Below are 144179 nucleotides of genomic sequence, written 5' to 3' on the forward strand. Positions count from 1 at the left end.
GTTTCATCAGAGCCTAACCAACCTGGGGGAAGAGAAATACCCAAATCCAGCCTATTCTAGCCTTCTTGTTCCATCTAAGGGAGGGAGCTGGGAAGCACTTGTGAAGTTCACAGTCCAGAGGCATAGGCTCACTGAAAGGCTGAGGTCTAATCATAGGACCATGGAACACTTTCTCTCCTCCAACACCTTACCACCACATCACTAAAGGCCTATTTTCAGCGGTTCCTTTTACCTAGTATATCAAGTCCATCTATCAAGAAAAGATTACGAGGCATACTAAAAGGCAAAAAACAGTTTGGAGAGACAGAGCAAGCATCAGAACCAGACTTAGACATGGCAGGGAGGTTGGAATGATCAGACTAGGAATTGAAAACAACTATGATTAATATACTAAAGGCTCTAATGGATGAAATAGGCAACATGCAAGAGCAGATGGGCAATGTAGGCAAAGAGATAGAAATTCTAAGAAAGAATAGAAATACTGGAGATAAAAAACACTGTAACAGAAAGGAAGATTGCCTTTAACAGGCTTACAGGTAGACTGGACATAGCTCAGGAAAAAATCTCTGAGCTTGAGATCTCAATAGAGAATGCTAAAACTGGAAAGCAATGAGAAATTAGACTGAAAAACAACAGAATAGCTAAGATCTGTGGGACAACTACAAAAGGTGTAGTTCAAAGAGATGAACAGAATTAGTAACCTGAGGGAGAGCTTTACCTCCATGCCAAGAAGGTCCACAGTCACTCCAGCACCTTAACCATTCATACCAATGACTTACAGGCATTAAGGTAACTCCCAGTTAATGGATCTCTATTATATGTCAACCTCACATAGTTTTCTTAAATAATGAACACATTTCTATGTTAGACACTAACAATTCTGTCTTCCTTAGTCCCTATAATAATGCTATGAGATAGGTACTTTTATTACAATTTCACCAATTAGGAAACTGAGGTTCAGAAGGTTAAGAAAATAGTTCTACATCCCATAATTTCTGAAGAATAATGTTCCATAGCTGCATAGTAGAAACATTGTCAGATGTCCTTCTACCCTTTCATGAGGTAGGGAACACTGGACAAAAGATATATGCTCTGGGGAGAAGTTCTGACTACAAGATTTCCAAGATTTTGTGATATAATGTATATGCAATTTACCATAAAAGACGAAAAGAGTGTGATGATTCCCTTTACCTGAAGATACACTGTAGGATTTCTTGAAATCAAGCTGTCCTAGTGCCCTGAGGTTGTGACCTGAATATGTCAAATACATACAAGTTTGTAGGAATGCTCCTATTCTATCAGATGAGGTGTTCTGTGAACTCTCTCCCTTCCTGTTATTGTTGATGGGTAAAGACTGTACTAAGAACGATTGCAAGATGGAAAGCAGTCAGGAAACCTGGATCCTGGCCTTTCCTCTGCTGGTCTTATGTAAAATGATCTCTCCTAAATCTCTTCCTAATGGTCTCCAAACATCTCTTTTTAATGGTTCAAGGTGTGTACATTAAATTCATTGCACAGAGATAATTCAGTAGGAGAATGTTTGATCAGAATGAACTAGCAAAAAATGTGCTGTATCATTTTTATTTAGTAAGCAGATGTTGATTAATAAATGATTACATTAAATGACTTTGAAAAATCTGCGAAAGTTCAATGTTCAAGACAAGCAAAGAGTCATATACTTTTAGTTAATGATTACAGATGAACTCAAGAAAGGTTTTCTTTCTTGTGCAATACCTTAAAATAGATATCGGGATTTAACTGAGAACAGCAAAAAGACGGCTTTTTCCTTCATATTTTAAAATGTGGCCTAGGAATTCATGTTCCTATAGCAAAACCTAAAAACTATAATTATAAAGTAACAAGATAATTACTCCCGAATTCTCCCACCAAACATAATCTGTATATTTTTGTACTGCTAAAACAAAAAATCTTTTTAGAATAACCAGAGAACAAATAGGATGTACAGATGATTAAATTAGCACTAATTTTTAGAATATCGTCATTTATTATAAACCTATATCCTTTTAATTATTAAAACCTGAAATATAGTGAAACTCTTCTGGAAGAATAAACAAATTGCAATACATTTAAATAATGAATGAACTCATTGAATTAGACTTAAAGCCTCCCCAATAAAGAGTCAACTACTAAAACTTTTCATATAGTTTTAAAAAAGAGTATATATTTTAAAAAATAGTAAAAGTTATTGATGGTACAGAATAATGTCCCAGTAAATTCAAAGGAAATCCTGTAACTTTTGACAAACGACAGAGAAATAGGATGAATTGTTTAATGTTTTTCGGACAGCAGCCTATTAGTATAGGAAGAAAGTGATTAATTAAGGTCTTTATTTCACATCATCTTATGATGTATATTCTTTTTTTGTCTTTTTTCTTTTTTTTAATTTAAATTCAATTAGCCCACATATAGTACATCATTAGTTTTTCGTGTAGTGTTCAATGATTCATTTGTTGTCATAACATATATTCTTGATAGGTCATAAGACAACAGAAGAAAACGGACTAGCATAAAAAGATACACAGTGGATAGAAAAATACTCTTCTGAGTCTGGGGGACAAAAAGTGATACCTGAACATAAAGATAGAGAATTTTTTATATCACTTTTTTTTAATTTTTAAGAGAATTTTATAAAACAAGTATTAATATGAAAGCAACCAAACAGGAAATGTATCTGAAAAAAATAACATGGGGCAATATAAAAAGTAATTATCACACAGAAAAGCACATAGCTTTACCAGCAATTAAATACAAGTAAATTATAAAAATTTCTGGAAGTATATACAAGAAATTGTTAATAGTGGTTGCTTTCAGGGGGAACTTGAGGACTGAAGGAAACAAGGGAAAATACATATAAGATGTTGAATTCTGTAGAATACTGCCTCCCCGAAAATAGCACCAAAACAATCTGTTATCAAAAGAAACTGTTGATAAGACAAATCTGAATTTATTCTTATCAAGGTAAGAGAAAGTACTGCCTTGACATATGTAGGCCTTCTTCCTATGAAGTTGTTTAAATTCATAATACCAGATACATTCTTATAATTTATGGTTGGACTATTATCGTTATTGCCAGTTTTGTGAATTCAGAGCATGAAGATGGCCAAATTAGTGGACCTAAGACAATTTGCTGGATAAATACCTTTAAGCCTACTGTAAGACGGTGAAATACATTTCCTCTGTGTTTACACACATCCACACATACATGTAGCAATTTTGGGAGAGTGCTTTTATTTGCACTTGGCTTTTTTACTTATTGTTTGGGGACATATTTGAGAGGGGCTACAGAATGGTTTTTGCAAAAAGAGTTCGAAGAGGCTCATATTTTATTTAAAGGAAAAATGTATAATTTCAATCATATAAAGTCAACTTTAAATTCTTTCACTGTGGAAGCTGCATCTATAGGGAAGGAGTTACAGTGCTGGGCATATGGACAGAGGCTAAACAAATAAAATGTGCTATTCTCATAATAATGACTTTTGACATGAGAGGCAACTGTTTCCCCTCGATCTATAAAAATGGAAGGGCTATTTCTTTGGCATCATGTGAGTGGACCCTTGTGAGTGGGTTGAAAGATCTCCAAATAGGATGACTTTTTAAATGCCCTATCTCCACAGAAACAATAATGGACTTCTTCAAGGTATGTAAGCACAGAGAGAAATGATATACATCAAATATAACAAGATAAAATATGAGTGAAGAAAAAAAAGGATAGAAAAAGATGAAACAAAGGATGAGCCCGTTGCACAAATTCATTCAATATTATCTTGTCCACTTGCTACAGGTGGGATGCAAATTTAACTCTGAGAATCCTACATGTCAAGTAAAGGAGAAAAATGTACTCAGAAACTGTATTAACTCTAACTCTTTTGTTTACAAGTGATAGATCCAAATCAAACTGGTATTTCTTTAAAAAGGAAATGTATTTCCTCATTTAATAGAAAAGACCACGAATGGAACTATCTTTAGGCACAGATGGTCCAGAGAGTCAAACAATGTCCTCAGTACATTTACCTCTGTGTTAGTTTCATTTTCAAGTAGGCTTTTTTTACTTGCTGGCAAAGATGACTACAAAAGCTCTAGGCTTACAGGGTTGTTACGGCCAGTAATTCTAAAGTCAGGAGAGCATCTCTTTTCCGAGAGCTCCAGAAAAAATCCTTGGTAGGATTCTGAATGGTCCAATTTCGTTGTGTTCTCCTCTCTGTATCAATCATGTGGACAAAAGAATGAGGCATTCTAACTGGCTCACCTGGGTCGCGTGCCTTCTCCCACAGGCAGGGGAAGTGAAACTATATGACTGACAATCCCACCAGGAAAGCATCATCTTTCCAGGGCAGCTTCAGAAAGGAAGAGTTAGGCAGACAAGAAAATAATGTCTTGATAGTGACATGATTCCATATACATAAAATATAAACAAATTATTTGTTTAGAAGCCCAGCTACTCTTCAGACTAACACTTAAGGAGGAAAAAAGTCTCCCCTAGGGCCTCAATAACACACCTATGTAAATATTTTATACAACTGTTTTCTATTACATCTTCAATATAGACCAGTGTCATAATGCCAACATGCTTTGATTTAAAAAAAAAATTCTATGAGGGATCAGAGCAATGCAATCCAAATATACAATTTTTATACTTTTATCCAAGGATGAAACTTAGCATCTATACAGGAAGATGTATTAGGTCTATACAGGAATGTGTATTCCTCAGGTGTCCTAACCACAACTTTTGGTGGCAGGGTACAGGAATCCATTCAAACTTCTATAGCCAGTTTATCAAGTGCAAACAAAACAGAAAACAAACAAGACACAATATTTTGCTTCCACCGTTGTCCTCAACCATACTGTATAAAACCTTCTTCCCTGCCCTTGACCACATCTCAGGCAGATTCTATAGCTTTTTGGTCTTCTTCAGGCATTAAAAGGTTTAAGCTAATCTAATTTAAAACTCACATTTTTAAAATACAGATTTATTGAGTTATAAATTATATACAATTCACCCACTTAAAGTGTACAATTCAATGGTTTTTGGCATATTCAGAGTTGTGCAACCTCACTGTAATCAGTTTTGGAACATTATTATCACCCACAAAACAATCTCACATTCATTTTAAAGCCACTCTCTTTTCTTGGCTCAGTGACCTCAGCAACTGCCAGGGAGAGAAGTATTATTCCTTTTATCATTTTTCCTTGTTATTCAATTCCTTGTCATCTAATTTCCAGGATTGGGACAGGAATGTGAGGATTGAAGGTAAGAGGCAAAGGTAATTTTACTGAGCTGATAGAGTGACTGAACTTTCCCAGTTTGTCTGGCACTGAGGAGTTTCCCAGGCTATGCGACGTTTCAATGCTAAAATTGGAAAATTCCAAGCCACCCTATGAGCTATTTGTTGTTCACTCTTGCTTAATCAATGGCTAACCATCACACTTTATTACAGCTGCTTTCCAGGTAGTCCAACTCTTCCTTGAGGCACATTGGAGACCTCCAAACTGCAATTCCTAACACAGGTTGTGCACTCTGGATGACCTCTTCCCCTCTCAAATTCTGTCTTTCAGTAGTATACTCTCCCACTGCTAGTAATATTGTTTGTCCACTGGATTAAGTTGATAACAACCAGATAGCTCCATTATAACGCTGAGCTCCTACTTTTATGAGTAGCAAATAATCTATAGTATATTCAGCTCCTACTCAGCCTTTTACCTGATGGTTTTAGTATTGGTGGTCTTTAAGTGATTTGTCATTAAGGACTGCAAAATGGTTATGGTCTAATTCTAGAAGATATAAAATGGTGCTAATGAACATTTGGATACAACTTTTTGTGTGAACATGTTTTCAATTCTCTTGGGTATATACCTACGCATAGAATTGCTGTGACATATGGAAACTCTATGTTTAACATTTCGAGAAACCCCCAGACTATTTTACAAAGCAGCTGCACCATTTTGTATTCCCATCAGAGGTATATGAAAGTTCTAGTTGCTTCACATACTTGCCAACACTTGGTATGGTCAGTCTTTTCCATTATAGTCATTCTAGTGGGTGTAAAGTGGTCTCTCATTGGGGTTTTGATCTGCACATCCCTAATGACTAATGATGTTGAGCATCTCGTCCTGTACTTGTTTGTTGGTCAACTAGTGAAATGTCTACACAAATGCTTTGCCCATCTTAAAATTGGGTTGTCTTACTGTTGAACTGTAAGTATTTTTTTTTAATATTCTGGATGTAAGCCCTCTATCAGATATGATTTGCAAACATTTCCGCTCATTCTGTAGGTTGTCTTTTCACTTTCTTGACATTTTCCTTTGAGCATAAGTTTCCAATTTTGATGAAGCCCAATTTACCCATTTTTTTCCTTATGTCATTTGTGCTTTTGAGGTCATACCTAAAGCTTTGCTTAACCCAAGGCACAAAGATTTACTCCTGTTTCTTTCTTAGAGTTTTATGTTTTAGTTCTTGTATTTGGGCCTATGATCCATTTGAGTTAATTTTGGTACTTGATGTGAAGTAAGGACCAACTTCATTCTTTTGCATGTGGATATCCAGTTGTCCCAGCACCACTTATTAAAAAGACCTTTCTTTCCCTGGTGAATTGTTTTGGCACCCTTGTCAAGAATCAACTGACTATAAGAGTTTATTTCTGGACTCTCAATTCTATTGCATTGAGTTATATATTTGTCTTACGACTGTACCACATTATCTTAATTACCGCAGCTTTGCAGTACGTTTTAAAATTAAGTGTTCCAACTTTGCTCTTCTTGTTACAAGATTGATTATTCTGAGTCTCTTGTATTTCCAGATAAATTTTAGGATCAGCTTGTTAGTTTCTTCAAAAAAACACAGTTGGGATTTTGAGAGATTGCACTGAATTTGTAGGCCAACTGGAGAGAATTGCTTGCTATCTTAACAATAGTCTTCCAATTTATAAATATGGGATGTCTTTTTTTTTTTTTTTTTTTTTTAAGATAAGGAGAAGGGGAGGGAAGGGGAGAGGGAGAGAGAGAATCTTAAGCAGGCTCCACAACCAGCGCAAAGACCATCTTGGAGCTTGATCCCACAATCCTGAGATCCTAACCTGAGCTGAAATCAAGAGTTGGACACTTAATTGACTGAGCCACCCAGGCACCCTGGGATGTCTTTTATTTATGCTAGGTCTGTTTAAATTTCTTTCAACAATGTTTTGTAGTTTTTATACAGTTTAGCACTTCTTTAAATTTATCCCTAAGCATTTTCTTTTTTGATAATACTATTATAAATGAAATTGTTTTCTTAATTACATTTTAAGATTGTTAATGGCTGGTGTATAGCAATACAACTGTATATTGACTTTATATCCTGCAAACTTGCTGAACTCATTTACCTTTTCGTGTTTGTACTCCTTAGAATTGTCTATATACAAGATCATATCACTAAAAATAGAAAGCGTTTTGCTTCCTCCTGTCCAATCTGGATGCTTTTTAATTCTTTTTCTTGCCTAATAGCCCTCACTAGAACTTTCAGTACAATGTTTGACTAGGAATGGTGAAAGTAGACATCCTGTCTTATTTCTTATTTTAAGTAAAATATTAAGTATGATGTTAGTTGTGTGCTTTTGTTTTGTTGCAGGTACTCTATCAGGGTGAGGAAGCTCCCTCTATTCCAAGTTTGATGAGTGTTATTATTATGAAAGGATGTAGGATTTTGTCAAATGCTTTTTGTGTGTTGAGTAGATTGTGTGATTTTTATGGCTTATTCTATCAATATGGTGTTTCACTTTCGGATGTTAAACCAGGATTGCATTCTTAGTATAAACCCGATTTGGTCATAGTGTATAATGACTTTTATGTTGCTGGATTCAGTTTACAGAACAAAGTGAAGAGTGGATCTGGACAGGCAAACCAAAAATACCCAGCATAGTTACCAAAGATAGTGATATAGTCAGGACTGCCACTCCAGCACTCTTTTTCCACTAGCAAGGTAATCAATACTATGAGTATACAATTTGATTAGCATATATGAGAAATATACAAAAACATAAAGACATGTCCCCTTAGCCTCAAAATACTTATAATATTGTTGAGAAGAAACTTATACATATGAAATAATCAGTAAATATTTAAAAACAGGACTAAAGTGTAGAAAAATAAAATCAAGGTAGGAATTATCTTATGCTTCTTTTATACTCACATAGTAGAAGGTAAAGTGTTAGCTTCAATACTCAATGCCTAGCTTCCTGGGAAGGGCTTTTAAACTATCAAAGACTGATAATAGAAAGCTAAATTAGAAGAAAAGAACTAACGCTTAATGGGTATTCACTATGTATTTGGTATTTGAATATATCGTTTAACCAGGAACCACGGTTTATTATTCCTGACTTACAAGTAAGGGAATTAAAGTTCAAAAAATTAAGTCAACTTTCTCATGCTTAAACTGGAACTAGGATATCCCAGGTGTGTCTGATTTGCCCAGGAGTACTGCTCTCTGTACCACATCCATATGCCAGAAACATCTTAAAGCAGAAGCATTCAAGTCTCATAAACAACATTAATTTTGTTACAGTTTGAGTAATTCACACTACCTCTCACATCCCTAGTTAATCTGTGTTTTAAAAAATGAGGTGATAACATGGCTTGCTGTTGTCTTTGGAAGATCATACAGTGAAGTCAAAGCATGGGGGAGGGTTGGGCCAAAACACTAAATATGATTATATGTGTGTGTATGTAATACTTACATATCTGTATCTATATTTAAAGTTGATAATGAAAACGATTTTTTAGAAATATTTATTATCATTACTAATAGTCTGAACAAGCAAGAAAAGAAACAACTGAGGTTATTGTTGGTTTTTAAATAGTTTGCCTCTCATTTTTCATAAATTACTCAGCAAATATTCTACACTGAAATTATACCAGAAAAAGTTGGGAAAGAATCTAAGTTTTAAAAGTGAGGTAAGGGACTCATTTAAATAAAGGCAAAGCTCTTGCTATACACATTCATTAGTACCCAAATCTGTGCACACTATTCATAGAGGCTACACTAACTAGCTTTCTGACTAAGGGCAAGCTCTTTCTATTATGCCTCAGTTATTCTCTTAAAATAGAAACAACAGTTCTATTATCAGTGTGTTATTAATATGAGATTATAAATATGAAAGTGATAGATAAAGCTAGTGATGAACTTCACAATTTGGGACCCTGCTCATAGAAAAGCATCTTTCATCACTAGAATCCATTCTCCCTATCTGTGGCCTCAGCTGAAAGAAACAGATATTTTGCTAACATCTATAACCTCCCCAATTTTTACTATAGGTCTTTGTAAATTGTTAGATGAACCTTATGGCTAAGTCACTTCTCTACCTGGGACCAGAGGCAGAAGTAATCTGGTAAACACTAGAGATCACTTCTGCCTTTATAAGTCTGAAAACTTAAATCCTCCTTCCCACATCTGGAAATTTTTATGCTGTACCATTTTACTCTGTATCCTTAGTGTCTTGCCCATCTAATGAGTACATAATAAAAAGAAAAAATGAAAGAAAAAAATCTTCCCTTTTATATTTGGCTACAGACCATTTTTAGCAATGTCCACAACAGCCAAAATATGCAAAGAGCCCAGATGTCCATCGACAGATGAAGGGATAAAGAAGATGTGGTATAAATATCAAAAAGAATGAAATCTTGCCATTTTTAATGATGTGGATGGAACTAGAGAGTATTATTATGCTAAGCGAAATAAATTTGTCAGAGAAAGACAAATATTTGATTTCACTCACATGTGGAATTTTCTTTTTCTTTTTTCCTTTTTTTAAAAAATTTTTTATTATGTTATGTTAGTCACCATACAGTACATCCTTAGTTTTTGATGTAGTGTTCCATGATTCATTGTTTGCATATAACACCCAGTGCACCATGCAATACGTGCCCTCCTTAATACCCATCACCGGCCTATCCCAATCCCCCACCCCCCTCCCCTCTGAAGCCCTCATTTTGTTTCCCAGAGTCCATAGTCTCTGAGACTCTCAAGAGACTATGGACTCACATGTGGAATTTAAGAAACAAAACAAAACAGATGAACATAAGTGAAGGGAAAGAAAAATAAAATAAGACAAGAACAAAGAGGGAGACAAACCATAAGAAACTCTTAACTATAGGAAACAAACTGAGGGTTGCTGGAGGGGAGGTGGGTGGGAGGATGGGGTAACTGGGTGAGGGGCATTAAGGAGGGCATTTGATGGAATGAGCACTGGGTGTTATATGCAACTGATGAATCACTAAATTCTACCTCTGATACTAATAATACACTATATGTTAATTAAGTTGAATTTAAATGAAAAAAAGAGACTACCATAACAGAATGGAAATTTTTATTTTACAAATGAAAAAGCAAAATTCTGCTATTAAATTGACCCTGAAGTCACACTCTAAATTCATACCTTACAGTTCAGTTTTCCCAGTTCATCAATTAATTCCACAAAACAGACTAAACCTCTGTCTGTGGAAGAAGCATAGACCACATTTAACCATGATAACAGAGATGGCTGGCAAGATTAAGAAAAGGAAGTGATTGTAGCTCTGTTCGAATTCTTTGTCTTCTTGGAAACACTCTCCATGGCCATGTGAGACTTAAACTGTGACTGTCCTGGCCAGACAGAGAATAAGGTTAAAGCTGTGTCATAATTATAGACTACTCTTCTACCTTCACCTTGTGATATCCTTGTCTCTCAAAGAGGTCTGTCTAAACCAGAATATTCTTTGCAATAGCATTCAAAGTCCTTACTCGTGCCACATCTGTTACCTTTAGAGAATATTCAGAGCTAGAAAGAGAGGCTCCCATGGCAACAGAGAAATTTCTGCAACAGAAATAATAAAAAGACAGATAATTACATAAGTTGTTAAATGAGCCCTCCTACTGGCGCTTCATTTTATAGGCTATTTAATGGTTCAAGACCTATTTAATAGGTCAAGGACCCTGGATTCCCATATTTCATAATTTTTATTAATTACTTGAAACATCTAGTAGCCAAATGCACTTGACAATATACTTGATTTTATACCTAGAAATGTAATTCTAAGGCTCTTGCCTCTTTTACATCTCATTTTCCCCAATTCTAAATAGAAATAATGAACTACTAACTATTAAATTATGGGAGTCTTCTAGAGTATAATAAAAAACACTCAATAGTTTCAATTTCTCAATGGTGGTATAATTTCAAAATAACTAAAAATAGCAAAGGTTAGAGACGACTAAAGTATTAAAGGTAGGAGGGATAAAAATGACTATGACTCTTCCATCCTTATACCATAGTTATTAACTCTGCTAAAGGAAATCACAGTTGAATGGGCATGCATACATATCTAACTCATCTGAAGCTTAGCTGCTGAATTAGGGTTTATTATTAAGTGGTCTAAGTTCAGCAATGACTTAAAAATATAAAGTTCACCTACGTTCAGAAGAGCCTGCTTATGTGAGGCAGGATACAACCATTTTGTAGTTGAAAAACTGCAAAAATGACTGCAATACTTACATTTTAATTGCAATCATGCCATCAACTAAGGTTTTCCTCTAACAGGATATAAAGATTAATCTGTCCCTTGTTGTATGAATCAAAGAATACATTTTTACCGAAATTTCATTCCTGAATCTCTAGAAGACCGAGCAGAACAGTGAAATTCTGTAGCACCCGAACCCTCAAGGATCCTTTGTAGATTTCTGTCTGTTATGCCACCCCCTGTTGGAAGAGTAAGTAATACATTAAGTAGAATAGAATTCTGTATAAAATTCAATGAATAATAGCGACTGCTTGCTCTACCTGAAATTCCCATACCAAAATTTCTCACTGACTCAAGAGTTACTCTCTCTCTACTAAGCCAGAATGAGATTAGAAAGAAATGATAAAAGACATAGATAGGCTACAGGCTCTGGAGAACAACTAATAAGGTCATATAACCCCTATGATGGAATCTTATACATCCATTGGTTTATGTAACAATATCATGTGATACTGACTTTAAAAAGATTATTCTAGGGTAAGGAAAAATCACTGAGTGCTCTATCCCTGCTCCCCCTCCATTTAAGCAAAATCGAATTAAAACAAAAAGTAAGGGTAAGTTTGAGGATGAAGCTACAAAAGCACAGCCTGAGACATGTGTCTGAAAGACACAAGTTCTCTCTCTAACCCAGGATTCAAAGAGCACACTGACTTCATTGGAAATGGGAGTAATGCAAGGTGTTACACAGTTTATTCATTACAATACCAACTTTGTTTTTCACAGAAGAACCTGATTCTACTTCAGTAAAACTGCACAATCAAGTACCTTGTAACAACTCTTTTGTTTTGTTGGACAATCTCTTAATTAAATATTTGTATATAAACAATCATATTCTGAACTGATACCAGATTAATATAAAATTACTCATCTTTATATCCTTCTTTCCTAATATAAAGGATGTATTCAATAAAGATTTTTTAATGAAGTAACGTGACTTTACATACTCTTTTGGAATCATTAACTCGTTTGTTTTCTTTTTTCTTAGTGGTACAGTAATATCACTGAGCCCTAAGAACCTGAAAGAACACAGACTTTTTTTAGACATGTGTGAAGACAAAATGTCATGATGCTTTTCACTTTAAAATACTAAGGGTAAAAAAAGATAAGAGATGTGGGAAAATGTTAAATCTAGGGAATGAATATAGGAGTATTCATTATGCTATCTCCTACTTTCTTATATGTTTGAGAAAATTAATATGAAAAAATTAAGATTGTCTTTATATTTGTCTCACTCTGATTCTAGATCCCCTTATTAATTCTTTAAAAATTGCTCATCTCTAATGAGCCAGTATGTACCGAGTTGATCTTATGGTTATCATCAGAAGCATATGCTCCCATTGTTCTGGCTATAAGGAAGAATTTGGTGATCAGAGATTTTCAAGAACCAAGAGAGTATTATATTTGTCCATAGATAATGCCTAAACATTTGCTTACACCTTGTTAACAACTAGGACATTTGGCCCTAACTCAGTATAGCCATGTCAACCTTGGTGTGCTTCACCAGAGATGAACATCCATGCTCACAAAACTCTATACTATGGGACAGCAAACATCCCAATCAATCCACTTCCCTATTTGCTACTATCTGAGCTAATTCCTGCTAGAACGCTCTCCTTATCTGAAGTTTTAAATTCCAGCACAGATCTCCCAATCTTAAATTTTTAGTCAAATTACATATTCTTCTCTCTGAATACCATGTATTAATATTTTCTCCCATATTGTCCTGCCTCCTTTGTTCTTCCTCCACTGCACCTCAGTGTTATACTAACAAATGGATAGATAATTAAATACCTGGCATTACCACAATCCTCCCTTTTGCCTGAAAAAAGAAAAAAAAACAAATTTTAATATCTTTCTCTAAAATGGGGTAATAAGGCAGTGAGAACAGAAGCATGAGTGAAAGTATATTAAATTTTAAAAACTAGTACTAGTGTCTAACTTTCAATAGTCATTTCTATTTCTTTGGGATTTTGGGTAAGATGTTTAGCATAGTAACTCTTTCTATTCAGAAAGGTTATTTTATTGTATTGCTTTGAAGACTTGTACTGTGATGAACACAAAGAATAGGGGACTACAGTATAAATACTGAACAATCACATCACCTTAAGAAAAGCCATTGAAAAATAATACTAATTCTGAGTTCTTGGTATGCAGTGGAATGGAAGTAGTTGAATTTAAACAAGATTTCAGCAGGAAAAAAAGAGCACAGTATAACAGTAAATTACTGGGAAAAAAACAATCTACTTAAATCTTATATCCTTAACTAAATTCCCCAGCTTATTATATCAGTTAAACAAAGCCGTAAGTCCATTTAACTGGATTTTAGGTATAAAATTAGACTATACGGATTAATTTCTGATAATTCTGGATGATAGGTATTGAAATTTCCTTACTTGTATTCGAATGTTCATTACATTTCCTAAATAAGTTTTGGGGATATGCTCAGTATCACTGAAAGTCAAAAGGATATCACCCAAATGCAAATTTAGTGGAACTACTAGTAGCAGGTAGGTAGTGATGACAGAATAAAAATTACACATTATGCACCAGCATTTTTCACAGAGCTAGAACAACCAATCCTAAAATTTGTATGGAGCCACAAAAGACCATAAATAGCCAAAGAAATTCCAGAAAAGGAAAAAACTAGAGGCATCACGATTCCAGATTTCAAGCTACATTACAAAGCTGCAGTCACTGACATGATATAGTACTGGCACAAAGCCCAACAGATCAATGGAATAGAACAGAAAACCCAGAAATGGACCTGCAACTATACGGTCAACTAATCCTCAACAAAGAAGGAAAGATTATCCAATGGAAAAAAGATAGTCTCTTCAACAAATGGTGTTGGAAAAACTGGACAGTAACATGCAGAAGAATGAAACTGGACCACTTTCTTACACCATACACAAAAATAAATTCAAAATGGATGAAAGACCTAAATGTGAGATGGGAAACCATCAAAATCCTACAAGAGAACACAGGCACAAACCTCTTCAACCTTGGCCACAGCAACTTCTTACTAGACACATCACTGGAGGCAAGGGAAACAAAAGCAAAAATGAACAACTGGTACTTTATCAAGATAAAAAGCTTCTGCACAGCAAAGGAAATAGTCAACAAAACTAAAAGGCAGCCTGTGGAATAGGAGAAAATATTCGAAACAACATATCTCATGAAGGATTAGTATCCAAAATCTCTAAAGAACATATCAGACTCAACACCCCAAAAACAAATAACCCATTTAAGAAATGGGCAGAGAAGACATGAATAGACACTTTGCCAAAGACATCCAGATGGCTACCAGGCACATGAAAAGATGCTCAACATCACTCATCATCAGGGAAATATAAATCAAAACCACAAGGAGATACTGCCTCATACATGTCAGAATGGCTAAAATTAACAACACAAGAAACAACAGGTGTTGGCAAGGATGTGGAGAAGGGGGAAACCTCTTGGTGGGAATGCAAACTGGTACAGGCACTCTGGAGAACAGTTTGGAGGTTCCTCAAAAAGTTAAAAATAGAATTATCCTGGGGCGCCTGGGTGGCACACCGGTTAAGAGTCTGCCTTCGGCTCAGGGCGTGATCCCGGCGTTACGGGATCGAGTCCCACATCAGGCTCTTCCGCTATGAGCCCGCTTCTTCCTCTCCCACTCCCCCTGCTTGTGTTCCCTCTCTCGCTGGCTGTCTCTCTCTGTCGAATAAATAAATAAAATCTTAAAAAAAAAAAACTATGATCCAGCAATTGCACTACTAGGTATTTACCCAAAGGATACAAAAATACAGATATAAAGGTGTACATGCACCCCGATGTTTATAGCAGCATTATCAACAATAGCCAAACTATGGAGAGAGCCCAAAGGTCCATCAAGTGATGAATGGATAAAGAAGATGTGGTTTATATACACGATGGAATATTACTCAGCTGTCAAAAAAGAAATCATGCCATTTGCAATGACATGATGGAGTTAGTGTATTATGCTAAGTGAAATAAGTCAATTAGAGAAAGACAAATACCATATGATCTCACTCACATGTGGAATTTAAGAAAGAAAACAGATGAACATATGGGAAGGGGGAAAAGAAAAAAAGGAGAGAAGGAAATAAGCCATAAGGGACCCTTAACAATAGAGAACAAACTGAGGGCTGATGGATAGAGGTAGGTGGGGGATGGGCTAGATGGGTGATGGGTATTAAAAAGGGCACTTGTGATGAGCACTGGGTATTGTATGTAAGTGATGAATCACTGAATTCTACTCCAGAAACCAATATTGCACTGTATGTTCACTAATTAAAATTTAAATTTAAAAAAATTACATATTATGTCAGGCTCGCTAATTTTTGGAATGAAACTATTTAAACTATATAGAAATTGAATTTTTTCATGTGTGATTCTTGAGATGAGTCTTTAATACCGGATCAGCCAATTCTACCCCTCAAAACAATTCCAAGACATTTGTCTCAACTATGTAGTTTATGCTCTCAGGGTTGGGTACATAATCTTTCTTCTATTGGGTGCTACTGAACTATAAAAAAATTCAATAAAGAATCGCACATAGTTACTTTCTTTTTCCACACAAAAAATGAAACATTTGACTAATATATTCAAAAAATACAATTAATGTTGAGAATATTTAGTTCTATATCATGTCCAGTTAGGACAAATAAGAAAACAAAAAGATTGGCTTAGTGTGGGGAGAGGAAAATGGGGAGAAGAGAAAAGGAGGTAGCATGTCCAATGTGAAAAGAAGGGCAGAAAAGGAAAGGAAAAAGAGGATATGAGAGGACAGAAGAGAAGAGAAACCAAAAGAATGGAGTAAAGTAAAAATTAGTTAACACCAGGAATAACAAATGCAAAGAAGGGAGGAGAAGCAGAAACTCTCAAAAGCAATGACGGCATTAAGACAGTAAAAAGGAAAGGTAATAAAAGTAGGGAAGATGATAGAGATGACCACGAGTAGAGGGAAAAACAGCCTTTCCCATACTTTTCAGACAAGTTACAGATACTTTAATGAGCTCTAAGTAACTAGCAGTGTAAAGTTAAGCATTCATTATGATTTTTGAGGATCTTTACACAATAGCAACATACTCTAGAACAGCTCCAGAGAGTTGGATATATTATAAAAGTTATCTTGTGAAAAGCATTCCAAATTTTCTAGTTAAAAAATTATATGCTGGTACAAAAAAGGAAATAGAGACTGATAAATTAGTTGCACATTACAATACCTTAAGGTGTCAAAAAAATCTCTTTTGTAGATCTGAGGCAACAACTCATACTCTATAATGTGGAAATTAGAACCCCCAGACTAGTATTTAAGTAACAGGGACTCATTAAAATAATCAAAAGTGACCTCAATGTCCAACTTCTGGCACATTTGTCACTGAAAAATCACAATTTTTCATGACAGCTGAATTATATGTCATTTTGGAAAGGTAGCTCCAAAGTTACCAAAAAAGATTAGTTTCTTTTTCCATAGAAAAAAATCAGTAGACTGCCATTTTGTAGATTTTTCAGAGAACTTCCTTCTGATCATTTTCTTAAACCCTGTCAAACCGATCTATCATCATGAAAGTGTTTATCGGTGTCACTTTACTCACTCATCCATCCATCCAACAAATATTTATTAAGTGCCTACCACGTTATCAAGCACTGTTCTGGGTACAGAGAATATTGTGGTTGAAGGGCTGGATATAGAGAACATTGTGGCTGAAAGGACCCAGAATATGCCACTGTGTCATAAAAATTATTTTGAGCTGAAAGCATTTGAGTTCCTGAAATTCCTTATCTGCCCTAAAAGTAGAGCCTCCCAAAAGAACTCAAAAAGAACTCAGTTGTCTGGGGTGCCTGGATGGCTCAGTCATTAAGCATCTGCCTTCGGCTCAGGGCATGATCCCAGAGTTCCGGGATCGAGCCCCACATCAGGCTCCTCTGCTGGGAGCCTGCTTCTTCCTCTCCCACTCCCCCTGCTTGTGTTCCCTCTCTCGCTGGCTGTCTCTCTGTCAAATAAAAAAATAAAATCTTAAAAAAAAAAAAAAAAAAAAAGGAATTCAGTTGTCAAAAATCCCCTCTGGGAGCAACTCATTAGCACCACATCCAAACAGACATTGTCTCAAAACTATCATATCTTCAATTTATTCTCAGTAGGGTCCATCTATTTATCTTTCCAAAGAGTCTTTCCCTCCCACCTCATAAATGCTCTGTCTTCTTCCTCTTCTAAATTCCTAAGTGCCCTTCTCCCCCACCTTCTTCACCTATTAAGATGGTATATAAGACCCAAATTCTAAGCACCTCTGAGTTACATATCTTTATGAACTCCAATACATATACATACGTAATTAAAATCTGTTTTTCCTCTCACTAATCTGTGTTTTGTCAGTTTACTTCACAGGCCCTCAAACATAAAACCTAAGAAGGCAGAGAAATAGTCTTTCCTCCCTGACATGGTAAATAAGAGAACATTCCTACTGTCATGAAGCTTACATGTTCATGGAAAGTAGACAACAGATAGGCATATTTATATAATAAAATTTCAGGTAGCAATATGTACAATGAAAAAACAATAAAGCAAGGTAATGAAATAGAGAGTAAAAGGGGGAAGGGGCTATCTCATAGAATTTAATAATTGTTCAGAGAAGTAAGTAGAACAAGACCATTTAGTATTCTCAAATGTGCTATAAAGCAAAGCATCCATAATACAAAATATTACTATCCAGAATGCTGAAATGATTTTAGGAGGGAAAAAAAAGTCACATTTAACTCTTTCTTCCAAGTGAAAGCTTTCCAAAACATGGACAAATTAAACTAATTCTCCCACTTTGGGGAAGGGGCTGTTTCCATAAAAAATTATTGAGAACTACATGCTCACCTAAAGCTATCAAAGTGATTTAACAATATAAAGCACTTCCGAAGTATCAGACTTTGTGCTGTTATCTGAAGCAGTCCACAACTATTCTAGGAGGTAGGTGCTGTTAATATGTTAACTTTGTAGATGAAGAAACTGAAGTTTAGGATGGTTAGGTAATTTGCCCAGAGTTACTGTTAATAAGTGGCAAAGCCAGGATTTAAACACAGATCTTTCTAATCCCAAAACTTATGCTTTAACCTCTAGGTTAGGTAATGGCTTCAAAAAGTAAAGTTGGCATGATCTCACTTATATGTGGAATCTAAAAAAGTCAAATACATAGAAACATAGAGTAGAACACTGCTATCAGGGGTGAGGAGGTGGGGAAGATGGGTAGGTATTGGTCAAAGGATACAAAGTTGTAATTATGCAGGATGAATAAATCTACAGATCTAATATACAACATAACTATAGTTAATAATATTGCAGTGAATACTGAAAATTTGCTAAGAGAGTAATATTTTGGGTGCTCTCACCATACATAAATATACAATGAACGATAACTATATGAGGAGATGGATATGTTAATTAGCCTGACTGTAAGCATTTCACTATATATACCAATATCAAAATATCCCATACACCCTAAATACATGCAATTTTTATTTTATAAAAAAGAAGTAAAGTTAGTGTATGAGAATATTTAATCCAGTGCTTCCTGCCAACCAATGATTAAACTACAAATCACATACACAGCACAGTGATTATGAAATGCAAGACAAGACTATGGCATTATATCTACCTTATTGTCTCCTCCATAGCGATTAACAATTTTAAAATGAAAACCTGATTCATCAAGTCTTCTATTTTAAAACCCTCCAGATTTCCCTACAGACCCAAGGATAAAATCCAAACTCTTCAACAGTTTTCAAGGCTCTGGACAGCTTTCTTCTCTTCATATCCAATATTCTGGTTTCTTCAGTTTCTTAGTAAGTTATGCTTACTTTTGTTTCCTGGCCTTTGTATATACTATTTCTTCTGCATGAAGCATTCACCACCCTCCCTACCCGCTTTTACATAGGGAACTCTTTTTTTTTTTTTTTTTTAAAGATTTTATTTATTTATTTGACAGAGGTAGAGACAGCCAGCGAGAGAGGGAACACAAGCAGGGGGAGTGGGAGAGGAAGAAGCAGGCTCCCAGCGGAGGAGCCTGATGTGGGACTCGATCCCATAACGCCGGGATCACGCCTGAGCTGAAGGCAGACGCTCAACCGCTGTGCCACCCAGGCACCCCTACATAGGGAACTCTTAATCATCACTCAAATGAGTAAGACATTGCAGTGTGTGTAATGTCTCTTCCTCTGGACAGCTGACTACTGCTAACCCCATGCCCAAATCTGGGGTTAATTCCTCTCTCATGACTCCGAGATCAAGAGTCTCCTGCTTGGGGCGCCTGGGTGGCACAGCGGTTAAGCGTCTGCCTTCGGCTCAGGGCGTGATCCTGGTGTTATGGGATCAAGCCCCACATCAGGCTCCTCCACTATGAGCTTGCTTCTTCCTCTCCCACTCCCCTGCTTGTGTTCCCTCTCTTGCTGGCTGTCTCTCTCTCTCTGTCGAATAAATAAATAAAATCTTTAAAAAAAAAAAAAAAAAAGAGTCTCATGCTTTACAGACTGAGCCAAGCCAGGCACCACTTAGTACTTTTTTTCATAGCATGCTATTAGAATTGCCTATTCTATTAAAAGTGACTGTTGTACACCAAACTGTAAGGGCAGTGACTAAACACACACACACACACACACACACACACACACACACACACACACACACTGTGGTCATTACCATAGTACAAATGCCCTGCAGCTAATACATACTTAATAAATATTTACAAAATCATTAAGTTCCAGACTAGCAAAGTCACATCAGATCCTTAGATGAAATTTCTGAAAATTATTTTCATGGCTATAGGAAAGTAAACATATCAGATTTCTACACAGGAGCACTAAAAAATATTAGTAACAGCAGTAATAGTAATGTAGTAAGATCTATTATACGTCAAGCACTGTGCTGAAGCTCTTACTATCTTATCTCTGCCAATCATCAGAACCTCATAAAGGGAGGAATAAACTTATCTCAATTGCACACACAAGGAAACAGAGGCTTAATAATCTACTCAACATGACACAGCAAATAAGTGTCTGAGTCTTAAATCCAGAATTCTCTTGTCTCACTAAATCCATACTCACGAACTTAGAGTGGTTCTGGACTGGTGTCAGAAAAACAGATGTAACACAAGTACAAAGTCAGCTTTATACTATTCTACAAATGATGCTAACTCATCTTGGAAATTCATACAAGAGAAAAATGTATTTCCTCCTATCTTGACAGATAGGGAGAGATTAAAGAAGAATATAATTTTGTCTTAGAATTCACTTCCAAATGATAATTATTTCAAATTTTATATGGGATCCCCTGAGTATACATAGGCTGACAGTGAGATGATGTGGCTTAAAACTATGAAATGTATTAGCCATCAGGGAAATTCAAATCAAAACCACACTAAGATACCACCTTACGCCAGTTAGAATGGCAAAAATTGACAAGGCAAGAAACAACAATTGCTGGAGAGGACGTGGAGAAAGGGGATCCCTCCTACATTGTTGGTGGGAATGCAAGTTGGTACAACCACTCTGGAAAACAGTGTGGAGATCCCTTAAAAAGTTAAAAAATTGAGCTACCCTATGATCCAGCCATTGCACTACTGGGTATTTACCCCAAAGATACAGACGTAGTGAAGAGAAGTGCCATATGCACCCCAATGTTCATAGCAGCTTTGTCCACAATAGCTAAATCGTGGAAGGAGCCGAGATGCCCTTCAACAGATGACTGGATTAAGAAGTTGTGGTCCATATATACAATGGAATATTACTCAGCAATCAGAAAGAACGAGTTCTCAACATTTGCTGCAACATGGACGGCACTGGAGGAGATAATGCTAAGTGAAATAAGTCAAGCAGAGAAAGACAATTATTATATGGTTTCTCTCATCTATGGAACATAAGAACTAGGAAGATCGGCAGGGGAAGAAAGGGATAAAGAAAGGGGGGGTAATCAGAAGGGGGAATGAAGCATGAGAGACTATGGACTCTGAGAAACAAACTGAGGGCTTCAGAGGGGAGGGGGATGGGGGAATGGGATAGGCTGGTGATGGGTGGTAAGGAGGGCACGTATTGCATGGTGCACTGGGTGTTATACACAACTAATGAATCATCGAACTTTACATCAAAAACCAGGGATGTACTGTATGGTGACTAACATAATATAATAAAAAAAAAACTATGAAATGCTGACAGCAGAGAAAAGGTAAAGTTTGCTGTGGTTATCCAAGTTAGATTAAATTCTTAAGCATAGTCTATAATTTGATCTCAAGAGCCTTAACCACTAAAAACACTCATGTGAAAGAGGGTGCTTTGGTGGCACAGTAGGTTAAGCTCCGACTCTTGGTTTCGGTTCAGGTTGTGATCTCATGGTCTTGAGATCAAACCCTGTGTTTGGCACCATGCTGAGTGCAGAGTCTGCTAAGACTTTCTCTCCCTCTCCCTCTGTCCCCCCCCCCACTCTCTCTCTCTAAATAAATAAATCTTTAAAAAAATAATTAACACTTATGTGAAAGAAATAATAATTATATAAATATATTACTATCTGCTTGTTTTTCTGTATAGGGGAACTATTAAGTCAGTAATATTTAGTTTCCTAACCTAGCTGAACAACAGAATATCAGGAACAACCACAGCAGAGTTAGGAAGAAAGGAAAAAAATTATATATACCTGATCTATGAGCCGCTTTATTAAGGGTAGCCCTTCTAGTGCTGAACTGTCACAGCCACTGGTCAATACTCGTTCAAATCCCAAGGTTAAGAGGGTCTCTAGAGCTGCCATTGGATCATGAACCATGTCAAAGGCTGAAATAAATAAAATTGATTTGAATTTTGTACCGATATCCTCTAATACAGTGCTTTCCAAAATGTAGTATACACACAGTGGTGCGCTGGACTTAGCTCGTACTGGCAAAGACAAAGCCAATTATTAAATATTCAGGAGTTTTGCTTTTGCAAGCATTATTTTTAATCCACTGACAGCTTGAAATCAGTCAAGGTGGGAGAATTTAAACCACAGAAATCAACAAATACTATGTATCAGAGCTCTTTTTGTCCAAGAACTAGTTTACCGGCATACCACAGTCTGTATACCATGGTGGTATGTAGAAGCATTTTAGATGGTACCCATTTGAATAGATGTATTTACTTAAACACAGATTTGAAGTGAAACATTTCCATTTTTCGCGAGTTATAAAAGTTTCTCTTTAAAATAAATTCATTTAAGACTTTATTTAAAGAAAATTATTAAATAAATTTTCACAGGTAGCACTCAGATATGGTAAAACTGTAAATGTGATAGGCAAGTGACTCAAATTTGGAAAACTCTGTTCTAAGGCTTCAGACAAACTGGACCTCAGACAAACATTATACTCACCAGTTCTAAAAAAGGCCTTGGTTCACATTCACATCATTAACTAATATTCTATGCTATTCCATTTACCCCAAATACTTAAAGCTCATAGTATAAGGACAGTTGTTTACAACAGACTATCTAGACTTACAATTCCATTCTATTTTCTAAGAGGCTTTTCTCCTCCTCAGAGAGGAAAGTGGCACTAGGAACCTCAAAAAGAAAAACTGCTTCTGCTTTGGTTCTCAGCACTGCTACCTAATTTGGAAGTTCTAATCCATGGTGGATTAGGTGCCTGACCCCTTTACTTTACACTTTAGTGTATGCAGACAGCGAAATGTACCACAGAGGCTTTTCCTTTCTTATAGTAGTGCCTCGCCGGTGATGAAACTATCATACTATCTCATTAAATACACGAGTGAAAAAAAATGTAGAACCCGGGACAATGCAAAACTTTGAAAACATGAAAATATGTTAAATGTATTAAAGGAAAAGAAATTTGAAACAATTTTCTTAGTTTAAGAACAGAGAAAAATACACCCTACATGACATCTTTACTTTTTAAACTATTTAGCATGCCAAAATTTAAACTATATTTTTCAGATAAATGTTTACTAATTTAAATTACTTTTCATACTTTTTGGTCACTCTCAAGGTGCTGAATTTTAAACACTCTAACATCTTTTAGTTATTGCTAGTTTATGAGAAGCATTGCTAAACAGCAAGTCAAGAAAACAGTCTTCTGGTGGTATTATTCATTTCAGAAAGAAACAAGAATAACAAATGTTTTATCTCTAATTTCTATAAATAGATGCAAATGACAGTGCCCACTCTTATCCTAATCTTTGAATGCTTATTCAAAAGGCCAGAAACACATTCAACAATTTCTCAAGCATATATCAAGTTAAAAAAAAATGACAAGACATTTCTCTTTTCATGTATAACAGAGCGCCCTCTTCAGGCAAAACTGACACTTGTTCCTACATTTTACCAGCCAAGGTTTGACAAAAGTGTACAGAAATTAGAACTACCTGATTTATAGGTAAGAGGCATTTTTTACATGAAATTATCAGATACTTTTTAGAAATCATTCTGATGTAGACAAACCATCAGTAATATAGTTTTGTGCGCAACAGTGAATATCTCTTCATTGACTATCTCCATCTATTCCTTCTTTACTCCTTCCTGATAGTATCCAATTCTTATGTAGATATCCACCCCTCTCTCTGCCCATGAATCTAATATTCATTTGAGAAAGCTGGCTGCACCACTAGCTCCTGGAATGGTCTTGTCTGGTTTAAGCCAGGTAGTACATTTCATTTCACTGGCCACAGTGGTTTTTGGTGGTTGCATATGGTCTAAGGCAATCTAATAAAAATGAATCTCAGGGGGTACCTGGCTGGTTCCGTCAGAAGAGCTTGTGACTCTTGATCCTGAGGTTGAGAGTTCAAGCCCCACACTGGGTGTAGAGATTAGTTAAAAATAAAAAATCTTTAAAAAAATTAATCTCAAAATTCTTGCTTGAATACACTTGTAGGCAATTCCTAACCTCTCCCTCTATTATATCCCACCACTACCACTACCACCACCACTTACTTTTAACAACTTTTCATAACAAAGCTTCAAATTGTGCATCTCTAAATTTACAACAGTTAGTCCCAAGGTCAGTATAAAGAAAACAACTGGTAACACTATAACACTCTGGTATTGTGTTTGTTCCATAAAAAGGTTATGGCATTTGGTGAAATTAGAAAACTGACACCATTTAATAGAACTTTAAAATGGAAATGACTCACCACGGTGGAAAGTGACTGGTAGAGGACGGCATATAGCTATAAAAAGAAAGCCAAACAACAATATAAACGAAGAGATCATCACTGATTACTATACACAGAATTTTCCATGTTATATGGGACTTTTTTACATTTTCCTCTCCTAAGAAGTAAAGACAGTGAATTTTTAATTATTTTATAATAAAATCGCAGCTTTCCAAATTCAGAATTCCTATGTTTCCATTATCTCTGATTTTTTTAAAGACTTTATTTATTTATTTGACAGAGATAGAGACAGCCAGAGAGAGAGGGAACACAAGCAGGGGGAGTGGGAGAGGAAGAAGCAGGCTTCCAGCGGAGGAGCCTGATGTGGGGCTCGAACCCAGAATGCCGGGATCACGCCCTGAGCCGAAGGCAGACGCTTAACGACTGAGCCACTCAGGCACCCCCTCATTATCTCTGATTTTTATACCAAAAAAAATGGCCATCCACTCCTTAGCTAGACCAAATAAAAATTATGCAATCTGGTTACTATAAAGGCAGCATTATAGCTACTACTTTTACCCCTGAGTATATTTAAGAAATACTTTGGCCTAGTAATATTAGTAGTATGCTTCTGTCCTCTCCACATCTCCCCATCCTCACCAACTGCAATAGCTTTTGAAGTTTTTCATACAGTGATTAGAGGAATTAAGGTAAACTTCCCTTAAACCTTCCAGGAACAGTAACAGAACTTGATCTATAACAACTTCAACTTAGGAGTCAATAGGAGTAGAACACACATACACTATGCCCCCAAACATCTAGATAACTACTGCTTAAAGTAGGTTAGCTTAAGTGCCTGCAGGTGTGACTGAAAAGCCAGTTTTCAGAAAAACTTGCATTTTTCTTTCTTTTATTTAAAATTGAGGTGACACACAATGTTATGTTAGTTTCAATATCAGGAGTATTAAATGTAATCATCATTAGAGGCTTTTTGGTCTCAGATATAAATTCTTACCCACAAGGGACATGCACAACTCTTTGTCAATGTTTCCATCTTCAGTCAATGCTCCAAATACCAAACCATCAGCACCATAAAGCTTGGCAAGACGAATGTCAGCCTTCATCACCTCAACTTCACGATCTGAATATAAAAAGTCACCGCCACGTGGCCGAATCATCACAAAAACTGGGATCTGGACACATTGCTTCACTACTTGAAGGACACCTAAAAGAATAGAGAGCAGACTAATTAAAATTCAACTGTGAGGGGCGCCTGGGTGGCTCAGTCCGTTAAGCATCTGCCTTCAGCTCAGATCATGATCTCAGGGTCCTGGGATCCAGCCCTGCATCGGGCTCCCTGCTCAGCAGGGAGCATGCTTCTCCTCTCTGTCTGCAGCTCCCCCTGCTTGCGTGCTCTCTCTCACATACTCCCCCTCTCAAATAAATAAATAAAATCTTTAAAAAAATAAAATTCAAATGTGAACTAACAGCTCAAGGAAGTCAATAAAATTTATTAGCCTTTTACATTTGCTCCTGTGTATCACTTCTACAAGAAAAGGAAGCAATGACTGAGGAAACCAGAGAAAGGAGGATCTAAAGGGAATGACAACATTAATAAAAAAATGTTCATATAATAGAAGTAATAAGAGAATCAAGGGTAAAAAAGAGCAATTTAGTAAACAGAAGGAATTTACTGCATTTTCAAAGCACTTGTAAGTTGACTAAAGAAAATCCTTTTGCTGGTATATGACGTTTGAAGGTGTAATAACTAACAAGCTCAATATTCTGCCAGTGTATTCCATAAGATCTGATTTTTTCCTTTCTGATTGATTATAGCTCTATTTAGAACCTACTACAGACATGGTTACATAGTTCTAAAGTTTATGACCCTTTAATGAACAAAGAAATTTATCAAAACCTTTTTTGAAAGAGTTATATAATAAAGAGCAAAGTTCTACTTGTTTGTGATTTTATGTAGAGATCTATGAATAAAAATACCTAAATGACACAATTTATCACTAGTCCAGAAACCCTCAATAGTTGCATATGACACCCATTATACGCAACTAATGAATCATCAAACTTTACATCAAAAACCAGGGATGTACTGTATGGTGACTAACATAACATAATAAAAAAATATGATTAAAAAAAAAAAAGAAACCCTCAATAGTAAAGATCTTCCGTGACTTACACTGTAATTACATCTCAATAAACCCATCTTAAACTGAAAAAATCCTAAGTCAAAATGCCTTTAATACATCTAACCTACTGAACATTACAGCCTAGCCTAGCCTACCATAAACATGCTCAGAACACTTACATTAGCCTACAGTTGGGCAAAATCATCCAATGGAAAGTCTACTTTATAATATGGTGTTGAGTATCTCATGTAATTTATTGAATACACGGTTGAAAGTGAAAAACAGAATGGTTACATTGGTACAGAATGGATGCAAGTGTATCAGTTGTTTACTCTTGTGATTGCATGGCTAACTGGGAGCTGTGGCCGCCCAGCATCATGAGAGTATCATACTACAAATGGCTAGCCCAGGAAAGGATCAGAATTCAAAATTCAAAGTACAACTTCTACTGAATGCATATTACTTTTGTACCACCATAAACTCAAAAAATCATAAGCCAAACCATCATATATCGGGAACCATCTGTATAAGTTCTGTGACAAGCATGATTGATTTACTTCTTTCTCCTTGCTAACAGAACCCCAATTTTGCATGGGATAGCAATATGCCCCATACCAAGCAATGAATCATGATCGCTATTGCAAAAAACAGACTGCAGTCAAATTTAGGTATGTTCTAGAGATTTCACAGAATGGCCAGGGAATGCCCTCCTTTAGTGAGAGGATTCCAAAGAGCTATTGCTTATATAAACTCTTTATACTTAAGAATGCTATCATCAACCTTAGAATAACATCGAAGAGTCAAAAATTCATACAGGGACTTCTGCTTTTGACCAAGACAGAGTAACAGGGACTGGATTTACCCTCCCACCTATAATAAGCAAAAAACACATATGAATATGAAAAATATATGAAACAATGGTTTGCAAGAGATTGTGTGTCACACAACAAAAAACAATGATGCCTGAAAGATGGGAAACAAATGAAGTGACCTCTATAATTGACCCAAATTACTACTTTGAGGGTTTTCTAGGCTGCAGCATAGAAAGGGGGAACCCAGGTGGAGGCCAGAGAATTCTGAGTTGAAGAGAAATCTGAGGGTCCAGGGAGACCAAGTGACTAGAGTTCCCAGGAAAGAGCATCAGGGAAGAGAGAAGGAGAATTTTGGAGATTTACAGAGAATCTCCCTCCAATATTCAGCTCAGTACTAATGAGTGCATATATGCAAGGAAACCATACAAGGCCAGAGAAAAATCCATTGAAAAGAATTAGAAAGAAATAGTACCTTTCGGGGCACCTGGGTGGCACAGCGGTTAGGCGTCTGCCTTCGGCTCAGAGCGTGATCCCGGAGTTATGGGATCGAGCCCCACATCAGGCTCCTCCGCTATGAGCCTGCTGCTTCCTCTCCCACTCCCCCTGCTTGTGTTCCCTCTCTCGCTGTCTGTCTCTATCTCTATCGAATAAATAAATAAATCTTTAAAAAAAAAAAAAAGAAATAGTACCTTTCATTCACACCTGTCAGGCCAAAAATAATACCGATTTCCAAAAGGCAGATAGAAAAAGTTGAAGATTCATGGGGCAGTGGATAGAGTACACAGAAGGGTTTTGCTTCAGTAGTAGGAATAATTAACTCTAGACACCACTGTTCCAGACCTGTTTTACACATTTTAAAGACAATACCCAAAGGAATAACCTGTTTCCAAATAACCCAACTGCTTGAGAATTTTTATAGGAATACAAACATATCCAGGACCCAATAACCCAAAATTCATGTCTGGCAACCAATAAGAAATTATCAGGCAGGAAAATAACATGCATCACAAGGTGATAAATCAGTCAAATGAAACCAACCTAGAACTGATATAGATGTTAGAATTAGCAGCCAAGTCATTAAAACAACTATTATAACTTTATTCCAAACCTTCAAAAGAGTTCAGAAACACTATATGAGATATAACAGACTCAAATTAAACTCCTAAAGATGAAAATTACAATATGTGAGATGAAAAATATACTAGGTGGGTTTAACAGCAGATTAGACATTGCAGAGAAAAGATTAGTAAACTTGAAAACAAATCAATGGAATCTATGCAAAATGAAACAAAGAGAAAAAGGAGATTAATATAAAAAGAGCCTGGGTGGCTCGGCTGTTTAAGTGTCTGACTCTTGATCGCAGCTCAGGTCTCGATCTCATAATCATGAGTTTAAGCTTCAAGTTGGGCTCCACGCTGGACATGGAGGCTACTTAAAAAAAAAAAAAAAGAGTAGTTCATCAGTGAGCTATGGGACAACTTCAATCAGCCTAAAACAAATATAACTGAAGTCTCTGAAGAAGGGGGTGGAGTACATTGAATGATGAAAATTTTCCAAATGTGATAAAAACTATAAATGCACAAGTCCAAGAAACATGAAGAAAACTATAATCAGGTATATCGTTATCACATTGCTCAAAGCCAGGAATAAAGAAAAAATTTTAAGGCAACCACAAAAAAGAGACATTACATAGAAAAAAACAAAAAAACATAGGTATGGATGATATTTCATATGAAAAATAACACCAGCAAGAAGACAGTGGAGAAACATTTTAAAATACTGAAAGAAGAAAAAAAACTATCAACTTAGAATTCCACACGAAGCAAAAATATCTTTCACAAAATGGGGAAAGATGTTTTGAGACATACAAAAGCTGAAAGAATTCATCCCCAGCATACTTGTACTACAAGAAAAATGTTAAAAGAATTACTTCAGACAGAAGGAAAATGAAATCAGATGGCAATAAAGACCTACACAAAGGAATGAAGAACACCAGAAATAGTAATTACACATAGGTAAATACATGATTGTTTTCTTATTATTTTAATCTCTTTAAGAGATAACTGACTCTTCTTTTTTGGAAGATTTATTTATTTGAGAGAGAGAGAGTGTGTGAGAGAGCACTACTGGGGGCGAGGGGCAGAGGGAGAGGGAGAGAAGCTCAAGCCGACTCCCCACTGACTACAGAGCCCAACGTGGGCCTCAATCTCACGAGCCTGAGATCATGACCCAAGCCGAAATCAAGAGTGGGATGCTCAACCAACTGAGCCACCTAGGCACCCCAATTGACTCTTTAAAGAAAAATACTGGGTGTTATACACAAATAATGAATCACAGAACACTACATCAAAAATTAATGAAGTACTGTATGGTGACTAACATAAAATAATAAAAAAAATAATGTGGTGTGGAGTGTATGTATTTTTAACATATACAGAAGTAAAATGTATGACAATAGCACAAAGACCAGGATGGGAGAAATGAAGACAAAAGTCAATATGCTGAAGATGCCAGGATGGAAAGATTAAAAAAAACCCAAAAAGAACCCAGGCCGTTGATATTACTGCAGAGCAACTGAACCAACGTTAACTTTGGTTAACTGGTTTGGTTAAAGTTGAGTATCTCTCAACTTTTTGAAGTATAAGGATCTCACCTTTGATAGACAGGTGTATTTACAATCATAAGCACCTCTAACTAATTCAATATCCACAGCATTGTTAACATATCAGTAACATTACTAAAGGACCTCAATGAAACATATTTTCCATTGTCTCCAAGCTCTATAAACTCCTGCGAGAAAATAGGGAAAACACTTACCCATGCTGGGTGTGGTTCCTCCTTCCAGTAAGCCAGAACATAATTCAATCCGGCCAGCACCTAGGATTACAAAAAAAAAAAAAGCACCCATCAATACAATAAACTTTTAAAAATTAAGAAAAATTTTAAAAGGGAGCCTGGCGGCTCAGTAGGTTAAGCACCTGCCTTCAGCCCGGGTCGTGATCCCAGGGTCCTGGATTGGGTTCCCTGCTCAACAGGGAGTCTGCTTCTCCTTTTACCCCCCACCCCGGCCTTGTGCATGTACGCGCGCGCGCTCTCTCTCTCTCTCTCTCAAATAAATAAACCTTTTTTAAAAAGAGAAATTTTAAGAAGCATTTCTCAAAAATTATCATCCAAAATAAACATTTTTGAAATAGTACATTTAACATTTTTTCCAAATATAGAGCAAAGAGTCTTAGAAACTGAGAGAAATCAAATTATAAAACTAGAGTAAAACTCTATTTTTAATCCCAACTATATTCTGCAACCCACATTGTGTTACTGATGGCCAAATTAAAGATTTAATTCAAGTTAAGCTAGGTCTTTTGAAATTTTGTATTACAGGGTTGCCTCTCCATGTACAAGGATGTGACTCAGAATAAATATGGTGTGGATCAACCACAGTGGAACACTGACACCTCACTGACAATAACAATTTTTTCCAAGAGTCTTTATTATTCTAAGATTTATAAAAGTACAAGGTAATTTTAAATTGCTTAAATCAAGATAATTTCAAGAATAAGAGAATGCTGAAAGCAGATTAACTATCAGACTACAGCGTCATGTCAAAAGAGTCTCAGGATCAAGGCTGAAGAGGCTTGTACCAGCCAAACATGGGACACTTTGAGAATCAATAAGAATAACTATAGAGGAGTAAAACACATCAAATATGTCTAAATCTAGATTCATAATGATAAAACAATTCACCGGGGGATAGAGAATAAACTCATTATCCAAAAATCAGTAAACAGGGGAAAAGAGCAAGCATTTTTCTTGCCTTTCTTATAGTAACTGAACCTCAATATAAACAAACAGTTGATGAGGGAAAGTTCTTTATAGAAGCAGCATACTGCTAGTAAGTGAAAAGTAAACGTTCGACGTAATATAGTACGATTTTTCAAACCCTACTAAAAGATACACTGCTAAAATTATTAGGTAACAAGGTGAAAGAAAACCTTATAAAGGATGGATCAGGCTGACAACATCTTAATCCACTGCAGGCCAAAGGCCACAGCTTTTTTTGTTATGACCTATAAGTTAAAAATGTTTGTGTGTGTTTTTAAAAAAATAAAAATCTTTATTGATATATAATTCACATACCATACAATTCACACATTTAAAGTATACAATTCAATATTTTTTAGTATGCTTACAGAGTTTTGCAGCCATCACCCAATCAATTTTAGAACATTTTCCTCACCCCAAAAGGAAACCTCATACCCTATAGCAGTCACCTCCCATTCTCCCATGCCACTAATCTACCTTGTCTCTAAAATTTGCCTAATGTGTACATTTTGTATAGGTGGAATCATACCGCATGTGGTATTTTGTGACTGTTTTTTCCCACTTAGAATAAATTTTAAGATTCATCTATGTTTTAGCACGGATCAGCATTTCACTCTTTTTTATTGCCAAATTAAGAATGGTTTTTACATTTTCAGAGGATTATTTTAAAAATACAAAGAATATTCCATGAAGACCAAATGCTGCCAGTAAAACTGAAAATATATACTATGTGGCTCTTCTTTTTTAAAGATTTATTTATTTGAGAGAGCATGTGCACACACACATGAGAGCAGGGGGAGGAACACAGAGAGAGAAGGAGAAAATCTTAAGCAGATTCCTTGAACCCTGACCCTGAGATCATGACCTGAGCTGAAATCAAGAGCCGGATGTTTAACCAACTGAGCCACACAAACACCCCTATACTATGTTGCTCTTTATAAAAAGTGTCCTGATTCCCTGATATAGTTGAAATATTGGCCATGTGCTGAAACTAATAGATACTGAGTGATGGGTACATGGGGATTCACTATACTATTCCACTTTTGTATATGTTTGAAATTTTCCATAATAAAAAGTTTTTAAAAATTTCTGATCCTGAGATGATGGGAATTTTTATGCTTCCCCATTAAAGCAGATTCAGAATGCAAAACAAACCTTGAAGTAAAAACAGATAATGCTACAAAAAAAAAAAAAAAAAAAGATAATGGGGGCACCTGGTTGGCTCAGTGGGTTAAACATGTGCCTTCAGCTCAGGTCATGATCTCAGGGTCCTGGGATCAAGCCCCGTGTCTGGCTCCCTGCAAGGAGCCTGCTTCGCCCTCTACCTCTGCCCCTCCTCCCGCTTGCGCTCTCTCTTTTGCTCTCTCAAATAAATAAAATCTTTTTTAAAAGAAAGATAATGGTAAGTCTTGATGATGAAAATGGCAGCAAAACTCTTAAATCATCTTTAGCCAACTGTTTGAAAAAAATGAAGTCTTTGCTAAGCTCAATTTAAAAAAATGAAGTTGGTGAGTAGGCACTATTGTCCAAAATGTGATCAATTGGAGGAGTAAAATTAGAAGACGATAAAGATGATAATTTTCCAGTATGTTTTCCAGTTGGTTGGCTGTTTTCAAAAAGATTACTAGGATCCTTAGAGATCACAAGGGCTCCCAAGATCAGTTCATGGGATTCCTTTTCAGACTTTTTTTTTTTTAAAGGGAGAGAGAGGGCGGAGGGAGGGGCAGAGAAAGAGGGAGAGAGAATCCCAAGCAGGCTCCACACCCAGTGCTGAGTCTGACTTGGGGCTCAATCTTACAACCCTGAGATTATGACCTGAGCTGAAATCAAGAGTTGGATGCTTAACAAACTGAGCCACTCAGGCACCCCCATTTTCAAACTTTTAGAAGGACTTCCAACTGTCATTCATTCTCTTTCGTCTTACCTCCTCGTTCTGCATTTACAGCTGACTCTACTGAATCAACACACACTTCCATGAGAAATCCATTTGTCATTCCTAAAATACATGGAAAACAATGCAATTTCATGATAGTATTATCCATCCAGACCAATCTACCACCATTATTTTATATTTTCTGCCCAAATCCAATGTCCAATAATAGGCAAGTAGGTAAATACACTAGAGATCACGAATGCAATAAAATACCATACTGATTATATTAAACTGATGTCTCTGTGAAATAAGTACAGACATATGTGTAAGAAATTATACTGAAGAAAATATACACTGAATGCCAAATTAATTTTAAAACACAGCCTTCAGTCAGATTTTTTCAATGTTTCTCAATGTTTTCAGAATATGTTTAAATGTCTTTATGAAGATTATATGTTTTAAGAACAAGGATGGACTTCAAATCTTGGCCCCACTGTGATCCTAGACAAGTTACTTAGCCTACGTTTTCTATAAAACAGAGTAGGCTTTAGTACCTACCTCAGAGTAGTGAGGACTAAATAATTCATGTAAAGTGGAGAGTATCCATTGTGTGTACAAAAAGTTATCATTAATAAACTACATATTATTCCTCCATATACCTCCAGTCCCCCTCAATTCTCATCTCTGCTCTTGATTATGCCATCTCCTCAACCCACAAAGTCCTGCCAGCTCCATCTTTGAATGGTAAAATCTTCCAATGCTTATATTAAATCACATTTCCATATCTCTTCTCTCCCAAAGTAGGATCTCCCTCTTTTGAATTCATGTAACTCTTCATAAATTATATGTTTCTCTTTAAAACACTAATTGTATCTTTTTAAAATACGAATTACTTTCTACCTCTTATCTCTTACTACGTATGTAGATAGGTATCTGTTCACTTTTACTTGACCTAAAGTTCCTAAGTAAGGTCTTTATGTGAGAAATCTTTATTATCACCCACCGCAAGCACAGTGTCTACCTTGGTACATAATAGTCATGCAAAGACTTACTAAGGCTGAATAATTATAAATTCATAAATTTCATTCATTTATATATACTAAAAGTGTGATGAAAATAAGTTTTGAGTTTTTCTGTAAGTTAAGCACACAAGTTTGTTTTGTTTTGTTTTGTTTTTTATAATTAAGAGTACTAAATGCATACTTCATGCAATAATACCTGAAATAATCACCACGTGCTGATAATGGTGACTACTAGGTGGTTAAGATTTGGAATTACTTTTACACTCCTCTTTTTATCCTTTTTTTTTTTTTTTTTTTTTTTAAAGTAGGCTCTACTTAAAAAAGCCAGCGTGGAGCTCAGTGTGGAGCCCATCCACTAGGCTGAGATTAAGACCTGATCTGAGATCAAGAGTCCCATGCTTATCGGACTGAGCCACGTGATGGCTCCTCCCCTTTTTACTTTTCTATGTTGCTTTTTTCTACCCAATATTGCTTTTATCATTTTTTAAAAGGCTATTTTTAATTTGAAAAACAAATATCTATCATCTGCTTACATCAAACTGCAACTGTCTCACTTATTTAAAAGAAGACTGTCAGTCTCGAACTGTTTAAGAGTTAAGTGCCACTTTATGTTCTTAACCAACGGCACTGCATTCAAGAGTTTCCGGAGAGCGACCCACACCAGCTGTCACATCAATCTAACTGGGTAGTGCTGCAGAGGTACCATTTGCCTCACAGGAGAAAGGACCTTGGCCAGGAGAGGGTGGAGGTGCACACGGAAGGCAGTGACAGAAGGCAGAGTAAGACACTTGTCCAGGAAGCAAAGTTATTTGTAGGAATCAAAGACATTTGTTGGGAGCAGTAGTTCTCAAAGTGCGGTAGTCCAATTAACTCCGGGGGCCTTTAAGACCTTCTCAGAGTCTGTGCAGTGAAAAGTATTTTCATAATAATAAGACTTTCTTTGCCTTGTTCACTCTCATTCTCTCACAAGTGGAGCGGAATTTTCAAGCGGCTCCCTGACAGGTCAGACTGAATGCAGAAGCAGGTATAACAATTCCATTAATCCAGATCTTAAAGAGATTTGCAAAAAATATAAAACGCTGGCATTCTATTTATTTGTTTAGGAAGACAGTTACCTGTCACACACAAAATGTTATTTGTGCTAACATGTAATGGGTTTCTAATTAATATTTTAAAATTTGTTTTAACTTCAAATACGGTCAACACCAACAGACTTAGCCTATGTAAGTAAAAGGTCTCTGAGGTTCTCAGTAACTTTCAGGAGGGGAAAGGGGTCCTGAGATCAAAAAGCTTGAGAACCGCTGGTCCGGAGGAACCAAGAGTTCACGGTGGGGGGAGTAGGGGGATGGCGGTCCTACCAAATTCCCTAGCACCTGCCACGCCGTCCTGCCTGGCACAGCAGCAAGCACTCGGGACTGGGGGCAGCCACAAGCTCTGGCACCCGGCAGCTGTGCAGCTTTGGGGACAGTCCTCACCCCCGCCGCAGCAGCTCCAGGTTACCAAGCGGTCACCAGGGGTAGGCGCTGTGCTCAGCGTTCGGCATCTAACTGTCCCAGCGATGCCACGGGGTGGGAGACTGGTAGCCTCGCGTGGCGTCGGGGAACGTGAGGCTCAAAGGAGTTAACCCACTTGAACACGGTCGCACACTAGACGTGGTGGCGCCGGGATTCGAACCCACATATCTGGTTCCAGAGCCCAGTCACTCTCGCTACAAGCCCCTTCTCAGGCCCTCAGTTTCCACACGTTTAAAGCCAGAATGACAGAACGTGCCGCGCGGGGAGCAGTGAGGAGGTGGGCAAAGTACTGAGAGAAAGCGCGACACCCCTGGCCAGAACTCCCGCAGGCCCGCCCCGGACAGTCCGGTCGGACGACCGCCCCCTCCCCGCCCCCTTCCGCACCGGCTTTCCCGGACGGTATGCGCGCCCGTTTCCGCTCCAAGGAGGCCCCCTGCCTCTTCATGCTCGACGCGTTCCTTCCTCGTGCGTCTTCAGTTTTTACTGAGTTCGGGTTCCGGCGCGCGCGACCAAGGAAGCGCGCCTCACGGCTGCGCGCACCCCTGCGCGTCCCCGACACCCGGACCCAGCAGCCCCCGCGAAAGCCGAGTCGCTGGCGCAGTCGCAGTCGCAGTCACTACTAGCCCCTGCCTTCTGAGAAGGAGGGGCTCGCTCTGCATGACCCGGAAGTGTTTCTCTGTTCGGTGGTGGAGAAAGGAGACCACAGAGAGTTGGGGTGTGGAGGTGGTTTCTTTGCACTGTCTTCAGTATGCAGCGATTACTCTTTCCGCCCCTGAAGGCCTTGATGGGGAGCCCGTGTCTTCGGCCCCTAGTTCCTAGGGCGGCGCCTAGAACGCAGGTATTGCACCGCAGAGGACTCAGTCGCGGAATCGTACAGGGGTCGAAAGAGTAAGGAGAAAGATAATCGATAACCCCACATCACATTGCCGTAGTTCCTTAGGACGCACAACGCGTTACTTTGTGCCCAGAGCCCTTGAGGTAGGATCCGGACCTGCCACTTACTGGCTGTATGATATTAGCCAAGTTAAGTAATCTTTTTGTGCCTTAATTTATTAATCTGTAAAATGGGAATAGCAATACCTACTTCATAAAGTTGTGATCAAGGTTAAATAATTTCATATACAGCAACCGTTTAGCACATACTAAAGCTCAGTTAGTTTTACCTATATATTTGATTTTTGCTAAAAGCCCTTAGGTAGTCAGGTAAGGAACTATAACCCCATTCTACGGAGAAGGAAATCGAGGCTTAATTTAAATTGTTTAAAGTTAGGAAACAGTACACGAATCTTTAGACTCAGGGACAGAGTCAGAAGACGTGCATTCGCTCAACAAATAATTATTGAGTGATTATTATGTGTTGGGAACGGGGAAGCAAAAGGTAAATACCAAAAGGCTCCTGCCCTGGAGGAAGGCACAGTTAATTCATTTGTAATTCGTTTGTCTTGTTGTCTTGTTGTGTAAGGGAACTGTTAGAAAAAGTGGCAAGAGAGAAAGAGCCAGACTTACGGACACTGCTGTCCAGCAACTCATAGCTTAGTGGGAGATGGAGACAAATGAACCTGAAGTACATTATACTGTGTTAAGGGCTGAGATAGGGAAAGTACAGTGTGCTGTGAGAATGACCTGTTGCAGACCCAGGAGAATCTAGGGACATTTCATAGAGGAGGTGACATCTGAACTGAGATCTATAGTAGATATTCTCAATCAGGGGACAAGGAGCAACCCAGTCAGCGAGAAGGAAAATAATCCATATCTAGGTGTAGAGTTAAGTCTGGGGGAATTATGCAGAGACCCGAAGGTTCATGTAGTGTGGGGATGGATTGGAGTGAGGCAAAACTAGACGCAGGAAAACCAGCTGTGGCTGGATGCAGTAATCCGGATACATGATGATTTACTAGGGCAGAAGCAGTGGAGATGTGGCCATACAGGGTATTCCACTCTAGACAGAATGGGATTGTGTGTGAGAGCAGTGGACTGAGGCCTTTCCCTTTGTCTCCAGTTCTAATTTGTCTGTCTCGATCCTTAGTGTGGTTGCAGCTGTGGGATCAGACGCCCCTTGAGGCCAGGGCAATACAGCACCATCTCTGAAGTAGCTTTGCAGTCCGGAAGGGGTACAGTGTCCCTTCCCTCAAAAGCTGCTGAGCGGGTGGTGGGCCGATGGCTCCTGGTCTGCAGTGGAACAGTGGCTGGAGCAGTTATTCTTGGTGGAGTGACTAGGTGAGTAATTTGCTCGTAGTGAGTCAGTTCTTTGGGTCATTAGTAGAAGCACAGGGTGACCAAGGGGGATGGGACCTTAGGAATCATCTAGTCTCGTTCCCTTATTTTATATATGTAGAAACTGAGGCCTAAAGAGGGACTTGTCTGAGGGCTTGCCTGCCGTAGAACAGTTTAGAGTTTTATTATTGGGAGCCCTTCATAAAGCCTGGTTTAGGTCTTACCTGTTTGCTGTGCATTATTTTTACATATTTTCCTTCTACAAACAGTTTTCAAATTTGTCTCAAAAATTTTTGTGCAGTTTGTTTAAATTAAATCCACATAAATAGATCACAATTGGTTTGCATGCCTCTTAGGTCCCTTTAAATCTATAAAGAGACTTTATAGATTTAGATTCTTCTCCCTCCCTCCCCCATTTCTTGTAGTTTTTTTGCTATTAAAGAAACATAACTGACTGGTCCTATGGAGTTTCCCAGTCTGGATTTGTTAACTGCATTCTTGTCGTGGTGTTTAACATGTCCTATTATCCCCAGTATTTCCTGTAAACCGGTTTTTGCTTGATCAGACTCAGATTGGGAGCATGGGGCAAAATACTTCACGGGTGATTACAACATTCATAAATATCTGATGTCCACTAGAGATGCCAACAGCCATTGATGGTCATTGCCTAGATCCATGATTTCATTAGAGTTACAAAACTGTAATATTTTATTAGCTCAACTCTAAAGAGAAACTTGCCCTCATCAACAATTTGGTTATCGTAAGGTACAGTTTGTATAAGAAAGGCAGGATAAATACTTGAATCTTTCTCTTTATTTACCAATTTTGAAAATAATAAAGTGGTTCCCAAGCATCCTCCAAAGGTGATCAATAAAGAGTTTGGGTTTTTAAGTATTATAAGGTCATATTTTTAAACGTATTTGATGTTTCAATTCATTGCACTGATGATTAGCTCAAATCGTTCCATCTTTAGTCAGTGGGAGCCTCTTCAAATTGTCTCCTGGGTCTTTTTGACAGAATCCTAGTAACCTAGTAATTAAATTCTTAGCTTTCTGGATAAGATGTTCCAGGTTCATCTTATACATTTCCTGCCTCTGATCTAAAATCAGCCTTTCACTTTAGGAACCCTCACTCCTTTTGGTGAAAATACCTTCTGGTGTTTATATAGTATGTGTTCCTCAAATTCCCTCCACATTGCCTGTGCTCTTATTTCAAAATACCTTATGTTATATAGGCTGTTATGGGAAACTGCAACAAATTTAAGTTGTATTAGCTTTAAATTCACTCAAGAATCGAAACTGCTTTACAAATCTCTTTTCCCTCTGTAAATAATGTCACTTATTCATTTAGGGCACGTTTCTTTGCTCTAAGGATTGACTTTACTAGTTAAGGAATGCTAGTGAAAGAAAGAAGTAAAGAGAGCTGAATGAAAGGATTGAGAGAACAAGGAGTAAAGAAATTTGTACTTAATGGCAGCTGTTTCTGGTGAAATGTTAAGCAGTAAGAAGAAAGCAAGGTGTCAAAAAAGGATACAGTGAAATGATGTGTTCACCTTTAGAGGGGTTAAGTTCAGATCCATTTGTTTCTATAAACCATTAATGAGAAATCCAGCATTGTGTGTATGTGTGCGTGCGCACACACACTTCTTTCTTATCTTAAGGTTGACAGAGTCTGGTCTCTCAATGGTAGACTGGCATTTGATAAAGGAGATGAAGCCACCTACCAGTCAAGAGGAATGGGAAACAGAATTCCAAAAATATCAGCAATTTCCGGAATTTAAAATGTAAGTATAGGGGCATCTGGGTGGCTCAGTTGGTTAAGCGTCTGCCTTAAGCTCAAGTCATGATCCTGGGGTCCTGGGATTGAGCCTGCATCAGGCCCTTTGTTCAGCAGGGAGTCTCTTTCTTCCTCTGGCCCTCCCCCCACTTGTGCGCTCGCGCTTTCTCTCTCTCTCTCTAATAAATAAATAAAATATTTTTTTTTAAGTAAGTATAATAGAAAATCAGGTAAACATCCCAGTAAGCCCTTTCAATCTTTTGCTTATTTAAACATTTCAGAACGGTTAGATTCCATTATTTCTTGATATTTGCTTCACTTATGTTTAGTGAGCTCCCTACTCAAAACCTCCCATTCCAAAGTGATCCTGAGGTCACTGATGAGGAAGAAGGCAGGCCTTTCATTTCAAGCTTCAAAACGGAGAATGCTCCTGCATTCTCTCTGGAAATAAATATGGATGTTTCCTCTTTCTTTTTTGACTTCCCTTTCACCCAGCTTGAATCATGATATGACATTGCCTGAATTCAAGTTCATCTGGTACATGGAGTACTCACACCGAATGTGGGGTCGCCTTGTGGGCCTCGCGTACATCCTGCCTGCTGCCTACTTTTGGAGAAAGGGCTGGCTCAGCCGTGGCATGAAAGGACGTGTTCTTGCCCTGTGTGGGTTAGTCTGCTTCCAGGTAAGATTCATTCAAGTTTGGGAAACCAGAGATGTTTCCAGGAGCTTCCTAGTTGGGATTGTTTTTAAGGAAGGCATCTGAGTTTGTACAACAGAGTGGGAAAGAAGATGAATTTTAGTGTTACCTGCCCAGCCCTGCCACTTAGTAGGGCAGGTTGTCTACCTTCTGTAGGCTATGCTTTCCTTACCTGTAAATAGGGTTAATAATAGTGCCTACTATTAAATGAGAGAGGTCATGCATATCATGCATATAAAGTACTTCGTTTAGTGCCTGGCATTAGTAAGCGCTCAGTCAATATATTTTTGTGTCACAAGAGGTTCTTTCCTCTCATGGCTCTCCTCCTGGGTTCTTGTCTCCTCCCCTTTTCTGACTTGTCTGCTAGATGGGGAAAGGGATTCCTGTGCTAGAATGGCTAAAGAAGCGAATTTGAAGAACCCCACAGTTACAGGTTCACTGAGACTGAGAGCCAAGGAAAGCAATATGAGAGAAGGTACATACAAATATTTGGGTCACGATTATAGGCCCTCAGAGTCTTAGAGCATCAAAGAAACATCAAAATTTGGGAAGAAGCTAATTGGTTAATTAAACTCAGAAGTAGTAAGAATAAGAACCAGTTAGAAGGAATTAAAGAAGGAGATGGAAGAGACAAAATAGAGGCAATAGAAACAGATAAAGAGACATTAATAAAAGTCTAATAATAATTAGGGGAGGGTTGGTGGAACAAAGTGGAAGTTTATTTTGGGATTAAAAAATAAACCACCCCAGAGACAGACTCCCAGGAACACAGCAATTTGAAGATGGCCGATAGCATTATGGGAAGAAGAAGGGAGGCTGGCAAATCACACTGTATACTCCTTTGTCTTCCAGTGTCTATGCAGATGAAAACAAGGTGATTAGAACATCCAGGGTAATCACTAAGAGGGCAAGACATACCCCAAAAGATTTCCTGAAGAGATCTATGTAGAAGAGGTGGGAGAATCCCACCTCTCTGACACGCTTCTGTTCACTTGGGAGGGTGGGGTTGAAAGGGCTGTATCTTATCTGATAGAAGTGAAACCGACAGTTGTTTGGTTAATTGAAAAAACTAAAGCAGGGTATCAGAGTAATACATACCTTGAACTTTTAAGCTTAAACTTGTACTTTTATTACTTTTTTTTTTTTTTTAATGAAGAGCTAAGACCTGTTCTTTGAGTTCTCTGATTGGAGTTTAAAGATTTTTTTTATTTATTTGACATAGAGAGAGGCAGTGAGAGAGAGAACACCAGCAGGGGGAGTGGGAGAGGGAGAAGCAGGCTTCCCGCTGAGCAGGGAGCCTGACGCGGGGCTCCATGCGGGGCTTGATCCCAACATTTCGGGATCGTGACCTGAGCCAAAGGCAGATGCTTAACGACTGAGCCACCCAGGCACCCCTCTGATTGGAGTTTAACTTCAGATCTCTTGCATCCCCGTAAACTATCATTTCATTTCATTTTCCTTAAAGAGGAGTGGGAACTGATATTTGCAAAGCCATCAGCCAGCAAAGCCTTACAGATTTTTATGATTCCCCTCCACCCAAGACTTTTATAATTGTCTATTCCTACTAACTTGACAGTAATTGTTTTTATTTATTTTTTTTTTTTAAAGAATTTATTTATTTATTTGACAGAGAGACAGCCGGTGAGGGAGGGAACACAAGCAGGGGGAGTGGGAGAGGAAGAAGCAGGCTCCCAGAAGAGCATGGAGCCCAATGTGGGGCTCGATCCCAGAACCCTGGGATCACGCTCTGAGCCGAAGGCAGACGCTTAACGACTGAGCCACCCGGGCGCCCCGACAGTAATTGTTTTTAAGCAGTTATCTTTATCAAAGCTTTTCCAAAATGCCTAATCTAGTTTTTATAGAAAAAAACTTTCCTTTTATTCTTACATTTACTTAAATTTCACTTTACATAATGTTAAATTATATCAGATATTTTTAAGGTTTTGCCTATAAATAAGCTTCTGTGTACTTTTCTACATTTGACTTATACTTCAGTAAAATGTTAATCTAAAGAGTGGTCAAGCATTTATGGTGCTATATGTGAAAATGTGGGTAGGGTATGACTCCTGGGATACTGGGGATATGGGAAGGTATGGAAAGGAGAGGTCAGGTCGGGAGTACTCCTGATAACTGACAACTTACTTTCTTAAATAGTACAGTTGAATGGACAGATCCAGCCTTGTTTTATTTGCCTCTTCTGTTTTTGGTTCCAGGGTCTGTTGGGATGGTATATGGTGAAAAGTGGATTAGAAGAAAAACCAGACTCCCACGACATCCCTCGGGTCAGTCAGTACCGCCTCGCTGCCCACCTGGGATCGGCCCTTGTTCTGTACTGTGCCAGCTTGTGGACTTCACTCTCACTGCTAGTCCCTCAGCACAAGGTAAAGGTCAGTCTGTATTGTTAGTATATCTGCACAGATCCTGACAAGGTCAGAGCAACAGAAATTCTGCTTCTAATGGGAAATTATAAATCAAACTGCACACATTCCCTTAGTAACATCTACCAATTTACCAGAAATTGGGTATAACCAAAGATGATAGAAACACTGAACTTTGAGATGCTGGAAAGCTTTGGAACTGCAAAATAAAATGTGCCATGATTCTTTTGAGCTGGAACAACTCATTCAGAGGAAAATTAGAACAGGAGCCAAATATTCTGTCCCCATTGCCTTTTGGGAAAAGTGAAAACATGAATTTTAGGAATGGTGGGAAGGGGTTGCAACAGCAGCTCTCCCAACCACGTCTGACTCCCAGATGAATGGTGGATAGCCAGGTGAGGAAGGCCATGATGAAAGTTGTTTCTGGACCTCTGATGGTATATAAAAGCCATGAGAGTTGTTTGTTCTTTAGATGGGGACCTACCATTCATCAAGTCCGACAAGTCTGATCTTGTGATCTTAGTGATCTTGCCTGTAAGTATTTTCCTATACGCTGATTAAAGGAAAATATTAGTTTTTCTAAAAATGAGTATTATCTTAGGAATTGGAGCCATGGTTGACCTGGATAACCTGTTGATGGAATGAAGTTTGAGATGCCGGTAGGACTTTTAAGTAGAATTATCCAATAGGTATTGGAATGAGTAGCCTCGATTCCAATAAAGAAAGGAGTTGTGGATTTGGTGGTCATTCCAATGGGAAGCCAGATGGGGTCAAAACATTGGCATAATAGACAGTCTACATTGGAATAATTCTTGCTCTCTTTCAAAGCCAAACTTCCCAAATGAATTGCTTACATCTGTAACTGTACTTGCTGACAACCCACTCTTTACTTCTTGTCATCTGGCACTCCCACCCACCCACCGCTGTACATACACACCCATGCATTCACCCACATGCCTGCACATATACCCACATATTCCTAAACACTCTCTACTGGAAATGGTACTCTGAAAGGTTGCCAATGACTTTTTAATTATCAACTGTTTTTCTCTATTTATTTATAGTCCACTAATTGCAGAAAGGATTTGAGACGATAGTCAAACATGTCATGCTGTGCAACACAGTATCTACTAGTCACATGTGGCTATTTAAATTTTAATTCAAATTAAATAAAATGAAGTTTAGTTTTAAAAAGCAGTTATTTACTTGAAGTTTAAATAAAATTAACTTTTTAAAAAATTTTCAGGTGCTATGGCTTCATTTCAGGTCCTCATTAGCCACATATTGGCCAGTGCAGATAATAGAACATTTCTGTCATCACAGAAAGTTCTGCTAGATAGCAGTGATATACGGTCCTATGATATCTTCGTAATGATACCTCACTCTTCATATACTAGATTATAGACCATTTAAGGGCAGCACTCTGACTTAACTCCTTTGTATCTTTATGGTAATCTGTTTATAAAATTCTTTATAAATATTTGTTGATTCATTCATTAGTATCAGAAGTTGGCTACTGTAAAAATAAAATGAAATTTTGATCTTACCAAAACACTAAATGCAAGAATCCCTACTTTGGGGACTTTTTTTTTTTTTTTAAGATTTATAGATTTATTTAAGAGAGAGAGTGTGTGTGTGCACAGCGGGGAGGGGCAGAGGGAGACAGAGGGCCTCAAGCAGGCTGTGGGATGAGCGTGGAGCCTGACGCAGGGCTTGATCTCACGACCTGAGATCACCACCTGAGCCGAAACCAAGAGTTGGACCCTTAACCAACTGTGCCACCCAGGCTTCCCTCTACTTTAGGGATTTTTATACAGTTTTGATTCTGACTATATTTGCTAAACATGAAATACCGCAAACAACATGAAAATCTAGTCCTATATCTTCAGCCGCATCATTTCAACCATGGTGAAGCACTTTTCCCTTGAACAATGCAAATCATTATTGGACATATATGTGTTCAGTACTTACGTACCAAGCACTGGGTTAGGATTAAGCAAGACAGATGGCAGTTCCTGCCTTCGCAAGACTTACAGGATAATAAGGAAGACAGATAATAAATGTATCAATGTAGTAAGATATGATGCACATTAGACCTGAATATCTGCGGGGAGTGCTTACTCTATTTAGGAGGTCAGAAAAGATCTGACATTAGGTTGTCACTTGTGTTTGGCCTTGGAGATCTTTGCTGCCTCCCTTAGTTCCTGCAGCACAGTGTCTCTGAATGGTTTTCTTTTCTTCTTTAGTTACCTGAAACTCGTCAGCTCCTGTGGTTGAGACGATGTGCTCACGGAACAGCAGGCCTGGTGTTCCTTACTGCTCTCTCAGGTAGGACCCTTCTCATCCAGCGTGGTCTAGTTTTGTTCCACGCTCGGGTCTCTTGCTGAACGCTTTGTCCTTTCCTCCTGCACCTCCATATTTCCCTTTCACGCCGCCTGCCTCTCTCATACTCACCATCTTCATTCTCTGTTTTCTTTTCTTTTTTTTTTTTTTTCCATTTTCTGTTTTCTGTTCCTTCCTTCCAAAAACCCTGCTTTCCAGGCATTTGAACACAAATATTGAGCATTTATCTGGATCCAGACTGCGTAGGTTTGAATCCTGGCTTTAGCACCTATGAACTATCTGACCTTGGGCAAGCTGTATAACCTCCTGGGCCTCAGTGACCTCATTGTAAAATGGGGATGGTGGTAATAGTATGAGTGATACATGTGAGGTGCTCAGAACAGTACCTGGCATGTAGCAAAGGCTAGGTGCAAATCAGAGAAAAGTCCTTTCCTCAAAGATGGTCTAAGATGAGGAGCTCATTGGGGTGAAGAGACTGACACAGGTCTTTTTCGTTCTTTAGATCACACCTCTACCCTACCTCTCTCACTCGAGAAGTGTACTGTCCAATACATTAATCACTAGCCTCATGTGACTGTTTAAGCTTAATTAAAATTAAATAAAATTTAAAATTTAGCTCCTCAGTCACACTAGCCACATTTCAAGTGCTCAGTACCCACATGTGGCTAGCAGCTATTGTGTTGGCTGGCAGATAGAGAACATTTCCATCATCACAGAAAGTTCTTTGGAGTAGCACTGCTCTAAAGAAAACCATCAAACCAGTGATTCATCTCCCCCCCTTTTTGGTGGAAGAACATGAATTTTGACTTTATAAATGCTATTTATAAAACCAAGGAATGTGATCTAAACATCCTTGAGTCGTCTTTGATCATAAATAATGGATCAGTCATCCATTTACTCATGGATACTTGATGTGTTTATCCAGGATTTAGTTTATAAATTTTTTCACTTCTCTGTTCACTCAGCAAACTTTTTTTTTGAGCACTTGGGGAAGACAGATAATAAACAATGAAAACATATGGCAGATGGTGTTCAGTGCTGTGAAAAAAATAAAGCAGGATAAGGGGATAGAGGTGGGTTTGGGGAAGTGCTGTCTTACACAGGATCATTGGGGAGAGCTCTTTGATAAGGTGACATTGAGTGGAGACCTGAGGAAATGAAGGAGTAATTATGCAGATATTTGGGGGAAGAGCATTTCCAGAATCGATCAAGTTCATAGTGGGATAAGGAGGGCATCAAAATCTCTAAGGGAATGTTTCCATCCAATATGCCTCTAGTTCACTCCTTTATGGGACACATGCAGAATCTTGGGGTGGGAGAAGGTGAGGATGCACTTGTGTTCTGGTTTTTTTTTTAAGTTTCATGGTGATGATGATGTATATTCTGTTTGAGAACCCCTTCCGTAGATCTTTTTATTCTCTGACTATTCCTTTTGTCTAACTTTGGGATAATAGACTTTTTCTATGTCAGATCTAGTATTTGAGCTCTTTGTATCTCATTTTAATAAATACCATTTCCCTTGGACTATAGGGGCTTTTGTGGCAGGGCTGGATGCTGGGCTTGTTTACAACTCTTTCCCAAAGATGGGAGAGTCTTGGATCCCAGAGGATCTCTTTACCTTCTCCCCCATCCTGAGGAATGTTTTTGAGAATCCCACCATGGTGCAGTTTGATCACCGGATTCTGGTAAGTCTGGCTGGTGGTTACTGGCTGCTGAGCACAGGGAGCCTCACAGGCTTTGGGGGCGTCCGAGGCACTGATGGCAGCAGTGAGAGAGGATAGAGCAGAATGAGCACTAGATTTCCTTTGCTTTTTAGAAGAAATTTAGCACCAGTTCTCTGCTGTGATGTTTTTGTCCTAATTACCCACACCTGTTCCAGCCAAATTCTGGCTTTCGGGATACTGTCATCTTCTTGAAGTTCAAATATGCCTTTTACCATCTGGCAAAAGATAACTTCCCTCAATCCGACACACACATAGGAGAGTGATTTTAGTGGAGATGAGGCTGAATAGAGAGAGGGCAAAGACAGTGGTTGCTGAACACATAGTTGTCAGAGCTGACCCAAAACCCCAGGAAGCTAAGAACATCATAAATATTTCTCATCTTATTTAAGCTAATATTTATTAAGCACCTGCTGGGGTCATGTCAAGATTGGCTTCGGAGCCTGGGCATGATACATTGGAGCAGGGAAAAGACTGGCAACAAGGAGGCCAGCAGGGAGCAGAGGTGCCATTGCAGTAATACAGGTGAGAGCGGTGGGGCTCTAGGCTGCATGGAGGAGCGGGACTTGAAGAGAATGGGAGATCACAGAGAGGCTCTGAGGAGGAGAAGATTGGCTATAGGAATGAAGGTGAAGAAGATGCAAAGTTTGTTCTGTGGCATGCTTAAGACACACCCAGATATGGACTGTTGAAATGAGTGTTGGGCTGGAGATGGAGGATGTCATCAGACTGAGGTGTGCTGGCTATGAGATGATTGAAGCACACCCAGAGAGAGCTCCAGAGGCCTCAGATCCCCAAAGGCCACACTGGGGCTTGGGCCAGTTACCTTGTGTGGGCTCAGGCCCCTCCACCAACAGCATTTTGTAGTAAGTAAAGTCTGGTTGAAATTGTCATCGTGAACAACTCTGAAAAGGAAAAGTGAAATAGATATAGAAAGTGATAGAAAAACGTTCTCCTTGGCATCACGGAAGTGGGGAGGAGATCCTATTGCCAGTGGGGGGAAATGAAAATGAGACTTTGGGTTGTTTTAGCACTAGCTGCCAGCACCACCACCTCCTCTACTCACAGCCCAGGAAAATAATAACCCTCATGTGCTGGGGTCAGCCCTGCTTTAAAAATACAGGATTAGAGAGGAGGTAAAATTAGGCATTAGGATGCAAAGAATGAGGGCCACACCTGGGGAGGCACCCACATGAGAAGAGAGAGTGAGAGTGTGTACAGTGATAGGTGCAGAAACTGCAGGTAGAGCCTTGGGGCACACGAGCATTGAAGTGGCAAGCAGAAGAGCGTGGAGGAGACTGAGGAGTAATCCTAGGAGGAGCCACACATGGTTCTGTGTCTGGCCCAAGAAACCTCATGGTTACTCACTGGTTCTAGCGGAGAGATGTATCAGATGAGCAGAAAGCAGGAGGGTGGAACATTTCTTCCTGGCACTTGACGAGATGCCTTCCTCCCTGCAGGGAATCACTTCAGTTACAGCTGTGACAGTGCTCTACTTCCTGTCCCGGAGAATTCCCCTTCCTCGAAGGACCAAGATGGCAGCAGCGACTCTGCTAGCTTTGGCATATACACAGGTATAAACCACTTCTTTTTGATCTGAGGGTGTCCCCAAAACTAAGTTAAAAAAGAAAGGTGGGGCGCCTGGGTAGCGCAGTCGTTAGGCGTCTGCCTTCGGCTCAGGGCGTGATCCCGGCGTTCCGGGATTGAGTCCCACTTCGGGCTCCTCCGCTGGGAGCCTGCTTCTTCCTCTCCCACTCCCCCTGCTTGTGTTCCCTCTCTCGCTGGCTGTCTCTCTGTCACATAAATAAATAAAATCTTAAAAAAAAATTAAAAAAAAAAGGTGACAGTCTAGGAGAAAATATTTTCAATATTTATAATATTGATTATATCTTTATATATCTTAATAAATTTTATTTATTTATTTATTTAAGATTTTATCTTAATAAAGAATAATCAGAAAATAAAATGATATCAGTATACACAGTTCTCACAAGAGGAACATGTGTGGCCAGTAAACATGAAAAACTCTTTCGCCTCATTATTATCAGAGAGGAGCAAATTGAAACAATGCAGGCCATTTTGTGCCTGTCAGATTGGGGGCAAAATTTTTTAAGAGATAATCAGGTATTGGCATTGGCTTCAGAAAATGGATACGTTCATATATTCTTGGTGAAAGCATGAGTTGGTGTATTTTCAGAGGGCAGTTCGGCAATAGCTTTTAAAATAGTAAATGTCTAATCCTTTGGTCCAACAAATTGACTTCTTAGTGCCTGCCCTAGAAATATTCTAAGGCACAAAGAGTTGTACGCAAAGTAATTCATGGTAGAATTGCTGTGATAGTAAAAAAAAAACCCTGGAAACAACTTAAAGAACTATGGTACACACATACTGTGTAATACTTTGTAGCAATTTAAAATAATAAGATCTCAAGACATACATTGCCAAGTGGGGAAAAAAAGCAAGTGACAGAACAATCCCATTTTTAAAAACACAAAAGTATGTTTTTCTATAAACATAGATACAGAAGTACAAGTGTATAGAAACTGATGACTATCTTTGGGGAGGGTAGCTGGGCTAGGATGAAGGATAATTAAGGAGAATTTTAGGTTTATCTATTTTGTTTGAATTTCCTTTGCTGTGAATATATTTACTTGTGAAAGTTTTAAAATACATTTTTAATGTTTTGATGGTAGAATGTGGAAATTTATGTATCTGGTTGTCTATCCCCAGTCATTTCAGTTCTGAATTTGTGGTTCCTGCTTTTTTTACTGCATTCTTTCCTCCGTAACAGGTGGGCTTAGGCATTAGCACTCTGCTGATGTACGTTCCAACTCCTTTGGCTGCCACTCACCAGTCGGGCTCCCTGGCTCTGCTCAGTGTTGCCCTTTGGCTCATGAGTGAACTCCGAAGAGTCCCAAAATAATTCTCAGAGGATCAGCTTCCTAGGACTGAAAGTGCTTTTGAGAGCTCATCAGAGACCACAAGAACTTGGGGGTTTTCTGAAGGATGACCTTGGAATACCAAGTGGTTTCCAAATTGGTCGAGTTATTTAAAATTCTTTGTTTTTGACAAAGTTACCGGATCAAGAGTGTCATTAAGTATATTTAAAGAGTCCTTTTTTAAATATTTGTACATTTGGTTTTCTCGTTGAAAATCATGTTTAATGTAGAGAAAGAAACGTCTGCCTTTGTTGCTTCTTCATAGACTGTCTCAGATTTCTTAATGTTGGCAAGCTCTTGATTCTACATGCATCATCTCTTGTCTCCTTGACCTCCTGAGTCCTGAATTATGCCTATGTAGAAATTCTTTATGATCTCAACTTCCCTTACATCAGATGAAGATTCAAAGGGAAGGACTGGCACACACCCTAAAGTAGCCAGAGAGCCTTCAGTGGGAAATAGTGTCTTCTGGAATTCTGATTTTCACAATGGAGAAAGGATACAGTTTGACAAGCTTAATGTCTGTTTGTAGCAAAATGGCTTATAAGTACTTAGAAAAGGAGAAAATCACTGGTAACCCACTTTGACTCATCCAGCACTAACTTAGCTCTTCTTTGGATTGTGCTGTTCATCGCTAGGTCAGATGAATGGAATGGATAGTATAAATCAATTCCTGAAAGGGTTTCCTAACAGCCTCATGGATAATTAATGTATGGCCTTGATGGTATATGTAGTGAATGGACATCTATTCAGATACGTAAACAAATTTTTGTTTAATGAATTGTTGTAATTTTGGTCTTTTGGTCTCTGTTGATATTTAACAGGGCTCTGTCTTATTCAACTTTATTTTTTAAATTGGTGATTTGGATGAAGGTGTCACAAAGATCAGATTTGAGGATGGAACAACCCAACATTGCTAATACAATATAGATGTCAGTCACAACTCAAAACAGTTCCAGACTGGCACCAGCAAGATGAAATTAAACAGATTATAAATGTAACATCCTCATTTTAATTAAATGGGTTGTATAAGTTTGAGGTGGAGAAACCTGGCATCATATCATTTCATATAAAAAAGGGATTTCAGTTGGCCACAGGCTCAACATGCACCAACAACGATGACACTGATTAAAAAAAAAAAAATTAGTGGTGTTTCAGATTTCATCAATGGAAGTGTCACAGCCACACACAGAATACCTCAGTGCAAGTGCTGTGTTTTACCATGCGTACCACATTTAAGGAGGACATTGACCACTAAGTATGTATCCATCCAGAGGAAGGGACCAGGATGGTGAGGAGTCCAGAATCCTACACCCCACAGGGAATACCTGAAGGAACTAGGGGTATTTAGCTGGAGGAGAACATTTGGAGAGAGCGATTCCTGCCCTTCAGAAGTTGAAGCCCTCTCACGAAGAAGGAACGAGCTTCCCTCAGTTACCATGCTCAAGTGGTTCTTAGCAAAACAGAATAGTTTGCCTTTGATTTTTTTAAAAAAAATTCCAGACCCTGGGGCTTATGCTATTGTTGGAAGTAGTTTCTAACTTTTTTCACATTAGAATTTTTGAAAATCTTGGGGCTCCTGGGTGGCACAGCGGTTAAGCGTCTGCCTTCGGCTCAGGGCGTGATCCCGGCGTTACGGGATCGAGCCCCACATCAGGCTCCTCTGCTATGAGCCTGCTTCTTCCTCTCCCACTCCCCCTGCTTGTGTTTCCTCTCTCTCTGGCTGTCTCTATCTCTGTCAAATAAATAAATAAAATCTTTAAAAAAAAAAAAAAAAAGAATTTTTGAAAATCTTAAAACCCAAGCCTCACCCAAGACCAATTAAATCATGATCTCTGAAAGCAGTAATAGACATAGTTTAAGTTCCCTAGGTCATTTCAGTGTGCAGGCAATTGGGTACCACTGGCCTAGGCCCTAATAGCCTAGTCACCTTGGAAAGTTTGACCAGCTTATTGCCATCTCCTCCAAATTTCTACCCACCCCCATCTGATTTAATCTGATCCTATTACTGTGTTCATAGTTATCACCTCTTCTATACAGAATTCTTTAAAGAAAGGAGACTGGTCACTGGGGCAGGTTCATATCCATCATCTCATGATCCCCAAACTGAGGTTGTCCTTAGTTAATAATTGAGTCAGCAGAGAGCAATCTGACCCAACCCCAAAAGCCATATGCTAGTGCTTCTACAGTTCCCTCCAACAAAGTGGCAAAGAATAAGATCAAGTTCCTGATGCTTTACTTCGTTTTTCTTTTATTACAGATGAGTAAGTTTGGAAAAGCAGATTCTGGTTGCATTTAGCTGTATAACTGTATTGTGCCTATCTATGAGCTCTTGGTGAATGGAGATTATCTGAATTACTTTTATCTTTCATTATTCCCAGCTTCAGACATACACCAAATATTGCATGAATGAATGGAAAACGGACAATTACAGATTGAGGTCCCAGACACTTCCTTCAAAATAAGTCATCATATTCCTAGAAGATTAAGTGAATTTCCCTTAGTATTTTTTAAAGTCTTGATAATTCTGTCAGTTGTTTTTAAAACATCAAAGGAAATTAAAACACCTGGCTTTTTTATCAATCCACAATTTTTGTCTTTAACTTACACTGACAAATGTCCACTGTAGACGAGGTATCGATTAGCTACTGCCTAAAGTGATGATCATGACATTAGGATAACCAGTCGATCTGCAGCGTTCCTTCCAGTTCTGGAATGAATGGTGAGTTCTGTATCGGCATATGTAACACATATACCCATGTCCCTACATAAGGGACAGTGCATCTGTCTCTGATATGCATTGACTTTTGTTCAACACTGACTTAACAGTATTTCACAGAATTTTAAGAACTGTTGAGCAAAATTATTTAATGTGAAGCATTAGAAAAACATACAGTCTTAGCAACCCCCCAGAGTGATGCAATATAGGCAGCCTTTGGTTTTTTAAAGCAAGAAGGGAGTGTCTGGCTGTGGGTCATAATGGATGCCTTTCAGCACTGTGCAGTTCATTGTTGAAGGCAGAAGTAATAAAGGAGATGAGGCATACACTTCAGGGCCTCCACAAAGGGAACTGTAGAGTGAGAATTTCAAACACAACATAATGACAGCAATACCAAAACTCAGAGGATTTGTCTGGGATCCTTGCTTGCAGAGAAAGAGTTGTGAAGCTAATAAGGTACAGAGCCTTCACCACTAGCAGTTTTAACGGGCCAAACCTGGGCAAGTCCTCTGCAGGAGGGGCTCCTCAAGAAAGCATCAGGGCTACCTGAATACCGGAGAAGCAGAGTGGTAGGCCGCCAGGGGGTCTGTGAGCAGAGGCACTACTTAGGAGAGGCTCAGGAGCAGACGTGTCCTCAGGCTTGCTTGAGATAATACGTGCATGGCTATAAACATCCTGTGACTCAGAAGTGTTTTTCAACTTTGGTCTTTATAAAAATGGCAGGCCGTGACTGAATACACTTTCAAAGCAAAAAGCCCTTATAGTATGAGTGATGACTCGATTTTACAAATAGAAGGATTTTCTTAGTGCTCAGACTTCCAGAGAAACAAAATGGTCAACAGATGCTGACCTCCTCTGTCCCTCTAATAATGGCACTGACAAACTGGAAATAATGAATTAGAGTAAAAGGGAAACACTTCTGTAATAATACAAGGGAAGTCTATTAGCATATAATAAAAAGAGTCCTTGTTTTTTAACAAGTATTTTTTGTTAACACCAGCCAAATCCTTCCAAGTGTGACAGAGCGTGTGGCCCTAGTGGCTGGACTCTGAAACTAAGCATGACCAAAGAGGCCAATCTGGGAGAATCTGAACTATCTGTTGCTACTTCTACCTTAATTCTTGATCCCAGGTGAAGTTACATCACATACCACAGCACACAGGGAAATTATACTAGTTCTGAATTAGTATGCAAAGAAGTTTAAAGACAGCAGAAAGAAACAGCGTTTTATTTCTGTAAGGGAGTCTGAGAACTGCCCGAGAATTACAGCCAAGTTCATTAATGAGGTAGATCTAATAGGCATTTACACCTTAAATAATTTCAATTATAACCATCAAATGAATTGCTTAGAGCTGTGGTTAAGAAAATTGTACAAAATTAAGCAAATTGTTTGAAAGAAACATCTAAAATTTTAAAGTATTAAAAGAAATATAGAAGGTAGAATAGATGTAGTAACAACTTGGTGCTATTTCTAACAAAGTATTTCTTTCATATTTTATTCCTAAATGTGAGCAAAGCAATCACAAATGAAGATCAGAAGCAGTTATAAAGATTGGGCATGGCTACTTGCAGTCAGCTCTGTTATAAAGAATAGATTCTGTTGAAATACATAATCTTGCAGGAAGATTCTGTCAATGAGAATTTCATTGCAGCTGTCAAAGGTATGTATCTGTAGTACAAAGAACAGAGAAAACTAAATCCAGGAGGCCATTCACTGTGCACACATTACCACTGCTCTTGGCCTCAATTTCATCATCCATAAAACCAAGGGGGTTAACAGAAAATAGACCTCTAAAACCCCAGCTGTAAAAATCTCATCTTCTGAAATTTGCATATAATGATTGCTGTTGGAAACTCCATTCCCATCAACCTTAATGTCAGGGACAATGGATAAAGTAGGAGATGACCACTGGCTCCCTTGAGCAACCTGGCCTTTTAAACCAAAAACCAAAATCCACTTCCTGAAACTATCACTTTCCTCCATTCTCCCTCACCTTTAGTTCCTTAGGCCAATGTTTGGAACTAGCCTCAGAGCATCTTGTCTAGTCACCTTGTTTTATAGATAAAAAATGAACCAGAGAGGGCAAGTGACTTGCCTGGAATGCCAGAACTAGTCATTGACAAAGCCAGGACAAGAATCCAAGTCTGCTGTTCTGACACCAGTGTTCTTTCCCCTAAGTCATACCATCCACTTGTCTTTCACTCCTGACAAAAAGCAAAACAAAAGCATGGGAATAGGGGTGGAGAAAGCATCTATTGAGATAATACCAATGAGAAGAAGAAGTTATTTTATTTCAAAAATGTAAATATGGATGTGAAAGGCATCATGCTCTCTGATTTCAAACTATATTACAAAGCTATAGTCATCAAAACAGTATGGTATTGGCATAAAAACAGACACATAGATCAATGGAACAGAATAGAGAGCCCAGAAATAAACCCTTGCATTTATGATCAATTGATTCCAACAGAGGAGGCAAGAATACACAGTGGGGAAAGGACACTCTCTTCAATAAACGGTGTTGGGAAAACTGAAGAGCCACATGGAAAAGAATGAAACCAGACCACTATCTTACACTATACACAAAAATGAACTAAAAATGGATTTAAGACTTGAATGTAAGACTAGAAGCCATAAAACTCCTAGAAGAAAACATAGGCAATAAGCTTCTTTACATCACTCTTGGCTATATTTTTTTAGATCGGACTCCAATGGCAATGGCAATGGCAATAAAAAACAAAATAAACAAATGAAACTACATCTAAAAAGCTTCCGTACAGCAAAGGAATCCATCAACAAAACAAAAAGCCAACCTACTGAATGGGAGAAGATATTTTCAAATCATAAATCTGGTAGGGAGTTAATATCCAAATTATAAAAAGAACCATAACTCAGTAACAAAACACATGATTTAAAAATGGGCAAAGAACCTGAACAGACATTTTCCAAAGACATACACAGATGGCCAACAGAACACACGAAAAGATGCTCAGCATGAGTAATTACCAGAGAAATGCACTCAAAACCATGAGATGTATCGTCTCGCATCTGTCAGGACGGCTATTATCAAAAAGATAAGAAATAACAAGTGTTGGTGAGGATGTAGGGAGAAGGGAACTATCGTGCACTATTGGTGGGAGTGTAAATTGGTGCAGCCATAATGGAAAACAGTATCGAGGTTCCTCAAAAAACTAAAAATGGAACTACCATGTGATCCAGCAAGTCTACTTCTGGGTATTTATCTGAAGAAAATGAAAGCACCTACTCAAAAAGGTCTATGCACCCCTATATTCACTGCAGCATTATTCACAATAGCCAAGATAAAGAAACAACCAAAGTGTCCACTGATGGAAGAGTGGATACACATGTACACAACCCCCAACACGCACAAAGGAATGCTACTTCAGCCATAAAAAAGAATGAAATCTTGCCATTTGTGACATGGATGGACCCTGTGGGCATTATGCTAAGTGAAATAAGTCAGAGAAAAACAAATATGTAGAATCACTTATATGTAGAATCTAAAACAGAAAAGGAGAAACAACAAAACTCATAGATGCAGAGAAGAGATTGCTGGTTGCCAGAGCCGGGGGAGCAGGGAGGGTGGGCAAGACAGAAAAAGGGGGTCATAAAAGAAGTCATGTCATGGGATGTAATGTTCAGCAGGGTGACTAGAGTTAATAACACTGAGTTGCATGTTACTTAACTTTATACGGTGACGGGGAAACTAGACTCATTGTAGTGATCATTTTGTAGTGTATACACTATCAAGTCATTGTGTCGTCCTGAAGCTAATATGATGTTGTATGTCAACTATACCACAACAACAAATATGGATGTGATACTAAATGTTAAAAGCTGAAAAGATTAGCTTAGCAAGTGCATGACAGACTCAATCAACCACATTTTAATAATCACTGCCCAAGGCCTTTGAATTTAAAGAAAGCTGTCAGGCTGAGAGAAGTGGAGGCGGAATGCTTTGGATAACATGAAAGATTAAGACAAGTTTGTTAGAAAGTGACTAAACTCCCTACACCAAGGAAAATCAATCCAAGGAGCTAAGGTACAGAGACAAAGATAGTATAATTTGGCCTAGAGTTAACTGCAACTTAAGTCAACGTAGTGCCATATACATGGGTATTATACATATTTTCATTTTGTTCTAGTGACAAGAATTCAGAGAAAAGTGATGGGTTGTGCCACTGTAAGATTATTAAAGCATCACCTCCTATCTGCCACCAACTCTGATTTTGACATTTGTGGCCTGTCTCAATGATAAAAGTACTAAAACCGTTCACATTCATTTTGCTGTTATCAAGAAGACTGAACTGCTGGGATGTGAATGTAATGAAACCATAATTATCTTCATAGGGAAACCACTGAAAATGCAGAAATACAAACATATCTTTAAAAATCTTTAAAAACTAAGAGCTAAAAGAGGGTTAAACACAAGATTGATTCCATTTGCAAGACAATTATGAGAAAGCAAAATATATAAGTAATTGGCCTTCAAAGAATAAATGGCTTCTGTTTCTAGCTAATGAGATTTCATTTAAAATTATTAATTGGGAACAATGAAAGCAGCACAGGAACCAATGCCAACAGCAAATACTCAATTTTTCTGAGGAATATGATAAAAATTTGTCCTTCTTACATTTCTACCATAGAACTCTGAAAAGTCATACAGTAACCAAGACAAGCCTAGATCCTATAATATTAAAATAATAAACAGGATATAATACACTAAACAAAACCTCAAAAACGAATTAAAATAAATTAAAAATAAGAAATACATTTACATTGAAAAAATGATAAGCATAGGATATCCTGAGTTTCTCAATTATAAAAAGAACACAAAAAGTAATATCCATCTGAAAGGCTGTCATAATGATTAAATAATATACATAAAATGCTTAAGAGTGTATGGTACATGTGAATGCTTCACAAATGGCAGCTATCATTATTATAACCAAGAGGAAGAATAACTTCATTAATAAGAGCTTTCAAACTGGACTCACCACCACCTCCTCCCGGCTTCAGCTTCATTTCGAGCACACGAATGTGATCACTATTAGCCAATTAGGTAGCTTTTGACCAGATCCTGACCAGATCTCACAAGAAAACCAAAAATAGTATTTGGAAACCAAGATGAGGGAAAAAAAAAGAGTACCTGAGGAGGCCCTGGCTAGCAAAAACCATATTCTGACATTATTTACAAGCAGCACTCATAAGGCGAGGGCTCACTCACAGTGACACAAACGTTAAGAGGTCAAAGAAAATCAAGGCAATTTAGAAGTCTTCAAGATTAAGGGAAATTGCTGTGACATAAAGCCCTAATGAAAAGTAAAAATATTTCCAGAGGGAGCTATAAGACTCTTTGCTTTTATCTAATTTGTAAACAGTTTAAGACTCATCATCTTTTCACCTACCAACTAAGAGTATACTTATTTTCATCTCAGTTTATTTCTACGAAGACCTTGATTTCTTTTTCTGTTTTATGAAACATTTAATTCCTTTCTGATCCCACTATGGAATTTATGTTTTAATAATTCTACTTTTTGCCCCATTAACGTCAGGGATCATTCCCTGTACTCAACTAACCCTAAAAATAAAGTGACAAAAAAGAAAACAAAGCTACTTCAAGTCTGGGAGCATATTCTTGGGAAAGACAATCAAGCCTACGTGTAGGAAAGGGTAAAGCATGAATATCCCACGGGGAAGGTACAAGTTAAAGGCTCCATGTAGGGAGGACCAGAGCTCCTAAAGGGCAGTGGATGAAAATGTCATCATGTGGCTTTTCTTCTCTCCTCATGAATGCAAATGTGGTCTCTGACTGAGCAATCTCTTAACACAGGTTCTTAAGGTTGCCAGGCGGCTTATTAACAGATTTACCTATTTATTCCCAAGTTTAGAATTTGGTTCTTTTCAGACATTCCAAGAGTCAAGTTGAGAAAATTTCTATTTCTCAGGAAGACATTTATAAATAAGAGCTTGGATTGTATTGCCTTTGCCCACTCTCCTGACACTGTTCTTTACTTCTTTAAAAACAACCCAAATATAACCCCTTCCTGAACTATATATTGATCTTAGTGAAATAAAGGAACTCTTTTTGAATTTTCCTATAAACGGGCTCATAAAAAATAGGCCTAGAGACAGTGACTTAAAACCAGACAAATCCAGATCTCCAATCCCATCAGTTTCTCCATCCTACAAGCACACTTAAGGCTCAAAAAGAAAAATTAATGCCCAAACAGCCGGTGAAGCACATAGACACAGAAACATTTTCTATCCTGGTCATACCAGGTATCACATAAGATACTGTCAAAGTCTTCAACTGACCATTCACTTAGAAGGGGTTCTAACCTTTCAAAATCACATACTAATTAATTAACATCAGCAACATTATGGCAGGGATCTTGGACCACACTCAATGGCTTCTTTGTCAAGTAAGCAAAGAAACCACGTCGTTTTGTTTGCCTGGAAGTTCGTATCTGTTCCACTGAAATGCAGATATCTTGGATCCCTACTAAAGGGTGTGGATATCCACATAAATGATATCTCTGTTACAGAGAAAGAAGGGCCTGCTGCACTTGCTGGAATGTCTTCGGCTTTGTATCGGATGCTCCAGCTTGGTTATAACCAGGCTTCCAGTTTGCCCAATGCCAAACTTCATGCTTTAGCAAGGGGAGGAGTCTAGATGCCAGGAACATACCAGACCTCTCAGATAAAGGGGTAGAAGCATGCTTCAACTGGAGTAAGGTTGGTCCTCTTTGTTAGCACCAAACTCTCATTATTTAGTTCTTCACAGACTAAATTACAGCTTCTCTCAGAGAAGAGGACCTAGATATTGAAAAGGAATTAAAGTAGAAACTAAGGTAAGGTAGAAATTCCGAGGCCACGTATCCCAAGGTCAGGCAAAGCAGCATCTGAGGCCAGAACAAGAAAGTGGTGGAATTCAATGGGCAGCAACTCCAGGGTACTTGGGCTTCCCAAGTCCTTGTCTGGCCTCACGGCCCTACCTGTACCCCAATCATGGGCACCACCTCCTCAATCCACAGCAAGTCCAATGGAGCCGAGGTTCGAGCTTGTCGGTGGTGAATTCGGCGTAGCCGCAGAAGGTACAGGATGATGGCCAGCAGCACCACCAGGATACAGGCAAAGAAGAGATAGTGGTTGTAGACAAAGGAGAGGCGGAACCAGCTACCATGGGCCGGCCGGACACCTTCTTGCCGTAGATCCCTAGGAAGAGTTGGAAGGTGGGAAGTCATGTTAATTTCAAAGAGAAACAGTTATGCTTATTGAAAAGACCAGTGGTGTTATCCCATTTACTCTATTCATGCAAGTATGCTAGGATACCAGCTACACAGGGAAAGCGAAGCTGAAGAATGTCTCCAGCCCGAGGACTGCTATGTGATTCCTCCTGTACTTTCTTTGCCAGAGCCCACAGAGGGAGCCTCACAGGCCTACATCCTCCAGGATCCGGGGACAAAATTAGAAGGCAAAAAAAAAAAAAAAACCGGTAAGATAAGACTGATCATTTGTAATCTTGGTCTTAACAGTGACCCCATACCATTCCGTAAATACATAACATCCCGTTTGTAAATATGGTACTAACAAGAATAGGGTGGCCCCTAAATCCAGTCAAGAAATCAGAGTGTGGGGCGCCTGGGTAGCGCAGTCATTAAAGCGTCTGCCTTCGGCTCAGGGCGTGATCCTGGCGATCCGGGATCGAGTCCCACATCAGGCTCTTCCGCTATGAGCCTGCTTCTTCCTCTCCCACTCCCCCTGCTGTGTTCCCTCTCTCGCTGGCTGTCTCTCTGTCACATAAATAAATAAAATCTTTAAAAAATAAAAAATAAAAATAAAAAAAATAAAAAAGAAATCAGAGTGTATCTAAATCTTTTTAAAAAATTGACTGTGCTTCCTGAGGTTTAGGCTGTGTCTAGAGAAAGCTGTCACCTGGCCAATAGGACTGTAGTCTGGAAAAAAGTCAGACCTGTAAGCCAAAGTGCAACAGCGTGCATGCTTAGAACAGAAGCCGCTCTTTGGTCCAGACACCAGATCCATTTTTGTTTCGTTTCACCTGCAATGTTTTCTTAAAATGTGAATCTCCAAACTGAAAGCCTACCTATAAAATATGGGCTTCTGGCTTGTCCTGACAAATGAGAACTGGCAGACTGGGACAGCGTTTCTGCACGGCAGTCCTCAGCCCTTCATGTGGAGAGCATACTCTCCAGCTCCCCGCTTCTCTCCCCTCTCTCTGCCGCCTGCCTTCTGAGGTTAGAGAAACAGGCAGCAAAGATTAAAAACTCATTTTAGTTTATCTGAAATAATCCAAGGGAGAGAGAATCTAAAAATTATCCCAAATATCTAATGGTACATAGAGCAAGACATCAGGTTATCACAGCTTGAAGACAGTACCCCCCTAAGGGCATCTCCTGTGCTGGGCTCTAATTCTGGCCCGCCAAAAAGCCTTCTAAATCAATGACATGATCTCTAGACTGACTCTACCCACTAGGAGAGACTGCTCTATACACACAGCCTACCCCAGTTCTCTAGTCTGATGTTTTCTCCAGTAACTGAAGAATGGCATTTTAGTTTATCACTCGGTATCTTAGAACTGGTTAAGTAACAGCTCAATCCTAAAGACTGAATTGTTATGGATAAACAAATAAAACTGAATTCCTGAAATTGTAAAGCTAAAGAACAGACTACGGATTAAATTCTCAACCTTCTTCCTGTTTCCACATGCCTGGGTAGTAATAATAGTTCATGGGGTAGTAAAAAAGGGAGTTAGTTTGGATGCTTTTCTGAGGGAGAGAGGTCACTTAAGAAACCTATTCTGAGAAACCAACCAACATCCTCTGATCTCAAGATGCCAGTTCAGTTCACTTTACCTGAGTGGTAAGAATCTTGTTTTATACAGAATGGCTCCCAGTGTCCACTGAACCTCTCGGTCATATACCAGCTGGGCTGTCTGCAGGTGCGGGTAGTCATAGGGAAAGTGGAATCCTTCATGAAGGACTTGGTACATCCACGCTGATTTAAAACACTGATATCTGTGTGACAAAATAATATATTTTTAAAGAAGAATAAGGAAAAAAAGAATTCTAATGCTTTCTATATACTCCTAGTGGATGCCAAAAAAAGACAGTTCTCTCCCCACTTCACCTTCCTCACCTCTAGGTGGAGCCAAACCTAAGCCTACTTTATCTTAGGGTTTACCACAAAAGTGAAAATTGCTTTAATCAGTAATAATATCGTGACTGTGTTTCCTGCCTTCCTTCTTTCCTTCCTTCCACCCTTCCTCCCTTCCTTCCTTTCTTAAGAGAGCAAGACAGGGTGGTGGAGAGGCAGATGGAGAAGAAGAGAGAGAATCTCAAGCAGGCTCCATGCCCAGCATGGAGCCCGACGTAGGGCTCAGTCTCACAACCCTGGGATCACAACCTGAGCCAAAATCAGAGAGTTGGATGCTTAACCAACTGAGCCACCCAGGTGCCCCCTTTTTTCTTTTTATGAGTCCTTATCTTCAAGGAGCCTGCTGAAGTATCTACAAGTCTACTGACATGATGTCTGGGATTTGCTTTCAAAATAACCCAGCTGTGTTAAGAGGGGAGTAGAACGGTGGGGAAAATAGATGCAACAAGATTGGGCAGAAGTTGATAACCACTGGTAGAGAAGCAGGGTGACAGCACATCAGAGTTCATGATACTGTTCTATTTTTGTTTATGATTAAGATATTTTACAAATGCTTATAAAAATGGGAGGACCGATGAACCAAACTGGCAAAATATTGGCATTTGTTGAAGCTGGGTGAGGTTTATGTTACTTTTGTTTCTACCTTTCTGCATGTTCCATATTTTAATTTAAAAAACCCACCACTTTTGATTTCAAGCCACTAAGAGAACTTTTCGGTGACCTTGGTTTTCATTGACTTTGCTAAACTGGCTCACTGTTTTGGTCCCTATGGCTCAGAAAACCAAAATCTAAAATAATCAAATTCTCCTTCAACATAAAATCCCATCTGTGCGCTTACTTGGTCTCTCTCCCTCATTATAATCTGCCATCTACATTTTCAGGCTACACCTAAGGGAGAAAAGGGAGTTACTTACTTGAGTCGATGCTCATCTGCATGTGATGAAAAGAGGCCGTTCTTGAATCTCTGAGTCAGTACTGACCAGGCCATGCCACAGTAATCCTGGAACAACCACACAGAAATGGTGCAACGTGAAATGAAAGCCAAACGCTGTAACTTCCCTACAGTCACAGCTGCTCCATGTCTAAAGTTACTCGTGGACTACCAGTTGACAAAGGAAAACAGAACCACCAGCTTCATTCACTGGACACTGTGCAACACAAGTGCCAAAATGCAGGCTGTTGGAGGTCTCCTTTTTATTCCCATCACCTCAAGTCCAGTACAAAGCCAGCCCAACATGGCTCCTGAGCCTCCTCGGCTTCAGACAGGGAAAAGGTTAGGACCAGGAAGAGCAACATCAAAGCCAAAGGGAGCCTCATTCTACTCTATGTCAGACTAACATGAGCAGGTAAAGTAGATGGTACAGAATGGTCAAAATTCTACCACCAAATTCTACCAAAATTCTACCTGTCTCCATGTTGTAGTTTTCCCCAAAGGAATCATTCCTTTTGGTATGATCAGTAAATTAACGTTTCCTGAATGTCTCCTTTGTGCCAGGTGCTATTCTGAGTGCCAGGGAGATCTAGCAGTGAACAAAACAGACAAAACTTTCTGTCCTCATGAAGCTTACGTTCTAGTGGTAAGAGACAGATGGTAACCAAATACATATACGTGCATACATACATACAACATGCACATACGTACATACATATACACATACGTATAGTGTGTTAGATGATATAAGCGCTCACAGGAAAACTATTATTATTTTTTAAGATTTTATTTATTTGTTTGAGAGAGACAGCCAGCGAGAGAGGGAACACAGGCAGGGGGAGTGGGAGAGGGAGAAGCAGGCTCCCAGCGGAACAGCCCGATGTGGGGCTCGATCCCAGAACTCCGGGATCGCGCCCTGAGCGGAAGGCAGACGCTTAAGGACTGCGCCACCCAGGCGCCCCCCACAGGAAAATTAAAGCAGGAAAGGGAAATGTAATGTATTGGGAAGGGCTGCAGTTGTGGGTATGGTTGCTAGGGAAGGCATAACTGGGAAAGTAACAGTTGAGTCAAAGTAGAAAAAAGAGGGAGAACAAAATGATCTCTTTTACCTGGGAAAGAGAACATATTAAGCCCTAGCAACCTGGGTAAGCAGTAACTTGAGCCCTTTGGTGTTCAAGGGAATAGAATCTGAAGAAGTTTTAAAATGAGAGAAAGATGGGGGCCATGGACATTTAGGGAGCCCTGGATGCTGGAAAGGAAAAGGAATATGAGTGTATTCCTGGAGGCTGGAGAAGAAAGAACAAATACAAACCAGGTTTTCCTCAATGTTTCTTTTTTTTTTAAAGATTTTATTTATTTGAGAGAGAGAGAGCACATTGTGGGGGGTGGAGGGAGAGGGACAAGCAGACTCCCTGCTGAGCAGAGAGCCCAATGTGGGACTCGATTCCAGGACCCCGGGATCATAACCTGAGCTGAAGGCAGATGCTTAACCGACTGAGCCACCCAGGCGCCCCCTCAATATTTCTTAGGGACTGCCTTTAGGGAACAGAATATTATACATACTACAGATATATTTTTTTAAAGATTTATTCATTTATTTCAGAGACAGCACAAGTGGGAGGGGCAAAGGGAGAGGGAGAATCTCATGACTCCATGCTGAGCACAGAGCCTGACTCGGGGCTTGATCTCATGACCCTGATATTAGGACCTGAGCTGAAACCAAGAGTCGGATGCTTAACTGACTGCCACCCAGGCACCCCACAGTATTATTAAATTGCAAGTCTTCTTTCCAGAGAACCCTAGAGAACTGTAACAAAGCAGAAAGGAAAGAATAAAAAATATAAGAAAGGACAGATTCTTCCCATTAATTTCTATGCTAAAAGAGAGATCAGAAAGATAGGCAAAACTTCAGAAAGGAATCTAAATTAAAGGAGATTGGGCGCCTGGGTGGCTCAGCTGTTGAACATCACTCTTGGTTTCAGCTCAGGTCATGATATTGGGGTTGTGGGATCGAGCCCCACACTGGGCTCCTTGCTCAGTGTGGAGTCTGCTTGAGATTCTCTCCCTCTTCCTCCCCCCTGCCCTCCCCCAACCCCAACTGTACTTGCACACAGGCTCTCTCTCTCAAATAAATAAAATCTTAAAAAAAAAAATTAAAGGAGCTATACTCTCCCTCTGCCTCCCTCCCCCTCCCCCCCCCCCGCTTACCTGCTCACTCTCTCTAAAATAAATAAATCTTTTAAAAAAAAAGAAGGAGCTATAGAAAGCTAGCTAAACTTTTACCTGTTCAGGTAACTAATGATTTAATCCTATAAGCTGCTAATGTCCTGGATGTGCTCTAAATGAATTTTTATTTCTTCTGCATTTTAGTTTTAAATAATACTTCCACTGACATTGCTTTTCCCAACATCTTTCTAATATTCCAAGTGACCCTATATACCATTCTGGCCTCCTAATGACTCAAACCAAGAAAATGAAAGTGCACTTGCCCACCTGTGTGACATCGTCTCCAAAAGCACATTGCAACTGAGAATACGCAGTAAGGGGAAAAATATCTAGGGATGACACTCTGGCCACAAACATTAAAAAAGATTATTGGAAAACGAGAGGAAAAACTGTTAGCCACCACCACAACTTTGGACTAGGGTGATAATTTAGGTGATCCCGACATGCATGGAAACCTAAGCTTAATGAGCAGTCCAGCACAGTGGGTTCCTTAACTTCTGAGTCCACTTTCTCATCTATAAAATGAGGGCTCATAGGGCCCTTGCGAAGAATCCAGTGAGATCAGGCATGCGAAGCTCTTTGCACAGCATGTGGCACAAAGTTAGACAGCCACTAAATGGCCGCAGCTGGCACGAGTCATCTTTATTACAAATAATTTACCTGGGCAGCCTTGGCAAATGTGGGCCCGTGATAGTGGCCACCGATGCGTAACACATCCTCTGTACAGTAAAAAAACTCAGAGAAACCGTAGAACTCGCTGTTGTTGAAGTCAATCGGCGACTGGTAGATGCCATTCAGCGAGGCCTGGCTGGTGTTGGAACGAGCCAGCAGGGGGCTCAGCATCGCCCCGCAAGACGCCCAGTCTCCTCTTCCCCGGATGTGCAGCACCTGGCTGTTCCTCTCCACCACATCTGTGAGGCCCACCGGCAGGCAGGGATCCAGATATGGATTGTTGGGACTCAGACCTGTCTTCTGGCCCAGCAACCTGTCACAATGACAAAAACACACAAAACACATCACTAATGTACTCAACCTCTTCTAAGAAATGCCTAGAGTTTAAGAAACTTGGTCTAAGAATGCGCTTCACAGATCATCTTGTTTTACATGGCATCCCGAGAAACAAGACTGGAGCTTTAGCATGCAGTCGTAACACACCAAAATTTACCTTAAGCAAATGCAATTCAGTAGAAGGAAAGGGAAAGGAAAGGGAGGGGAGGGAGGAAAGAAGGAAGAAAAGGAGAGAAATATGGCAGTGATCAAGCTTTGTTCAACTGTTCAGTCCACATGTCCATCTCCCAGTGTAGAGTGAAACTGGAAATGTTAATCTGCTGGCCTCCATCTAGTCTTCATTTCCACTGGCCTCTTAAAAGTGTCGAGATCTCACATACTGAGTGAGGTTCTTAGGTTTAACAAAACACCCGGGAGGAGGTAAAGAGGGAAGGCCTGGAACAGGCTCCTGAGGAGGGGACCATGTCAGTGGTGCAGTGACAACTGCTGGCAATAGGAAGGACATGCCTGGCCCTCTCGGGGAGAGGAGGGGCAGGTTTTCATCCCCACTGTGGCTGTCACACAGTTCTGGCTATTTCAAGTCAGCACTTGCCCAGCAACAGAATTCCCATTCCTAAGGGGATGAAATACAGATCTGGCCGAGAACAGAAATTAAGTGAAGACCAAATAATGTTGCCAACCACAGTTAGTCATTCACCAGTTCCTAAAGAGACATGTGTTGAAGAGTGGACTGCCTGGGGTGAAGATGCCCCCACAAGGTAAAGACTAAAGGAGAGAGTGGGAATGTGGCAACACCACAAAATGCTTTGGAATGACTGGAACCTATTTTAAGGATGTGACACCAACTATGAAAAAAAAACCAACCTCAGAAAATCATATTAAGAAGAAAGAACTAGGGACACCTGGGCGGCTCAGTCAGTTGAGCATGCAACTCTTGATTTCGGCTCAGGTCATGATCTCAGGGTCGTGGGCTCGAGCCCCACATCAGGCTCTGCACTGGGCATGGGGCCTGCTTGAGAGTCCCTCTCTCCCTCTCCCCCCACCACACCCCTGCTTGCTCTCTCTCTCTCTAAAAAAAAAAAAAAGAAGAAGAAGAAGAGGAAGGAACCATTATGTTCTGAAATCCCAGTTTAGTAGATTAGCAGCTACACAAGATGAAGAATAAATCTTTTGAATTAGGAACTTAGAAACACGGCAAGAAAATACCAGTGCATGGGAGGAGAAGGATACAGCCTGGTAGGTTCTGACCAGAAAACAGCAAAGAGAAAAGGGCATCAGAACAACAAAGGAAGGAAATGGAAAAGGAAGCACAGCAGCTAACAAAGAAGGAACACAACAAAATTGGTGTGAAACTCTCCTAACTGTTCTCCAGATGCCGCGGGGCCAGCAGCCCAAGCAACAGGAGTACGGACATGAGAGTATTTTCAGAATGCAAACACACTGATTGATTTTAATGCATTTGTCAATCATCGGGGATAACAGGATTCTCCCAAAATACTGTGAACTCTTGGTAGTTGAGACTCACAAAAACAAGAAAGAATTATGAGACAGTATTTTCTTTAACATGGTCCCAATATAAGACAATTGCTGCGGAGAACTTATTACAAATAGGCTATCCTGGTCCTTCTTCAAACGAGTGTTTCTAGCAAAACAAACGGAGGTAAATAATTTTATGGTGAAAAAAACTCTGCTATTATGCTTCCTTCGATGCACATAATGATACAACTTTAAATAATAAAAAAAAAAATCTTACAACTGTTTGTACATTACAGCCTAAATACTTCACGTGGTACTCAAATGAAGAGTCCGTGATCTGTCCATGCTGCAGGGAAAACTGGCTATTCTGAACTTAATGAGAGAACAATGTAAAGCTTAATTCGGACTTCACATGCTTTTTATCTTTTATGCACACTATGGACCTCACTCCCACATAACATGCAAATCCACTGTAATTCAACAAATGTCTTCCATGTAGAGGGAACTGCTAAGAGCTGTTACAGCACACTGTAAATTAAGAACTTAATCTCACTGGGGCACCTGGGTGGCTGAGTTGGTTAAGCATCTGCCTTCGGTTCAGGTCATGATCCCAGGGTCCTGGGATGGAGCCCTGCATCGGGCTCCCTGCTCAGCGGGGAGCCTGCTTCTCCCTCTCCCTCTGCCTGCCGCTCCCCCTGCTTGTTCTCTCTCTCTGTCAAATAAATGTTTTAAAAATCTTAAAAAAGAAAAAAAGAACTTAATCTCATTTATCCTATGACACCATTTCTGAAACAGGACACTGCAAGAGGTCCCAATAAGCTACTGTAGTTTTTGAGTCCAAACTGCAAAGACCAGAATGCACCCTCACCTAGATTGAGTGGGACTATTAACAGAGGGTCTCTAAGCAACACTACCCCATTGTCAAGAGTGGTCAGGAAGAAGGAGGAAGCAAAAACGTATCTATCTTAGTAGGATAGGAGTATTTCCTCCTAGTATCTGCACCTTGAAGACATTCTATTTCAGAGGCACAGATCCCCACATCAAACGTACCTATTTTTGGTAAGAGTTTCATTCAGCACAAGGTCTTCATAGCGCTGCCGGGCAAAGTTGCCCCCAAAACCCAGGAAGGTCGTGACATAAACCCTATACACGTGTTCAGTATGCTGCACATCACAGCCCAGGTTGAATTCAGCCAGCAGGATCTTCGCTTCTTCTTCCTATAATACAATGTAAAGAGAAGAAAGGGAATTTTAGTTTTGGCTGATTGACAGCTATGACATCACTAATACACCAGTCTTGACGTGCTAGAACTTCTCTTTAAGATCTGTTATAGCGTTCTCTCATTCTTATAGCATTATTTTCAACAAAGATACAAAATGACAAGCCTACATAAAACAGTACAGAAACTAAATACCAAATTAGAGACTACAACATTATCTGTAGTTCTACAGAAGGTAGAATCATTATTACAGATGATGTCATTTTCCTGCACATACTTTTCTGATTTTCTAATTCTCCCAAATGAGAATATACTCTTTTTATCATCAGGAAAAAAAAATCCTTTAATAAAAATAAATTTAAGGAATTTGGGAGATCATCATGAGACCTATGCTATGGGTTTTTCTAAAACTATTCAAGAGGATCCCATGTTCCCTATCACAGGGACTGGGATTGGGAAAGTTCCCTTTTACTGGACCCCCAGTGAAAAAGTGGCTCTATTTTTTTAACTTCAGGTTCATAGGTTGAATTAATCATACTCCTCAGTTCATGGTACATTATTATGCAAAGCCCCATTTTTGTTTTATTTATTTACTTCCTTTTATCCTCATATTCACTCCCATTCCTGCTCCTACAGGCAACCATTCTAATGTGCTTAATGTGTAATATATGTTCGTACATACTGTTGTAAAATGAAATTATTGTTTTGAATGTATTTGTTTTTAATCTATGAAGATGCTATTGTGCCCGGCAACTTCACTAAGTATATACACAAGAGGAGTGAAAACTATGACTAATCAAACGTGTGTATGTGAATGTTCACAGCAGCATTATCCATAATAGCCAAAAACTGGAAATAAAATCCAAAAATCTATCAACTGATGAATGCATACACAAAATGTGGCATGGTCATATAATGGAATATTATTCAGCCACAAAGAGAAAGGAAGGACTGATATGTGCTATAACAGAGATGAACCCTGAAAACATTTTGCTAAGTGAAAGAGGCAGACATACAATGTCACATATTGTATGATTCCATTTATGTGAAATACTCAGAACAGGCAAATCCACAGGAGACGTGAAGCAGATTATTGGTTGTCAGGGCTACAAGGAGAGAATGGCAAGTGACTACTAATGAATGTGGGGATTCTCTGGGGTAATGAACATGTTCTAGAATTCATGGTGGTTGGGTGACTTTGTGAACGTGCACAATTTTGTGAATTGTTAAAAAAACAACACTTTAGGCACTGAGGATTATTTATATTTTTTAAAGTGCTATTGTGTTATGTCTCGTTCTTTTCCTTCTTTACCAAGCACTAAGATCCATCTTTAAGACCTATGCATACATCTAATTTGTTGCTTGCAAGTATACTTTCTACACCAGTGTCACCTTCTAAATCTACACAAACAAAAAAGTCATTTGTTTAAGACTTTAAGGATCAGTGCCTCTTACCGGAACCATGCCTTCAGTCTACATGTTGACAACATACGAACAAATATAGACTAAAATTAAAATGTCTTACAACCTAGTTCCCTAAATTTCCAAACCTTGCACAGACCCCTGCTGATTATCAAACCCACATTTCTAACAATCTTGTTGGATATTAGACACATATGTTCCTCAGATATTTCAAATTCAACATACTCAAAACTGAACTCACTGGTCGCAGGAGACCAGAAAGACGCTCTCACCCAAACCACCCAGGCCATACTGATTTGCTTAGCATCAACCCACCCTTTACCCTGGGGTCTCTCTCAGTGACTGGGTTCCTTACCCTACCAGGTACCTAGGCGGGAACCTCAGCATCACTGGCCATCCCTCCCTGTTCTACCCACATAACTATATTACATTGGTTTTTTAAATTCCAAAAATCCCTGAAATCTGTCCCCTCCACTCCATTTCCACTTACATTGCCTTATTACTTCTCACCCAAGGTTCCCTGACCTACATTTCTTTCTCCTACTGACACCAAAATTATTTTCCTAAAAAATCAATTATATCATAGTCACATAATACAGAGCTGGAAAGAACCTTAGAAATTTAATTATTTCACAGATGATGAAACTGAGGCCCCTATGACTGCCCTACTCAAAAACTTTTGCTGGTTCTCCTCTCTCTACAGATATAAAAGTGAAATTCCATAGCATGGCACCCAAGACTCCTCACCATTTAACTTCATCTTATCTTCCTAGACTTAGCTATACTACACTGGAAAATCCTATACTGCAACAGGCTATTCACCATTCCCTGGACATTCTGGGCTCTTTGCTGCTGCTTCTGTGCATACTGTTCCCTCCATACAGGTGGCCTTCCTCCACCTCCACTATGCAAAAGCCTATTATCATCCAAGACCCAAGTAGCAAGCCAGGATGACTCCCATTCATGGAGCAGGGGACATGGGGTGGGGACATTGCTGGCATCTGGTAGAGGCCAGAGGTGCTGCTAAACATCATATTATGCACGGGACAGCTACAACAAAGACCTATCCAGCCCAAAATGTCAATAGTGCCAATGATGAGAAACCCTGGTTTAGATCAAATGATAGCACTGTCGTGGTCTGCCTGTTTTCACTGGCTGTCTTCACTGATAGATTATCAGTGAAGCTTTGGGGGGCAGTATAATATGTCTCAGTCTTTGCCCATAACAGGTGTTTAAAAACTGTCTGCATTTCTTTTTCTTCTCTATGATATAACTTCTCCTTCGAGATACGTTCTTTACACTCTAGTCAGGTAAGGAATATTAGAAACACAAGTATGTATAAAATACTGTACTCTGGGATTTATATGTATTATTATGTTTAATCTTCAGGCAGCTCTAGGAGATGGGGAGTATAATTATAATTGCTAAAATACATTAAACATCACATACTGGGAAGTTTGTTAAGTGCTTTACACACATGGTGTCATTTCATCCTCCCAACTTTATGAAGTAGATACTATTATTATTATTCCTTTTATATATGAGGAAGTTATAAATTTTAAATTATAAGTGAGGCTCAGAGAGGTAACCTACCCAAGTTAATATAAGCTAGCAAGTATTTGAATAAATATTTGGACCCAGGCAAGTTGGTCTAAGTCCAAAGACAGTGCCCTTCTTCTCAAATACTGACATTTCTAGCAACCGAATTTCCCTAAAAGGTAAAATACCTGTTTTGGAGGAAGGACAGAGGTTGAGGTAGGAACTTCATAAGCAATCTGAAGAGAGGCTCCTCCCATATCCAGTATCCCTACTGTCCTTCTGCGCCCTGCTGCCAATTCCTGGGGAGCCTCGGCATCAGATTCTAAAATAAATAAGGGAACAGAAAGGACCTAGTAATTAAAAAACAAAATTAAATCAAAAAGAAAAAAAAAACCCAAAACAGAAATTCCTTAAAAAAAGAGCAAACTGAAATAAATTAATCTAACTGTATCAACTATATATTATAGAGAATTCTTTCAAGTAACTTAAAACATAGCATTTTTACTATATCCCCTTATAGAATGTACCTTAATGATAAAAAAACAGATATCTTAAACTGCATTTTAGTAGTCTTATTGATAATAATTTTATTGGTATTATTATTTTTAAACCATTAAACATATATTATGAAATAAAGCAAATGTTTATATTAATATCTTTAGGAACATAATCAGCATAAGAAAAAAAACATATAAATATAAAATCAAAGATATTAAGCAATAACCTTATCATTTTAAATATGAATTGGAACTATCACCATGAAATCATGATTTATTTTTCTCTTTCTAAAAATACGTATTTTCTAGCTCTGTTCACTGAAAGGGCCTAGGAGCAAGGATAATCCAGGAGCAATGAGCACCCCTGGCATCCACCGTCACTAAATATCATTTTCCAATAAAAGAAACCGGGGCTCCTTAAAAAATGGCTGATGCTAGGTCTAAGGTAGAAAAAACAAGATGAGCATGGAATACCTTACTGTGTCAAAAAGCAAGTGACATAGACTACAAGACTGTTGGGATGTTAAAAGGTACGGGAGCCAACCTAAAGGTGCTCCTACTGGCCAAGGATGGTGTAATTCGAGCACCGAAAAGAATAATGATGGGGAATTTTTATAACAGGTTAGATCAGGTTGACAATACCTGAATCCTGAACACCTGATCATCTTAACATGACTAAAAGTGAGACAACCAGACATTATAAAACTCCTGATGTGATGTAATAGGAAACACTTAGCACCAATATTTATGATTTATTCTTGCCAAAAGAATTGAATCTGTGTCTAATCAAGGTTCTGTCTCTAATCTCCAATTCACAGGACATAAAGAGGGATGAGAGGCATGTTGCAGACCCCACAAAGATGCAGTCAATCAAATCAAGAATGTGTCCAATTCATTCCATCAAGTGACCCAGTTTTGTTTTTGTTTTCGTTTTTAATGAGTGATTTGAGGAAAAGAGGTGGGAGGGGGGAAACTGTTTCAGAATAAAAAACTGATCAATCAAACATAACATGTGATCCTCATTCAGATTCTAATTTTAACAAGACAACTACAAATAAACATTCTTTATTCAATAAGGGAAGTCTCTACCTGGGTAGATGGATGTTACATAATATCAGAAATTGTTAATGTATTTAAGTTTAAAAATGTCATTGTGTGTATTTCATTTGTTTTGAAACTCCTCATTGGTGAGAGATACACACTGATGTACATGAAGATAAAATGATATGTCTGGGGTTTGCTGTGAAAAATTCAACAGGGAGGGCACCTGGGTGGCTCAGTCGGTTAAGCATCTGACTCTTGGTTTTGGCTCAGGCCATGATCTCATGGGTTCTGAGATCAGAGTCCCGTGTTGGGCTCCATGCTCAGCGGGGAGTCTGCTTGAGATTCTCTCACACTGCCCCTCTCCACACTCCCACTCTCTACCTCTCACTCTCTTTCTCTCTCTCTCAAAATAAATAAATAAATAAATAAATAAATAAATAAATAAATAAATAAATAAATAAATATTTCTTAAAAATCCAATAGGAAAAAAACCTGTATTGTATGAAGGGAGTGTAGGGCCAAAAACTGGCCAACCACTAATTAGTAGTGAGTCTGGGCATTGGGTTCATGGAGATTCATTCTACTTCTGTGAATGTTTGCAACTTTCCATATTAAAATAAGTTAAAAAATAAAAGAAGGCAAATTAGGACTGGAAAATGAAGCATCTTAAAAGAGTTTTTAAAAATGAAAGAAGAAAGAAAAACAACTCAAACACAGCGCTTACGTTCTACTGATAGGTTATAACATAAACCTTCAGTGCTTAGAACTCTCGTAAGATGACAGCATTACTCACCATCCTCATGGTCGAATCTTCCCAAAACAAAGTTGATTCCGATCCACGCATAAACTCCTAAGTAAGAAATATGAAAGTCCTCGCTTAATTCTCTATTGCTATGTCATGTCTACACCTCTTCCCAGGTCCGCTCTTTTCCCCCTTTTCTTAGAAAAAGGTGATGACAGTATTTTATTCCACACTCTCAGTGTTACGAATTTAAAATCTCTTATGATGCTTTTCCCTTTAAAATGATTTGCATTGTCTAAATTTCCTACAGATGACTATGGATTAATGTATAAAAACAAATAGTGAAAATGTGACTCTTGGTAGTTCTGGTTCTGAGCGAGATGGAGTAAGCACCTCCATCCTGTCTCCCCACCGAATACAAGTGTGAACTCCGGACGGAATGTATAGAGCAGATTTGTGAGACCTCTGAAAGGAGATAATAATGGGCACACTGAGACAGAGATCAGAAGTTAAAGTACCATCAAACCGGTAGTGAGTTCCCCATTACCCCCCCCCCCAATATTGCCAGGCCTGGACTCAAAAGCAGCTTGAAACACAAAAGGACATACAGGTGTGGAGAGAAAGAACTTCAAGACCTTGCTTTCTGGGCCAAAGAGAATTAAAAGGGACTCCAAAGGTTCAGAAAGAATGGAGGAAAATCCCCTGAGTTTTTTCCCCTTTATTTGTTCTCTGCTACCCCAGGCAATCCTGCAGGGGTAGAGGCAGAAGTTGGGCAGGTACCTGAAACTCCGAAGGATATGAATCCTCTTCTCTGACTAGAGGAGCTACAGCCTCAAGAGTTGGGGAAAATCTCTATTGCTTATTTTCTTCTCTCTGTCCTCTACCAAGTAGCCCTGGGTGCAGATACAATCATGGGAAATGCATGGCAGAGGAGGCAAATTAAAGTCCTGGCTTTCTGACTGGACGACCATGAAAGTGAGCCCCAGGGAACCAGAAAGTATTGGGGAGATCACGGAGACTAAGGAATAGAGTGGTGTATCAACTCCTGGGCTCACATGTGTGGATCTCACGCTAAACAATATACCAAAGGTTCTGAGAACTGAACTACTGGCTAGACAGCCCATTTGTATGGGCTATGTCCAGGTTCTGGACTGGCCACAGGGCGACACACAAATGCGACAAATCCAAATAGCAGTGCCAAGGTTTTAAAAAAATGAATCAACAGAATCACAGACAACAGAAGGCAGGTCAGAACTTGAGGCGTGAACCTAACCAGGTCAACTCCCTGCTAAAACAAACAATCAATATTCTACTTATGATAGAAAAAAGACCCAGCGTCTCGTAATGTAATATTCAAAATGTCCAGGATACAGTATAAAATTACTTGGCATAAAAGGACCAGGAAATTATCAACTCATAAGGGAAAAGATGCCAACCCCAAGAAGACACAGATGTCAGAATTATCAGAAAAAGATATTAAAGCAGTGATATAATCAAGAAATAAGAACAGTCTTAGCATGAATGGAAAGACAAAGAAATAGAATATAAAAAAGAACCAAATGAAAATTCTGAAAAAGGCAATACTGAAATTGAAAAAGGTAAATCTTTTCCCTTATGTGAACTGTAACTAGAATGCATAGATTTTCTCTTTTTCAAGAAATGGAAACATAATGTGTCATACAAGCCACATTGGGGCCACATGAGAACACACATTCAACTCCACCCCCAAACCGCAAGCTTTTAGGGAAATATCAGTACTACACAGTAAATGCAACAGAGGGAAAGCCCATAACAAAAGAAAAGTAAGTAGTGATCATCCCGATCACCCCCTAAAATTAAAGTTTCCCCTTACTTTAATCTAATAATTTGCTTTACATTTGAACTTGGCAAACTCAGTAGAACTCAGAGAAGTATGTATGTTTTCAAAACTACGATTAGCTAACCAAATATCCATTTGGAATCATCACTAAATACTAATGCATTCTTATAAACATAGTACTTAGCACAAAGTTAAAAACAAATATAAACATAGAACTTCTAGAAGCAGCATTCTTTTTTTCCCATGTTTTAAAAATTTAAATTCAATTAATTAACATATAGAGGATTAGTTTCAGAGGTAGAGTTCAGTGATTCATCAGTCTTATGTAACACCCAGTGTTCATTACATCACATGCCCTCCCCTTAATGTCCCCCCACCCACTCCCCTCTAAAAGCAGCATTCTAAAATAGATACCAATGCAGAATATAAATAATAATAAAAAAAACCTATACAGCAGAATCAAGAAAGTTATTCAAAGAAAAATAAAAATCAAATATATAAAGTAATCCTAAACCCCCACCAGAAAGACTATGCCATAGTTGGCTTCCGGGAACCAAACCAGTGTGCCCCTCGAGGCCCAGTACCTTCCTGCTTCCCAGAGATCACTTCTGCCTGAGACTGGGAAAAGAGGAAGTCAAACTCCAGCGGTAAATCTCTCACTAGATCAGCCAAGATGGCCAGCTGCTTTCTGTAAGAAAGAAAAAAATATAAAAGTTAATCGTTAAACACCCTTCTCGCAATTAGCTTCAACTTGACCTTCTACTCAGACTTGTTACGATTCACTGCTCACATACCCCATCCACCAGTTGAGCCCTGCTTCTTTTTGGTACCTCCTTTGATTTCAAAGGTTTAAACTGCTTCCAAAGTACATCCTCCTACTTAAAGGGCAACATGGTACTAGTAATACTTTTCCTTTTTTATAATTTTACAACTCAAATAGCGTTAAAAGATGAGACCATGGTTCTGTGCCTCTCACAGGCTGAACATGTATAAGAGGCAGGAAGCACAGTTTCGTAATTACATGATTCCTAACTACTGTGAACGGAAGCTGTTAGACTGAGGAACACAATCTCATCCTCAGATCTCACCCAATACAGAAACAACGTCTCATGTCACCACACCACGAGCGCAGTTAGGTCCACAAGTTTTTAATAATCCTTTACACAAGCTGACAATGAACTTTTTAATCTCCTTTTACATATTTCAAGGGTTGGGTTTTTTTTTTCCTTTATAAAAATCTTATCATGTGAAAAACCCAGATCAAGATCAAAATCCAAAGGTTATAACAATCTGGGGACAAAGTCTGAGACTCAGTACCTAGGTTGTTTTCTCCTCTACAGTTTTGTGTTATCAGTGTTATTAAAGAAAGGCAAAGAAACAAACCTAGAAGTAATAATATCAATGTAGAGAAAATGATTAAAAATAAGAGCAATTATCCTGGATTTTTAAAATTACTCATTACAAAAATATTCCATTGGCTCAGATAGTTGTCGGCATGACTTAGTGGAGAATGTTAACACTTAAAAGTGAAGAATACATTTAAAGTAATAATTTCCCCGTATACTGTCAAATATAGTGTCCAAAAAAGCTCATCGGTATACATATTAAAGTCTTGCAATAAAAATTTTGCATGTGGACCAAGAGGGACTGTTTTGCCCTCCCTACTGGAAATGCTTCTAAAATACCCAAAGAAGAGGGCTTGCTGGTTTTGGCGATGATATGAAAGAATAGGCGCCAACATACGCTGCTGTTTGGAACATAAATTACTGGTACGATCTTGCTAAGAGCAATCCAGGACGATGTATCCACATTTTTAATGTGCTTAACCTCTGACTAGCTATTACACTTTTAGAAACTTTTGCAAGGAAATCATCAGATAGGAATACAAAAAGGAAGAGAATATTGCAACAGTATTTATAGCAATGAAAAAGTAAAAATAACCTAAATGCACATCCTTAGGTATTGGTTAAATAATCTGTGGTATATCCATACAATGTGATACTAGACAGATGTTAAAAGAAATGAGGTCAATATAGATCCATATGTACTGATGTGAAAAGATGTCTGATATATTCTGAGTTCTAATAGGATACAAAACGGTATATATAATATGATCCCAGTTTATATTAAACAATAAAACAAAAAAAATTCTTCATGTACCACACAGGATTCTCTAAAATTCAATTACTGTTTCTTTATTAAAATAAAAAACTTTTTTTTAAAAGATTTTATTTATTTGACAGAGAGAGAGACAGCCAGCGAGAGAGGGAACACAAGCAGGGGGAGTGGGAGAGGAAGAAGCAGGCTTCCAGCGGAGCAGGGAGCCCGGTACGGGGCTCGATCTCAGGACCCTGGGATCACACATACACCTAATGACTGAGCCACCCAGGTGCCCCCCCCAAAAAAACTTTTAGTGGCAAAATGTTGGTAACTATTGAAGCTGGGTGGTAAGAAAATAAGGATTCATTATGCTGTTCTATTTTTTTTTGATGTTTGAAATTTCCCATAACAAAACTTTTTTTTTTCCCTTTAAGTATCACCTTGTACTATCTTTGTAATTTTTTAAGGATATTTCCATTACAAAATGAAAATGAGGTAAAACAAACTATTAGTTCAGGCCTTTGGCAAAGAAATAAAACCTAGCGCTAACACATTTCAAAATACAGTCCAGGTGATTTGAACCCATTTTGAATATTCCTCACAAATGCTAATAAGTTAGCAAAGCATTAATTAGACAAAACAGGTTCTTGCAATGATGGTTACATATATGTCAACAACTACACGGGGCGCCTGGGTGGCACAGCGGTTGAGCATCTGCCTTCGGCTCAGGGCGTGATCCCGGCGTTATGGGATCGAGCCCCACATCAGGCTCCTCCGCTGGGAGCCTGCTTCTTCCTCTCCCACTCCCCCTGCTGTGTTCCCTCTCTCGCTGGCTGTCTCTCTGTCACATAAATAAATAAAATCTTAAAAAAAAACCAAAAACCCAACTACAGCTGCCTCAGTTGGTAGCAATGATTTCATAAGCCCAGGAAGAGATCCATGCATTATTAGAAGAGGTGATCAGAAGGCAAGTTAAAATGCAAGCTCTTCACAAGTTCTTAAGATAAATGAAATATTAATATTCAGAGCTTCCATGCAGACAGTGAACATCTTAGACAAATGGAATGGAGCTACATAGTGGGTTTTGTCTGGATGGAAACTTCTTTGACAGAGTCAATGATGAGCGGCATCAGGAGATGAGACACTCTTCTTTTACTCCAGACCCACAGAACATGGCCAAACCATCACCCTCTGGGTCGGCTCTGCCTTTTTGACTTCCGAGTCAGCTTCTTCTCTGGCCATCCTCCCCCTTCCTTGGTGTTGACCGCAGACCACTCACAGAACTGTGATGTGGCATCCCTGTGTCACCTATACTCTTCCTAGGATTTCTAAATTTGGAACTATGTGAATATTACTTATGTCAAAACCAAAATTCCTAAATTGCATGTGCAATATGGTTACAACTTTGTAGAAACTACACACAGATGTACAGAGAGAAGGGAATGTGACAAGACAAACACTTTTGATAGGGCAGTAGGAATATTAGTGTTTGGGGTTTTTCTTTTTCCTTTTACGATTCCTTTAATGCAGCTATAATATTTTAAAATTTGGTTTTAAAAATAAAAACAAAACAAAAAATTTTTAAAGGTCAAGGTATATGGAAAAATAAGGGGCTAGATCTCCCATTTCCACAAATGACTATATAAAATAATCTCCTTCTCAACAGTAGACCAGAGAGTAAAATAATAACCATGTGTCTAAACAGAAGGAAAGAAGTCCACTGAAAGAACTGTGTACATATGTTATCTGGCACATCTGGCATATCTGGCATAAGCAGCACGAAGCCCTATATGTATGGCTGAGGTTTTTGTTGTTGCTGGCCAAGAATACAAAATAAAACTTTCTGGAAAAGGTTACTGTTACTTACCAAGAAAAAATATTTAAGCTAATAAAAAATACCTGATGCCTATGAGACTTTGAACATTCCAGAAGGACGAATTCTAAGGTTAAGGGAGTTCACTCCCATCCCATGACCATAGTAAGTGTGGAGGGGTCAGGAAGGCGTCGAAGGGGAGAAATCACAAACAAGAAGGGGTGTGACCTAAGTATAGCCACTGCCTCTTCCTCCTCCTCTTCTTCCAAAGAAGGAAGAGGGATCAGGTGGTAAGATCCTGGGCTAAACTACAAGGTCAAGTGGACACTGGACTGGTTGGGGTTGAAAAAACTGGTCTAAAGCAATGGAGACTGAACTTTGCAAGCAGCACCGACTATCACCAGGGAGCCAGGCAGTTACAGACAGAGCAGCATTCCTACCAGAGCCTTTCCTACTGGCCTCCAGGTACCTCATCACTCAGAGGAACCTCCTACGACCCTTCTGTACCCTGTCTAGTGATCCAAATTTATCACCATCACCATTGCTTCTCAAGCAAAACTAACAGTCATTACAGCCATCTCAGATAGATATCGATCCCAAAGAAGCAAGTGACATGAAGCGTTGAACTACGGCTTGTGAAATAATGACGTGCGGGGGTGGCTCTGCTCTATTTCGAGCAAGGAGTCTTTTAGTGCCACCTGTCAACTCTGTGTGGTATACCCACAGCCCAGCTTCAGACCAGGGAACGACAGACAACAATGCATAGAATCAGTCTTGCAACTCTCGTGCCACCCATTTTCGTGTGTTTTTCAGACCCTGCAGCTCACCTCTCAGGGAGAAGCCGCATGCCTGCTGTGCACAGGATGTAAAGGGGTGTCTCCTTGTGCTTCTTCACAGGCACATGAGCAGCAGCAAAGCTCAGCAGAGGACGGAGGTAATCACTGGCATGTTCCGGGGTGTCTGCCATTGCAGAGATTCCTTAAGTAAGACAAAATACTTTAAAAAGCAGATCACATTGACTCAGAAGACTGATACTCCATAAAGTTCTGCTTGAGGTCCTAAATGCTTATTTATTTGCAAGGATGGGAACAGCAATGAATGAGATATCCCTCCCATTATCGAGAATCTCAAGGAAAAAAAAGGTAGCTTTCCTTCTCCCTCTTCTCTCCTCTCTCATGCCTGCAGCAGATAAAAAGAGATTGACAATAAAATATATTCTGATTAGTACCTGGCTTGATTTTTTTAACGACTGGTTGGCTATTTCGGTCTCTCATCTGTTTGATGTCCAGCAAATCATGGGGGTTGCCATTATGTCTTGGCCAGAAATAAACAAAAATCCGGGAGCCACTGCTACCACAGTCCACAACAAGTCCATAATTTAGAGTTGGGTCTTCAGTGTTGGTTGCTTCAAGATCCCCTACTCGAGCCAAATACCTAAGCCAGACAAAAAGAGAAACTGGTATCAAGCATCCAGGTCCACAAAAGGCACCACCACTTTAATTCATTTGTCATGAGTCTTCATTAACTGTCCATATGTGCCAGCCACAAGGAACCATGCATCTTAAGGAATGAAACAACACTGATCATAGTTACTGATGTACAGATATGAGCCAACAGCTGGTCTGCTCGCCTAGAGGCCGCTGGAATCAGAGAACTAGAAGATTCCTCCATATTTGGGGGCAGTTCTGAAACTGGCTGGGGTACCAAATCTTTCACCAACTTTAAAGAGCTTCTAGGCCTGAGTAAATAACTGGTTTTTGTTGTTATAAGCCACTAGGATTTGGGGCAGTTTGTTACACACACCAGTTAAATAAAAGAATTCTAATAATTTCTCTTCTATCTATCCTTTCTGTAAATAAAGAATACTTTGGAATGATTATCACTTAATATGTGTTTCTAGGTGGTAAAAATTTATGGGGCTTTTTGCTTTGTACTTTTTATTGGTAGACTTGCATTAATAAAAATGTATTTCATAAATACAATAATTATTCTTCTCTACAATCTTTTAAAGTATTTTGTAGTCATAAAAAGAATGTATATAAAGTATGTATAAACAATAACGATAAAACAATGTCTCTGTACCCAACACCCAGTTTAAAAAATAAAGCATTACACTGCTTTAAAAAAAAACCAAAAAGCTTCCAGGCCCTAGGACCTCAGTACTTTGTCTTGGGATTTTTTCAGATTCTCATTACAAGATATTTATTTGGCTGACAGCAGAAAGATGAAACAAGTAAAGATGTTACCATCAAAACACCAAGGTTTGAGTCTCAGCTCTAGCCCTTTCTATGCTGTGTGACCTTCGGCAAGTTACCTAACTTCTCTCAGACTGTTTTCTCATCTGTAAAATAAGGGTATGGGGTCTCCGCCCTCAGAGAGACAACATATGCTGAGTGGTTAGCACAGCGCTGTGCTGTCACTGCTCTTGTTTTTACGCGATGAGTATTGGGAGAGCAAATAGTAGAAGACTCTCTAGAGAAAAGGGCTGAAAAGTCCAGAAGAAAAGGCAGCTAAGAGTTGGTAAAATGCTCCTGAGCTCTGAGGCTTTAATAAACATTAGAGCTCACTCAGAACCTGAGGGTCTGAAAAGTACAAACACTGCTGACTCCTCTTCAAAGGCTGCACTTGAAGAAGAGCCCAATGAGAACGGCTTTTAGCTTATCATATGGAAAAAGAGCTGTTTCTCGGTGCTAAGAATACATACTGCATGGCGGACAGATTACAATGTCTTGTAAATTCCTTTAAATTTGACTAAGTATTACTATAGGTTGAGCTAATAGTTGAATAAACGCTCTGAAAGCAATGCTGTGAATTTTTTCAAGTATCACAGCTAAACAACCTTCCTTATATCTGCCCTAGTCACCCAACACTGTATTTAGAGCTAATTCCTAGGTCCCCTTACCCTTACAGAGAACCCCTCAGAACCAGGTTTTGTGAAGGGCATTCTTTTTTTAAGAAACATTCAACATTACAAATACGAAAGGAGGTCACATATGTTTGGGGCCTTGAAGGGTAGGTATCATTAGCTCTGCAGGAAATCCACCTCTGATCAGACAATAAGCCACATGTCCCACCCCTCAGGACAATTTAGCTCATGTTTACTGCTGATTTCACATTGCTATGCAGACCACAAAGTTCGCTACTTTAGACAGAAAAGCAAACTTGACGAATAGATGAGCATGTAGAAACGGTTTTGAAAGAAAAAAAGTAGAGCTAAGTACCTTTCCCAACGTACAATGCAAAATAAGCAAAGAACATATATTTGAGCCCAATATAATGCTGTAAATTATTATATAGGATAGGGTCAGGTAAAACTTTTTTCTGGATCGGATATCAGACTGAGTTAAGGGAAATGAAGCAGGTGGTAAAAATCTGTTACACTGTAGTCAATTTACAGTCCCAAAGACTCTGTTCCACCACATACTTACCCATTCTCATCAAATGACTGGGCTGAACTGGGCTTATAATCCACAAACCAACTCATAACAGCTCAGTGCTATCACATGAAAGCTGGGAAGACATCTGGGTTCAAGTTACAGAACTTGTGCAAATACTGACCTCACAGGACACCACAGGCAAGATAAGCCATCTCTCGCCCAAAGTGACTTTTCATTTCTCATCATAGCAATCTTTCTACTTCATATGCTTCACAGATCTTTCTCTGCTTTCCCTCTCTAAAAAACCTCTCCTCTACTTTTCTCACTAGATTCTGGATCCCATTCCCTCCTGCTTAATGAATAACTTTTCTCCAGTTGTTGGCTCTCAAACGTCGTTTGGGGCTCAAGACCCTTTATATTTTTAAAAATTATTGGATCCAAAAGAGTTTTTGTATATGCGGGTTATATCTATTTATATTTACCATGTTAGAAAATAAAACAAAAATTTTTAGTATTTATTTATTAATTTAGATATAATAAACTCATTACATATTAATATATTTTATAAAAATAACTATTTTCTAAAACAAAAAAAAGAGCAGCACTGTCTCATGGTTTTGTGAATCTGTGAAGATTAGTAGAAGACAGCTAGATTCTCATATTTGCCTCTGTATTCATCTGTTACAATATGTTGTTTTGGTTAAAGTTTTTGAAAAAAATCCAGCTTCCCGGAGACATATTATTGGAAAGGGGAATATTTTAAGAGCCCATTTGGATCACTGTGCATATTCTTAATACTACACTAAAAATCAACAAGTAAAATTTCTTAAAGGTTAGTTGCAACGTGAAATCTAAAACCCTATCTAAGAATGTTTCATACTCTGTAAAGTTAACCATCGGTCTATCTTGCACTTCGAATGGCTTTTATCCCTGCATAATTTTGGAACATCCTATACTAGAAAATACTGGTTCACTGAGTTATGCATATCCTCCTAACATTGACACATTTCATTCTACAATATTAAAAAAAAAAACCCACCCACACATTCATTAGTATCACTACCAATATTATCAAAAAAGTCATTTAAGTATTGAGACGCTAGCAAACTCATAGTGGTAGATACAAATTTTCCAAACTGCTGATTTTCAGTTGAAAGCTCAAATTTCATCATTGACAATAAACACTGACAGTTGTTTTCCTTAAAGTGACAGGCTTTTACTTCATTCATTTTCAAGAAAATATCTATGAAATACCCAAGTCTGAAAACAATAGCTTTTCTGGCAGTCATTCTTTCAAGTAAAAATAATATTCCATGATAAAAGCAGTTCATAACCGAAACAATTGTCTAAGGGCTTTTCCTCAAGAAAACTCCAGTGGGCATCAGAAGTAGAATAGCAGGGAGATTACCAGGAGAAGGAAGGGAGGGGATAACAGAGGGGGAAAGGAACCATGAGAGACTATGGACTCCAGGAAACAAACTGAGGGTTTTGGAGGGCAGGGGGGTGGGGGGATGGGTTAGCCCTGTGATGGGTATTAAGGAGGGCATGTATTGCATGGAGCACTAGGTGTTACACGCAAACAATGAATCATGAAACACTACATCAAAAACTAAGGATGTACTGTATGGTGACTAACATATCATAATAATTTAAAAAATTGAAAAAAAAGTGCTTAATGTATATTTCCAATTTTGTCACACAGAATATGAAAAGGATATTCTTAAATGGAACTGGAATTTTTTCCCCCATTACAACTATGTGACAATGATGACTACACTAACTAATAGTATAATTTGGTGCCTTCATCTTGATTTGCACTAAGGCACCTGCAGTTTTACCTACCCGTGGCTTTGCATCACTAGTGTAAATGTCAACTCAGTGGAAAAGGCAAAGAAACATCACAACAGCCACGAGGGCGAAGCAACATAAATATCCATGGACAGATAAATAAACGAAATGCAGTGTATACACAAAATGGAGTATTATTCAGCCTTAAAAGAGAGGGAAACTTTGTCACATGCTATAATATGGGTGAACCTTGAGAATATCATGCTAAATAAAACAAGCCAGTCACTAAAAGACAAATCATGCTAAATAAAACAAGCCAATCACTAAAAGACAAATACTGTATGGTTCCACTTATATGAGAGTAAAGCAGCCATAATCATCAAAACAGAAAACAGAATAGCGGCTACCAGGGGTTGGCGTGGGGAGGGAGAAGAGGGAAGCCGTTGTTCAATGGGCATAGAATTCAGATTTGCAAGATGAACAAGTTCTGGAGCTGAATTAACAATGTGAATATCGTTAACACCACTGAACTGTATACTTAAAAGTGGTTGAGATGGTAAATTTTATGTTATGTGTTTCTTAGCAATTAAAAAAAGAGCAATTAACATCTTAGTAGATATTATGAAAACAGTTTTGGCCTAATTTTGACCTCATAGACCCTATGAAAAAGTCTCAGGAACTCCCAAGGGTCAGTAAACACTTGACAACCACTGCTCTAACCTTCTTTTTCTCTGGAACATCCATCTGCTTCTCTACCTATTTCTCCCCCTTCCCTTCTTTGACATGGCTTCCCAGTTCTTAAGAAGCCTCCACTCGACAATGTGACTCTTGTAATATTCACAATGATTTGAAAAGGCCGCCTCCTTCTGTCTTAAAATGTGGAGTGTCATTATTCCCTCTAAGCAGCTTGTTTATATTCCGGTATGAGCCCCTAAGACTTCTTTCATATTTGTTTGTTCCATCTCTGCACTTAGACTATCAGTTTCTCAAGTGCCAACACCTTATCTGCAGTATCTCCAAACTGTCACAGTGTTCCTCACATTTCTCTGATATGTATCAACCAGTACTGACTCGTTTGGTCCTAAGATCTCACAACATAGAGCTGTGTGTTTGTTAACTCCTCTATGTCTTTGTTAGCTGTCTAGCTATACATACTCAAAATCAACTGGTCTCCTTCTCAGAAAGTTCCAATGGCTTTTCAAAGCATCCTGTCATCCTCCTGGGTTCCTGTCAAGATAAGCAGCTCTAATCTGGGTGCAAGTCAACTTTGCTTTCTCTTCTCTTAGAAGTCTCCCTGTGTGCATTGGCAGAAAAAATGTCAGCTGACCTTTGAATACAAGAGTGAAAGCTAGGACCAGACAGCATGTATGTTACACTTCCCACTTGAGTCTTTGCCCAATGGTTGCAGTCAGCAGGAAGCCTCCATCTTTCTCATTATGCATACAAATGACTAACTGAAGAACAATTTTCCCTTTTGGGGAGTAATAATAACACCTCTTTCTGAAACTTTAACCTCTAATGATCTAATCAGGCTTCTTACACTTTGCAAACACCTGAGGGTCTTCCTCTGTCCAGGCTCCTGACATGAATGATCAATGGTCCTTTCTTGGATGTTTTCATTTGTGATTTGCCGCCCTGGACTTAGCCATCATGATCAATTACTTGCATTGCTGGACTCTCCTGCTTTGCTGATATTACACTAAATTAATCCCCAAAGAGGACCTAAAGTCCAAGAGAAAAGTTCCAAAAGCTATGGAATCCCTCACATCCACTTTCCCAGGAAAGATCTGACTCACTATCACACATATTTAACCCCCCTACATACATACACACACTGTTTCTATTTGAGAAACCTGATTTCCCTCTAATTACTGCTGGGTGAATGAAAAGAAAATTACTCACATATACATTACCCAAGGTAAAACTGGAAGACAGTGGCTTTCACTGCCATTACCCTGAAAACAACATTAGGGCAGTAACTGACCAAATCATTACCCAGCTTACAATCAACACTAAATATACCACTTCTAGAGTTCAAATAGAACGCAGTGATGCACCAAGAGTCCATTAAAGCAACCCCCCTCAGGATGGAGCTACCAGCTTTTTGCTGAATGTCATCATACTCTTTCAACTCCATTCAAGGCTCAGAACCAAATATAATGACTTTATAGGGAAGGTAGCTGTGCATGACTGATGATAGTAACACATGTGGAGGAAAGCATCTTGAAGATTATTGCTTATCTCCTAACAAGATCAATCAGAGCAGTCAGGAGCATTTATAATTGGAAGCTCTGCTTATAAACACTATAAACACCATTAAAGAACAAGTAAGTGAATAAATGAATAAATGTCAAAGAATGCAGGTAAATGCCTTCAGTTTCACCAGGAAAAATCTCTGAATTGTTCTATTATACATAAGAAACCTTAACTTCATCTGCTTATCTTAAAGTTTATCATTTTTATCCTAACTAAAAGTAATGTCTCTTTTCAACTTGCTTTAAACAGAACTGAAACTCCTAAGAAAGGCCAGCTCTGAGCCCACTGCTGACGCAGAACCTCTTATTCACAGTTATACCCAGATGACAAAGGAACATGAAAGCACCACCTTTCTTTCGGGAGGGGGAGGAACAGAAGGAGAGGGAGAGAGGGAATCTTAAGCAGGCTCCACGCCCAGTGCGGAGCCTGACTTGGGGCTCGATCTCATGACCCTGAGCCAAAATCAAGAGTTGGATGCTTAACTGACTGAGCCACCCAGGAGCTTTGGCACCACATTTCAACAGCTACCAAGATATTCTTCAGAACAAAAGTCCACCAGATAAAAATTTCCTCTCTAATGAAGACAGTAGTGAGGCTACAAAAAAGTGAATACTACTAAACATTGAGGTTTAGAAGAAATTCATTGAATATACAGAACATTTAAGTAAGAACAGTTTACTATTTGTCTTGCACTGTATATACGTATACGTGCTAAAAGTGCCCCTTATGCTGAAAATTATTAATAAACTTTAACAATTTACCTAGGGCTAAAACTTTCCAACAGAACTCTCTGCTATGATGGAAATATTCCCCATCTGTCCAATAGGATAGCCACTAGCCACATGTGGCCAGTGAGTTGCAGAAATGTGACTAGTGCAAGTAAGGAACTGAATTTATTTTGTTTTAATTAATTTAAACTTAAATTAGCCACTGTGGCAAGTGGCTACCCTATTGGATACCACACCGTAAACAATAATATTTGTCGAATAAGTGAACAGATGAATGAATAAATAAATGTAAAATACGGATTAGTCTGATGAAGCTGTTGGAGCACTACTTACATGGCACACGCCAGATAAAGAGTTGATTCAAACACACATCTAAGAAAAATTATTCTTAAAAATAGCTTTGCTGTGCGTGTAGGGATAGAGGGTATCTGGGAAACCTTTGTACTTCTGCTCAGTTTAGCTGTGAACCTAAAACTGCTCTAAAAAACAGTCTCTTAAAAACAGCTCTGGATTCTATCCTTACTGATACCTCATCACTCTCTAAATTTATCTTTTCTTAAATTCTAGTTCTGATGCAGACCTCCTGCTTTCTTCTTCCTGAAGCAATGTGGGTACATGTTCATAATAAACAAACAAATACAATAACTCTTCAGTTTTAAAACTATGGAGGGAAAATCCTTATGCAGGCTTCTAAAATCCTGGGTCACATTGCCTCAGAAGAGATATGTTAAGTTCCACCAATGGCTGAAAAAAATTCGAATTAAAATATTTTTTCAATACCAACTACTAATATAATTTCATCATGCGAATTGGAACAACTTAAGTTGGAAAGAATATGACTATATTACATGCCTATAATAAAAAAAATCTCAACCATAAGCACTTGTCCTATTTTATTATAAACATGTTGAACTAAAGTATTTCCATCAATTCCTAGTTATTTGCTTAATCATCTTATCATCAGCTAGTGCTCACCAGTGTTTAAGCAACAGCAGCAACCAGGAAGAAAAAAATTCTGGAAGGAGTATTTTAAATGCAGATAACGCTGCCCATTATCCTCAGTGTATATCTACAGGGCAGAAAATGGAATTAGAGGACAGAAAAATCAAGATTATTTCAAATAAAAGACTCTCTCCTGCCTCACTGTCAAGATGTCAGCATATTATTTATTGACAACTGACATCAGTGTGCCCACATCTAATGACCAGCATACCCTTCCTACTACCACCATCTAATTTTCTGTTTACCTACTGTGTTCTGAGACAAGACAGAACCAAGCTAATTCAACACAGTGTGTAAAATAAAAGCAAACAGGTTCTATGGGAAAGACTATCTTATCAGTAAAGTACACGAGCTTTTAGTTCATGAACTTAATGATATCAACTAAAGTTACACATGGGCCTCTTCTGATTAATTTCTGATTCTCGACTGTGTACAGTTCCTGATTCTACACAGATGTACATAAACGATTATCTCATTGGGAAATAATTCTTCCTTCACATCAGCCTCCCTAACTAGATCATGAACTCCACTGAGTTCAGGAGCCACGTTTTATTCATCTTTGTACCTTAGTATCTACAACAGTGTCAAGCACCCAGCAAGCTCTCAATGAATGTTTGTTTCCGAAATGACTCACAGGGGCTGCCATGAGTGAAATGTAATGATATACAGTAATTTGTGGCAATATGCACATAACCTTTCGTTAAAGAACAGGAGCTCTAGGCTATATGGCTGCTGGCTGCTCAACCAGAGCATTACAGGATGTCAGGACTTTGATAAGATAATCACACAGGCACAGTGTATTCCTTAGCGCTGCAGCTACGTTGCTGCAATTAAGTCAGCTTCAGTATTTATCAGATCTGGCCACTTGGGGTATAGCGGTAGAGGAGAATATCAGATCGCTCTACCTCCCACATATTCCTCAAATGCATTTACTTCTCTCCATTATCGCTGCTTCCACCCAAGTTCAGGCGACCATCATCTCTACTGGAGTATTCTAGTTCATCTCCCTCCCTTCGTGTTTACTCCCCTCTAATCCCCTCTAATTCATTCTCCACAATGCCACTAAAGTGAGCTTTAAAAACAAATTCCAATCATATCACTCTTCAAAGCCTTTCAAAGCCTTCCTTCTGCCCTGAAGATAATGTCTAAACCCTCTCAGATGACTTAACAGGCTCAGCCCGATTTACCTCTCCAGCCACACAGCTCACCACTCACTCCCTATCTTTATTCTCACCATATTAACCCACAGAGGATTCCATAATTAGACCATGATGTCTTCCGGTGGAAAACTGTGCTCAGGTGTGTCAAGAAAATCTCAATAAGCATTAAAAAAAACTGAAATTACGGATTTAGTTCTCTGAAGCTAACAGGCTGCTATGGTCAACTGCTGACAACTACAGTCATCTAAACAAATGTTCTTTCTTCAGAAAGAAAGAATGAAAAATACAAATGAAAAGTGCTGCTAGAGGAAAGGAAAGGTTGGAAACATAAACTTCTTGAGAAAAGGTACCAAAGTCTCCATGTCCTGGTGCCTATTATTATCCAGCACATAGTGGTTGCTCAATAAATGCTTGCTGAATGAATGAATGACCAAAATGAAGTGGAAATAAGAAATTCTGGGGCCAGAACAACCCAGAGATATTCAGGGGAATGGTCACGTGTCACAATTCTGACCAGAACAGACTGAAAGAAAGGGTTGCCGGGGGTTTCCAGGAAGGGCCTTCTTCATTCTTACACAAGAGCATAGAAGGCTTGTTTCTCTCCAGCAGGACATGAGTGAGGATGCATGTAGCCCCTACTGGCTACTGGCTGCTATTTCACAACCATTCAACAAGTTGACGCTGTGGAAAAGAGAGACAGATTCTCATCCTGACAGCCAACGTTGAACTTATGGTCCCTTTACCCCTGGACTTCTAGTTATGTGAGCCAATAAACTTTCTTTTTATTTAAGTCAGTTGGACCGTCACTTGCAGCCCAAAGTCTCCTCATACTGAGAAGCAACAAAGAGAAAGTCATGTTGATGATGAACACAACATGTCATCATTTCATTTTATAGCCTAATCACAAACTAACCTCAAAAAACAACAGCAAAATGAATCATTGTTATAAAGGAATACAGATCTTCCATATAACTGTTAAGGCACTGAAACTAAATCAAATAATTCAGATATATCCTCTGTAAAGAAAAAAGAGGTATTCCGCTCTCACTGAATGGAATTAACAGATTAGATTTATAAAAGAAAATACTAGTGAACTGGAAGACACAGCATATAAAATATCCAGAAAGAAACACAGAGAGAAAAAAGACTGGAAAAATAAAATGAATGAGCCGTGAGAAAGCTTTACATGGTTCAATATATATGTGATTGGAGACACTAAAGGAGAAGTGGAAGAGGTCAAGAAAAAATATTTGAAGAAATAATGGTCAAAATTTTTCTGAATTTGATTAAAAAGCATAAATCCATAGATTCAAGAATCAACAAATCACAAGCAAAAGAATCATGAAGAAAACTACACCAAGGCACATCATAATTGAATTGATTAAAACCAGAGATAAAATGTAAGAAGCAACCAGAAGAAACACACATGATGTACAGAGAACAAATCTAAGAATTACAGCAGACTTCTCCTCAGAAAGAATGCAATTCAGAAGACAGTGAAGCATCATTTCTAAAGTAATAAAAGAAAAAGAAAAAAAAATCAACCTAGAGCTCCATACCCAATGAATATTTTCAAAGGAATGCAAAATTACTTTTTCAGTCATAAAAGTTGAAAGAACTCACCAACTACATACTCACACTACCAGAAATGTTAAAGGAATTCCTTTAGGCAAAATGAACATATAACAGATGGAAATATGAACTACAGTACAAGAGAATGAAGAGGCCCAGAAATGGGAAATATACCAGCCTTTATTTTTGAAATCTCTTTAAAAGACAAATGTTTAAAGCAAAAATAATAAGAATATATGGTGGAGTTTATAACATATGTAGAAGGAAAATGTTTAACAATAGCAAAAACACCCAGGGGAAGAGATAAAGAGGTATGCGGGAAGAGGAATTATATTACTTCAAGGTAGTCTATGATAAGTTAAAAATGTATACTATAAGGGCGCCTGGGTGGCTCAGCCATTAAGCGTCTGCCTTCGGCTCTGGTCATGATCCCAGGGTTCTGGGATCGAACCCCACATCGGGTTCCCTACTCGGCGGGAAGCCTGCTTCTCCCTCTCACACTCCCTTTGCTTGTGTTCCCTCTCTTGCTGTCTCTCTCTGTCAAATAAATGAATAAAATCTTTTTTTTAAAAAAAATGTATGCTATAAACCCTAAGCCCTAAAGCAACCACTATAAAAAAATTAAAAAATTTAAAAACCCAGAGTTATATCTACTCAGCCAACAAAAGACATAATATGGAATATTAAAAATGTGAACTCAATTCAAAAGAAGGGAGAAGAAGAGGAAAAACAGAGGACAGATGTGACAAGCAGAAAACAAACAGCAAGACGGATTTAAGCCTAAGCATAATCAATAATCACATAAAATGCAAATAACCTAAACACTTCAAATAAAAGGCTGATATTGTCAGACTGGATAAAAAGCAGTTACTTATAAAAAGACTGGATAGATAGAAAACATAAAGACATAAAGGCTAAAACGAAAAGGATGGGAAAGCAACTATAATGATAACATTAATCAAAAGAAAGCTGAAGTAATTATATTAATACCAGATCAGATTTCAGAGCAAAGAATATAATCAAGGATAAAAAAAGCCATTTAATAATGATAAAAGGGTTCATTCATCAAGAATACATAACAAACTTAAACATTTATGCATCCAATAAGTCAGCCCACCAAAACAAGAATATAGAAAGATGCCTTTCATGGTTAAAATGCACCATCAGCATTCCTGAATCAAAAGTGAACATCGCCAAAATGGGACTTAAGATCTTTATGTAATAAATGGCATGCAATTCTACAAATAAAAGTGCAGTATTCCCCAAAAGGGTCAAAGGTAGTAGTGTGTTAAATGTCAAAATATTTTATGACTTCAATGTCAAGTCTGTTCAAAGTGATCTAAAGCTGACTCACCTTTCATATTGCCTATCTCGTGGTAATGAAGCACCCCAATGTCGAAAGTCCATGATTAACATAAGTAAAAGGAGACAGGATACGAAAAAGAGTCCTAGGAATGCCACCCGCTGACGTGGAAATGGGCTCACTGTGGGCACAGTGAAGTACCAGGAGGCTGGGCAGAGGTAGGAAAAACTGATCCTGAAATGAGACAAACATTATTAGTAAGAAAAGTCTCTACAGTTGAGTGCTTAAAAGGGGTTTTTTAACTGGATTAAAGCCCTTCCTAATAAAGGCAAAATTTTATGTCGCCAGAAGTCTATAAATGTTCTCTTAGTCTCAAACTTTAGAAAAGAACCTATATGGTTCATGGTGCTTCTATAAACAGAAAAGCCCTATCTGCTCTCTTCCAAATGTCTGCACTTTTGGGTGTAATTCAAAGAATTAATCTCATGTTTATGAAAAGATCACCAGTCTCCCTGGTCAACCTTGTAACATTGTAGAATCAAAGCAACCACAACACTCCCATCAAGAATGATGTAAAAAAAATGGGGGCGCCTGGGTGGCGCAGTCGTTAAAGCGTCTGCCTTCGGCTCAGGGCGTGATCCTGGCGTTCCGGGATCGAGTCCCACATCGGGCTCCTCCGTTGGGAGCCTGCTTCTTCCTCTCCCACTCCCCCTGCTGTGTTCCCTCTCTCGCTGGCTGTCTCTCTGTCACATAAATAAATAAAATCTTTAAAAAAAAAAAAAAAAAAAGAATGATGTAAAAAAAATGGAGAGTCAGAATATTTATCCAATGAATTTTTAAAAATATTTTAATAAGTAATATGTGCACATGGTAAGAAAAAAAATCAGTTTGAAAGAACATATAGTGGAAAATGACCCTTTTGCCTTCACCCATCATTTCCCACTCAAAGGCAACCACTGGTACCCAATTCCTATGTATTTTCCCAGGGATATTGCATGTTTACAAAAGCATAAATGTATATCATATATGACAATATACATATGTGTATCGCCAGTCCTCTGGTTGTACACCATACCTACTGCTCTGCAGCTTTCCCCACTTACTCTATTTGACAACTGTTCCATTTGATACATATTGATCCACATTAATCTTTTCTGAAAGTTTCAGAGCATCGCAATGTATGGATACACATATTCAACTATGAAGTTCATTTTCCATATTGATTCAAAGGACCTCACCCTATTTTGAAAGTCCATTAAAAAAAAATCTTTGTTTAACCTCCTCAAAAAGCACGTAGCCTCACTCAAATGGAAATCTGAAAGCACATTACATTTTAGCACTTTTCAGATCTCAGCAAGCACTCACTCCATCACCCTGGGGTTACGTGCCAGAGACTACAGTTGCGTCTGCCTTCAAAAAAAAAAAAAAAAAAAAGTCACTTTGATCTTTGCATCCATCCGACCAAGCTGCAAAGTCCAGAAGCAGCACTAGGGCAAACCTCACTTGTAAAAACATCCCAGGGCTCCTCCTGCCACCCCCAACTGAGCCCCAAGCTGAGGAGAAAATGTGCAGCCTTACCTAGCCATGGGATTCCTTCAGTGGTCTCAGCGCCTGTCACCTCCTTTTCTTTTTGCCCTGAGAAAATGGTCTCCTTGTCTCAGGCATCTCCTAAGTCTGCAGCCTGTTAAGAGTTCGTTGGGTTTCAGGCTCACCTCCAGCAGTGCCCAGGGGGAAGGCCAAGGCGCCCACCCACTCCAGCTGCATCCGCTTTCCTTCCCGGGGCCCAGCTGACGCTAAGCCGACTCCCCGGGAGCCAGGCGTTCTCGAGGCACCGGCTCTCCCCAGGTGGCGGGGTGGGGGTACCCACTTCCCCTCCCCGCCTAGCCCAGCTCCGCGGCCCTCCCGCGCTCGCACTCACAGGTCCAGCGGCCCGCAGGCTCCCTCCGCAACGTTTCGCTCCGTCCAGAGCGCTTCCCCCCGGCCTTTAGCCCAGCCGGAAAGAGGCCTGGGCGGGCGGCGGCGCCACGTCCCCAAGGAAACCGCAGGGAGCCAATGACTGACGGCAGACCGGCAGAGAGGGGCCCATCCTCCACCCAGCCCGGGCCGCCGGCGAACTAGCTCCGCCGGCTGCACGTTCGTTCTCCAGAGCGGCCAATCCCCAAGAGCGTTTGGCCTCTAATGCCCGCCCCGGGATTTCGAGTGCGTCCAATCCGGAAGGGCGTCGTGCCGCAGCTCCGCCTGGACGGGCCCGCGGTAGGCGCTCAGGTGAGCAGTGCGAAGCGGGGCAAGGGTGCCCTGCGCCGGCTGCCCTCTCGGCGGCGCGATTTCTCTGCTGGCTGCTTGCTAGGCTGCCGCTTACAGAACTGAGCGGCCCCGGGGGGTGAGTGTTAGAGTGGCCGCGAGAGAAGTGCATCCCTTGCCCACAACCTATCAGAGATATTGTGTCCCCAGCCCTGATCGCCAGAATCAAACCTTCCCTAGAGCCTCCCAGACTTATGCCCCGGCTTCCTTGTCTGTTCTGTTAGAGAAACATTAACGGGGGGCAATATCGTTTACCCCGAAGCGCTTATAGCTATTCGTTCAAGGTTCATTGAATGTCTACTGTGTGCCGGACGTGAGCCGCTGTGTCCCTGCCTTCCCAGACCTTACAGTAATACATACAAAGGTAATGTTTCCTTAATGTTTTTCTTCCTTGCTTAAGCCAGCCGTTTCTCTCATTTCAGGAGGGAGCCATTTGGACAGGATAAAGTCCAAGTCCTTACAAACGTGGCACATACATGGCGACCCAGGACCCGCCCATGCAGCATCTTCTGTTGCCCCTCACCTCCCTTACTATGCTTCTACAAGCACATCTGTGGCTTCTGCCCTCTTAGGCTTTCTTCATTCCGCCTCCTCCACCCTTCCATCTGCCTTGAATAGCCTTCCCTTCTCGGCCTCTTAGCCAAGCCAACTCATACTCATTCCTTACCGCTTAGCTTAGGGGTCACCTCCCCTGAAGACTTACTTGACCTACAACCCCGTCATATATGCCTGTTGTTTCACTTACCATATTGAATTACAATTTATGTGTCTGTCTGTCGCAGTCAACAGAATATGCTTGAGGGCAGGGACTGTCTGCTTCCACAGCAATGCCAGGTACTGTCTGGAGCATACAATGCAGCTAATGTATGATAAATAAGTGAATGAATGTAGAAATAAATGAAGACCGCCCAAATGAGATTAAAAAAAAAAAAAAAGAGCTATCTGTTCTACACCAGCTGTATAAAGGCAGTCAACCACTAACACTTACATCTGGCAGAGACCTAGACTGTCAGGGGAATGGGAAAGCTTAAACTGGAGGGAAGAAAAAAAAAAGGAAGGCTTCATGTATGCTCTGATTTGAGAGTATTAGCATAGGGAAGCTGGCAGTGGGCTTACAAGGAGCAGGGCGTCTTATATGATTGTTTGTGGGGAGACTATTTGGCTTTCTCTGGTTGGTCCTGAGTTAGAAGGCAGGGAAGCTCATAGTCAGTGACCAGTAGTGAGAGCTCTAGGCTGATTGCTGTAGAGGTCATGGGTCACAATTCTAACCATCATATATGGTCTGACATTGTCCAGTTTACATATTCAGGCTCTCCCGACTATTGTTCTTTTCCCCTCTCTTCTCCTCCCAGTCTGGGTGGGCTTCCTAACTTACTTTTCCATCGATTCTCAGTGTTCTTTTCTTCTTTGTCCTTCAATCCTTGCTCTGCTTCAGGTGTTATATTTTATCTGGGCCCCCAAAAATCACATAGGGTAGAATAGTTGCGTAAAGTTAGGATTAACTACAAGATTATACAAATATCAGGTGTTTATATAATTCCAGAGCCCAGTTCAGGTAGTCATGGGAAAACACAACAAATGTTTTGGAGTATATATATTTTTTAATTCTTGAGGTTGCTTGCCAACTGTGCAGTTCTGTCTAACCTATGTATATTTCAAACTCCAGTGGTCCACTAAACGGATGTTTTGGAGTGGAAATAGAATTCCTACTTACGTTTTAAATAGTACTTAATTCATTGATTTATTAACTATATTAACTTAGAGCTTGAAGGTGCATTGAAATATCTTCTAACTTACATTTCATAACTATACTGTTATAAAACAGAAAAGAAACCCATGTTTTAATCTAAACACCTAATTATACTTTCTTTGTCCATTGCATTTGGATAATACTTTCTTCAATAAGTCCATATGCATTCAGGAATTTGTAAAACATGATTCTTTCCAAAAGCCTGCAATGCTTATCTGATTAACATCTCACAGGGCTGAGTTCTGAGGTTTCCAGTCAGGAGGCCAAAAAAAGTAGGTTGAGATCATTTCCCCATCTCATTTGCTGTAAGTCTCAACATGTCGAAACAAATTACAGAAATCCATATTTCAAAACCTGTCTTTAACTGCTTTTCAAAGCCTTTTCAAAGACAATGTAATTGTCTACAATTACATTTACAATTTTCTCAAGAAGTCCTCAACTCTACCCAGCTCTGAACAAAATCAGCCATAGCAGCCCCATACTCGGTATCAGTTGTCTGTATCACTTTATTTCCCCCAGATCTCCTTCATTCCACACTCCATCCTGCCTTAACCTCTAAAGCAGTTGAAGTACTGTGGTCTTCACTCTTCTTTCCAAGTTTACTCACCTCCCTTCGTGTGCCTTGTAGGCACGTCCTTGTCCATGACAAAACTCATTGTCTTGCCACTCTTAACTTTATCCATCCTAACCTCCTCCATTCATATTCCCAGCTTTGGTCAACTACCCCGTGATTCACTCAAGAAGAAATTTGCAAGTCATTTTAGAATCTCTTCCTTCTACTTCCTTTCTGCTGTAGGGGAGCAAAATTTGCCACCCCCAAATGGGTCTCTTTTGCATGTGGATTATTTTAGGCTGATTATTTTAAACAAACAGAAGGCTCAGGAAGGCTCTTTCAAAATCCTCCCCTAACTGCCTATAAGAATTTGGGTAGAGGACAGTCTCCAGGAAGGGAGCTAGCACCACAAATAACTACAGTATAGTATGAACTAGGTTTGACAGACAGGGAAGAACTCAGCAAAGTCTGTTTATTAAAATTCCTCTCTGTGTCCCATTTTTTCTGTATGGATCAGCAAACATTTGTTTACCAAACATTTACTCTTTTTCATCTTCCTGTGAATTGTCCTCCTTCCCTTTGAAGTCCTAGCTCAGAATGGCATATAAGCCTCAATTGCCTGACTTCCTGTAGGCCTCTTAGTCTCATGGAACTCCCATCTGTATGTAATTAAATTTGATTTTCTCCTGTTAATCTGTCTCATGTCAATTTAATTCTTAGATCAACCAAGAGAATCTTGACGGGCATAGAAAATATTTTCCTTCCCAACACCTATTTCATCCAGTTAGTTACTAGTTGTTCTTAATTCAAGTTTCTAAAATCCTTTCCAAAATCTTCTGATGAAACCTTCTAGCTGGTAACCCTACCTCCAGACTCATGCCCCTCCTTAGTGTCCCTCCATTCTGATATAGTGAAATATAATTATGCTAATTCCTGTTTTAACATCCTCGTGGATCCCCATCCCAATCGGATATAGTTCAGATTCCTTGGTATGGTGTGGGAGATTCTGCTGACTGCCTACCCAAAAAGCCAACAATCTGTCTTCCACCTTTACTGTATCCCAATTTTATTCTTATAACCACACTGCTATGCTTGGCCATATGCTTAAAGAGTGCTAGGCTCCAACCCCAGCCCCAGAGAGTAAACTGTGATTGGTCTAAGTCAATCATGGTGTCCTGCTCCCTAACCAAATATTGAGCTGGGGCATATGACGCAATTCTAGCCAATGATACTGAAGGAAAGCCAGCTGTTGGGAGGAATGGGAGGAAGGGGGGAAGCATTTCTGGGAGAGGTTTCATCCAACTTAAAAAGAGTATAAAAAGTTTACATAATGAGTGTAAGAAGAGAAAGCCCCTTTTCTGCCTCCAGAAATAATCTTAAGGATATGATGCCTGGAGATGCTGTAGTCCTCTTACAACCATAGGGTGGGGGAGTCAGGGTGTGGGGGTGCGGGGAAGCCTAGCAATAACAGAATAGAAATACAGAAAAATTCTGGATCCTTGATAACATCATTAACATCAGTGCTAACTTAACCAACCCAGGAGCAGCCCTACCTATGGACTTATTATTTGAGATACTAAATTCATTACTGCTCTCATTTTTAAGTCCGTTGAAGCAGGTAGTTCTGTCACCTGTACTCTCCTAACTGATACATGTGGCTTCCAGTGCCTGATATGATCTAGCCCCCAACATCCTCTGAGCTCCCCAACATGTATTCTCACCCACAACCCTGACATATTTACAGTTCTCAGAATTAGGCCTTCTCTTCCCTCTGAGCCTTTGTACTTGCTATTACTTCTGCATAAATGACTTTCTTTCACTTCTTTACCAAATGAACTCCTGCTTATCCTTCCAAACTCAACTCACACATCACCTGTGAGCTCCCCTAGTCTGCCTAGGTGCTTCTTTTTCTCTGCTCTTGTAGCACTTAACTCATGTATGCTTCTATTAGGGCAAGAATAATTGTTTGAAAAGCTGGCAGCTTTGTGAGTGGACCAGGTACCAGTTGGCCTGGAAGGAAAAAGAATAGCTAGGTTTTGAACCTTGATGGGTATGTTTGGTCAAGGAAAGTGGGATCCCTGGGCTTAGCCTCAGTGGAAGAAGTTTAGACCAAGAAGACTGATTGCTCTGCCTAATAAAATACAGGATTTTGAGCATTCCCTCTAGAGCCTGGTAAGACAAAAAGACATGAAGGAAAAGAGGGACCTATACAAGGTGCTAGCAGGCAAGACTATAGAGAACACCACATGAGAGAGTTCCTGCATTATTTTTCTACAGTTGCATCACACATAACCCCAAAACTTGTCAGCTTAAAACAACAATAAGCATTATTATCTCCCAGTTCCCGTGGGTCAGGAGTTTGGGAGCAGCTCTGCTCAGGGTCTTTCATTAGATTGCAGTAAAGATGTCAGCTGGGGTTGTCTGACATCTTAACTGGGGCTAAAGGATATACTTCTAAGATGGCATGCTTGCACGCCTAGCAAGTGGATACTGCCTGTCGGTGGGAGGCCACAGTTCCTTTTCACATCATGGACTCTCCCAGGAATGCTTGAGTGTCTTCATGATATGGCAGCTGGCTTCTCCCAGAGCCATCTGAGAACAAGCACCAGGTGAAAACTCTATCCCTTTTATTTCCTAGCCTCAGAGGTCACACATCTTCACTTCTGCCACATATTATTTGTTAAAAGCCAGTCACTAACTCTCATCCCACTTTCAAGGGGATGGCAATTAGGCTTCACGTTTTGAAGGGAGAAGTATCAATTTGCAGACATTTTTATTTTTTATTTTATTTTTTTAAAGATTTTTAGTTATTTATTTGACAGAGAGACAGCCAGCGAGAGAGGGAACAGAAGCAGGGGGAGTGGGAGAGGAAGCAGGCTCCCAGCGGAGCAGGGAGCCCGATGTGGGGCTCGATCCCAGGACGCTGGGATCACACCCTAGGCTGAAGGAAGACGCTTAACGAATGAGCCACCCAGGTGCCCCTGCAGACATTTTTTAATCACCACAGTCCATAAGGTAAAGTGGTCAGGGAAATTTCAGATAATAGTATTGACTTCTAGGGTTCAGTTTTGAGTTCTGTGCTATGTTATAATCCTCTCCACAACACCATACCTTCAGTAAAAGTCTGAAAACGTATAGCTGGCTTGGTAGATGGCTTTGAGAAGAAGTTTAATGCGTGGAAGTTTCCTGTGCTAGAGGATAAATGTACTGTTCAGGTGGATGCAGAAGAAAAAGAAGATGTCAACAGTTGTGCTGAGTGTTTGTCTCTCTCAAATGCCAGGATTGAGGAATATAAAAAAGAGCTGGAGAAGATGAAGAACATAATTCCATTTGATCAGATGACCATTGAGGACCTGAACGAAGTCTTCCCAGAAACCAAATTAGACAAGAAGAAGTACCTCTATTGGCCTCACAAGCCAATTGAAAATTTATAAACTTGAGTTGGGGAGAAAGCTCTGACCCTCGTGTTATAAATGCTGGACATTAAAAATAATTATATGATAGAAAAGCAAGCAAACAATTCTTCCAATGATAAGTGGAAGAAATATTTAGATACTTAACAAAAAAGATATACAGATAGCAAATAAACACATGAGATATTCAACATCATTAGTGATGAGGAACATGCAGATTAAATAGACAAAGAGGGTATGTGGGTAGCTCAGTCAGTTAAGCGTTTGCCTTTGGCTCAGGTCATGATCCCAGGGTCCTGGGATCAAGCCCCACATCGGGCTCCCTGCTCAATGGGAGCCTGCTTCTCCCTCTCCTGCTCCCCATGCTTGTGTTCCCTCTCTCTGTCTGTATCTCTCTGTCAGGAAAATAAAATCTTTAAAAAAAAAAAAAACTGTGAAACTACAAGGAGATGCTACTACATCCCGAATAGAATGGCTAGAATGAAAAAGACAGTAATTTGCCAAGAATGTGGTACCATGTGCTGCGATGTCATAAGGACCCTTAGCAGCTCTCTGGAGAAGCCCAAGTGGAGAGGAACTGAGGCCTCCTGCCATCAGGCAGTATCAACTTGACAGTTGTGTGAGTGAGTCATCGTGGAAGTGGATTCTCCAGCCCCAGTCAAGCCTTCATGTAACTGCAGCCCCTGCTGACATCTTGACTGGCACTTCATGAGATACGCCAACCCCTAACCATTCACCTAAACCACTATCATATATATCACCTGCAGAAACTGATAATAAATGTTTATTGCTGTTTTAAGCCACTATGTTTTATAGTAATTTTTTTAAAAAGATTTTATTTATTTATTTGAGACACAGAGGGAAAGCGTACAAGCAGGGGGAACAACGGACAGAGGGAGAGGGAAAAACAGGCTCCCCCTGGAGCAGGGAGCCCCATGCAGGGCTCAATCCCAGGACCCTGGTATCATGACCCGAGCCAAAGGCAGACGCTCAATTGACTGAGCCACCCAGGTGCCCCTGTTTTATAGTAATTTGTCACAGAGCAGTAGATAACTAATCTACAACCGCATAGGATTAAAAGAAATAATATATACGTTGGCTGGCACATAGTAAGCCCTTCATAAAAGTTGGCTGTTATCATTGTTGTTGTGTAATGCATACATGGTTTTTTTTTTTTTTTCACGAGCAACTGCAAGTTTCTTGCAAAGGAGGACTTCAGTTCATTCCTTTTTTTTTTTCTTTTTGCACTCTCTGCCTCTCCTCATCCTTCTTAGCCCCTCAGCACAGTGCTGGGCACACATACAGGAGAAGCCCAGTAAGTAACTCAAAGGGAGGCAATGAAATCCAAAGGTGAAACAGTTTTACCTTTGTCACTATAAGGATAATTTTCCACTACATAAAATATTTGATTTACCCCAGGCATTTACATTAACTAATGTAAATGCCTGGGCTTTTTAATGTTAGTTTGTAATGAGTAAGCTATAAAGGCAAGGAAGACTAAGGGGTGAAGAGAAAAGATTTGATTAATTAAAAGGAGATAAGAAACGAGCATCGAATAAGGCAGAAGACCAGGTAAGAGGGTCAGGGATGTGCCTGTATAAAAAAGAGTAAAAAAATGGGAATTGCACCCAGAGGACAGCCAGGAAAATCACACTGATACATCAGGGCTTCGGGGTTCATGGGTTGGAGACCCACAGCTGCGGCCATAATTTGTTGTTTGTTGGTAATCATGTTGTTCTTATTTTCAGTAATGTTTGTTGCCTCCATAACTGTAGCTAGTTACTTTGAGAATATATGCCATATTTATAAAGGATTCAATACCACAGAGCATTAAAAATACATCCTGTCTACTTAGATAAATAACCCAAGCCTCATCTCCTACTGATAGCTTATCTTCTTTGTATGTCACGGACAACAGACCATTACATTCTTTGATAATATTCAAGGGAAGTTTTGTAATTCCAGCCACTTTACTTAAGAAATTAAAGATACTTAAATCTACTGTTTATGATATGAAGTTCATACAATAATTGAGGACACATATGACATGGACCTGAAGTAAGGATATTATTGTTCGGAGAAAAGCAGGCTTATTTGTGAGATATTTAGAGCACATTTCGTGCTCTAGTCTAGCAAAGGACCGTGACTGGTCATGGTTTCGTGGTCAGCAGTTAGGTGACATATTGCCAGCGATATCTGTCATAGCTGGAAGGGTGGTCAAAAAGGAAAAACAGGTAATAATAATTGTAATGATAGTAATAGTGATCAACCTTTGTCAGGTTCTAACTACATGACTGATATTAGAGTAACAGCTTTATTCTTTTTCTGATAGAATCCTGAAACAATCCAAGAAAACACATGCTACTATCATTTTACGGATGAGGTAACTGAAGCTTAGGTCAAGTTATGGAACTTCAGCTTCTCCTTATTTTCTGACAGTCATGACCAAGGTAAAGTCAGGATGAGTCAGAGATAAGGCTCTTGTTTCTAACTTTAAAAAAAAAATCATTTTAACTAACTCTATTTTGGTGGTTTATTACCTTGATCTAGAAAGACAGCAGACTGTGGTTAAGTTTTCAGACCAGTGTTTGAAGCTTGGTTTCATCACTTACTAACTATGTGGCCTTGAAGAAGTTATATTCATTTAAGCTCATTTTCTTATCCATAAAATAAGAATAATGACTCAACTTCCAGGGTTGCTGCCCTCAATCTTTCTTTGAAGCCAAAGTGACCTTTCCAAAGCACAAAATTGACCATGTTATCTCACTTCAACCTAAAATTCCACAATGGGATCCCATTTTTCGTAAGATATACACTGATTCCCTTAACATGACTTCAGAGCCTCCCATGGTGTGGCCCCCACTCGCTCCCAGACTTATCTCAAAACTATGCTTCCCCTAGCCCTGAATCACTGGCCCAATCCTCTCATGACAGGACTTTTGCAATATGGTGTTCTCCTTGTCCAGAAGGCTTTGCCTCCCTTACGCCCTTTACCACCCCCATCTGACTTAGCTTAATTAACTGTCCATATCTTTAAGATCTTATTTCAAAGGTGATTTTTTAATAAACTCTTACAAAGTAGTGACACGGGCTTTTTCCAGTCCTGGCTCCTGAACTCACTGTAGGGCCTTCCAAGAGTGCTTCCCAAAATTAATGCCAAGATTAGGACAGGGATGAGTTTTGCTAGCACCCTGTAAGGTGGTGTCCCTGGTTACAATTGCCAGGACACTGGGAGGGTTAGGCCTTGGTTTGGAGGGAGGCAGTGAAAGAACTGGAACTCACTGGATGAGTTATTGCCACCACTCAAGGGGAGACATAGTAGCTCAGGCCCAAGATCCTTCAATGTCTCTTAATCAAATAAATGTTACCAAGTACTTACAGAGTTTGAAGTACAATGCTATTCTGAAGATATAAAGGTGCAGGGGGAAAAAGAAAGTAAAAAGATGCTCCCTGCCCTGATGGGGCTTACCATCTACTAGTAATACAGACGTTAATGAAATAATTTTCTAAACATATGCAAAATTATAACTAAGCTCTACAAAGTAGAGGACCTGAAGCATGTGATGGGGGAACTGATCACTCTGGGACATCAGGGAAATAATGACTGAACTGGAATCTGAAAACAATTGTTTTCAGTAAGTAAGGGGTGCCTGGGTGGCTCAGTCGGTTAAGCATCTGACTCTTGGTCTGAGCTCGGGTCTTGATCTTGGAGTCATGAGTTTGGGCTCCGAGTTGGGCTCCATGCTGGGTGGACAGCCTACTTTAAAAAAAAAAGTAAAATTTTATTGTCCTGTACCTCTTAATAGATGGATGGGGCTTTTAGAACATTTTAGATTACATCATGGATCATTAGATGACTGCCATCTCTTGATAGAGTGGGATGGAGTGCATCACCAATTCTTGTCCTATTTTTTGTTATTATAGGTAAGTACCAAGTAACCTTTTTATACAAATAAGTGAATACAAGACAAAACAAAAACAAATAAGTGAATGAATGGAGTTTTGCCAAATGTTTGTCACAATTTTTCCATCTCCTTAAATTTTGTTAAAGAATTAGGAACCGTCTCATTTGCAAAAGGATGTGTTACTCATTTAAGTAATCATTGTTTCAGTCTCTGGAAGCGACACCAAAGTCAAGTGACTATTAGTTGTTCTTGTTCCTCTCTCACTTAAAGCTATTCTGGTTTTGGAGCCAAACCCCACAAAACTGGTTGTGTTTCATAATTTTTCTTGTTGATTGTAAACAAAGACCTATTTCAATTATTTAGGTCATATTAAAGTAACTTAAGGAGACCTTTCAGATGGGTAGAAATTGGTATAGTAAAAATATTATATACAGGTTTGTAATTTCAAGATTTAAACAGTTTAAAATTACACATTTGACAGAATTGGAAGAACATGTCACTATCTGAGAAGGAGATATTCTAATTAACTGAAATGGTTTCCTCACATTCAAGACATTATATCTTGAATTATGTTTGGGGTACAGTTTGTTTTACCAGGTACATAAGTAGATGCTATTTAGAGTGCAGTTTTAGGGGCTCCTGGGTGGCTCAGTCAGTTAAGCATCTGACTCTTGATTTCAGCTCAGGTCATGATCCAGGGTCATGATCTTAGGGTCCTGAGATAGAGCCCCATGTCTGCTTGAGGTTTTCTTTCTCTCCCTCTGCTTCTCCCCCTGCTCATGCCCCCCCTTCTCTCTCTCAAATAAATAAATAAATAAAATCTTAAAAAAAAAATAAGGGTGCAGTTTTACTTTGTGGAAATAAACAGCAAAAAAGAAGAAAAGGTATTATATGATTAACTGGTAGGTGCAGGGCTTACAAAAAGGTGTAAAAATAATTGTTTGGGGGCATTATTTCCAGAATTTACGTGTTCCTGTCAAAGTAAAAAGGATATGCTAGGAATGTATAAATGAGGATGAAAATGAGTGGCAGTAAGGAGACTGGTGCCCAGTAAGAGTGACTACGATATTTTCTTCCTGTGTCTGTTTCAGCTCAATTTGAATATCAATTGAACAGAAACTTTCTACTAGACAAGAAACAGTGAAGCAAAGTAATTTTTCTGGATTTTTGCCTGTGAGTCAGAGGTGAGATTATGTTTGTTCCTTAGATCGAAGTTAGTAATGTTCCTTGTTTTGGATTTTTTTCTTTCACAAACAAGATCCTTTAGGAGAAACTTTAAGAGACAAGAATGGTGAGAAACTTTAAGAGACAAGACAGTAACTACCCCCCCAAAATAGATGTGCAAAGGGTTACCGTTTATTGCTTAAAGGATGATGAAACTGGAGTCCAAAAGAAGATACTCTTCAGCGTCTCTCGATTAGACCTCCTGGTGTGTTAAGAACAGCTTTATTGAGATATAATTTATACACCATAAAATTCACCCAGTTCAGTGGGTTTTAGTACATTCACAGGATTGTGCAACCGTCACAGTATAAATTCAAAACATTTTCATCAACCAAAAAGAATCTTTGTACCATGAACAATTGCTGCTCAGATCTCTCACTTTTGTCTGAGGTAGATTCTCTTCAAGTTGATGTAGGGCGACCTAGGAATTGTATGACTGGCATAGAGCTGCTGTTTGGAGTTACAGAGGCACAAACACTCGAGAGGAAAATGAGGGCCTAGTTTATTCAGCTCATCTGTGGCGTGCTAGCCAATCTTGCCTTTTTACAATTGAGGTGAAAGTCATGTAACATAAAATTAACCATCTTAAAGTGAACAGTTCGGTGGCATTTAGTGTATTCACAATGTTGTGCAACCAACACCTTTACCTAGTTCCAAACCATTTCATCACCCCCAAAAGGTGATGTACCCTGTGCCCATTAAGCACCTTCTCCTATCTCATCACCCCCACCCCCCACTGCAGGCCTTGGTAACCACCAATCTGCATTCTGTCTCTACAGAGCCACCTCTTCGGGATATTTCACAGAAGTGGCTTCTTTCAGTTCACATATTTTCGCGGTTCATTCACATGGTAGTATTTAGCACTCCTTCAGTCCTTTCTATAGCTGAATTCTAGTCATCTTGTGCATGTACACAAGCTGTTTCTCTAGTCTTCTGTTGATGGACACTTAAGACTGTTGCCACCTTTTGCCTCTGTGAAAAGTGCTGCTATAAACAGGCGTGTGCATGTACTTGTTTAAGTCCTTCTTTTCAATATGCCTAGAAGTGGAATTGCTGGGTCATATGGTAACTCTACATTTAACTTTTTGAGGAACCGCTAAACTATTTTCCACAGTGGCTGAACCATTTTACAGTCCTAGCAGCGATGTGTGAGGATTCCAATTTCTCCACATCCTTGTCAACATGTATTTTCTGCGTTTTTGATTATAGCCAGCCCAGTGGGTGTGAAATGGTATAGCCAATAATCTGTTGACAAAAGAAAATGAATATGTTTTTGGTACAAGCCTGAATAAATATTCAAGAAAAAACAAAATATGAATTTACTTTTGACATATTTCCTTTTACTTGAAGGCTTGATGTTGATCTGTGAAAATAAAACAGGACTTTCCCTATACTTCTAGAAATTATGCAAAATATAAAATTGAGACCAAAGTTGAGACATGAGTAAATGAAGAGCTTCACTCAGCTTTCTTTTTTCTGACTAGAGAGGGAGGACTGCACTTTGTAGCACAATTATTACCTCCCAGCATACATTTTTATAAATCTTGAATATCCCTGTCCCAAGATAAATAGATAAGACACAGATCTTACCAGAACTGTGTCAACTGAATGAAATAAGGCACTGCTACCTTTAACATTTAATTATGCTCTTTTTGCTTTATTCTAAGGGAAATCTCCCTCAGAAACAACATATTCTTTGATAATAGGGGTTCGAATAGGTGATGTGGTTAAATTAAAAACCCATCACTCCACTGTACAGTATGTATGTACACCAAATATCCCACAATGACCAAAATATCCATTTCTAAAGCCATGTTTTGCCCTAATCGAAATATATTTAAGTCAGAGAAAGACATGAAATCTACAGTTGTACCTTGATTGAAGGGGGCCTTGCTAGCACCAGGATCGCTCAGCTCCCTGGAGGTTTGTATGTCCCAGGGCAATGAACTGTAACAAGATGGATAGGAGAAGGCACACTTCCTTCATAAGGTGGGAGGACAGACTAAGAAACAGAAGGAAGGAAAGGAGATATGCCTCAAACGCTTTCTCAGATGAATTTTAGTAAAGATGCCGAAGACAGGAATAATAAATTGATTCCCTTGAAACTGTTCCCAAACACCCCTTGCAACACCCTTTTGTACACATTCTCTAGCTGTAAACTGCTCAAACACATAATGTATTCTTATCCTTTCTGTCCTCACTGATTGCCCCTCTCTGAATTCCTACAGCTCTTAGAGTCTACTCTTTATAATTTAGGAATCAATCTCATTCTATAGAATACATGTACCTCATATGGTCATGTGGGATGACAGTTCAGGGAAAGAGAGTAATGGTCATGTAAGCTGGAAGGAGTCTTGTTTTGGACCTTCAAGAATGAGAATTTTGATAAGAACAAGGGGTGAAATGCATTCTAGGGATGAAGAGGTGTCAGTTAGGATATAAATCTGATACTGGAACAAAGATTCAGACTAACAGCAACTGTTAAAACAAGTTCTCTCATGTACCAGAACATGAGTAGTCCAAAGGTACTACTGTTACTGCCCATAAGGCAGCAGGTTTCTTCTACCTTTTGCTCTGCTGCCTCAAGTATGGGCCTTGTCTCATGGCCAAAAATGGTTGACATCTTCTGAGGGGGTCTGTATTCTAAATGACAAGAAGGGAGAACATAGGAAAAAATACTCAGAGAACATTGTCTTTCCTTTTATTTATTTTTTAAATTTATTTGAGAAAGAGTGAGATAGAGTATGAGCTGGGGGGAGGGGTAGAGGGACAAGCAGACTCCCCACTGAGTGAGGAGCCCAACGTGAGGCTCCATCCCAGGACCCTGACTGAGATCATGACCTGAGCTGAAGTCAGACGCTTAACTGACTGAGCCACCCAGGTGCCCCCATAATCTCTCCTTTTAAAGGCAGAACCCACTTACACTCACATCCCATTAGCTAAAACTTAGTCACATGGTAACACTAGCTGTAGGGGAAGCTGGGGGAAATGCGGAATTCAGCTGGACTTTTTGCTCCAAGCTAAAACTCGGGGTTTCTGTTACTAAAGAAAACAAATGAGACTCAGTAGTGAGACAATGAATAGTCTCATAGGTAGAGTTAGAAAAGACAAAGACAGTACAGAAGGGAGAATATGGAAACGATTATCCCAGGAATATAAGAAAACAAGATTCTGCAATGCCCAACTGAGGAGCTGCAGGAATGGGAGCTACTGAGGGCTTAGAAAAAATATCTCCAAGAAACGTCTTTGCTTGCTAATTGGTTTAGGGAAGTTTAAGTGCTGGGGAGAGGCAGGGTAGTGCGTGTAGATGTGTTGAGAGTGGTATATCATATGGTCAGGATGCGTTCTTGCTATTCAAAGTGTGGTCCAGGGTCTAAGAGCATCAGCATCACCTGGGGACTTGTAAGAAATGCAGACTCTCAGGCCCCACTACAGAATGACAATCTGCACTTTAACAAAGTCTTCAGGTGACTGACATCACATTGAAGTCTGAGCGGCAGTGGGCTAGATTTCGCTATGGTTTGGAATAATCCTAAAATCTTTTTTAAAAACAAAGATTTTTTTCTTACTCATGGTGAACGTCCACCTGGGAGGAAGGGGGTGGCAAGTAGGCGACTTTGCTTCATCCTCTTCACCAGGGCCCCAGGCTGATGGGACCTTCTAAACATCACCAGTCATGTGGCAGGGAACGTTAGCGTGTGGCTCTCACGCTTCTCTCACATTTCATCAGTCAAAGCAAATCCACAGCCATGCCTATCTTTAAGGAGGTGGGAAGAACAATCCTACCATGTGCCTGGAAGGATGGGAATCAAAATACTGATGAGGGCAGGGGATCCCAGAGGTAGTGAGGACATTCAAAGGTTATTACAATATAGATGTGAAGGGATCAGATACTGGGAAAGTATATCAATAGGAAGGTAAAGGAAAGCACAAACGAAAGAGAATATTTCTGAAGGGTAGCTACACAAGCCGCCCAGCTTTAGAGTTTGGTTGGGTAGAAAAGAACAATTGTGGAGGAACTGGTTGGGGTGGGAAGTGGAAAGGTTAAGTTTGGAATGAACATGCCAAGTCATGCCGGAGATTAAGGTGGATGTTCCCCCTCTGACTATCTTTCCAATCTCATCCCGTGTCACTTCCCCTTTCTCTCAGCATGTTCCAGCCACACGACTTTCTGTTCCTTCACACACCAACCTTGTTCTCACCTTAGGGTTGTTGTGCCTGTTTCTTCTGGAATGCTGTTCTCTGGGTTCATCATGAGCTCCTGCATGTCATTTAGTGTCATCTCCTCAGAAAGGCTTTCCCTGGTCCAATAAATGTAGTCACCTAGTCACACTTCATCACATCTCCCTATTTCAGTTATCAGAATAGTCCCTAGAGCTAACTGGTGTTTTTGTCTATCCCCATCCCCTCATTAAAAAGTAAGCTCCATCTATGAGAAACAAACTGAGGGCTACAGAGGGGAGGGGGGTGGGGGAATGGGATAGACCGGTGATGGGTAGTAAGGAGGGCACATATTGCATGGTGCACTGGGTGTTATACACAACTAATGAATCATTGAGCCTTACATCGAAAACCGGGGATGTACTGTATGGTGACTAACATAATATAATAAAAAATCATTATTAATATAAAAAAAAAAAAACGTAAGCTCCATGACAGCTCCATGGACTGTGTCCTGTGTCCTGTGTCCTGTGTCACCAGCTTCAAGTACAGTGCCAGGCACAGAGCTGGTCCTCAATAGATATTTACTGAAGGTTCACATGGAAATTTCAGTTACGAAGTATGCAGTGAGGGGCTCCTCGGTGGCTGAGTTGTTAAGCGTCTGCCTCCGGCTCAGGTCATGATCCCATGGCCCTGGGATCGAGCCCCGTGTTGGGCTCCCTGCTCAGCGGGGAGCATGCTTCTCCCTCTCCCACTCTCCCTGCTTGTGTTCCCTCTCTAGCTGCCTCTCTCTGTATCAAAATTAAATAAAATCTTTAAAAAAAAAGTATGCAATGAACCCCAAAACCCAAAAAACCCAATAAAGAAATGGGCGGAAGACATGAATAGGCACATTTCCAAAAAAAGACATCCAGATGGGTAACAAAAGATGCTCAACATCACTCATCATCAGGGAGATACAAATCAAAACCACGGTGAGATACCATCTCACGCTTCTCAGGGTGGATAAAATTAACAAGAAACAACAGGTGTTGATGAGGAGGCAGAGAAAGGGAAACCCTCTCGCATTCTTGGTGGGAATGCAAACTGGTGCAGCCACCTGGAGGACAGTTTGGAGGTTCCTCAAAAAAGTTACAAATAGAACTACCTTACAATCCAGCAATTGCACTACTAGGTATTTATCCAAAGGATACAAAAATACAGATTCGATGGGACACATGCACTTTGGTGTTTATAGCAGCATGATTAACAATAGCCAAACTATGAAGAGAGCACAAATGTCCACTGATAATAAAGAAAACATGATATATATATGTATATATATATATATATATATATATATATATATATATATATATATATATATATACTCAGCCATGGAAAAGAATGAAATCTTGCCATTTGCAACGACAAGGATGGAGCTAGTGTATTATGCTAAGTGAAATAAATCAGAGGAAGACAAATACCATATGATCTCACTCATATGTGTTATTTAAGAAAGAAAACAGATGAACATATGGGAAGGGTGAAAAGAGAAAAAGGAGGGAAACAAGCCTAAGACACTCTTAATGATAGAGAAACTGAGGGTTGATGGAGGGAAATGGGTGGGTGTGGGCTAGATGGGTGATGGGTACTAAAGAGGGCACTTGTTATCATGAGCACTGGGTGTTGTATGTAAGTGATCAATCACTGAATTCTATTCCAGAAACCAATATTGCACTGTATGTTCACTAAAGTTTAAATTTAAAAAAAAAGTAGTAAGTGAGGAGGAAATGTAGGTCCAATGGGGAAAACAGATTTGGAGTGGTAAGATTCTCTAAGGTACTGAAGATGAACAAGAAGCATTAAACCTTTAGGAATGTTTTCCCTCGGTGTTTAGAGAAGTGTAGGAGACTGAGAAGTCTAAAACATTGAACAGAATAGTTCCTTGGGAGGAAAAAATTTCAGTGAGGGATGGGTCAGTGGGGGCAAGAGGGAATAAGAAAAAGACCATTGCATTTGGTAAGGTCATTTGTGACCACTGAATGAAGGAGTGAAAACGTAGGGGTTGGGGCGCCTGGGTGGCCCTGTCAATTGTTTCTGCCTTGCGCTCAGGTCATGATCTCAGGGTCCTGGGATGGAACCCCACATGGGGCTCCCTGCTTAGCCAGGAGTGTGCTTCTCCCTCTGCCCCTGCTCGTGTTCTCTCTCTTGCTGTCTCTCAAATAAATGAATAAAATCTTAAAAAAAAAATTTTTTTTAATGTAGGGTTAAGGAGAAAAAGGATATAGCAGGTGTAGCTCATTACTGTAGTAGTTTGGCAGTAAAGGGAATTAGTACTCTAGCAGGATTGAGTGGTTTATCTTTTGGGGAGACCTATTCATTTCTCAAGGGACGCGAGCTAGAGAAGAGGGAAGATGTAGAGAAGAGTTCTTAACCTAAAGTTCATGGACTCTAGGTGTGTGCATGGGGGGTGGGAAGTGGAGGGAAGAGGATTTTCATTACTTTCCCAAAGGTCCAGAGCCAAAGGTTAATAACCACTGCTGAGGAGGAAGAGAAAAGGTGAGTAAAACAAAGAGAATAGGTGAGTTAAAAACAAAAAAACTCTGAGGCCCAGAGAAGGGCTAAGCTTTAAAGAAAAACGGAAAGCCTCTTCCTTAAAGAAAAGTTATAAGGAGATGGAAAAGTTCACAACTGCATCATCTCGATAAAACAGGTAGTAAGGGCAGAGCTGGAAACAGTGGGGAGGCTTGTGCAAACACGCTCCAGAGGAGGGACATTGAAGCAGGGACGGAGGAGTGGAGGGAGCTCCTGCGTTCCTCCACCGAGCCAGCAGCCCTCGCGTAGCTCACGGCCCAGGAGGTGGTGCTCCAGGCTGGGAATCGCTGGCATTGTTCTTTAAGTAGTGAGTGCCCTTCTCAAACTCTGGCCGACCCGTCCGACCCGCCTGGAAGAAACAGCGGTCTTATCACGACCAGGCAGTGGTGGTCATCAGGGTGTAAGCTCGGGGAAAAGTTTTATGTCCAAGCTTCTCCATAGTCGCCGTACTTTCCCTGCTGTTTGGGCAGCTGCCTCCAGACCGGCCTCTCCACCTGTCGTCATCTCTGAATCATCCCGCCCCATTTCGACATCTCTTTTTCCTGCCTCCAGCTCTCGGCCTGGCGCAGGGCCCAGCGGCAGCGGGCCCCGGAGAACTCATTCATTGAACAACCGCGGGGTTTACTGGGCGACTTCGTGTGCAAGACCAGGGCAGCATGCCGGAGCCTGAGGAGCATAGAGCCCTCAGGAGTCGGCTCGCGCCCGACTTGGGGCGGGGGGGTGGGGGGACAGCACGCCAGATCCAACCGGAGTCTAACGGGCCTCCGCCCCATGTCGCAACAGCTTCCCGGACGGGCCCGCGGGCCGCGCCAGGGGATACCCGGCCCAAGCTGGCTCCACCTCACGCCAGCCCGAGATCCCGCGGGAACAGAGCTCTTGGGCCAGGGCTGCCCGCCCGCGACCAGCGTCTCCCGGGATTTGGGGCCCGCGCTCGAACGCAGTTCTAACGGTTGACTGTAGCGGTTTGACCTTGAAAGCCTGGCACCACCCCACCCCCTCCCCGAGATGATCCGGCGCGCAGTTCCCCCAGCTCCCCAGCCGCCAGTCTGGGGCCCAAATCCGGTCTCTCTCGCCCCTCGGCTCTTCACTCTCTTCCCGTAGCCAATCGGATCCCGACGTGGTGATGGCCAATGGCCGAGGTCAAAGTATCAAGAGTGGTTGAGCCTATCAAAGTTCTGCCTTAAGTTTCTCCCGCCCTCCAGAAAAGTCGGTGGGCGGATCGTTCTTACATGTTGGCCAATCAATGGCCAATAAACAAGAAGCTTCCAAGATCAAAGGGGAAGGGGTGGGATCTAAACCGTAGCAACGCCGCAGGGCGGAGGAATGACAGGCAACTTCTCTAATACCACAGACATCTTTTTCCTACGTAAGCAGAGGGGCGGGGCTATCTTGGCGCCGCACCAATGGCTGGTTGAGGGGCGTGTCTGTGGGCCAAGCGGGAGCCGGAGGCCCCGGGCTCTCTGGGCCGCGCCTGAGGCGGACACGACGGGGCCGGGGGGCGGTGGCGGCAGCGGCAGCGGCGGCGAGGGTGGGCGCCGCAGCTGGCCCGGGTGGATGGAGTTGGAGGGGCGGGGTGCTGGCGGTGTGGCGGGGGGGCCGGCGGCTGGGCCGGGGCGGAGCCCCGGGGAGTCGGCGCTGCTGGACGGGTGGCTGCAGCGGGGCGTGGGCCGGGGGGCCGGCGGCGGGGAGGCCGGGGCCTGCAGGCCCCCGGTACGGCAGGATCCGGACTCCGGCCCGGACTACGAGGCGCTGCCGGCTGGAGCCACTGTCACCACGCACATGGTGGCGGGCGCCGTGGCAGGGATCCTGGAGCACTGCGTGATGTATCCCATCGACTGCGTCAAGGTGAGACCTGGACCGGCTCCGAATCCGACCTGGGGCTGACCCGACCCCTGGGTCCTGTCCAGAGCCAGGATCCCGGCCGAGAGCCGGAAACAACATGGGTTTCTTCCTGGCTCCTGCCACCGCCACACGATTCGACCGATACTCCATGCAAGCAAGGTCCGGGCTGGGAATTGAGCCCAGCCAGGAACCAGGACCCATTTCTAACCGTCAGTGAGATCTGAATCGGGACCGTGGAAAGAAAATCTGTCAGCCAAAGCCCTGGATCCTAGCTGGGACTAAACAGGAATAGGGTGGGATGGGATGGAACAGGTAAGTGCTACTAACTTGATTAAGGTGAAGCCAACTGAGGTGAATCAGACCCTGAATAGGATCTTAATGGCTTGAGATGTTCTCTGAGTGCTTTTACAAGCTTCTTGCTGTGTCTTCCCTTAAAGGTGATGGGGCAAGAACCGAAATCTGAAATCTTAGCTAGATAAAGTATTTCATTATTAGATCTTAACCCATGAGTGAGTGGAAATCATTTGTGCAGTCAGAATTCATAGTTCCAGACTGGAAGTAATTTGGGAAAGACCATGTTCAGGAAAAGGTTTCGGTTTCTCTGCCGCAAACATGATACCCCACCTATTTCCTTAACATGAAAACTAAGCTGGGATTAGGATTTCGTATGTGCAGGGAGCACATCAGCGCCCAGAGAAGAGATGGACCTGACAGTGTATTTCTTTAGCCACCTGAAGTTGACAAAAGGGGAAAGTTGCCTAGAAGGGAAGCATGACAATATTGAAAATGAAATGGGATCAACATGAAGGCATGATTCCTGTTAAAGTAAAAACTAACTGCAACCACGACCAAGCGGACTGATTAGTGGGTAAAGAAGTCAGGTGCTTCTGAAGAAAGCTAGGTGAAAAGGGGATTCTTTACAGTTCTTATTCTTGTGCATTAGCAAAGGTACCAACCTCTAAAAGTGAGGACTAAATTGAATGAAAAGTAAATTCAAGGGAACTGTTGCAATAAATGTATTGACAGAGACTGATGCCTCCTTTACATGTTAGGGGTAATAGTCAAACAGTATCCTCACAGCTCTTTGATGTGTGTTTTTTCCTCAAATTAGGAAAGTGTTACGTATTCAAAAGGAGAGAGTATTGAGTTGGGAAATACAGAGTCTTTTCTGCTTCTCCCTGGTTCTGGTATTCTCACATGTTTTCATTAGTAGTGTGGATGAAGGAATGGGGAAAGTGCTCATTAAGCTTTGTGAATGACATTGAGTTGATAGTTTTCTAGCACATTGCAAGGCAACTCCTACCAACAGCCATAGCTATTGAAACTGGTAGAGGCACTTGGTTAAAATGGATATTAGAATTTTAAATACCCTTGCCAATTGAGGGAAATAGAAATAAACAGTAAAATCCATGCAAGAGAAGTAAGGAAATGGTTAATGCTCTAACAATATTAAAATGTAAAGTTGGTAAGTACAAATAAAAAAGATTCAGACATTTGTGTAGTAAAGTCTAGGTTGAATGACTGTGAGTTGTTGATGCTATATATCCAAAAATTAAAATGACCTAACTGCAGAGTAAAGTCAATTCATTATACTTAGTGAGTAGAGAGCAGGGTCTAGGGTGCTGTTTCAGGATGGGTATCACATGAAAACTAGATCAAGGAAAGCAATGAAAATTATTTAATGACTTGAAAAATACAATGTAATAATGTGACTGACTTAGAAATATGATTATAACTAATCAACTCAAGTGTTGTCCCATTACCCTGGGAGGCTATCTCCTTATTCCATATATTTACATAATGTTATTGTTGCTGCAAATATTTTATAGATTCCTCTGTTAGAAATGCCTCTAGAATATTTGGGTGAATGTTCTTAAAGAGGGCATATCTTTGTGACAAAACGGAGGTGTTTTGTTTTGTTTTGTTTTAGTAACAGACCATTTGGAATCAAAAATGATAGATAAGGTGGAAGATCAAAGAGAAGGTAGGACCAGAAAGCAAGGAGATTGATTTATTCTTGAGGCTGATAAACCCACTGAGGGAACACTTCTGAAAGAGGAGTTTCAGAAATATTTTGCATAATCACAGCATTGCTGGAATAAGTTACTTCCAGCCTTCCAAGGTAACTGTTTCGAAGAACAGTTCTTAAATCATTTACATAAACTTTGAAGTGTTTGTTTTTAAAAAATTAGTCATATGACATTACAGCCATGCCTCAGAGCCCTATATTAAATAATTATTTGATCCAGAGGGGAAAAAATGCTCAGGAGTCTTCAAAGATACAAAAGCTCATTTTATAAGACTCATTCATTTGCCATTAATGCTGGGATTTAAATGACTAGAGGGAACAACTAGGTGAGACCAGCAGGGTTTAACGTCAGTAGGATGTTAGACATTGTTGTGCAGACATGAAAATAAAATTCGAATCTCTTCCTTCAGAAAGGACTTCCCAGTTCACTTGTCCCAGGGCTTCCCAATTCCTCTTTTACCATAAAGGGTGGTGGAGAAGAAGAGCAGCCCAACCGTCCCTAAGTCTAGAGGCAGGTAACGGTATTGGAGCCGAAACAGCAACCACAGTGTTTGCAAATGAAAGTTAACATTGCCTCTTGGCATGCAAGCCTGTGCACCCCAGCCACTTAATCAGGGTCAAGTTGATTTAAAATATCCTTGGGAGGAACCTAGCACAGCCTCGCTAGGCCATAGTTATTCAGCCAGCTATTTACATGGTCATGACAGGGAGGTTTGCGAGTACAAATATATCCCAGTTTTCCTTTTCTGGGTCTCAGAGGCAAACACCAGACTTTATCTATAGGAATAGGCTCCGCAATGAAAGTAGTCAGAATCTTCTCAAAATCATCTGGCTAAGTACCCACCTGTCACCAAGGTGCTACTTTTTGGCTCTGTAACGATGACATAAATAATCTACTTACATAATAAGTTAAAGTGAGAAAGAGCAAGGGAAATCTTTTCCAAACTCCAGATGGAAATGGTTATCTCTACACATTTACCAATGAAAGGTTAGGAAATGGAAACATTGGCTTATTTGACTTTCTTGTATCTAACAATAATACTTATTATTCAATAAATGGCAGTTGTTCTTGTTTGCCAGCACTAACTGATGTGCCTTACATGTATTTATTCATTTAATCCTTGAAGCAATTTCACAAAGTATACACCATTTTCATTATTTTACAGATGAAGAAAAGGAAGCAAGTTAAGTGGCACCATCATGATTTGAACCCAGTCTGACTCTCAGGCCTTCCAACACAGCCTCCCAGAAGTAGATTTCCAGAGCCAGGCAAGGCACAGAGTTTCACAATAGTGCTCGTTCCTAAACATTACCTCCAGCCAGATTAATAGCTGCACATAAAAATTATAGCCACAGCGAAACTTCAAAGTAAAAACAAAAAATACAAAATTAAACCTGATTTACTAGTGGCTAAGAACCAGTTAGTTGCCCATACACATTTGTGAAATGATGTATACAAGAGACAGTACTGCCATGATGTATAGATTCTGTGATATGAACAAGTATGTCCAAGAATCGTGTTTGAATACCATAAAAAAGCCTTATATTTCTAGTGCTTCATAAATTACCAGTGGCTTGTACGTGCCCCCTTTGAATCCGCACAACAGCCCAATGAGCCATGCTTAGTCTCATGTTTTAGATGACAACACTGAAACTCAGGTTAAGTAACATATCCAGACCACACATCTAGCAAAGCAGGGGCTCATACTCAGGCTTTCTGACTCAAATATGGTTTGTCTTTTACCAAACCACTTATCTCCCTATTAGTTCATTTGGCTTTTCTTCAAAGCCAGTGTTTTTTCAATAATTAAAGGCTATTCATAAAGTTGTAGAGATTTCATTTTTCTCCAAAAGAAAGATTTATTGGCTCACACATCTGGGGAGCCATATTGATTTTTATATTTGGCATAGCTTATGCCTGGGTCCTTTCCATAAGGGTATAAGTAGAATTGTGAGTTAGATGTAGAGGTGTGTATAAAATGTTCAAAGTAACTTTCCATCCAGGTTTTTCTTGGGGGTGAAAGGTTCCAAGTCTCTGAGATCAGACCTTTCAAGGCTGGTTGCCCAAATAATGCCACTGACTTCAGCAGAGCAACGCAATTTCTGAACATTCTTCCTATACAAGATCCATTTCAAACAAACCTATGGAAACAGTTTTAAGCCATCAGGCCCAGTTTATCTTTATCAGGAGCCATACCCGGCAAAGACGTATAGTCACTGAATAATTCCTCTAATGGATTCTATACCCCTGGGTGATGTGAAAGATTCGTAAGCATATCCTTTATTGGAAGTGTATGGTATTTATTTTTTTGAGAAGTAGAATGAATGTGTCATATTGTAATAAGTGAAACTGTATTTCTGATTGGACTTACAGTATTAACCTTTTAAGCTTCCAGTTCTTTGTTGGTAGCAAGCAGAAGAAAGTAACTTTAGAAGAATGTGGATTGCTTGCAGCTAACTAGGACCTGTTAATCTGGTTAGTTTTTTTCCCCCCATGCTCTTGAGAAGAGGCAGTACTCTTGGATTCCAGATGGCCAAAGGAAGGTTCAAATTGAATCAGTAATTGGAATGAAGTAGGAATTTAAACTGTACTTGGGCATTAGTTGCCCCCACTGACTAATAGCCTACTTTTTACTTTGTGAACTGGTACAGACTGCTCAGATTCATTTGTTCTTTCATTCATTCATCCATTCATTCATTCAACAAACAAATCTTGAGTGCTTACTCTGTTCCAGGCACTGGACATTGATTTTATATTGTTAATCTCCATGCTACCTTAATCTTGAAATGGATCAACAGACAAGAGATTTTCATTAGGAGACACACCCTTCCCCCCCCCCCCGAGGGTCCGTGATTTGGGAAATGTTTTGAAAAGATTCACTCCCTAAATTTCAATCCAACTTTGTCCAGGAACATTATACCAAGTGTCTACCATGTACTTTTGTCCCAGTCCTTGAATCCTGTGGAAATTCCAAGGATTATGTTTCATGAAGACTGAAGTTATTTGATGCCAATTTCAGGATTCATTCAGTTTACATTAGAGATCTGGCAATCCTTTCAGTTTTAGAGACTAGGTTGGTTTCCACCTTTCATAGTTTCAGGGTAAATGTTCTTTCCCAGGAACTTAGAGCAGCATTGATTACAGATGCTACCTTTGCCAAGAGTTTAACCTACAGGCCCAGCTGCCAATGCCAAATAATCCGAGACACTCAGATAATCATCAAGGATATAACAAAGGATGAGCTGTCATCTCATTAGTGTAGTGTGTGGTCAGGAAGCAGGCCTAGGATCGGTCTTCAGAGTAATGCATAAAGTATGATGCAGACAGTAAATAGTTGACTTTAAAATCCATTTGTAAAGAACTCTTAGCCCAAGTTTATTAAGGCACAAAAGCAACTTCTCCTGAAACACAGGCTTGGTATTTGTTGCTGGGGCTATGAATCATTTCAGAGTTCAAGGACACTTCCCAAGCAGTGATGTTCTCAGAGACAACAACGGTGTTCCCCTCATAGATGACTAGCAAAAGAAAGGTCCAAGTCTTGGAAAGATTGGACACAGATTTGGAAGGAAGTAAAACTGGATGCCAGGTGGCACTCCTGCACGTTGGCACGATTCCACATAGAAGTGCCCACAGCCTTCGTGTCGAAGTTGGGAAATTGAGAAGTTGGCATCGCTGACCCTGCACTTCTTTCTGTAATTGCAGACCCGGATGCAGAGCCTACAGCCTGACCCAGCTGCCCGCTATCGAAATGTGTTGGAGGCACTCTGGAGGATTATAAGAACGGAGGGCCTATGGAGGCCTATGCGGGGGCTGAACGTCACAGCGACAGGCGCAGGGCCTGCCCATGCCCTCTATTTTGCCTGCTACGAAAAGTTAAAAAAGACATTGAGTGATGTAATCCACCCTGGGGGCAATAGCCATATTGCCAACGGTATTGAGCCTTCCTGTGCTGGTTCCCCCACTTTCTCAGCTCTCTGGGCTTTGCAGCTGTCAATGCTTTCCAGTCTCAGCATGGTTTGGAGCTGAAGCTCTGGGCTGGGGTAGGCCAGATTATAGGGGAGGGACTTCCAAACCTGATGCTCTCAGACAACGGGCTGCTTCAACCCCACCCCTCTTTGGGGGCACCTCAACAAAGTGTTACAGTATCTTCCCTTACCTACCAGCTCGACTTTTTCATCTCCCTGCATCAGCTTCTAATGCCCTGGTAATGTGGAGACACACTGAACTACCTACCTCATTGTGTATTTCTTGATAGTCGGGTGCTGTCCTGCTCCTCAGGGCAGGATCAGAGGTGACCCCGCCGCCCAAGGAAGACATTCATGGTGCCCCAGCTCCTTGCCTCACCTTTTCAGGATCCTAACTGACCAGAGGCAGTTTGTGTTGTTGAGGACATGACCAGGCCTCAACAAGTGAATTGGGGTGGGGCCGAGGGACTTCTGCACAGAAAAACCAGAGGGTTGGAGGTTATGTGGAAGAAAGGGGAGGGACAGCAGCCTCATGCTTGAGGATTGAAAACCAAATTGAGAATGGAGAGGAGTAGTGAGGAATACAGTTCAGGACCTGAAGGAAAGGTCTAGGCGGACAGATGTTAGAGTCTGGAGATAGACTGGGCGGCACAGGGGCAGCAGGAGGGAAGATGAGATGCTGTGGTGCAAATCTGACCACCCCGCTGCCCCGTGTTCTCCCTGCACTGGAGGTAGCTGATGCTGGCATCCCTTGGCCACAGTGGATCTGGTTCCTGTCTGAGGTGTAAACTGTGTTTATTCTCAGAACTGTCTTTATAAAATCTGGGCTGTTTTCTTAGGCTCTTCCGGGCCTTCCCATTATACCTATGGCATATAGATTGGTGACCTTACTAAGCTGGTGGGAACAAATATCTTAATTTCTCAGAACGGGGGTTTAGAAGTAGTGGGTTCCCATCTTTTGAACTGGCTCTTACATTCCCTCTCCCTACTGTGGCTTAGCCCCTGCCCACCCTCCCACCCCTGGGGCCTCAGTGAACCGTTGGACCTCTCCTGGCCTTACATGTGGCAGTTGTTTTCTCCTTTGCAGGTGCGGCCGGGTGTGTAGCAACATTACTGCATGATGCAGCCATGAATCCAGCAGAAGGTAATGATTCCGCCGCCCTTCCCTCTGTGGGCAGCTGCATCTGCATCTCTGGGCTTTTCCTTTATTTCTGGTTTGTGGAAGAAAGCCAGGGAGCACCTGGTCGGTTTTGGTGGGAAAGCCTTCTGTGCTACCGTGTCTTACCAGTAGAGGGCACTCCCTCCATGTTGTCGGTACTGAGGAAGAGGCCCTTAGGAAGCAAACTCACTGAGGTTTCATCCGTCCTTGGGGCTTCTCTGAAAAAAGACATGGCTCTACCTGGCGTAGTCCAGGGCCTTCTTGGCAGTTTCCTCTGTAGTGGATTTGATCTCATCTGAAAATTTAACAGATTATTTTACTTTTCTTCAAAGAGGTGAAGATGGATTTTAACATTTAAAAATCCTGCCTTTCTTGTTGGAATGAAGATAGTTGAAATAGGAATGAAAGGGTAAATTGTAGAGCTCAGTTCCTGCATGGCTGCTTGGATCTTGGCTTTCCAGGTGGAGACTGAGGTACTCAAATATGAAGGGATAGCATGGTTGCCATGTTCTTTAAGTTCCAGTTCTTTACCTGTCTGGGCAAGGCCATGGTGTGGAAAGGGCCAAACGTAAGCTGAAGATCCAGAACTCACACCACTTGAGGGAGTAATGTTTGGAGACTAAAGCCACAGTCTTCTTGGTTAAGAATTTTGTTTTCTTTTTGGTAGCCCTTCTCCTGTAGGATTAACCATCCTTGTGTCCTAAGAGTTGGGTGCTCTGCATACCTGAGGATTGGGATTAGGGCTGTCTGTTCATTATTATGTTCACTGCCACTGAGTCATTTCTTGTCTTGAGCTTTATGAAAGGGTAAGATAATAACAGTAGGTAGGTACTTATTTCAAGGAAACCCTCTGGAGTCTCTAAATCATACATATATTCTGTGTGCTCACTGGTTTTGGGTTTTTTTTTTAAGATTTTATTTATTTGAGAGTGAGAGAGAGCATGAGCAGGGGAAGGGGCAGAGGGAGAGGGAGACTCCCTGCTGAGCAGAAATCCCAATGCAGGGCTCCATTCCAGGACCCTGGGTTCATGACCTGAGCTTGAGCTGAAGGCAGATGCCCAACCAGCTGAGCCACCCAGGTGCCCCTCACTGGTTGGTTTTAAAGAAATCCTACTAGAAGTGGGTCTGTTATTTTTTGGCGCTTTATCAGTCCTCTCCTATCCCCTCTCAAAAAAAGGGAAACCTTAACGTATCAGATGTTAACGTATTAGTGACAGCGCATTCATATTTTTTTCTCTCTCCATTCCAATGGCTGACCCGCTGACGTGGAACTCTGAATCTGGATACGCTTGCTCACCGGTTGATCGCCGGCATCGTTTCCTTTCTTCCTGTTGATGGCACCACCAGTGGTCAAGCAGAGGATGCAGATGTACAACTCACCGTACCACCGGGTGACAGACTGTGTGCGGGCAGTGTGGCAAAATGAAGGGGCTGGCGCCTTTTATCGTAGCTACACCACGCAGCTCACTATGAATGTTCCCTTCCAAGCCATTCACTTCATGACCTATGAATTCCTGCAGGAGCACTTTAACCCCCAGAGACGGTACAACCCCAGCTCCCACGTTCTCTCGGGAGCCTGTGCGGGAGCTGTAGCTGCTGCTGCCACAACCCCACTGGACGTTTGCAAAACACTGCTCAACACCCAGGAATCCCTGGCTTTGAACTCAAACATCACAGGACATATCACAGGCATGGCTAGTGCCTTCAGGACGGTGTATCAAGTAGGCGGGGTGACCGCCTACTTCCGAGGGGTGCAGGCTAGAGTAATTTACCAGATCCCCTCCACAGCCATCGCATGGTCTGTGTATGAGTTCTTCAAATACCTAATCACCAAACGGCAAGAAGAGTGGAGGGCAGGCAAGTGAAGAGAAGCAGCAGACAGTGCAGCCAGGGGATCAGCACTGCTGCGTCCTGCCTGCTCCAGCCACGTTCTCCGTCTCCTGGCGCGCTCCAGCCTTGAGTGGAGTTGGAGGGAAGGTAGAGGGTTCTCCCCAGGCTGTTGGTGTTTTGGCTAACACCAGTTCTGCCAACCTCTGTTGCCGCCGCCTTTCCTTCCGGGCCCTAAGCAAGTGCAGCAAGCACACCACAGCACCTTTGACAACCTCTCTCCATCCTGGGCCTGCTGACCTGCTCTAGACTGTTACAGAGGGACAAGCAGCTCATTCCCTTTGGTTCCTAATAAAAAGCCTTTAAATTAAATTGTTTCATTGGGTTTGTTTTGCCAAAGGGGAAGTGAAATGTTGTCAACTGCTCTTGACATTAAGCATAAATCAAGGGGCCCAAAGGGAAGGTTTATCGCGTGTGTCCGTAGTTTGGATTTCTGCTGATTTTCACTGTGACTTAAGACTTTGGAGCCCTACTCCCTTTGTTTTAGTAACAGGCTTCAAGGAATCTCCCTGATGGCAAGAACAATGGCCTCTGACAGATCCTAGCTAAACAGGCACTCTTGATCCCCACTAGTGCCTTTTCCCGGGGACAGTGGTGTGGCACAGAAGAGTAGATTGCTCTGCCTGCCAAAGCAAAACTTCCCATGTGGCACTTTGTTTTCTAGTGTCGTTGCAGAACAAGAGTTACTCAGTGCAGCTGCAAGACCTAAAGATTATGTGGTAAATAATAATACCTTTCATTTGGCCTTAAGGCTTTTACAAAGTACTTTACCGTACATGACTTCGTTTGGTTCTCGCAAAATCTGTGAAGTAGGCAGTGCAAGCATCATCTCTATTTTACAGGTAAGGGAAGCTCAGAGAGGCTGTCCCCTGCCTAGGTTCTCACAGCAAGTGAGGAACTGAAACTCCAACCCAGATCTTTGGTCCTGGAAGTGAATCTAATTGTGCCTTCCTGCAGATAGGAAATGAGCGGAGGGCACGTACAACCTGCCTCCTGAAGAAGATCCCTCCTACGACCACCTGGGCTCTGTCTGGAGACTTTCAGAGATGGGGTTTTCACTGTGCTTCGTGGGTTGGTCTGTTCCTTTGTTTGGATATCACCAGTTATCAGCAAGTTCTTTAGTACACCGAGTGGAAATCTACCTCCAAGAACACCCATCTGTCATCCTTGTTATGTCATCTGTCATTCATTCATTCATTCAGTAACTATTGAGTGTCTCTGTGTCAGACACTTGTGTTGGGGTTATAGTGATAAATAAAACCATCTCAGCCCTCAAAGAGCTTATTGTCTGGAGAGGAAGGCAAATGTAAACAGGTGCCTACAAGATAAATGACAAGAAACATGCGTAAGAAGACCCAGCCTGGCCTTGGGTGACTAGGGGTGGCTTCTGGAGGAAGTAACATCTAAGGTGACACCTGGAAGGCAAATTAGCTAACCTGGTGAAGAGAGGAGGGGAAATGTTCTGGGCAAAGACCTAGAAGTGTTCAGGGTTTGGTGTGCAAAGGATTTAGTAGGGCTGACAATCTGGGCAAGGCACGCACCTGGAGAGCAAAGCAGGGGCTGAGTCTTAAAAGCAATGCTAAGGAGTTTAGAGTTTATCCTGAAGGCAACACAGAGGCATTACAGGATTTTAAGCAGAGGTGTGGTGTGATCAGATTTACAATTTAAACAGATCACTTCGGCTCTCTGAGAAAGGATTAGAAGAGCAAGACTGGACGGGCAGGCCGACCTGCTGGGAGGCTGTCGCAGTCACGCAGGCAAGGCTGCACGGAGGTCTGGACCAGAACTGTGGCAAGGGAGGCAGAAAGTGGCAGACTGGCATGATGTTAGGATTGTAGAAGCACTAGAAATCTGATACAGAATAAATCTTGTCCTTCTTCCAACCAACGGCCCTTCAAGTATCTGTGGAGAATCGTGTCTGAATACACCTGAAAAAAACCATCAAGGGAACAGCAGGGTCTCCTGTCCTAAGCCTGATTTAAGTAAGCTATGCTGCCCCTCCGGTGTAGTGATGGAAGAGAGGTGGTACCAGCTAAACGGTGGCCACTGGAGTTTGAATCGCATAGGGAGTAAAAACAGCACGATGAAATTGTTGCAGAGGCCATTTCACAGGGTTTGCTGGTAAAAATGTAAGACAGTCATTGCGTCCCAGCACAGACAGATTGTGAGGACAAAGGGATGCCCCTGCAGACCTCGTCCCCGCAGTTGGCTGGACAATGCTACATCTGGCATGGTATCCAGACCACGGTAGGCACTGTAGCAACAAGGCCATTTTTCAAGAATAGGATACAGGGTAACATCTGAAAGAATGATAGTCACTAAAGATTCTCTCAGCTCTAATGTCAGTTCGCAAACAATGAGAAAAGAATGCGAAAGTCACCTTCCCTATCTCCAGTTGTGCCCTAGCTGCTGGAGGGCAGTTGGTTTGGAATTTGGGACAGGGCCTTAGGCTTTGCAGGTCTCTTCATCCAATCACTAGAGCGGATAGGGTTGAACAATCTTGGTTCCTGAATACTTGGGTCAGGAGCCAAGCTTCGCTTCCAACCCCATGAGAGCTGTGGGCATTTGGGGCATTCCCAGGTTCAGGGCCTCTCTGGAAGCCAGGCAGGTCATGTGGCACCTTGAGGATCCAGGACCAAGCCGCTATCAAGTGGTCAATTCCTGCACAATGCTACACCATGCAAGAAATTGTACCGAAGCATGCCTCTATGCCAAAGCAAGAAAAGAAGTCACACGTTAGTCAGAGAAAACTTTTCTTAATTGTAGAGACAAGACTAACATGAATGAAACGATCTTCTAATAACACAAGACAGAATACAGCCATGTAGTGGATTACACAGAACCAACAAGACGATTTAGAGGCAGAGAAGCAAACTGGAGGTCGGAGTTAATGGGAAAGAGGTGGCTCTGATGAATAGAATTTAAAAATAATTTCGTAAAAGCCAATAAAAGTCAAATCATGCTAATTTTATAAAATTTCTAAAAATAGATAAGAAGAAAATAACTCCAACCCCATTACCCAGAGAATATGACAACATTTTGATGTACTCATCATCCAGTATTTTTTCTATGAATTTTTTTGATTAACATTCAAAATTCAGGTCACACTATAAGCAGCTTCTTTCACATGACAGTATATGGTGCCCATCTTCCCACATTATTAAATCTTCCATCACTTCAATGTCAATAGCCACACAACATTGCATTAGATGAATGTATACTAGCTTATTCTGTCACTCATTGCACCCTTATAATAATTTATTGTCAAGAGCATGGCTGTGCAGTTAGAATGGCAAAAATTGACAAGGCAGGGAACAACAAATGTTGGAGAGGATGTGGAGAAAGGGGATCCCTCCTACATTGTTGGTGGGAATGCAAGTTGGTACAGCCACTTTGGAAAACAGTGTGGAGGTCCCTTAAAAAGTTAAAAATTGAGCTACCCTATGATCCAGCCATTGCACTACTGGGTATTTACCCCAAAGATACAGACGTAGTGTAGAGAAGGGCCATATGCACCCCAATGTTCATAGCAGCATTGTCCACAATAGCTAAATCGTGGAAGAAACCAAGATACCCTTCAAGAGATGACTGGTTTCAAAAGATGTGGTCCATATATACAATGGAATATTACTCAGCCATCAAAAAGAACGATTTCTCAATATTTGCTGCAACATGGACGGGACTGGAGGAGATAATGCTAAGCGAAATAAGTCAAGCAGAGAAAGACAATTATCATATGGTTTCACTCATTTATGGAACATAAGAACTAGGAAGATCGGTAGGGGAAGAAAGGGATAAAGAAAGGGGGGGTAATCAAAAGGGGGAATGAAGCATGAGAGACTATGGACTCTGGGAAACAAACTGAGGGTGTCAAAGGGGAGGGGGATGGGGGAATGGAATAGGCTGGTGATGGATATTAAGGAGGACACGTATTGCATGGTGCACTGGGTGTTATACGCGAGTAATGAATCATGGAACTTTACATCAAAAACTAGGGATGTACTGTATGGTGACTAACATAATAAAAAATTATTATTAAAAAAAAAGAGCATGGCTGTGGGTAGGTAGAATCTGAATGACACAAAGGAGAGCAGGCTGGCATGCAGGGACGGTTCAAAGTGGGGAGCCAGTTTGGCGCCACCTATCGGCAGACACTGAAGAGATCCTGGCTGGAGATCTGGGGTTGGTGGGGAGGATTGGATGCCCGCGGTGGGGGGATGTCAGAGGTAGGAGGGTTCTTGGAAGTCATCTTGCTCAGCATTCCTCCTGGAACCCCATTTCACTCTGCAGCATCCCTGAGGGGGGTTCCCCATCCCCACTCCTGTGTCCGGGAGCTCACTGCAGCTCAAGGCCATCCATGACATCGCTGCCAAGTTCACTGCTGTTAGAAAGTTCATTCTTCATGGTCTCCTGCTTCCATTCTAGGATCGTGTCACTGCCCTGCTTCAGCTGCCAAATTCCTCACCATGGCCAACAGGGCTTTCCATCATTGGGCTCCCGCCTACCTCTCTAACCCCAGCATACCACACAAGCACAAGGCATTCAAAAAAAACACATATTTTCTTGAGAATCTAAAATATTCCTTCTGTTGTTTCCACTCATTGATTTAGGAGGCTTAGTAAACAATAGTCTGTCTAAACTATCAGAAACGTCACACAATTGATGTTCAGACTGGATGTGCGGTATTTTGTGACTTCCTGCCCCCTGAGGCTGGTAAGTGGAGAAGTCCTGCGGGTGCTGCGCACCATATCCCACGCGCCGTCAGAGTTCCACACACACCACCTTAGCCCCCCGCCTGCAACCCACATTCACACACCAAAAACCCAGGAGAATAATTTTTTCTATTGAGGCCCCCAGGTCTCCCCATAGTTTCCATCTATGATTTCCTTCTGCCTGCAGAAGCAGCACAAATCAGACTAATCCGTCTTCTCTCTGACAGCCCTTCACAACTATGAAGACGGCTGTCGTGGCACTCGGGGGGGGGGGTCAGATTATGGGGAGCCCGAAAGCCAGGCAAAGGTGTCTAGACTTGACTTGGCAATGAATGAGGAGCTCTTGCGGTTCTTAAGCAGGGAGGGAGATGACCGAAGTCCTGTCTGAGGACAACTCCACCAACAGCCCAGACATAGGACAACCTGGAGGGGGGAGCTCCAGCTGAGGGGCTGTCATCATCTAGAAAAAAGGAACCTGGGAAAGGTAGTTATATGAAGATGAAAGGGACTTGGTGGTTTAGATATTCACGTGGGGACGTCCCGGTAGGCTGTCTTGAACCCATCTGGCTGTGTTTCGTCTCCCTAGACTGGGCGATCTGTAGAATTGTGCCTCTGTGGTACCATCCTTGCACTGTGCTTGAATAAGCACCTGCTGACAGTGTGATGAATATATTGTTGTGGTCAGACACCGAGGTTTGCCTGGGAAAGTGGTGCTGGTGAGCCGTCTCACTTCACAAACATGGACTGAGCAGGTGGGGGTCCCGGGATAGATGCTGGGCCTATGTGCTAGTCCGTTTTTCGGTGACAAAGTGGCAAGGCTATAGTCTCCAGTTTTTCAGTCAAATACTAATCTAGAGTTGCTGTGAAGATATTTGTGGATATCATCAGTGTATTTTAAGTAAGGAAGATTATCCTAGATAATCTGGGCGGGCCTCATTCACTCAGTTGAAAGGTCTTAAGAGCAGAACTGAAGTTTGCCTGAAGAAGAAATTACACCTATGAACTACAGTTTCAGCCTGTGCCCAAGAGAACGCGTGTGTAGAAACATGTATGTACACATGTATGTAGATGTGTATATGTGTGTGTGTATATGTAACACTGATACAAAATTATTATCTGATCCACAGTTCATATGCAAATTTTACCAACTGTTCCAACAATGTCCTGCTTCATAGCTATTTCTTCCCCCTGATCTGGTGTCCAATCCAGGATCACACATTGCACTTACTACATATTCCTGTCTCTTTAAGTCTTCTTTAATCTAGATCAGGTCCTCAGCTTATTAATCTCACGAAATAGATTTTTTTAAAAATCTAGATTACAGGCCAGTTATTCTGTCAAATGGCCTTGAATTTGGTTTGCATGATGGTTCCTTTACCATTAGATTCAGGCAGTTCTGGCAGACGCACCGTAGAAATGATACCGAGTCCTTCTCAGGGCAGCGTATCAGGAGGCACATGAGGTCAGTTTGCCTCTTTGTTGGTATTGTTAACTGATTCAGTGTTATGGTTGTGTTCACCAGGTTAACCCACTGTAGAATTACTAATTTTCCCTTTGTAGCTAATAAGTAATTTCTAGAGAGGTGCTTTCAGTTTATGTAAATATCCTGTTCTTCATCGAACTTCCAAGTTGTAGCTTCCACTGGTGATTCTTGTCTATGTCAATTATTACTGATGGTCACACAATGATGATATTCTAATTTCATTATTCCTTCTACATTTATTTGTTGATATTCTCCTATGAGAATTCTCCCTTCTTATTTATTTATTATTTACATTAGTATGTGCTCATAGATTCTTTCTAAAAAGCTTTTTATTTTAACTACACTATAGTTAGCATGCAGTGTTATATTACTTTCAGGTGTACAATACGTGACTCAACAATTCTATACATTACTCAGTGATCATCACGATAAGTGTACTCTTAGTCCCCTCCACCTATTTCAGCCATCCCCCCTCATCTCCCCTCTGGGAGCCATCAGATGCTATAGTTGGGTCTGTTTCTTGGTTTGTCTCTCTCTCTCACTCACTTTTCTTTTCCTTTGTTTGTTTTGTTTCTTAAATTCCACATATGAGTGCGATCATATGGTATTTGTCCTTCTCTGATTTATTTTGCTTAACATTATACTCTCTAGCTCCACCTATGTTGTTGCAAATGGCAAAATTACATTCTTTTTATGATGAATAATATTCCTGTGTCTGTATGTGTATCTTATCTTCTTTATCTTCATCTATGGATGGACACTTGGGCTGCTTCCAAAATTTGGCTATTGTAAATAATACTGCAGTAAACATGGGGGTGCACGTATCCCTTCGAATTACTGTTTTTGTATTTTGGGGGGTAAATACCCAGTAGCGTGATTACTGAATCATAGGGCAGTTCTATTTTTAATGTTTTGAGGAACCTCCATACTGTTTTCTACAGTGGCTGCACCAGTTTACATTCCCACCAACAGTGCACAAGTGTTCCTTTTTCTCCACATCCTCACTAACACTTGTTATTTCTTGTGCTGTTGATTCTAGCCATTCTGACAGGCGTGAGGTGATATCTCGTTGTAGTTTTGCTTTGAATTTCCCCAATGATGACTGATGTTGAGCATCTTTTCATGTGTCTGTTGACCTGTATGTCTTCTTTGGAGAATGTCTGTGTCTTCTGCCCATTTTTAATTGGATTATTTATTTTTGGGTGTTGAGTTGTGTAAGTTCTTTATTTGTTTTGGATACTATGAGTTCATAGATTCTTATTTATTCTATGAATGTTCTTCGGGAATGTTATTATTGTTATTTAATGCTCAGATTGCCCCAGATTTGACCAGTGGGAGCCTCTTCCAATTCCTTCGTCCTTTTGACATATTGCCCCTATCTTTTTAGCACTTCCTTGACTTCTGGAACAACATGATATTCTAGGTTCACCTTGTATTTTCCCTCTCTGAGCCCTTAAACCAGCCATTTCTCCAAAGAGTCCTTTTGGTAGTGAAAGGTATTTAGAAACCAGATCTAGATACCAGGTGTGCTTGGTGCTCCTGGGTGTCCACTTCTAAGCCTTTTAGCAGACAGACTAAGAAATATAGGTTGATATTTGTATCTTATTTCTACATCTATGCACACACACAACCATGAACTCACATAGGTACCTCCCATTCTAATTCAATACCGTAAGGTTGATTTTAGTCTTCCTCCTTTTTATCTTTGTAACTCTCTTCTCCAACAGGAGGAACTGGCTCCCCTTATCCTCAATGTATTTATTCATTTGCTCAGTTCTACAGCACATAAAAAACATTTTAGGATTGCTAACCCATGCCACTATAGGAAAAACTCCTTCAACTAGAATTCAATATTCATTAGTTTTTGTTTGTTTGTTTACTTTCCCTTTGGTGTGGTAATGTTATTTATCTGAAATAGAGTTAGGTTCATTCAATTCTGTTTTGTTCCATTTTTAGGTTGTTTTGAGGGGTTTTTTTCCCTCTCTTCACCCTTGTTAATTTTTTTTTTAAGAGCAGAAGTATTCCTTACCTGCGGCCTGTGGGTTTGTAGATGGGCTTCATGGGGTCTGTAAACCCCCTGGAGTGTAATGCAAACTACTGGATATGTGTGCACCTTGTCTGGGGAGAGAATCCATAGCTTTCAAAATATTCTCAAAGTGGACTTTAACCCAAAAAGTTTAGGGGAGGAAGAGAAGACAGCAGGAATCCAGGGGCCCTCTTTAGTAGCCTCTTATCAGTGGGGGAGAAAGTTCTACCAGCTTACAAGACTCTGCAGAGAAGACAGATTCCTATTTATCTCCTATCTGTGCCAAGTGCCAAGCACACACACAAATGCCAAGCGAATGGAAACCAAAGGAGGAAAGAGAAACTTGGGAGCAAATCTGCAAATGGAGCTCAGGGCTGCTCTTTCCCAGGGAGGCCTAGAACCAAAACAGAGGTACAGAGAGGTGGGTGGGGGCATTTGTCTATAGGTATACACAGAAAACTAAACTAGGAGAAAAACCTCAGGTTGTTAAAGAGACTGACCCAAGGCTCTGACACACTCCTTGCACGGGTTTCTTTTGGTTTCAAGGTCCCTGGCCAATTAGAGAACCAGAGCAATTATACCCGAGTAGGACAGTGGTGAGTCATGAATGGTTTACCATTTGCAAGCACCATCTAAAAGCTTTCCCTGGGTGTGGTGGGAGGTAGGGACCCACCTTGGCATCTGACATAAGATGTTTCATGGAAGGGTGGTACTTCTGTTGCTAAAGAGGGGCCTAAAATGGAGACAATGAGGTGAGAGCCTCATGGTCAAGGACAACCTCCTCAGATGTGTATAGAACATCCCACTAAGTGCCAGCCAGGAATCCAAAAGAAACCAAAGAAGACCTAGTCCGTGCCACGTGGCTCAAAGCATGTGTAGAAAGTCAGGGGCAGACAAGAGCAAAGTCATAGAACACAGACTGAGCCCCTACAAGCTGAGTGATCTGTGGGGTGGGTGAACCAGAGGAAGTTTCCTAAAGGAAGGAGCTGATACAGACCATGGAGGGTGGACACTGAGGATAGATGAGAGAAAAGACAAGGGTGTTCCACTTGGCAGTGACAGCTCAAGGGATAAGCAGAGGTATGGGGAAGAGATGGCTGATCCCCGCAGGAGAGAAGGGGGTTTGCATCAAAGACCGATGTGGAGGGTGCTGAGGTCGCATGCCCATAAAAGACATTGTTCTTCAAGAGAAACAATGCAATGGTTATGATGTTTGAGGAAGAGACTGTGTGGGCTGAATTGGGAGCTGCAAATGCAAGGAGGACAGCAGGGGGTTACTAAAATCACCTGGATGGGAAGTATCTGCCTGGGCCGGAACGGGTGGCAGTATAACCACAGATAATAAAAATGAAAATAAGAATTCACATTTCATATGGCTCTGTGGCCTAAGATCACATTTGCACATATAGAATTCTTATGAGCAACAATGCGAATTATTTATAATGCTTTACTGAGCGTCTATTATGTGCTGGTGATCGAGTTAACGGCTTGGGTGAGCCTCACAACCACCGTGTGGGGGAAGCCATGTCCTTTCTACCACTTGATATAACGTGTTGTAAATTTGCTCCAATGTGAATCTCATAAGAACCCTGTGTGTTAGGTGTGTCAGGAATTAGTATCCCCACTTTATAGTAGAAAAAACAAATGCTAGAAAAGGTTAAACCCACAGAGCCCACAACCACATAGCCAAGAGCTGTCAGCCAGCTCTGCGGACTCTTATTTTGGGGATCCCTACACCTTACTTTCTCCCTCGTTTCACGTACACGGTATTAACAGAGCCCTGCAGTGTCAAACATCACTTTGGCCTAGATCTGCGGCCCACTTCAACCATACACACCAAATTCCTGGCATTGGTTCACCCAAGGTCAGTAATGCGGCTCATTCAAGGGTCACTCAGCTGAGTCTGGCCTGCCTGGACAAAGAACCCAAGAAATGGAAGTAGAGGTGAGGGCAAGGGGACCAGCCCTCTGGTCACCTCCCCATCTTGTAGAAGACATAAACACTCTCCAGTCCCCCTACTCCTGACTCAGAGAAGTGGGGGAAGACACATTCAATCTGCATTACATCAGGTTGCACAAGACAGAAGGAGGGCAAGGTCTCAAGGTCGCCATTATTTCTTCATGCAGGGGCTGGGTCTTAGGAAAGCAAACAAAATGCTGGTGGCCGCTTGGAATTGGAGCAAGCAAGGAGGAAATCCCTGGGGAGACACTTTCTAAGGCTTGTTCTGCAGACGCTCCTGCCAGTCACCGGAATCAAATCCACTCCCCGGCGGCCTGCTGCCATCAGCTGACTGTAGCCAGACAAGCACCCAATTCCTCCATTTGAGGTGTTCTCCACTTTTCCCTTCAAATCCTCTTTTCCAGGACCATGAGCTGCTTGTTTCAATTTTCTAAGCCACACCATGACATGGGTAATTATGAACCAAGATGGTTGCTGCTGGGCTCACCCTTTGGAACATGCGAACTTAAGGTATGTTTTACATCTGGCCAAATCCTGAGATTCCTGCTTTTTACCTTCTGCCCAGCTCACCTGACTCTAAGACTGCTTTCCACAAATCACAGAGATGACTACAACACGGCACCAAGGTGGGGTGAGTACAAGGCCCGCATCAGGCTCCAGAGAGGGCTGGGGGGAGCCTGCATGTGCGGAAGCTGGAAGGCAGCCAGTGTGAGGTGGGAAGCAAATGGGCTGCTTTTTAGCTCCAGGCAAAGATCAGGCACGGTGTCTGTTCTTATCAAGTTAATGGCTTGACATGTTTTCCATCTGAGAACAAGACAGTAAAGCAGGCGGGCCCTGGAGCAAGGAGTGAGATTCCGGGATTTAGCTCGCTGGCCTGTCTCATAGGTGTTCCAGGACAAGGGCTGTGTCCCCCCGGGGGCACTGCAGATCCCCTCGCAACGGCAGCAGAAGAATATGAAATTCTCCTTGCAGCATTTTCTTATGCTAAAGCTTCCATTCCACAAAACGTACTGAGCACTTACTATATGCCAGGCGTCTGGACTAGGGCACTGTCAATGAGCAATGTATAATTTTGCACTTATTATATGTTAGGCCCTGTTCATTCTCATAGCAGCCCTGTGGGTTGGCTATAAAAACGCCCCCACTTCACAGATGAGGAAACCAAGGCTCAGAAAGACAAGGAACATGCCTGAACTCACACAGCAAGTACATGACAGAACCAGGATTCCAACCCACACTTTCCCAGGCTGCTCCCCACCACCCCACGGGAACCCTCAGAAGTGAGAGGCACTCCTGCCCCTAGAAGCCATGTCCCCGTGGGAGACTGACATACACACAAATCACGAACGGTAAGATGCTCCTGGCTCTAATAGAGGCACAAAGAAAGTATTTTCTTTCCATCTGCGATGGTGCGCATGGGTAGGACCCCAGGACCGGTGGAAATGTCAAGCTTAATTCTCGTCTTTCTGCGACTGCTCACTTCTTTGTTAGTTGTCAGAAAGTCAAGAGACCAGTGAGGTGGCCACGTTGGAGGGTCCTTCTGTTCCCATTTGATAGGCCAGGACTGTCACATCTGTTGTCACGCTTAAACCCACTCTGCAGCCCTTGCTGTTTCCTCTGCATCGAATGTGCTCCCCCAGATGCCACCCGGCTCACTCTCTCACTTCTTCCAGGCCTCTGCTCCAGTCTCACCTCCCCAGAGAGGTCTTCCTCTAACACCTTATCTAAAATAGCTTCCTGGGGCACCTGAGCCAGCATGCGACTCTTGATCTTGGGGTCATGAGTTTGAGCCCTATATTGGGGGTAGAGATGACAAAAATTTAATAAAAATAAAATAAAATAAATGAAATAAAATAGCTTCCTCTATCCCTTTATGCCTTTCACTCAGCTTTATGTCTCTTATTGAACTCATCAGTCTGAAGTTTTATTATACACTTACCTGCTTATTGTCTGTCTCCCCAGGTGAAGGCTGGGCCTATTTCTGTCTAGGTTACTGCTCTACCCCCAGCACCTAAAACAGGATCTGGAACACAATAGATAATAAATAATTTGTTGAGCAAGTGAGTCAATTTGAACCTTACAACAACCCTTCAAGAAAAGTATCCTTAACATCACGAACCTCATCACCATTTTAAAAATAAGGGACCAGGCATATAAAAGTTAGCTGGCAAGTCGAGTCACGCAGGGCCTGCCCATGGGTCTGGATGTATGCCCAGGCCCCTCTCATTCCCACACCACCCTCCTGGCCCCACGTTGCTCTCTTCTTCTCCCTTGACTCAGTCCATTGTTCTGCGGTCCAGGGACTGTTCGCTGTTTGTAGAAAGGGAAGAAACCCAACACCACCCAGGAGAGCCACTTACAATCCCTGGGCAGGCAGAGTGGCATCCTCTGAATAGCACAGCACAGCACAGCCTCGGTGTCACCACCTCCCTTCCCTCTGCCACCTAGCATCCAGGGCAGCGCTGTGGGCCATGCTCGGGTCACCCTCCAGACAGCAAGAGTGGCTCAACCTCCCTGGTGTTACAAGGGACACTCGCCTCTCTCTCTCCCTCCTGGCCTTCCTCAGGGAGCCCCGCAGCAGGGCACCCACACTCCTGTCTCAACGGGCCCCGTGTTGAGTGAAAGAAGCCATCTCACCATCTCCACTGCCCTGCCGTGGGCAGCAGGTCACTCCCGGCACCGTGAAGGTGGAGACGCAGGGAAAGACCCACTTTTGGGTTCCTTGTATTAGGCAGAGGCCACCTGAGGGAGTGGAAATGAGGGCATGACCACAGGTTTGTGCGTGAGCGGGCGGCAGGGCTCCAGAGCTCACTCAAACAAACGAACAGACACAGGGTCTCAGGGAGCAAAGAAATGCGAAAAGCAGCTGGCAGATCTGGGTTCCTGTCACAGCCCGCCTCTGATAAGCTACATGGTGTGACACAAGAGAAGCTGTTTCCTTTGCAAATGGGGAAAATAAAATAATAGCTGCTGAGAGTACTTTCAGGGAGTAAGAACAAAACCCACTAACACGTATGTGAATGCATCTTGGAAACTCTCAAGTGTCTATAAACACAGAGATGTGTCACATGTGTAGTTTTTCTGATTAAAAATGACTCATTATAGAAAATATAACCAATACAACCAGTACTTAAAAGGTATAAAGAAGAAAATAAAAATCACCTGTAATTCCACTACTCATAATCGCTGTTATCATTTCGTACATCCCTTTCAACCTCTTTTCCGAAGCCCATGTATGCAAGTATATATTATGTGCACTCGTGCCCCTCACCACAAGACTGGCCTGCACAGGCTGGCCCACCCCCCAGGCATTTTCATCATTAATTTCATTAGAGCAGTAATCTCAGTCTACACTGGAACTTTAGCATTGTTCTGGCTGAGTAAGAAGTTTTAGAAACTTACTGCTAATAATTCCTCAGTCCTTTCATTTAATAAATACACAGTTAGTTCTCTGCAACATGGTACACTGGGGAAGCCATTACACCAGGAAGCAGGAGATCTGAAAGCTTCCCCTGAGTGTGCCGAGAGCAGTGTATACACTGGCAAGAAGCCTCTGTGTCTCAGTTTCCCCGTCAGTGAAATGAAGGTGAAAATCTATGCCCTGAAGGTCAGATGAGAGCAGGTAGGGGAAGGTACATAAAGCACCCCTCTGCGGGAGGTTCTCTTCATGTCCTCCTCCAGGCACAAAAGTACAGCCAGGGAACCAGTGCACTTGCATTCATCCCCATCCCACTTCACAAGCCCTGACCCAGGGAGCAAAGGCCACCTAGAGTCTGCTAGTCTCTAAGAGGCTAAGACGCCATTCCCTTTGCCTCCAGCACTTACCAAAGAGTCATTCCGGTCTAAACCAGAGCTAGAGCGTGCCCGAAGCAGTTGGCTGTTACCCCAAGAGGTGAGGATTACTGTACACCTCCCAGTCCCTTGAGGAGTCAGAGCCACATCCTCTCTGAGACCATAGGGTCCTGTTTTCTCAAAGTGAGCTCTTAGAACGGCTCGCATCCTAGGGCCCTAGGCCAGCGTCAAGGTCTTTGGGGGCAGGGCTCAGGAATCTGCATCTGTAATAGCGGGCCCACCCCAGCTCCAGCAAAGACTTTGACACCCCCCCCCCCCGCCCATCACCATCATGACTCAGAAGTACTCATAAAGTCTGAGAACTGACCTGTCAACATCTCAGTTGGAAAAGACTGAGGATCAAGGTTACAAAGCTATGAGTGGCCAAATCGGGGCCAAAGGACCAGAACTCAAATTTCTTTCTCCATCTCTCTCTGCTTCTTTCTCCTTCTTCCTGTCTTCCCTCCCAGCTTACCCTCCTCCCTTCCTTATTTTCTCTTTTTATTTTGAGAAGATAGACTTTTCTCATCACATACAGCTCAGCACTGGGGTTCCCATTCACTGGGCAGTTCTGCTCCACATGGTTATAGAATTCAGATTTCTTGTTTGTATTTAAATAATGTTCTAGGGTGTTTTCCTTTTAAAGTCATAATTCTTTTAAAAGTCAATAACAAGAAAAGATGGCCTGATGCATATCAATAAATCGTCATAATTTTTCCTCTGCCGGTGGGAGCTAAGACATGGGAAGAGGGAAAACAGGTGGTGTGGGAATAAACCAAAGTGCCATTAGTGCATGCGTGCATGCCTTCCTTTATTCACCAAACATCTCGAAACACCTAGTAGGTAATTGGTGCTCGGAATTCAATAGCCTTTGCTCTAAGTCAGCTCACGACAGAGCACTGCTGACTGAAAACTGAAACCAGATGACTCCGTGAGCAAGCCCTGGGCCAAGAGGGGCCAGGGGCAGCTGCGGGGGGAAGAGAACACGGTCCCAAGCCCCACTTAGTTCTCTCGTGTCACCATCTCTCTCCCTCTCTCTCTTTTTTGCTAATTTTTGTACTCTTTTTTTATTTTTATTTTATTTATTTATTTAATTACATTCAGTTAGCCAGCATATAGCACATCGTAAGTTTTTCTTGTTTGTTCAACAATTCATTCGCTGTGTCTAACACCCAGTGCTCCACCTCTCTTGGCTTCCCTCCTTTTGGAGGGGCCGAATCTATGGTGCAGGAGTCACATACGGTGCTTTTATTCCCAGACTGGCCACATCCTCGGCTCGAGAGCAGAATCCAGGGTGGGGAAGCAAGGGGACTTCCTCTCTCCCAGAGCATCAGTGCCTGGTAGGCTGGGAACGCCAGGGAGGCAATCCGTGGCATCCCTGAACAGACCGGCAGCCTTAGCTGACCTTGCAGAGCCAATAAACATCATCTCCCTGGATTTTAATAAGGCTTTGAATGGGTTCCCACACTGAAGTAGTCCTTGAGAAACTTAGAAAAGATGGCTGAGTATAAAAGTTGTATTAATAAGCAGGATGTTGGGGAAATTAGGGGTGCTGTTTAGCACCCCACCGAAATTTTTGGCATGAATTTGCTCTGCCTCATGTGGTCTCCTAGTTATCCTTGTCGTCTTCCTCCTCGGTGCCTCCTAATCTCAGTGACCCTTTAACAGTGTACAACGTCTTCCACAGACCGGTGCTGCTCTGCGCAGGGCTGTACCCTGGGACTGGCATAAAGCTGTGGTCACGGGAGGTACAGCAGAATGATCTCAGCAACACAGGCCACTTTATGTGCCAACCTTAACGCTGAAAACATAAAACCATTCTTAAATATGTGCCGGCTGAGTATATGGAGGATAAAACGTCCTTTTGAAGATAAACTTGGTCTTGTACAATCAGTTCATTATACACCGTCGCAGAAGTCTGGTCCTGGCAGAGGGGGAAGCACCGTAAAGGTAGATAAAGGAGCCAAAATTGCCCAGTGGGGTCAGAGTGGGGAAACATCGGGGTGGCAGCAGCCCAGAGGCATGAGGTGACCGAGGCTGAGGAAACTGCTCGGAGCTCTGTCTCCTTCCTCGGACAGTCTCACCCCATAAACTGACAGCTACCCACCTGCAAGATACAGAAAGCAGAACGGAGGACAGAACAGCACTCAATCTTCAAAGCCACCGATACTGTGCGTCTCCGAAAAGCAAAGCACTGTGCTGAGGAGATTTCTCTCACGTTCCTTCTCTGTACTTTCTCTCCCTTAATTTCCTTAATAATTATGCATGGACGGCATTGTTCCCTACTTCACAGATGAGGTAGCCATGGTCATCCAGCTAAGGTGGGACTCAAACTCAGACCCTCCCCCTCCAACGCGCACACCTGAAAGCCTATACCTTTTTTTTAAACCACATCATAGAGAAGATGAATAGAATTATCTATGTCTGTGGTGACATGAGAATTTCTCAAGGCTTCCCCACATTTGTCAATATGTTTTGTTTTTGAAAAATCATTTACTTTTTTAAAAAACCATATAAGTCATACATAGTTATTCTTATCAAGCCAAACAATTCGGAGTAAAATGAAAAGTATGACTTCTCCTTGACATTCCCTATAATTCAAAGTATAGATGTAACAAAAGCATACTGGAAAAAAAAACCACATTTTTTTTAAGAGAGAAGAAACAAAATCTATAGTCCTCTCACTTTAATGAAACAACCAAGAGAAATTCAGAATATTACTTTTCTTCAATTGGGGTGTTTGTCGCGTGATGTACATTCACTGTATTTTGTATCCTGTTTTCCTCGAGTTATATCACGGGCATTTCCATGTCATCTGTCATTACTCCTTGGAGTTAATGGCCGAGCGACATGAAACTGAGAACACAGTTTGCTTACCCATCCCTCCGTTGCTGAACATTTAGATTGTTTCTAAGTATTTGCTATTATCAAGTATGCTGTGATTAAGATCTCCAAGCATTTTTTTTTTTCTTTCTCTAGTTTGGATTATTTCCCTAGCATTCCCAGAAAGTAGAATTACTGGGTCAAAGGGTGTGAACATTCTTAAGGCTCTTCATCCATAGTGCCAAATTGTTTTCCAAAAGGATTGAACGAATTTTCACTATTTGGACGCTTGCTAGTTTCTCTGTGTGAGAAGTTCTGGGGAAAGACTTTGTTTAAGGCTTCTTATTCTGTTTAACTGAAATCACTACACTTTCATGTTGCTGTTTCATACGGCCCCTTTCAAAGTCTGTTGACAATGTTTGACCATCTGATTACTGGGTGGAAGATTTATACTGGTCTCCCTGTCTCCAGCCTCTTCCTGCCGTCAGTCTGTTTTGCACACTTCAGCCAGATTCATTCTCTTGGAAACATCACTTGCCTCGTGTCGCTGCCCCCTCTCAGTAATGGGTAGTGACTCTCTATTTCCTCCGGGATGAAATCCAAACTCCTCTAATGGGCCCTGAGGACCCACCAAAATAGGGTCCCACCTCCCCCCCTCCTCATTCCCAACTCAATCTGATCTCCACTACCCTCAGCAGAAACCTGCAGCCACTTCCCGTCTAGTCCCCCAATTATGCTCCATCTGCTTTTCCCTTTTGCTTATGTTTTCTCCCACCTGAAAGCTTCCCCCTCCTTTCTACCTAGTCCAAACCCTCCTCTGCTTTCAGGGTACTTCAGTCCCACCCAGTCAGGTGAGAATTCTTCAAGAAGAGCCATGGAAAGTGCGGCAAGACCTAGAGTCAGGATTTTAGAAAGAGAGGGAAACAGAGGAGGGAAAGCAGTGGGGATACGAGGCACACATTCAGGGGCCAGGGGGATGCGGGGGGGGGGCACATTAAAGGCACAAATAGATTGGCAACAGAGATCAGAACAAAGGCAAAATTCACTGTGCTGTGGGTGCCATTCAGCCTGATTCTACTGACCTAAAAATGGAATCTGTGCGTGAGCAGGATTGTGGGCCAGGGCTAATAAAACAATGAGGACAATAATAATTTTAGTATATTAGTTAGGATTAGCTTCACTTAGGGAAACTAAGACCTAAAAAAATAATTGTTTAGATACGAGAAAAATTAATTTATGCTTTATTATGAAAAGAAATCCTCAGGAAGTCCAAAGCTGGAGTGGCAGCTCCCTGCTCCTTAAGGACCCAAACTCTTTAGCTCTCTGCAATGCCAGCCACCCTCAGAGTGTGGCCCTCCTCCTCATGCTCCAAAATAGTAGTTGGGGCACCAGCCATCACATTTAAAGTCCAGACCAGTAATGGGCAGAAGAAGGATGATGCAGAGTGTCTTCTCTATTTAGGGAGACTTCCTGGGAAGTCCCATACAATGCTTCTGCTCAGAACTCACTGGCCTAGTCACATGGCTGCACCTAGCTGCAAGGAAGTCTATATGCTCAGATGAAAATCAAGGTTACGTTACTAAAAGAGAGAGAATACATTTGGGGGCACACAGATAATAGTCTCTGCTACCATTTATTGAAGAACTGTGATAATCAATTTATATCTACTCTCTCTTTTCATTTTTATACCAATTCTACAAGCAAGGTTATGGTGGAAAGGAGAGTAAGACCTGGACTGTGAGTCCAGAATCTCGGTGGGCTCCTTTTTTTTTTTTCTTTTTAGGTTTCATGGAAACTTATTTTTCATGATATAAAAAAAAATCACAAAATAATTGGTAATTTGGGGGAGGGGGAGCTTGGCCAAACACACACACACACACACACACACACACACACACACACACACACACACAGGGTTCGCCTTTCAGAGACTGAGTCTTACAATCTCACCATACAGAACTCACTGGAGTCCCTCCTAGGTATGTGCTTAGTCATATTTTTTGGCATATTGTAGGTCTTATTTGTGAAGAATATATAAGACTTCTCCATATAAGACTTCCTCTACCGGTCGTAAAACACAAGCAGTTTTCAATAGATAATATTGAAATGATGTTCTAAAGGGAAACAACAGCAATATATTCTTGAGAACATTCGAGGTAAACAGTTTCCACAAATGAGAGGTTTACTAACAGTTGTGAACGCGAAGGAGTGTAAGAGAGACGAAATTCTTTCTCCCTTCGTTTGTGTTGTTTTGGATTGTTATTCCAGTTTTCCTGCAGAACAAATGAATGGAAAAACTGCCAGATAGAGAGGCTGGGCAGGTCCGCTAATGCTGATTTTGTGATTACTTGGTATCCAAGACACCAGGAAGCATGAACTCCTGGTGGAGCTGGATGGGTATCAGGGCTGCGGTTGGGGAGGCGGGGGGGGGGGGGGCAGGACGTTGGGTGGGGTGGAGGGTACATTTGATGACAAAAGGAAAGCTATTTGGAAAAAAGGGTTTCAGACTGATAGGGATTACAGACAGAGAAGGAAGAGAGAGTCTAGAGCAGAGACTAGCTTAAAAAAATATATAGTGGGCATGAACATGGGGTGGGTGGGACAGCCAATTAGAGTGTAAGTATTGGCAGCAAAGGCAGTCTCAGCTTTGCACCACGGGCTACCCTGAGTTTCTCCCAAGGCTGAATTATACCCAACGAGTGCAGCTAAAGAATGATCAGGCCCAGTAACTGCCAACATCTTGCCATTGTGTCCTGCCTTCTGTGGCTGTGTGAGCCTGAGCTGTCTGCATGCTACAGTAAAGGAGGTTTTGCATTCTGGAAGAATGACTAAGCCTGGGTGTTGCCGAGGAGAGGAGCCAGAGAAAACCATAGGGAAAGGCTAGTTCCTAGAATTTAAGCAGCTGCAGGTCAAGGACCAGGTCAATTTTGTTCCGTGTTATATCCCCATGCCAACTTCAGTGGCTGGTCCACGGTTCCCACTACCCTTACCCAGTGAAATTTTGTTGAATGAATGAATGAATGAATGAATGACTATGGCCCCAAGGTCACAAGCTAAGAAGGATCCATAAGCACCTTCCTGCTGGCCCTTTAAGATGACCAGTTGGGAATGTCAGGAAACATTCTGCAGGAAGCCTGCTTCACCATATGGGTAACAGCCAGTCAACGCCAGGGGCTGAGCAGAACAGTATGGTGGGTCTCTGGTGTAGGGTCTAGGGCCTCAAAAGACAAGACTGAGAAACCACTGAGATTAGATGAGGAAAGACTTTGTACTTCCTGTCTCTTTTTGCCCTCTTCCTACCATGTAGTGACCCCTTACTAAGCCTCAGGCATCGTCCTAAATATTGTACGTGGCTTAGCTCATGTAATCTGATATTCTAGGGAGGTCCACATTCACATTCCCATTTTCCAGATGATAAAAACTAGAATGTGAAGAGGTTAAGTAACCTGTTCAAGGTATGACAGCTCTTACGTTGGAAAGCAGCAACAGGCCAACCCCACTGGCCCTGACCCTGAGGCCCTCATCTTAACCACTTCACTTCCCACTTCTGCTCCATGCTATTCCTCATGTTCTCACTCACTTATTCAATCCAGTTGCAAAACATATTTTGTCCACCTGTCTAAAAAACATTTTATTTTCAGATATTTTCAGATATCAACAGTTATTTGCTAAAACAATATGAAGATTCCCCATATACCCTCCATCCACATGCCCCTGATGTCGGCCTCT

General features: G+C 40.8%; 4 protein-coding genes and 1 pseudogene across 7 annotated transcripts; 3 read left to right on the plus strand and 2 right to left on the minus strand.

Moving 5' to 3' along the window:
* Window positions 1-10340: 10340 nt before the first annotated feature.
* CUTC (cutC copper transporter) lies at window positions 10341-36431 on the minus strand. Its single transcript, XM_045784431.2, has 9 exons — window positions 36226-36431; window positions 33357-33428; window positions 30428-30487; window positions 25670-25879; window positions 24694-24729; window positions 22217-22350; window positions 13333-13360; window positions 11615-11720; window positions 10341-10841 (listed from the first exon to the last, which is right to left on the minus strand). The coding sequence occupies exons 1-9, from the start codon at window positions 36284-36286 to the stop codon at window positions 10727-10729; spliced, it is 822 nt and encodes a 273-aa protein (XP_045640387.1). The 5' UTR covers window positions 36287-36431; the 3' UTR covers window positions 10341-10726.
* A 23-nt stretch (window positions 36432-36454) lies between these two features.
* COX15 (cytochrome c oxidase assembly factor COX15) lies at window positions 36455-73074 on the plus strand. Of its 4 annotated transcripts, none has more exons than XM_045784407.2 (9): window positions 36455-36679; window positions 37868-38058; window positions 39716-39838; window positions 40327-40513; window positions 42742-42915; window positions 45153-45234; window positions 46780-46934; window positions 48431-48544; window positions 72964-73074. In XM_045784407.2, exons 1-9 carry the CDS (start codon window positions 36590-36592, stop codon window positions 73051-73053), a joined length of 1206 nt encoding a protein of 401 aa, XP_045640363.1. In that variant the 5' UTR covers window positions 36455-36589; the 3' UTR covers window positions 73054-73074. The 4 variants fall into 4 exon arrangements, with proteins under 4 accessions (XP_045640363.1, XP_045640373.1, XP_045640349.1 ...); XM_045784417.2 differs by lacking the exon at window positions 72964-73074 and adding an exon at window positions 60068-60156; XM_045784393.2 differs by lacking the exon at window positions 72964-73074 and adding an exon at window positions 49762-51700.
* Window positions 44490-94948, minus strand: ENTPD7 (ectonucleoside triphosphate diphosphohydrolase 7). Its single transcript, XM_045784380.2, has 13 exons — window positions 94768-94948; window positions 94428-94530; window positions 92901-93083; window positions 80892-81097; window positions 80491-80641; window positions 76335-76438; window positions 73983-74039; window positions 71837-71970; window positions 68519-68685; window positions 65645-65969; window positions 62742-62827; window positions 61527-61688; window positions 44490-59868 (listed from the first exon to the last, which is right to left on the minus strand). Exons 2-13 carry the CDS (start codon window positions 94433-94435, stop codon window positions 59637-59639), a joined length of 1815 nt encoding a protein of 604 aa, XP_045640336.2. The 5' UTR covers window positions 94436-94530; window positions 94768-94948; the 3' UTR covers window positions 44490-59636.
* On the plus strand, window positions 66061-68523 carry LOC148109782 (receptor-binding cancer antigen expressed on SiSo cells pseudogene; annotated as a pseudogene).
* A 19298-nt stretch (window positions 94949-114246) lies between the features above and the next one.
* On the plus strand, window positions 114247-123928 carry SLC25A28 (solute carrier family 25 member 28). Its single transcript, XM_045784454.2, has 4 exons — window positions 114247-114578; window positions 120308-120536; window positions 121658-121714; window positions 123077-123928. Exons 1-4 carry the CDS (start codon window positions 114288-114290, stop codon window positions 123592-123594), a joined length of 1095 nt encoding a protein of 364 aa, XP_045640410.1. The 5' UTR covers window positions 114247-114287; the 3' UTR covers window positions 123595-123928.
* Window positions 123929-144179: the final 20251 nt, after the last annotated feature.

This window comes from Ursus americanus, chromosome 6 (assembly GCF_024610735.1).
Source record: "Ursus americanus isolate L20-20 chromosome 6, mUrsAme1.1.p, whole genome shotgun sequence".
Taxonomy (NCBI): Eukaryota; Metazoa; Chordata; class Mammalia; order Carnivora; family Ursidae; genus Ursus; species Ursus americanus.

Excerpts from the sequence above, each read along its gene's own strand:
- COX15 (XM_045784393.2), top strand. The coding sequence starts at position 36,590 with ATGCAGCGATTACTCTTTCCGCCCCTGAAGGCCTTGATGGGGAGCCCG. Across the intron at positions 42,916-45,152 it reads TCCCTCAGCACAAGGTAAAG|TTACCTGAAACTCGTCAGCT; the intron begins GTCAGTCTGTAT and ends TTTCTTCTTTAG. Across the intron at positions 48,545-49,761 it reads TAGCTTTGGCATATACACAG|GTGGGCTTAGGCATTAGCAC; the intron begins GTATAAACCACT and ends CCTCCGTAACAG.
- ENTPD7 (XM_045784380.2), bottom strand. Across the intron at positions 80,642-80,891 it reads CGTTAAAAAAATCAAGCCAG|GAATCTCTGCAATGGCAGAC; the intron begins GTACTAATCAGA and ends GTCTTACTTAAG. Across the intron at positions 76,439-80,490 it reads ATGCGGCTTCTCCCTGAGAG|AAAGCAGCTGGCCATCTTGG; the intron begins GTGAGCTGCAGG and ends TCTTTCTTACAG.
- SLC25A28 (XM_045784454.2), top strand. The coding sequence starts at position 114,288 with ATGGAGTTGGAGGGGCGGGGTGCTGGCGGTGTGGCGGGGGGGCCGGCG. Across the intron at positions 114,579-120,307 it reads ATCCCATCGACTGCGTCAAG|ACCCGGATGCAGAGCCTACA; the intron begins GTGAGACCTGGA and ends CTGTAATTGCAG. Across the intron at positions 121,715-123,076 it reads AGCCATGAATCCAGCAGAAG|TGGTCAAGCAGAGGATGCAG; the intron begins GTAATGATTCCG and ends TGGCACCACCAG.
- CUTC (XM_045784431.2), bottom strand. The coding sequence starts at position 36,286 with ATGAAGAGGCAGGGGGCCTCCTTGGAGCGGAAACGGGCGCGCATACCG. Across the intron at positions 13,361-22,216 it reads TAAAGCGGCTCATAGATCAG|GCAAAAGGGAGGATTGTGGT; the intron begins GTATATATAATT and ends TTCTTTTTTCAG. Across the intron at positions 11,721-13,332 it reads GAGGATTGTGGTAATGCCAG|GGGGTGGCATAACAGACAGA; the intron begins GTATTTAATTAT and ends CTCTTCCAACAG.